The following is a 139,584-nucleotide window of genomic DNA, read 5'->3' as shown; positions in this document are numbered from 1 at the left end:
GCCTGATGCAGTCTCTCCCCTCACAGTCCTTCCTCCAGGAACAGCTCCCTTATGAGGACTCCTAGGGCCGGAGGGTGGGGCAAGATACCAAAAGTCACATCTGCGCATGTCCAGACGCCATAAACTGTGCCTGCGCAGGTGCGCTTTCCGGAGTCTGGGCATGTGCAGACGCGATTTCCAGCGTTGCACTGCGCCACTCTGGCCCACGGACAATCTCTGTGGGAATGATCCGGCCCCTGGCCGGCAAACCTTGCCAACCCCTGTTTGAGACCCTTCCATCTGCTTGCCTCTTCCTCTCCTTTTCCCTAAGCTAAACAGCCACCTTGCCTCATCCCCCCGCGGCCGCCCTCTCCCCTCCCCGGTACCTGAGATGAGGTGTCTTTCGGAGAGCATCACCTTGGTGACGGGGCTGCGGTGGACGGCAAAGGTCTGGAAGAGCTGGGGCCCCGAGCTGACCGTCTCCGGGTGCTGGACGATGACGCGGACCGTGCCGGAGCTGGTGCCGTAGGCTATCTCTATCCAGTTGCCGCTGTTGCCTGGGAGACAAGGAAGCGCCTCGGGGTCACCCAAACTTCAATGCTCACTGCGGCCCCTGGGTGATGGGGACCCGGAGGGGGGTGCCCACCAGGCTGCGACTGGGGGGCTTTGCTGGATGGTGTGGGGCAGGGGACTCCAGGACACAGCTCAAGGAGGGTTTGGAAGCCTTCCGAGGAACAGCCGAGGGCGCTGGGGATGCTTAGCCTGGGAAAGGGCACACGGAGAGATGGCAGGAGAGTCATCTTCAAATATCTGAAGGGCTGTACGCAGAACAAGATTGTATCCTCCTTCTCTGGAGGGCAGGACTCGAACCTGTGACGAATGGTATGGTTTGTATGGGCCTAAAGATGGCTGAAGAACACCGCAAAATGGACGCGAAGTCTTGGAACTGTCAGGGAACTGTCCGTGAACTGTGTTGTAAAAGCGCTAATGGAATGCAGAAGACATCGTGATGTTTTGGCAAAAACAGTGTGTGCTGGGAACGGTACGAGAACAGCACATACAAGGAGGCATGGAGATGGGATACACAACATGACCTTTGAGGTATAATAATAATAATAATAATAATAATAATAATTTATTATTTATACCCCGCCCATCTGGCTGAGTTTCCCCAGCCACTCTGGGCGGCTCCCAATCAGGTGTTAAAAACAATACAGCATTAAATATTAAAAACTTCCCTAAACAGGGCTGCCTTCAGATGTATTTCCTTGACATCCGATGAGAGTTCCACAGGGCAGGCACCACCACCGAGAAGGCCCTCTGTCTGATTCCCTGTAACCTCACTTCTTGCAATGAGGGAACCGCCAGAAGGACCTCAGCGCTGGTAAGATAAGAGTTGTGAGACGATGCCAAGGACAAGGATGTGAGATGCCAAAAGCAAGGAGTAAGGAGTTGCGCAATGCCAAGCATCAGATGAACAATGAGGTGTATATATGGCAAAGCCCTCCAGCCTAAGTTATGTGCCAGACATTTGACAGCGCTGTCGTTTGTGTCACCCGTGGCTCTTACTGAACCTGATCAATTCAGAGAAGAGTGAAGACTGGCGAGTATGAATGGATGTCTGGTTGAGTCCGTATTCCTTGTCTTGACAGGTGAATTACTTATGAATCAATAAAGCAATATTACAGAGAAAATCCAATACTGATTGTCTGAGGGTGACTTGAGCTTTCCTAGGGTGTAGTGGGTCTCATCTACGTTAAAGACCTAAACAGATTAAAAGAAGCTAATTGGTCGTTACAAACCAACAGATTCAAAAGGCAATAAAGGAGATTCCAGAGTCATGGAGCCACAGAATCGCAGAGTTGGAAGGGAACCCCAGGGGCTCCATGGTCCAATCTGACCAAACATTAGGAAGACCTTCCTGACAGCCGGAGCTCTTTGGGAAGGGGAGGTGGTGGTTTTTAAGCAGAGGTTGGATGGGCACCTGCCATACATGATCTTGCATTGCAGGGGGTTGGACTAGATGGCCCCCCGGGGGGGGGGCTACACTGCTGAAGCAAGTAGAGGAGAAGGGGGCAGAAGGGCTAGCTGCTCAGACCCCCCTTGCCCAGCTCTGAAGGCAAAGATGGGGCGGGGGGCGGGGAGGAGAGTCCCTTACTGCTCTTGGGCGTCAGGTAGACACTGAGGGCGGTGATGGCATCCTCTGAGGGATCGCGATAGAGCTCCGTCACCAGGAGGTCGTTGTCCTTCATGCGCAGTGGGAACTTCTGCACATCTAAGTGGACAATAATAAAAATTTATTATTTGTACACCGCCCATCTGGCTGGGTTTCCCCAGCCACTCTCGGCGGCTTCCAACAAAAAATTAAAAATACATTAAAACATCAGTCATTAAAACCTTTCCTAAACAGGGCTGCCTTCAGATGTCTTCTAAAGTCGGATAGTTGTTAATTTCTTTGACATCTGATTGGAGAATGTTCCACAGGGCGGGCGCCACTACCGAGAAGGCCCTCTGTCTGCTTCCCTGTAACCTCACTTCTTGCAGTGAGGGAACCACCAGAAGGCCCTTGGAGCTGGACCTCCGTGTCCGGGCTGGACGATGGAGGTGGAGACGCTCCTTCAGGTCTACTGGGCCTTTGAGGTCGTTTAGGGCTTTCAAGGTCAGCACCAACACTTTGAATTGTACTTGGAAACATCCTGGGAGCCAATGTAGGTCTCTCAGGACCGTAGTTATGTGGTCTCAGCAGAGAGGAGAAACCGCGTGGAGTTTGGGTGCCCTGCCTGCCTGGCCCTCGTTCTTCCCTCCATGCAGAAAGCACGGGCTCCCCGTTGGCCCTGGAAAGGGCTGGAGGAGACCTCCGTGCCATCACTCACCTACATAGTAGATGGACCCGTTGTTGCACCCCAGGAGCAAGAAGGAGCCGGCCGCGTCGTAGCTGTTGATGGGGACCATGTCCTGAGTCTGTGGGGGCCGGAGGGAGGGGGAGAGCAGTCAGAAAAAGAACTGGGAGGCGAACAGGAGGCGGGCGGCAAGCTCACAGCCCTCTCCAAATCTCTGAAGGCCTTGTTTCTTGCTGCCCCAGGGGAAGGACCTGACCAATGGCTTCCAGTTGCAAGAAAGGAGATTCAGACTGTCTCTTAGGAAGAACTTTGGGAAGACCCATTTGACAGTGGAAGGGACCACCTGGGAAGGGGACGGGCTTGAGGCAGAGGTCGAGTGGCTCTCTGTCGTGGGTGTTCTAGCTGCAATCCTTGCATTGCAGAGGGTTGGGCTAGGGGGCCCTCGGGTTCCCTTTCCACTTTTCGATTCTCTGGTTCTATTTTGAGGACAGCAAATGGGAAGCCAAAGGAGGACAGCCGCAGTGATGCACCTGTGAGGCTGTGGATGAGGTGAGGGAAATGTGGGATGTGATCCATGAGAGACAGTCAAGTATAACATTCCTTGCAATGCTAGAGAAGACATGCGAGGGAATGTTTGGTCCAGCCAGTCAAAACTTCCTCTTCCTCCTGGCTGGAGCATCCTTCCTTTGCATGTGATAGAAGGTGGGCGTGACCTCACCTGTGCAGGTAACAAAAGGACGAGTTACGCAGCACACCTCTCTCTCTATGACTTCCTTCTTCATTTGACCAGATTCTAGCTAGGACTGCTCTGCTGGCTCTCAGCTAGCAGAAGCACTGTGATCATTCCCCCATATGGCGTAGAGATCCACATGTACATATTTGTAACTAAGTCTGCCTTCAGGGATCCAACTGTGAACTGATGTGCCTAAACTTCTTTTATTGACTTTGAATAAGATTGTGGCGTCTTTATTCTTTTAAGAGGGATTCAAGGGAACTTACCAGGAACGTGCAATTCAACCTGAGACAGGCTGAATTGTATAATAGTGAGAGGCTCACACGAGCCTGCAACCAGCCATCTGCTGGGCATGTAAAAAGGGGAATGTAACTCTGCTAAGTAAAGAAACTTGCTAGTGCAGGTTAGAAAGGGTACTAATAAACAATATATCCTCTCCGGCTACCCTGAACATTCCCACAGGAGAAGCCATGGGGAACAATTCACAAAATAAATATATCAATAGACACTTTTTTTTGGGGGGGGGAGACTTGACCTGCTTAGGGTCACCCCAGAAACTACACATGGTACTCCAGAGGAGCCGAGACCCCGAGACCCTTGGCTCTGTTCTGTGCCCCCCCCCACCTCCCAGCAACCACCTTTTTCTCCCCCGACCAGATGCTGCTGACAAGCTCTGGAGGTGGCTTCCAGCCGCAGCCCCTGCCACCCTTCAGCCAGAGACCGGGTGCTGGACCGCCTGCCCACCTGCCAGTGTTTGGTGACTGCGTTCCAGACGCCAATCTTCCCCGTGTGGCTGGTGGCGATGAGCTGGCTGCCCACGAAGAACAGACCCTCCACGGGGACTCCCAGGTGGAAGACACCTAGAAGGAAAGAGAGAGCGTCCGAGGAACATTCCCACTGGAGCAGACCAGGAGACGAGGGCCAAAGGGGAAGTCCCAAAGTGGGGCATGAAAGGCACAAGGGGGGCCTCCCCACAACCTCCAGAGGCAGGAGGGGTAGCCTTTGGGGCACCTACAGACCCTCCCAGCCCCCTTTTAAAGGTCTCACGGGAGATCAGTGTTTGTGGGATGTGAGCAACACAGAGAGGCACTGCAAGAAAGGAAATTTCGAAGAGACATGTACCAATGAGAGGACAAACACCTTCCTGGTGCCCCCTCCCCAGGCAAAATTGAGGATAAGATAAATCAAACAGAAACCTTTATCCATCTACTTAAAATGTATACTCTTATGAAACAATTTACAGCATGTTATGGTCTAAATGAAGATGATATTAAAATGATATATCGCTATCCAGCCTTGGAGGGGGGAGACATCTAACCCAGTGGCTATCCCCACATCAGCTGCTAGACCCCAGGACTGGGAGCCAACTGGGCTTGGGGCTGGGCAATGCCAGGGGGCAGCAGGGCTTGGGGGCTGAAACTCCCCCAGGCTGGACCTAAGTGTCCATCGGAGGGGCCATTCCACCTGGCCCTGGGCAGCGCCTGTGAGCTCCCCCAACCGGAGGCTGCCTGGTCCCACCCTGAGGCGACCCCCGCAGGGGCTGCCAGGCCTCACCAATCTCTGTGCCGTTCCCGTCGGGCTGCAGAGCCCAGAGGAGGATCTCGCTGCAGGAGGCGGCCGCCACCATCTTGTCGCTGTCCCCCAGGGAGCCCCCCAGCACCCGGGCGTTCAGCGCCAACCGCTCAATGACCCAGTCCAGCCGGGGGCTGCAGAAGGCCAGCTGCCAGCCAGACGTCTCTTTCATCCTGGGGGGCAGAGAGAGCAGTCAGGCAGCGGGCTGGGAAGGAGGGGGCTCTGGGACCATCCTCTGGGCTGGGGAGGCCCAAGAGCAGGGGCCAGCAAACCTTTACAGCATGGGGCGGTCCACTGTCCCTCAGACCTTGTGGGGGGCCGGACTACATTGGGGGGGGAATGAACAAATTCCTATGCCCCACAAATTACCCAGAGATGTGTTTTAAATAAAAGGGCACATTCTACTCAAGTAAAAACACGCCAATACCCGGACCGTCCATGGGCCGGAATGAGAAGGCGATTGGGCTGGATCTGACCCCCGGGCCTTCGTTTGCCTCCCCATGCCCAAGAGGGCCACTCACCGGTAGCAGACGAAGAACTGAGCAAAGGCCACCGCAATCCAGTTGTGGTGCCCACAGACCAGACGCACCACGCCAGGGTCGCCCGTCCCTCCTGGAGGAAAGAGATGGGCACAAAGAGAGACGCTGAGCAAGGCCCCCTCGCCTTCCTGGCTGTTCCCTTGTGGGACACCCCCCTTCTGGCACCCGGGGCCAGTGGAAAAGGGGAACTGGGAACACCACAGGCCAGCTCCCCAGCCCAGGGGATAAAGATGCCCCATTTGGGACGCATGTGGGATGTGACACCTAAGTAGCAGTCAAGTACAACATTCCTGGTTTGCTAGAGTGGACATGCAAGGGGATGTTTGGACCAGCCAGTTGACAACTTCCTGTTTCCTCCTGGCTGGGACATACTAGAGGTGGGCGTGACCTTACCTGTCCAGGTAACAAAAGGACAAGGCACGCAGCACTCTCTCTGTTTTTTACTTCCTCTGTCGTTGGAGCAGTTTTTAGCTAGGGATGCCTTGTTAGCTTCCAGCCAACTGAGGACACTGGGATTAACCCCATATGGGATAGATCAACACGTATATACCTTGTTGAGTTTGGAGAAGAGTTTGGATCTGATATCCCACTTTATCACTAGCCTAAAGAGTCTCAAAGCGGATAACAATCTCCTTTCCCTTCCTCCCCCACAACAAACACTCTGTGAGGTGAGTGGGGCTGAGAGACTTCAGAGAAGTGTGACTGGCCCAAGGTCACCCAGCAGCTGCAGGTGGAGGAGCGGGGGAGCGAACCCGGTTCCCCAGATTACAAGTCTACCGCTCTTAACCACTATACCACACTGCCCCCCACAGGACCATGCCACCCACTCGGGGAACCACTGACCTCGAAAGTGGGAACATGGGAGGTGTGCAGTTCCCTGGTTGTTGCCCCCATTTGACAGCAGAGAGGGTGGGGCAAGGGAGATCCCCCCCAGGCCCAAACTCCCTCCTGCTGGCAGCCCCTGCCCCTTCTTCCCCCATCTCCCCGGGGTGGCACATACCTGTGGCTGAGGCCCTCTCCTCCAGCAGCCGTCCCAGGAGCCCTGCATTCCCCAGGTTGGGGGGCATGGTGTTGCTCCGGCGCACCAGGCCCCGCTCCGAGAGGTTCCCCACGCGGGCTGCCAGCTGTGCTCCCGTGACGCTGTGGCGGTTCCTCCGTTTGGCAGGGAACACTGGGAAGGAGAGGAGGAGGGGTGAGGATGGCTGAGCAAGAGGGCGGGGGGAGGCCGAGCCACCCCAGCCTTAGTCATGGGCACCGGGACCTCCACCCCCAGCCCAAATTACTGCAGCACGAGGGGGGCCTGGCCAGCACATCCCGCCTTTGGGGCTCAGAGGTCAGCGCTGGTTGCCCATTTGCCACGGGCTGCTCAAGGTGTTTGTATGAGCACGCAAAGCCCTTGACCGCTCAGGACCAGTTTACCTGCAGGATCTCCTCACCCCCTTGTGCCCACCTGACCACTTAAACTGGCAGAACTGCCACATAATCCCTGTTCCGTGTTTATAAGAAATCAATCTTTTAGTCTGGCAGCACCTGCACTTTGGAACTCCCTGCCCCTTGACGTCAGGCAGACACTCCTTTGGCCACTCGCTAAAACCATTCACTGTTTGGACAAGCCTGCCTCCATGCGCTTATAAAATCAATGCAAGTTTTAATCTGCTTTGTATGTTTTAAAGCAGGCACGTCCAACAGGTAAATCGTGATCTACCAGCAGATCACTGGACCTCTGTGATAGATCACTGGCTCCCCCCAAAGAAGTTCAACAACTTTGCCTTCCCTAAAGCTCAACATCTTAGCCCTGCACCCCCTAAAAAAACTGCCAGTTTTTAATTTTGTGAGTAGGTCGCAGTCTCTTGGGAGTTGGCCGTCCCTGTTTTAAAGTATTGTAGATTTTGCTTGATAACATTGTTTCATCCTTTCATAAGCTGCTTTGAGGGTTACTGATCAATCAAGCAGTGTGAAATTTTTATGGAACAAATAGGTAAATCCAAAGTCCTGCAGAGCTCCCCCTCCCTTCCCCAGGTGTGCCCCGCCTCCTACCTGGTGGCGGCAGGTAGCCGTTGAAAAGGACACTCCCGCAGGACGAGCGCTCCAGCTCCTCACGTAACTGCAGGCGGCGCACTGGACACAAGGGGAGCAAGGAAGAGGATCAGATCAGCCCACCGTGGCCTTTGACCCTGGGGGGCACTGAGACCCCTCACCCACCCAGCCCTGCTGCCTCTCTGGAGGCGGCTCAGAGTGCAGCGGGGGGGGGGGGCTGGAACAGAAAATTAAAGCAGGGAGAGCAGAGACAAATCACCAAGGCACCAACTATTTGGGACCACAACGTGGTGCAAGCCCCACCCCACCCCCAAATCCAGACTTTGCAAAAACAATACCAAACCACGTGCCGCCCAGGCCAGTCGGATTCCCCTTTGTGCATACCTAGCGGTGTGATCCCGTAGAACTGCGCTTCGTGCAGGAGCAGTGAAACGTTGGTCCTCCTGGGGGCACAAAACGAAAGGTGACCAGGGAGCCTCAGCCCCCCAAGTTTGCATGGCAGACACCCATCCCATCCGCCAAAAAGGCCAGAGGGAAACTGAGGGCTAGGAAGAAAGGTTGAAGCATTCGTTATTTTTTGTTTAGAGAACTGACAAGAAAGAGGTGGCAAGACAGAGGCCTGGAAGAAGAGGGGACAGAGAAGTTGTTTTCCGTCTTTCCTAACTCTAGAACTCCTGGAGATGCAGCGAAGCTGAAGGCTGGGAGTTTCAGGACAGAGAAAAGCAAGACCTTCTTCACGCAGCAGAATTAAACTGCGGAACTGATGGCCACCAGCCTGGATGGCTTTACAAGAGGACTGGACAGATTCATGGAGGAGGAAAGGGCTCAGATTTCACTTGTGGGTTTTCCAAAAGCGGCATCTGTGTTCGGTATCATTCGTAACGAAACAGGGGAAGGGTACAGTTACTTTAAGGACTTTTTCTATGAGTTCTGGGTGTGGTTTTCCAGGCTAATTAGGCGCAGCTGGTGATGTGAATGAAGAGAGAAGATGTTGCAGTTTGCAACTGCCTGAGAAAGAGAACATCCACATGCTTTGTGTTTGTATAGCCATAATAAAACTCTTGTTTGAGTATTTTACATCAGTCTCCACCAGGGAAAATTCACCTCCAATAATCTGGTCAGCCACTGTGAGAAAAGAATGCTGGACCTCCCAAGGAATCTCAGTAGAAAGTGCTAGAAGAGCAGAGCACCAACCCAGACCCCCTCCGCCCCCCGGCTCCCTGCCCAGCCTAGAGAGGCTGCTGAGGTCTTCCTACCGCACCTGATGTCAAGCTCTTTGGTCCGGAGGAAGTTGAGGATGGGGGCAAAGATATCGGGGTCTCGGTCGATGAAGATCTAGGAGGAAAGAGACAGGGGGTGTTTGGCTGAAGACTTGCAGCAAGGCAGCTTGCAGTGTGTCTCAAAAAAGCCGAACCAAGTGATTCGCCTGCCACACCTCAGCCGCTCACTAAGCCCCATTTGATGTTTTGAAGCACGCAAGGCGACTGCAGCCCTGGGAAGAGAAGCTGCTCAAAGAGTCTGATGTGAGAAGGGGGGTGAAGGCCAGCGTAGCAGACAGAAAAACACAGTTTGTGTGCTGAAAAGGGGGGGGGCAGCATCCCAGCTGCCATTGAGGCCTGCTGCCAGAGTCAGCTTATAATTTATGTATTTATTTCATAACATTTATATACAATGTATTGTCAAAAGAACCTCAAAGTAGTTTTCCAAAAAATAAAATAATAAAAGTATCACTGAGAAAAATGAGCAACAATCATTTAAGACATTCAAAACATTAAACTAACAATAGACTAAATTAATAAAAAAAAAGTCCACTAGCCCCTTAGAGACCAACTAAGGTGCTACTGGACATTTATTTATTTATTTCGAGTGTCAGACCAACACGGCTACCTACCTGAATCTAACAACAGACTAAAAACAGATCAAAACTCACATCAACTTTCTAAGCATCTCAACAGGCTGGTCTAAACAAAAATGCTTTTAGCAGGTGCCAAAAAGACAATCATCCTGCTTGCCTGATGTCAACAGGGAGGGAGTTCGAAAGTGTTGCCTTACTAAAATATTGAGTTCTGTAGTAGAGCCAATTCCACCAATCAAAACTTGTTTATGCTTGCATCCGTCTTGAAAAAGACTGCCTTGAGACAAGCTCCACAGGAACGAAGCCCAGAGAAGCTCTTGGGGAAGAAGTCCCATTCTCCCCACTTAGGCAGATGTGATTCTGCAGCTGTGCTGGGTGCTCATTTCACTTAATTCCTCACAGCACAGATAAGGAACGTGGGGCCTCCAGACATGAGGAAGAACTTTCTGGCAGCAAGAGCCATTTGGCAGAGGGACAGACTCCCTCGGAAGCAGGCAGACTCTCCTTCATTGGAGGCTTTTAAACAGAAGCTGGACGGCTACCCATCAGAGATGATTTAGCTGCTGCTCCTGCACTGCAGGGGGCTGAACGAGATGACCCTTTGGGGTCCCTTCCCCCTTTAAAATTCTATATTGGACTCCAGTTCCCATCAGCCCCTCGCTAGGGGGGTCAGGGATGATGGGAGCTGCAGTCCAAGAGGGCACCAGGTTATCTACCCCTCCTGCCACCCTGTGTGCCACCCTCATCCCGCTCGCCAGGAACAGAGCAAGGAAAAGGAGCTCAGAGCCACTCACCGCCCCCGTTTCATCCTTCAAGGTGGAGATCCGTCCGCTGAGGAGGCTGCAAGTCAAACAGATGCAGGTGAGGCAAGCGAGGCTGGAGAGGCAGAGCCACCCTGAAGGCCTGCGCCCAAGGTGGCCCAGGCGGACGAGTCAGGAACAGGGGGCCTCTCCTCTCACCAGGGAGACCCTTGGTTGTTCAGAGGCAGCTCTGCAGGGCAACCCAGGAAATGGAGCTCTTGGGGGCCGGGCAACAACCCTCGGGGGGAGGCTGCTTGGTGCTCCCCCAAAAATGCTTGACGAGGCCTCCAAGTCCAGGGGAGAGATGCCTGGGCTTCCCCCTTCCTCAAGGACCAGAGCGGATGGGGCGACTTGGACTACTGTCATGTGCTCTACGTGGGGCTACACAAACACACACATCACGCAAGAAATACCTGCAATGGGGCTACTCCTTAATGTATTAGTTTTTAAGTCAAACCTGTGCCCCATCCTTCTGACCAGGGATGCTGAAGACAGGCAGCTTCCAACAACAGGTGGGGGGACACCCTGGTCCTTCAGGGGCAATTGTGCCCCTGAAGGACCAAGGTGCGCAGCCTGGGAGTCATTTTGGATTCGCAGCTGTCCATGGAGGTACAGGTCAATTCTGTGTCCAGGGCAGCTGTTTATCAGCTCCATCTGGTATGCAGGATGAGACCCTCCCTGTCCGCAGACTGTCTTGCCAGAGTGGTGCATGCTCTGGTTATCTCCCGCTTGGACTACTGCAATGCGCTCTACGTGGGGCTACCTTTGAAGGTGACCCGGAAACTACAACTACTCCAGAATGCGGCAGCTAGACTGGTGACTGCCGGGACCACATAACACCGGTCCTGAGAGATCTGCATTGGCTCCCAGTATGTTTCCAAGCACAGTTCAAAGTGTTGGTGCTGACCTTTAAAGCCCTAAATGGCCTTAGTCCTGTATACCTGAAGGAGCGTCTCCACCCCCATTGCTCAGCCCGCACACTGAGGTCCACCTTCAAGGGCCTTCTGGCAGTTCCTTCAACTGCGAGAAGCGAAGTTACAGGGAAGCAGGCAGAGGGCCTTCTCGGTGGTGGCACCCGCCCTGTGGCATGCCCTCCCACCGGACATCAAAGAAATAAATCTGACTTTTAGAAGTCATCTGAAGGCAGCCTTGTTTAGGGAAGTTTTTAATGACTGATGTTTTATTCTGTTTCTAATCTGCTGGGTGCTGCCCAGAGTGGCTAGGGAATCCCAGCCGGATGAGTGGGGTATAAATAATAAGTATTATTATGATGATTATTGATAATAATAACGCCACGTACATCCAGCTGGGTTTCCCCAGCCACTCCCACCATAAGGGGCGACCTTAGGGGCTCTTCCCCCCCCGCCCCTCCCCCCTCCTGGGCACCTGGAAAAGAAGGAATCCGGGATCCAGGTGAGGGTCTGGCGGGAGGTGCTGAACCTGCAGAGGAGGAGGAGGGCGGGCCGTGAGCGCAGGGCGGGCAGAAGGGCCCCGCCTCCCCCGGCCGCCTTGAGGACTAGCGCCTTGGCTGCCTTTCCAGGGCCTCCCCTCCCCCCCCGTCAAGGGGGCGTGGCCAGGCGGTCTCCATGGCGACGCCCACCCCACCCCCCACTCGCCTCCGGCCGCCCACGTTCAGCTGCACGAGCTCCGCCCCGCCGCCCGCGCGACTCCCCGCCGCCGCCATCGCCCCTCGCCGCCGCCGCCGCCGGAGCCGCCACCGGCTCCCTTCCGGGCTCAGGGCCGCTTCCGCGCGCTGCTCCGCCTCCGCCGCGACGCCATTGGACGCAGGCCCGCTCCAGCCCCGCCCTCCTCCGAAACCCATTGGCCGGACCGCGTCCTCGCCGCCCATTGGCTCGCTGTGGCGGGGGGAGCCCGCCCTCCCTCTCTCGCCATTGGCCACGGGCGGACGAGCGGTGGGGTGCGGTTCCTCGGGGCGGAGCCCTCGGCGTCAACAAACGGCGGTCGCCTCCGCTGATAGGCCCGGCTCGCCCCGCCTCGCTATTGGCCGCCTCGCTTGGGGCTTCAGGCTGGAGGGCCCGCCTGCTGGGCGTCTCCATTGGGCCTGCGGGAGGGAAGGCGGGGCGTGGCGGGGTCAGGGGTCTCTTGCTCTTCCTCCCTTCGGGGCTTCCCATTGGAGGAGGAAAGGGCGGAGCCAAGCAGAGAATCCCGAGAAGCGAAGCGGCTGGTCTTGGTTGATGTGCTGCCAGAGGGGGCTCGGCCCTGAGGAGGACCCCCAGGCCAGGCGGGCCCGCCCTCATACTGTTGCCGGAGAAATCCGAGGGCTCCCTTGGACAAAGTAAAGACGCCAACCAGGATAACTTGGAGCAAAACAGCAGCCTGTAGGCTTGGCCTTGATTGAACTGTTGCAACAGGGTGTTCCCCTCACTTGCAAGAGAGAGGAAAGACCCAGGAAGATGGTGTGCAAGACCTTATAAAGACTTTTGAAATTGCCACCCTGCAGATCAAGCCCACCCCCAGAAACATCATACCTTCATCACAGAAAGGAGGGGTTGAGGGAGGAGTTGTGGTGGTAACCTGAGTGTCCTGTCACCTGGCTTTCCCCCTGACCATGAGTCACTTCCAGGAGACAAAGGGGAGTTTGCAGTCTCCTGCCCCCAGAGGGAAGATCTGATCATTGTCCTTTGTTCCAGTCCATGCTGAATCCACTCCCATATGCAAGTTCTTTGTGATCCTGATTGTCTTCTGTCTGGGATCATCAGGGTTGGCATAGCAACTGGGCAGGGCTCCTGTGGATGTGCTGGGATGGTGAAGGGATTATGGCTGACCAGAACCAAGCCACACACCCCTTTGATAGTCCTTGTCATATGGAGTAAAATAAAAATGGAACAGTGCAAATCCGATGTATGGTTGATTTTTCTATGAATTTATAACAGAAGTGTGGCATATGTAGTGTTACAGATAGGTAGCCGTGTTGGTCTGCCATAGTCAAAATAAAAAAATTCCTTCCAGTAGCACCTTAAAGACCAACTAAGTTAGTTCTTGGTATGAGCTTTCATGTGCATGCACACTTCTTCAGATAGTGTGTGAGTGTGAGAAGTTTGTACAAACTGAATGATTGGGGTGGGGGGTTCCTGCTACAATACAGACATTTGAAATTCCCTCCCTGGAGTCCAAGACTACCCCAGATACATCATACCTACATCACAGAAAAGGCCGTCTAAACAGAACATTTGAATGTTGTTTGTTGTTTATCTCCTGTCTGGGAGGTTCCTTGATTGGATTGCCTGGGGGAGCCTGGCCAGTCTTTTGTAGTGATAAATACTTAGTTCCTGGGCCAGGTCACAGGCTCACGCCCTATTCAAACACAGACAAACCTTTAAGACAGGATAAAAAAAAAATCCTTCCAGTAGCACCTTAAAGGAATTTTTTTATTTTGACTATGGCAGACCAACACGGCTACCTATCTGTAACCTTAAGACAGGATTTGTGAAGGAAAAGACGATGGGGAGTCTTTTCCATTTTGACCTTGCAGAGAAAACATTTGCTCAGTTTAGGAATCAAAATGGTTCCAGGCTGGTCTTCCTGTGCTGATCTATGTATGTGCTTGTGTTGGTACACTTATGAACATTACCATATATCTAAGACCATAAAATTCCTACCACAGGTCAAAGGTCAAGGGCAGAAAGGGGGGAAGGGCAGGTGGGATCCCCTCAAAGGGGCGATGAGCCTCCAGGCCCAGAGGCAGGAAGCCATTTCAAAGGGTGACAGACTACCAGGAAAGGCAATCAGATAAGGCATTATCAGATAACCTGCCAGACAGGAAAAACAACAACACTCAGATTTCTGTTGTAGACGGCCTTTTCTGTGATGTAGGTATGATGTATCTGGGGGGTGGTCTTGGGTTACACCCCTTCTGTGTTGTATGTATGATGTATGGAGGGGTGGTCTTGAGCTCCAGCGCAGGCAATTTAAAATGTCTATATAAGGGCAGGCACACCTTTGTTCGGGGTCCTCCTCCTCCTCCTGCATGTGGGGGGGGGGCCCCCTGTTGCAACAGTCAATAAAGATCAGGCTTACTAGCTGCTTTGCTTCTCAATATTCTCTGGTTGGCCTGTTATTTTCTCCTACCGATGGAGAACCTAAAAAGAGGACTCTACAAGGGCTCTTGTGTCTCCCATAAGGGAATAAGGGCAGATTTTGTTTACAACACCCCCTAACTATCATGGCTGTTAATTCCATTTGCATTCCGTCCTTCGCCGGGAGACAAAATGCATGGCTCATCCAATTCCCGATAGACATGCAGGAGAGGCCAGGGAAAATAATAATAATAGTTGTAATGGTTGATTGATTAATAATAATAATAATAATATATTTATATCCCGCCTATCTGGCTGGGATTCCTCAGCCACTCTAGGGAGAGCCTAGCAGACCCTCCACCTGGAGAGGAGTGGGGAGTAGACTCATTTGGCGCACACGACTCCCACCCCCCAAAAGAACCACGGGAGCTGTAGTTGAATCAGGGTGCTGGGAATTGTATCTCTTGTTACGGAAATTATAGGGGGGGGCCCCCCATCTTTAAAGTTGTTACAATGTTACAGATATTTTGCCTGAATGTATCCTTTCAACTTGACAGCTCAGGGAAGATACCTAGCTTTATAAATTTGTAGAAAATCCACACTTTAACCGACTCTCCTCATTCCAACACCATTTTGGTCCTTAAAGAAAGGTGAATTTGGGCTCCACCTCCGTCCATGAACCAAGAAGCAGGAAGTCACTGTAGGCAGCAGGAACAGGGCATCCCTCCATTATTCCCCAAGCATGAGAGCACAGACAGGGCCCCTCACCCAGGGAGTGGCCAGGGGGCAACACTAGACAGTTGAGCAACTCAGGTATTCTGAAAGCCCATCTCCAGACAAGTCCTGAGGGAAAGGAGATGACAAGAGTTTCATTGTTCTTTCAGTGATGGGGAGTTAAGAGGTGTGTGATAAAGGGACCTAATGTTGAACTGGTGTAACCCTTGTATGTTGTTGTTGTTGTTTAGTCGTTTAGTGGTGTCCGCCTCTTTGTGTCCCCCTGGACCAGAGCATGCCAGGTACTCCTGTCTTCCACTGCCTCCCGCAGTTTGGTCAAACTCATGCTGGAAGCTTCGAGAACACTGTCCAACCATCTCGTCCTCTGTATACCCTTGTATACCCCTCCCCATTTGTGACATGCTAGTGATGTAGTGATGCCCCTCAAAGTGTATTCTGGGGGAAAGAGGGAAGGTTTAACAGAGGATGTCCCTCCATGCTCAGGGTTCCTTACTACTGCGGGGACTGGCTGCGCAACAATAAAGATCACGGTCTACTGCAGGGGTAGGCAAACTAAGGCCTGGGGACCGGATCAGGCCCAATCGCCTTCTCATTCCGGCCCATGGAAGTTCCAGGAATCAGTGTTTTTACATGAGTGGAATGTGTCCTTTTATCTAAAATGCATCTCTGGGTTATTTGTGGGGCCTGCCTGGTGTTTTTACATGAGTAGAATGTGTGTGTGTGCGTGCACACTTTTATTTAAAATGCATCTCTGGGTTATTTGTAGGGCATAGAAATTCGTTCATTTTTATTTTTCAAAATATAGTCCAGCCCTCCACAAGGTCTGAGGAACAGTGGACCAGCCCCCTGCTGAAAATGTTTGCTGACCCCTGGTCTACTGACTGCTGTTTTGCTCCACATTACTTGGCTGGAACTTCCTTCTTTTACTGACCTCATGGACCCGCGGGGGACTTGCACCCTGACGAGCTGGGCTGTTGAGTAGACTTTCCCCCCCAATTTTTTCCCTTAACCACAGGCAGGAGGAACAGGAGAGGCCGGGGAGAGCCTAGCAGATCCTCCACCTGGAGAGGATGGGGGGGAGCAGACTCATTTGGTGCATGACTCCCCCCCCCAAAAAAAAAGAACCGCGGGAGCTGGAGTTGAATCAGGGTGCTGGGAATTGTAGCTCTGAAACTACAGTCCCCCCCCCCAATCCCGAATGCCAGTTTCAGGAGGGTGGGTGGGTTGTTCCAGGCTCAGACCGCATGGCTGTAACAAGCTTTTATCATACTGATAATTTAGGAACTTTCACCACTGCAACTAAACCAAATTTCACTGCCTGTGTTGTACAACCAATGTGGGGGAAAGCACATGAATCAGACCTTTGGAGAGTTTGTAAGTAAACAATTATTAACTCACTAAACGTGTGGTATTTTTCTATGCTGTGGAAGAGGGGAACTTTGGAAGGAACTCGCAAGGGCATCTCTTAAAGGTCTAACAGCCGATATTTCCACACTTTACCTTGCTGCATGCTTTGTGATTTTAAATCTTTTCCGGGGTTCTCCCACCAACGAGGACTTGCTCCAAACTTTTATCTTGCAATCCAGGAATTCTCCTTTGATATCCCTATTTCTTCCTTGCCACCGACAGATGGACCAGCCGTCAGACTTGGTAAAAGGCAGATTCCTACGTTAAGAACGTAAGCAGAACCTGCTGGATCCGGCCAATGGCCCATGTGGCCAGCATCCTGCCCTCCCCATGGCCAAGCAGATGCCCAGAATGGGAAACCCACAAGCATGACCCAGACACTAGAACCTTCTGTCCTTCCCTGGTTTCCAGCAACTGGCATTTGGAAGCATTCCTGCCTCCATGAATTTGTCCAATCCTCTTTTAAAGCACCTAGCAAGAAAGAGGCCTGGCAACACAGCGGAGAGGGGCACCCAGAAAATGCAGAGCAATAGCAAGGGATCGGGTCTAGCACCAGAGCAAACTGGGGGATGTGAGATGTAAGTAGCAGTCAAGTACAACATTCCTTGTTTTCCTAGAGTGGACATGCGAGGGGATGTTTGGTCCAGCCAGTTGAAAACTTCCTGTTTCCTCCTGGCCTAGAGCATCCTTCCTCTTGCATGTGACTAGAGGTGGCCGTGACCTTACCTGTCCAGGTAACAAAAGGACAAAGGCATGCTGCCACTCTCTTTCTTTGACTTCCTCCGTCATTGGAGCAGCTTTTAGTTAGAGATGCTCTAGCCAACAGAGGACACTGGGATTATCCCCATATGGGATAGAGCCACATGTACAGTCATACCTCGGGTTATGGACGCTCCAGGTTGCGCATTTTTGAGTTGCGGACCGGGCCAAACCCAGAAGTAACAGAACGGGTTACTTCCGGGTTTCGGCGCTCACGCATGTGCAGAAGTGCTAAATTGCGCTTTGCGCATAAGACCAAATTGTGACCTGCGTGTGCGCAGACACGGCACTGTGGGTTACGAACGCTGCAGGTTGTGAACGTGCCTCCCGCACGGATCATGTTCGCAACCTGAGCGTCCATTGTATATACTTTGTAACTAAGTCTGCCTTCAGGGATCCAACTGTGAACTGATGATGTGAGTAAACGTCTTTTATTGACTTTACAAAAGACTGCCGTGTGCTTACTCTTTTAAGAGGGATAAAAGGGAACTTACTAGGAACCTAATAGTGAGAGGCTTACACAAGCCTGCAACCAGCTATCCACTCTGCATTTAAAAGGGGAATGTATAACTCTGCTAAGTTAAGGAACTTGCTAGCACAAATTAGGAAGGATGTTAATAAACAATATATCCTCTCCTGCCTCCCTGAACATTCCCACACGGTGGGGGTTGGACTACAACCTTAATCCACTTCAGGGAGCCTAGCCAATGGGCGTTATAGTCCCAACCACATCTAGAGGGCCACTGGGTCCCCGTGCCTGTTCTGCCTCCGCTAGCACACTGCCATGGAAACCTGGCAAAGAAACGGGACCCCAAAAGACAGGTTTGGTTGCAGCCAGGGTCTAGGACCACTCCGTTCCCCTTTATTGGACACCAAGGTTGCACAGCTCATGCTTTCCCCATTGGTCAAGGCCATGGAATGACCAGGATTTGCACCGGGAGCAGAAAGAGCGCTACTAATCTCTGTGCAACTGGACATGGGTGAAGTCTGAGCAGCAGACACCTGCAGCCCCGTTGGAAGAACCCCCATCGTGGTGCGTGGGGGATTCGTGGCTTCCCGAGACTGGACGTGGTGGGGACCCACACGAAGAGGCAGCAAGCAAGCTGATCGCTGGATCTCATGCAACCAAGATCTAAGCTCTTTTACAAATTGGTCTCTGTTTGAAAAACACAGTTCTTCAGAAAGATTTACAGCCAAACAAAATGAGAGAATGCAAAATCCCAAATGCTCCAGTTTTTTGGCGGTTCTTTTTCTATACAAGACAAAGGAAAAAAAACTTATTTAAAGCAATTACAGTATCTTACAGGCTTCTGAACGGTTAGGGGAGGCCGAGGGGGATGCGGAAGCGTCAACAGATAAAAGTGCACCAGCGCCAGGAGAGGCACCGTGGAGAGACACCCGGGGCCAGGGAGGCCGGATCAGGCCCAGTCTCAGGCTGGAAACGTCACGAGATTGGGAAAAGCTGCCCCAGAACGGTCCGTTCACAGGCGCGACGATTAATCTGAGCTCCTCCAGGCCTTGGCTAGGGAGCGCGCCGGCCCCGGATGGATCAAGCATGCGGCTGATGTGGGGCAGGGAGCATCTTGAGACCAAGTCCTGGGGCTGAGAGAGGTTTGGGGACCGGTGCCAGCTGCGCTTGGGACTGTCTTCCTCTGGACAAGGGTCACGTTTTAAAGTTTGGGTTTTCAAATCTCCAAGGTCACCAATCATTGCAGCTAGAGCTGGGAGGGACCCAAAGGGTCCCCCCCCTAAAGAATGTACAAAGCACAGCCCCCAATCTTGGCCCCTGGCTGGCAAGAGCCTCCCCATTCCCCACCTGGTCTCAAAGCTCGGGCTGGAAATGGAGGCGGTTATTGACTTGTAGGAAGGCGTTTCACACTGGGAGGGAGAGCTTGAGGGGGTCGCTGGCCGTCCTGGGAATGGGACACACTGGGCAGGAAGGCCATAGGTCAGTGGTCAAGCACTGGCTGTGGATACAGAGAGCCTGTCTGAAATCTCAAGGGAGCCACGGCCGGTATCCAAAATACGGATGGAGCTAGCTGGACCAGGGGTACGACTTCAGCATCTCCCTGAGCTCCCAGGGGAAAAGGATAGGAGCTGCTGACCCTAACCTGCCCCCCCCCCCGAGCTGCACAGCTGGCTTCCAGGACAGATGTTGCCTTTCCGTTTCCTCTCTGCACTGAATGGGAAGAAGAGCTGGAAGCCAGGCAGGCGGACTTGAAATCAAGGGGGACAAACCAGGGTCAGGGGTGAAACATCCAGCTTGAAAAACCCTCGCCAGGACCGGTCCAGCCTCCGCAGCCCCAAAGACCCACAGAAACCCCCTTCCCTCTCTGGCTGACCTCATCATAGGGAACCCAGGGGTCATCTGGTCCAACCCCCGGCAAGGCAGGAATCGCAAGATAAAGGATCCGAGGCGGTCTCTACTCTCCGAGGGCGCAGGCAAAGCTGATGTGCTGTTCTGGGGGGGGCAGAGGCTGCCTGTTGGAGGCCTCTAGGGGCCTCCGCTCTGGCTGGGGAACAGCTCCCCCCCCCCCGCACCTCCTGGGGCCGCCGTCTCCAGGTGCAGTTCCTGACTCTGCTGTTTATTGCATAAAAGCACACCTCCGTGCCGTGAAGGGTGAGCCCCCTCCCCGAGGTGCCCCTCCCCAATAGCAGAAGTCGTGATGGCAAGGGATATGGCTTGTTAAGAGCAGTGCCAAAGCGGTGCCCGCGGGCTCCCCCCCCTTGTGCTGCTGACGTGAGTTTGTGCTCCAAAGTCCGGGCGCTGTGTGCGCCTCCTTTGCGGGCCCCTCCTTGGAAGCTGGAGCCCGTTCTGTCTCGGATGCCCCCCCCCCCGGAGCCCCAAAGATGAGGCAGTGGGAGAGGCAGAGCCCCAGGTGGCTTTGGAAAAGGGGGGAGCAGGCAGCCTCCCCCCTCGGCCCCTTCACTCTCCGCCTCTCGAGGGACGCAGAGGAGGTTTCTGTCCGGAGGGCATCGGAACGGCACGCAGAGAGAGGCGCAAAGGCAACTAGGGGGCAGATGGCTTCGCGAGGGAGATGGGAGCAGAGCCAGACACAGATGGGAAACTGGCCAGGGGCCGACACACACACACAGCACCCCAGACGAGACGTTTTTCCAGGTGGGGGCAGGGGAGCGGCGTGGGGTCATCTCTGGACTTGAGTAATGCGTCAAATGCAGTTCCTAGGAGTCTGATTGCTGACGAAGCAAGCGGCGAGGCGGACGCAGGCAGGGGCAGTCTGGAGCGATGCCCCCGCAACTGCCCCCCAACTCTCACAAAAAACTGCCCCCACTGGAGCAAGTTTTGTTGCTGATCGGAAGACGAGAAACTGGAAGGAGAAAGCAGAAACAGCCGGTCCCCACCTTTGACACACCTCCCTCGAGGGCCGTTGTCAAGGAGTCACTTTGAGCTCCCGGGGAGGGATGGGGGGGGGCGAGCTGCCTCTTCCCGCTGGTGGCAGCAAAGGGGGGGGGCAGCCCTGCACAACACCCCCCCCACTACCGTGGCGCTTGGCCCTCGCCTGGCCTGCCTCTGCTTCTGCCTGGCACAGGTCCCCTTTTGGAGGACTCTGCAGACATTTTGGAGCGGGGGGGGGGGGAGAGAATATGAAAAGGGGGGGTCCCTGGACACAGATTGGACAAAAGCAGAAGATGTGACTCCGTGGTTGACGGGGGCGCTGTTTGTTCCTGGGCACCAGCCATGGGAAAGCAGAGCAGCCTCCTGGGCCCCACGCGTCCGCCAGGGTCCCTTGGGTGCCTCTGGGCAGGAGCAAGGGTGGCAGGCTCTGGGGACCCTCTGGGCACCAGCTCCCCGCCCCCCCTGTGCTGGTGGAGCCTTACCCCCCAGCAATTCACTGTCTCTACAGTCTAGGCTGGTTCAGCAGATACAGAGGGAGCAGGCACCCCCCCCATCTCGGGGCCCCTGGAGTGCCTTGGCGCCCAGCCGTGGCCCTCCCCAAAGACCCCCAGAGTCTGCCCCAGGAAGCTCTCCTCCTCGCGTAGGCTGAGGGCCACGGGGACCGTGGGCCCAGAGTGTCCGGCGGCGCCTCCTTCTCCGGGGGTTCCTCACAGCAGCCTCGCGGCCCTGCGGCCAGAGGGGCAGCCTCATTTCTTGCGGCCGGAGGTACTGGCCCTGCGGTCAGCGTCCCGATGTTTGGGGTTGCCCTCGTCGGTGGAGGAGGTGGTCAGCAAGGCCTGGCTCCAGCGGGCGATCTCCGCGTGCTCCGCGATGGAGGCGGTGAGGGCCTCCAGCCAGGTCTTCAGCTCCTCCTGCAGGAAGGAAGGAAGAGGGTTCAGGCCAACAAAACTTGCTAAAATGTATAAGGTGAAAAATAAGGAGTGTTGGAAATGTAAAGAAAAAGAGGGAAATTTCTATCATATGTGGTGGACTTGCAGTAAAGTAAAAACCTTCTGGGCTCTGAGATACAGCGGATGCTTGGGTTGCGAACTTGATCCGTGTGGGATGCATGTTAGCAACCCGCAGCGTTTGCAACCTGCGCCTGTGCGTCTGCGCACGTGTGGGTTGCGATTTAGTGCTTCTGCGCATGAGCAACCACCAAAACCCAGAAGTAACCCGTCCCGGTACTTCCAGGTTTTGATGGTCTGTAACCTGAAAAAACTCAACCTATAGCAGCTGTAACCCGAGGTATGACAGTATCCCAGTTTGCAACCTTTTTTTGGATTAAAGGTAAAGGTAAAGGGACCCCTGGACGACTCTGGGATTGTGGCACTCATCTTGCTTTATTGGCCAAGGGAGCCGGCATACAGCTTCCGGGTCATGTGGCCAGCAGGACTAAGCTGCTTCTGGCGAACCAGAGCAGCGCACGGAAACGCCGTTTACCTTCCTGCCGGAGCGGTACCTATTTAGCTACTTGCACTTTGACGTGCTTTTGAACTGCTAGGTGGGCAGGAGCTGGGACCGAGCAACGGGAGCTCACCCCGTCACGGGGATTCGAACTGCTGACCTTCTGATCGGCAAGTCCTAGGCTCTGTGGTTTAACCCACAGCACCACCTGCGTCCTGATTTTTTGGATTGGAATGGTTTGTATGGGCCTAAAATGGTTGAAGAACACCACAAAATGGATGCTGTTGAGGAACTATTCATAGAATCATAGAATCCTAGAGTTGGAAGAGACCCCAAGGGCCATCGAGTCCAACCCCCTGCCAAGCAGGAAACACCAGCAGAGCACTCCTGACATATGGTTGTCAAGCCTCTGCTTAAAGACCTCCAAAGAAAGAGACTCCACCACACTCCTTGGCAGCAAATTCCACTATTAATGAACTGTGTTGACCAAAGAGCTAATGGAATGAGCACGTTCTGGCAAAAACAATATGATATGAATGGTACATGCAAGGAGACGTAAAATACTGGCTATACAACACTAGTCTCAAACAATGCCAGGAGCTACACAACACCAGGTTCAAACAAGAAGAATCATGAAATGCCAAAAAACTGCCAAGAACAAGAAGGACGGCCAAGATTCAGATGAACAGCAAGAAAAGATGAAACTTCTCAGATTGGCGTGTGTGCCAGAGGCAGACAGGATCCCGCTATCTCATCACCCAAAACTCTGACGGAAACTGATCTCTTCAGTGAAGAGTGGTGGTGAGTATGGGAGATGAAGGGCTGGGGGTCTGCTTGAGTCCATATTCCTTGTCTTGACATGTGAATTACTTGTGAATCAATAAAACAATCTCATAGAGAAAATCCAATACTGGTTGTCCGAGGTTGACTTGTGCCTTCCTAGGGTCTACTGGGTCTCAGATATGCTAAACACCTCAACAGATTAAAAGGACCTATTTGGTCATAACATTATCCCAACTTCTCAATTAGCCCTTTTATCTATATGGGAGAAGAATGACATAAGGAAGACTTAAAAAAATTCCATCCAGTAGCACCTTAGAGACCAACTAAGTTAGTTCTTGGTATGAGCTTTCGTGTGCATGTACACTTCTTCAGATATACGAAAGCTCATACCAAGAACTAACTTGTTGTTGTTGTTTAGTCGTTTAGTCGTGTCCGACTCTTCGTGACCCCATGGACCAGAGCACGCCAGGCACTTCTGTCCTCCACTGCCTCCCGCAGTTTGATCAAACTCATGCTAGTAGATTCAAGAACACCATCCAACCATCTCATTCTCTGTCGTCCCCTTCTCCTTGTGCCCTCCATCTTTCCCAACATCAGGGTCTTTTCCAGGGAGTCCTCTCTTCTCATGAGGTGGCCAAAGTATTGGAGCCTCAGCTTCATGATCTGTCCTTCCAGTGAGCGCTCAGGGCTGATTTCCTTCAGAATGGAGAGGTTTGATCTTCTTGCAGTCCATGGGACTCTCAAGAGTCTCCTCCAGCACCATAATTCAGAAGCATCAATTCTTCGGCGATCAGCCTTCTTTATGGTCCAGCTCTCACTTCCATACATCACTACTGGGAAAACCATGGCTTTTACTATACGGACCTTTGTTGGCAAGGTGATGTCTCTGCTTTTTAAGATGTTGTCTAGGTTTGCCATCGCCTTTCTCCCAAGGAGCAGGCGTCTTTTAATTTTGTGCCTGCTGTCACCATCTGCAGTGATCATGGAGCCCAAGAAAGTAAAATCTCTCACTGCCTCCATTTCTTCCCCATCTATTTGCCAGGAGGTGATGGGCCCAGTGGCCATGATCTTCGTTTTTTTGATGTTGAGCTTCAGACCATATTTTGCGCTCTCCTCTTTCACCCTCATTAAAAGGTTCTTTAATTCCTCTTCACTTTCTGCCATCAAGGTTGTGTCATCTGCATATCTGAGGTTGTTGATATTTCTTCCGGCAATCTTACTTCCGGCTTGGGATTCATCCAGCCCAGCCTTTCGCATGATGAATTCTGCATATAAGTTAAATAAGCAGGGAGACAATATACAGCCTTGCCGTACTCCTTTCCCAATTTGGAACCAATCAGTTGTTCCATATCCAGTTCTAACTGTAGCTTCTTGTCCCACATAGAGATTTCTCAGGAGACAGATGAGGTGATCAGGCACTCCCATTTCTTTAAGAACTTGCCATAGTTTGCTGTGGTCAACACAGTCAAAGGCTTTTGCATAGTCAATGAAGCAGAAGTAGATGTCTTTCTGGAACTCTCTAGCTTTCTCCATAATCCAGCGCATGTTTGCAATTTGGTCTCTGGTTCCTCTGCCTCTTCTAAATCCAGCTTGCACTTCTGGGAGTTCTCGGTCCACATACTGCTTGAGCCTTCCTTGTAGAATTTTAAGCATAACCTTGCTAGCGTGTGAAATGAGTGCAATTGTGCGGTAGTTGGAGCATTCTTTGGCACTGCCTTTCTTTGGGATTGGAATGTAGACTGATCTTCTCCAATCCTCTGGCCACTGCTGAGTTTTCCAAACTTGCTGGCATATTGAGTGTAGCACCTTAACAGCATCATCTTTTAAAATTTTAAACAGTTCAGCTGGAATACCATCACTTCCACTGGCCTTGTTATTTGCAGTGCTTTCTAAGGCCCATTTGACTTCACTCTCCAGGATGTCTGGCTCAAGGTCAGCAACCACACTACCTGGGGTGTACGAGACATCCATATCTTTCTGGTATAATTCCTCTGTGTATTCTTGCCACCTCTTCTTGATGTCTTCTGCTTCAGTTAGGTCTTTACCACTTTTGTCCTTTATTATGGTAATCTTTGTGCGAAATGTTCCTTTCATATTTCCGATTTTCTTGAACAGATCTCTGGTTCTTCCCATTCTGTTGCTTTCCTCTATTTCTTTGCATTGCTCGTTTAAGAAGGCCTTCTTGTCTCTCCTTGCTATTCTTTGGAAATCTGCATTCAATTTCTTGTATCTTTCATTATCTCCCTCGCATTTTGCTTGCCTTCTCTCCCCCGCTATTTGTAAGGCCTCGTTGGACAGCCACTTTGCTTTCTTGCATTTCTTTTTCATTGGGATGGTTTTAGTTGCTGCCTCCTGTATAATGTTGCGAGCCTCCATCCATAGTTCTTCAGGCACTCTGTCCAGCAAATCTAAATCCTTAAACCTGTTCCTCACTTCCACTGTGTATTCATAAGGGATTTGGTTTAGATTGTATCTTACCTGTCCAGTGGTTTTTCCTACTTTCTTCAGTTTAAGCTTGAATTTTGCTATAAGGAGCTGATGATCTGAGCCACAGTCAGCTCCAGGTCTTGTTTTTGCTGACTGTATAGAGCTTCTCCATCTTTGGCTGCAGAGAATATAATCAATCTGATTTCGATGTTGCCCATCTGGGGATGTCCATGTGTAGAGTCGTCTCTTGTGTTGTTGGAAAAGCGTGTTTGTGATGACCAGCTTGTTCTCTTGACAGAACTCTATTAGCCTTTGCCCTGCTTCGTTTTGATCTCCAAGGCCAAACTTGCCAGTTGTTCCTTTTATCTCTTGATTCCCTACTTTAGCATTCCAATCCCCTATAATGAGCAGAACATCCTTCTTTGGTGTCACTTCGATAAGGTCTTGTAAGTCTTCATAGAACTGGTCAATTTCAGTTTCTTCAGCACCAGTAGTTGGTGCATAAACTTGGATTAAAGGTAAAGGTAAAGGTACCCCTGCCCGAACGGGCCAGTCTTGACAGACTCTGGGGTTTGTGCGCCCATCTCACATCTATTGGCCGGGGGCCAGCGCTGTCCGCAGACACTTCCGGGTCACGTGGCCAGCGTGACAACGCTGCTCTGGTGAGCCAGAGCCGCACACGGAACGCCGTTTACCTTCCCGCTGGTAAGCGGTACCTATTTATCTACTTGCCCCCGGGGGTGCTTTCGAACTGCTAGGTGGGCAGGCGCTGGGACCGAGCAGCGGGAGCGCACCCCGCCGCGGGGATTCGAACCGCCGACCTTTCGATCGGCAAGCCCTAGGCGCTGAGGCTTTAGCCCACAGCGCCACCCGCGTCCCAATAAACTTGGATTACTGTGATGTTAAAAGGTCTGCCTTGGATTCGTATCGAGATCATTCTATCATTTTTGAGACTGCATCCCAGTACAGCTTTCGCCACTCTTTTGTTGACTATGAGGGCCACTCCATTTCTCTTACGGGTTTCTTGCCCACAGTAGTAGATATGGTAGTCATCCGAACTGAATTCGCCCATTCCCGTCCATTTTAGCTCACTGATGCCCAGGATGTCAATATTTATTCTTGCCATCTCATTTTTGACCACATCCAACTTACCCAGGTTCATGGTTCTTACATTCCAGGTTCCTCTGCAATATTTTTCTTTACAGCATTGGACTTTCCTTTCGCTTCCATGCATATCCACAACTGAGCGTCCTTTCGGCTTTGGCCCAGCCGCTTCATCAGCTCTGGATCTACTTGTACTTGTCCTCCGCTCTTCCCCAGTAGCATGTTGGACACCTTCCGACCTGAGGGGCTCATCTTCCAGCGTCATAACTTTTATATGCCTGTTGTCTTTGTCCATAGAGTTTTCTTGGCAGGGATACTGGAGTGGCTTGCCGATTCCTACTCCAGGTGGATCACGTTTGGTCAAAACTCTCCACTATGACCTGTTCATCTTGTGTGCCCTGCTCGGCGTAGTTCATAGCTTCCCTGAGTTCTTCAAGCCCCTTCGCCACGGCAAGGCAGTGATCCATGAAGGAGAAGAACTAACTTAGTTGGTCTCTAAGGTGCTACGATGGATTTCTTTTCTTTTGTTTCGACTATGACAGACCAACACGGCTACCTCCCTGTATAAGGAAGACTTGAGAGTGTACCTGCTTGGAGTGGTTAGAATGACCATTGCACAGTTTTAGAAAAATTGAGATGGGGCCAATCTTCCTACTTGCTACACTAAAGTGGAAAACTAACAGCTGAGGGTCTTCAGGGGCTAAAGGAAAAGGGACGGTTTTCTACCTTTTTGGGGATCTGACCTTATTTCATTTGTAACCCAGGAGGAACATGGCCTGCGATCCCCTCGGCCCACAAATGAATAGGATTGATGCAGTGACTAAGGGCATCTGAATCAGTTAATTCCATTGCCTTGATATCACAGGATCCCTGTTTCATAACCCTGCCTTGTTTAACTGTTCTGTCTCTGCTCTGGGACCCCTGGACAGTCCAGTCGAATTCGATTTTGGGGTGTGGCGCTCATCTCCGCTTTCAGGCCAAGGGAGCCGGTGTTTGCCCGCAGACAAATAATCATATGTGGGATACGTATATTGCTGCCAGATCCTGTTTGATAACACTGTCTTTTGCAGGATTTTGTATGAACTTTTTTTTGAAAAATAAATAAATTTAAAAACACCCTTCTGAGAGAGAACCAAGAGCTCACCTCGTCCTTGGCCTGCAGGAGGAACTCGCCACCTTCACTAGTCCTGGAAGAGAGGAAGAAGCAGCCGTTAGGGAAGTCAAGAACAGAGGAATAGCCTTGGGCTGGATCCGGCCAGCGGCCCTCCTGCGCTTCACTGCCATTCAGGGGCAACTATGGAACTCCTTGCCACAAGAGACAGCGATGGCCACCAGCCTAGATGGCTGTAAAAGAGGATGAGGCAAGTTTAGGAAGGAGGAGGAGGAGGAGAGGGCTATCAATGGGCACAATGGGCACAATGGCTGTGCTCTGAATCTCCGTTGCTGGAAACCACAAGAGGGAAGAGCGCAGTCGTGCCCAGATCCTGTTTGCAGGCTTCCCATGATGGGTCTCTGGTTGGCCCCTGTGAGAACAGGACGTCGGACTACAGGGGCCAGTGGCCTAATCCTGCAACCAGGCTTTCCTTAAATTCTTATGGAACCTCCAGGTCCAGAGGCAGTCTATCTTGATTCCTAGGTTCTTTGGGGCATTTGATCACTGAGAACAGGATGTTGGGCTCGATGGGCCCCTGTGTTCTGACGTACTGCTGCCCCCCCCTTTTCTGAACGCTTTATTGGGTGAAAACTTTATAGTAGAAATGTACAATAGATGTTACAGGCAAAATGAGACATAAAAAATAATGATTCATTCTTTAACTAATACTTGCTTTGTACATCCATCTGTGATTAATTTTGACAAGGCCTCCCATCTTCCCCTTGCGTTCCCGAATTAAATTCCTTAAATATGCACTTAAACTTTGCTTTCTACATGTTATTTAACTTACTACATATTCTATTTCACAAAATTGTCCTACTTACACACCAAAGCTCAATCAAGACCTGCCAATAGATTGATCTTTTGACAATGTTCTTTTACACAGACTCTGTATGTATTCCACTCTGATAATCTTGCCAGTTCAGCGTACTTTCTTATCTTCTTTTGCCAGTCTAATTTAGAATATCCTCTCCCTTCCAGCCTTTTGCAATTAGAATTCTGGCAGCAACTGTAACATACATACAGACTCTCCTGAACTTTTTGGGGATTACATTCCCCATAATTCCTAGCAGGAAGGAGCATTTCCACATTTTCTTCAGCTTGTAAATCATTTCCCAAAATTGTCTGATCTTTTCACAGTTCCACCACATGTGGATCCATGTGCCTTCAGCCTCCCTGCATTTCCAACAAGTGTTTGTCCTAGATCTGAATATTTTGGCTAGCTTTAAAAAAGGTAAAGGACCCCTGACAGTTCAGTTCAGTCGTGAACAACTCTGGGATTGCGGTGCTTATCTTTACTGCAAAGGGAGCCGGCATTTGTCTGCAGACAGTTTTTCCGGGTCATGTGGACAGCACGAACCAGAGCAGCGCACGGAAACGCCGTTTACCTTCCCGCCAGAGCGGTACCTATTTATCTACTTGCACTTTGAGGTGCTTTCGAACTGCTAGGTTGGCAGGAGCAGGGACCGAGCAACGGGAGCTCACCCCGTCGCGGGGATTCGAACCACCGACCTTCTGATCGGCAAGCCCTAGGCTCAGTGTTCTACACCACAGCTCCACCCGCATTAAGTTGGCTAGCTTAAGAGGCATTAAATGCCACCTGTAAAGCATTTTCATGCAATTTTCTTTTAAATCATAACATGATGTAAATCTGATGTCCTCCTTCCAAAGTCTCTTCCAACTTTTCATGCAATGTACTGCTGCCTTCTGACCTCCTTGCTGGCCTGGGGAGAGTCTGTTCCCCTCGCCTTCATTCCGCACCTTGGTTCCCAGGAGGGGCACCATCTGTGCCCTGCCCCTGGGCGCAGCCAGGAGGGGCTCCCTTGGTCTCCAGCCCCTTGTGCCCAGCAAACCCCCCCATTCCTTGGGGGCCTGCTTGCCCCCTTTGGAGGGAAGGAGCACACCCCTCACCCAGGGCCGTCTTTAGCAGATGCGGCACCGGGGTGCAAATATCTGCCCAGCGCCAAATGACAACAGATAGTGTTGGGGTGGCTTTGGCTGCGCACTGCCAGCCATCGGGGGGGGGCGCAACTCTCCCCTGTGCCGCTGCAGGGCAGAGGCTTGGGAATGTGAAGTTGCGCCCCTCCCAAGCCTCCTCAGGAGGAGAGCAAGCCCCACAGAGGCTTGGAAGGGAAGCTGCACACCGCCAGTCATATAGTTGGCAGGGCGCAGCTTCCATCCCAAACCTCTGTGGGGATCGCTCTCCTCCCGAGGAGGCTTGGGAGGGAAGCTGCACGCCTGCCAGCCTTATGGTTGGTGGGGCACAGCTGGCGGGAGTGCAGGAAAAGGGGAGGCCGCTGGCAAAGCCGCGCAGCTCCCCCAATTACTGGGCCACCCCTGAGAGGCCGGCGCCCTGGCGCGACGCCCCACTAAGCCCTATGGGAAAGACGGCTCTGCCCCCGCCCCGCCCCCCATATCCCAGGCAGGAGGCTCACTTGATCCTCAGGACGTTTTTCTTCTTCTTGTAGGCGTTGGCCACCTCGCTGGTGGCGTTGAGGAGGCTGAGGAGGGGCTCGTTGGCGTGGGTGCTGCCCGACTCCCGCCCCTTGGAGTCCTTATAGAAGCCCAGCTCCCCCTTGTGGAGGACGCAGAAGAGGTTGATCCAGGACCTGCCAGAGAGAGAGAGAGGAAGCCGGCCGGGGTCAGCCCACCCAGGAGCCCCCAGCCCCACAAGTGGGGAGAAGATGTTCGGGGGGGGAACACCTGCTTGGCATGCCGAAGGTCCCAGGGTTTGAGCCCCCCAAATTCCTGTTGCAGACCACCTCTTTCTGTGGTGCTTTGGGGTGAACATTGGCTAAGAGGCCGGGCAATTGCTAAAGTCTTTAAATAAAGAAATATTATAATAATACAGTGGTACCTTGGTTCTCAAACGCCTTGGTTCTCAAATGCCGAAAACCCGGAAGTGAGTTTTCGAACGTTTTTCAGAAGCCGACTGTCCAATGCAGCTGTCAGCTATTGTTTCCGGGGCGCCTGCACCAATCAGAAGCTGCGCCTTGGTTTCCGAACATTTTGGAAGTCAGACGGACTTCCACAATCGATTAAGTTTGGCACTTTTGTGTTTACTCTTTATTTTGCTTTTTTGCTTTTGAGGCTTTTCCGGTTAATTTGTTTTTGTGCCTGTGTGGAACCCAGTTCAGCTACTGATTGATTGACTGTGCGACTGTGGGAATGGATCAAAGCCCCCCCCATCCAAACAAGGACTATCATCAGTGCAGGTAAGGGGAAAAACCACAATACTGCCTTATTTATTTTATAGTACAGTACATTGATTCTTGTTAAATAGTAAAATTCATGTTAAATTGCTGTTTTAGGGGTTGCTTTTAAAAGTCTGGAACGGATTAATCCGTTTTGCACGACTTTCTATGGGAAAGCGCACCTTGGTTTTGGAACGCTTTGGTTTCAGAACGGACGTCCGGAACAGATTAAGTTTCAGAACCAAGGTAACACTGTAATGATAATGATAATGATAATGATGATGATGATGATGATAATTATTACTATTATTATTATTATTATTATTATTATTATTATTATTATTATGTTCCTGCCAGCACCCTGGCTGCAGCCTTCTTCACCCATTGAAAGCAGAAATCCTCCCCCCAAAGCCCCACCAAAGCCAAGCAGAAGCCCCTGGAACTGGGGCCACGTCTGCCCCCACAGCCCAGCTGTGCCCACTTGCTGTGCCCTCCCCAGGGCCCTCGGGACCGGCCCCGGACGGGGAGGGTGCTGGCCTGAGCGCCCCCCCCCACGACTCACCTGTTGGAGGCCTTCTTGTTGGGCCCCTCCAGCTCCAGCTTGCGAAGGAGGTAGCCCTCCTGCTGGACGGTGTGGGTGGGGGGCGGCGGGGGTGGGGCGCTGGTCTGGGCGGGGGCCGAGCGGGACCGGCGCGCCTCCCCCGGCGGGGCGTTGGGGTCCTTGGGCCGGGGCCTCCGGCGCGGCTTGGGGCGGTCTCGGGCGCGGGGGCGGTCGGGGCGGGGCGTCCGGTCGGGCAGCATGTCCAGCCCGTTGGGCAAGCGGGCCGGAGACTCCCTCTCACGAGGCTGTGGGGAAAGAGAGAGAGAGACGCTTGGACGTCTCTGGGGCCAAGATGGCGGACCCCCAAGGAAGGTCCCCGCAGACGTGATGTGAGCCCAGGAACCCATGGGTGGCATAGCCAGGGCCTGGGTGGGCACAGCAAAAAGGGGGGACGGACTCACCGTGGTCGCTGCTGGCGTGGTTGCCGGCCCCGTGGACTCCTTCTCCTGCAGCTGCTCCACAATGTCTGCCAACGTCGCCTTGCTGCGGGTGACCAGGAAGAGTGTCAGAGGGGCTGCCCCCCGGGAGATTCAGGAGGGCTGCGTCCCAGGACTGGGAGGGGAGAGGGACCAGGCCGGGCTTTTCAACATCCACATGCAGCCACTGGGAGAAATCATCAGGGGGTTTGGGCTGGGTGTTCATCAGTATGCAGATGACACCCAGCTCTACCTCTCCTTTAAATCAGAACCAGTGAAGGCGGTGAAGGTCCTGTGTGAGTGCCTGGAGGCGGTTGGAGGATGGATGGATTGAGGTTGAATCCTGACAAGACAGAAGTACTGTTTTGGGGAACAGGGCGGGCAGGTGTGGGGGACTCCCTGGTCCTGAACGGGGTAACTGTGCCCCTGAAAGACCAGGTGTGCAGCCTGGGAGTCATTTTGGACTCACAGCTGTCCATGGAGGCGCAGGTCAAGTCTGTATCCAGGGCAGCTGTCCGCCAGCTCCATCTGGTACGTAGGCTGAGACCCTATCTGCCTGCGGACTGTCTTGCCAGAGTGGTGCATGCTCTGGTTATCTCCCGCTTGGACTACTGCAATGCGCTCTACGTGGGGCTCCCTTTGAAGGTGACCCAGAAACTACAACTAATCCAGAACGTGGCAGCTAGACTGGTGACTGGGAGCGGCCGCAGAGACCACATAACACCGGTCTTGAAAGACCTGCATTGGCTCCCAGTACGTTTCCGAGCCCAATTCAAAATGTTGGTGCTGACCTTTAAAGCCCTAAACGGCCTCAAAGGCCCAGTAGACCTGAAGGAGCGTCTCCACCCCCATCGTTCTGCCCGGACACTGAGGTCCAGCTCCGAGGGCCTTCTGGTGGTTCCCTCTCTGCGAGAAGTCAAGTTACAAGGAACCAGGCAGAGGGCCTTCTCAGTGGTGGCGCCCACCCTGTGGAATGTGGCTGGGGGCACCGAGCTGTGCTTTCTCCCCCTGTGGCCCCCAGACCTGCCTACTTCGCCCCCCTCACCCTCCTCCCTTGGGGCTCCTCACCCTCCTCCCTTGGGGTCATTGCGCTGGGCCTCCTGCTCGCTGGACTCCTGCCTCTCCAGCCGCCTCTCGTGCCGTTCTCGGCCCGCCTGCCGGGGCGCCTCCTCGCTGGACTCCTGCCGCTCTAGCCGCCGCTCCCGCCTCTCCCGCCGCCGCTCTGGCTGCTCGTGGCGCGCCGGGGGCGCCTCCTGCTGCTCCACCGACTCCTGGCGCTCCAGCCGCCGCTCGTGGCGCTCCCGGTGGCGCTCCACGTGCGCCTCCACCCGCCCGCCCCCCTTGGTCTCCGCCGCCTCTGGCCGTGCGTCCGGTCGGCGGGCGTCTTCCTCCACGGCGGTGCCAGCCTTGCCCTCCCCGGGCCCTTTGGCCTCTGGTGCCTCCTGCAGCCGGTCGATCCTGGGCTGGAGGCGCTCTGGCTTCAGCTCGTGGCGGACGTAGCCCACCTTGGCCTCGCCGCGCTCGGGGGTCTCCGGCTTCAGCCCGTTGACCAGGGCCTGGGCCTCCCCCCGGCCACGAAGCAGCAGCAGCTCCTTCTCGTGGAGGGGCTGGCGCAGGAGAGACTTGTGGCCCAGCTCCGCCGGGTCGGCGAAGACCTTGCGGCCCAGGAGAGGCGTGGGGGGCTGCTTGCTCTGCTCGGCACGCAGCTTCTCGATCTGTGGGGCAGGGCACAAAGGAGGGTCAGCCTGGGGGAAACTCGGGAGTTCTTCTTCTTCTTATTTATTGGCATACACATATTACACATCTTACATATACTCAATTCCATCAAACCTCCTTTGGGGAAGGTTCTCAGGCAAGGTGGAAGGAGAAAGAACTTGCGCAGGTGAAGACCACCTGGTGGAAACCCTCCCACATCTGATTCTTAATTGTAAACTATATGCTGACCTCCGCCAGCAATTTCTAGATCAACTCTGTATCCCCAACTGGAAACCAGAGTCGGAGGTCATACATTTTCTATTACTGGGGAATGATCAGGAGCTCACCAAGCTAGTGGCTAAATATCTCTGTTTGGTTTTTTGTCGTCGAAATACACTGCAGACGTCTGATCTCCCTGGAGACCAAGAGATGTGATGATAGACTGCTCTGCCCCCTTTCTTTTAGCAAATGTTTTGTGCCACTGGGGAAGTGGGAATTCTGCATTGATTTGTTTTGGATGTTTGTATGTGATGCCAATAAAAGGTTTGATAATGATGAGAATCCGAAACGTAGGACACCCCCCAGGGTCATCTAGTCCAACCCCCTGCAACGCAGGAAATCCAGCTCAGGAATCCCTGCCGATAGCCGTCTGATCTCTGCTTAAGAACCTCCCCCTTCCCCAAGGCGACATTCGCACCCGCTCCCTCCACCGCCCGTACCGTGGTGAGCCGCCGCAGGGAGCTGAAGCGCTCCTCCCAAGCCGCGGCCGCTTTGCGGAAGGCCTCGTGGCGCCGGATCAGCTGCTCCACCTCGTCGACGCTGTTGCCCAGCTCCCGGCTCTTCAGCAGCGGCTCCTGGGCGGTCAGCCAGGCGTCGGCCACCACCGCCTCCTGGGCAAACTGGTGGACCTCCAGCACTGCGGGGGGAGGCAGGGAAAGGGCTCAGGGCTTTGCCCATCAAGGCAAGAAGCTGCAACCAGGCCGGGCACAAGACGGGCAGCCGGGGCAGCTGCTGAAAGGAGGGGCTCAGATATTCTCGGCCAGCTGCAAGCACCTCGAACACGGATCGCGAGTGGGTGTCACGAGGCTATTGGGCTTCTGTTTTCATTTTTATTCTGCATTTTGTGGTTTTATATCTTGGTTTTATTCTGCCAACCGCCCTGAGACCCTGGGCATAGGGTGGTATATAAAGTCAATTAATAATAATAATAATAATAATAATAATAATAATAATAAATGATGTTCCTGCCAGCACCCTGGCTGCAGCATTCTTCACCCATTGAGGGCAGGAAGCCACCCACCAAAGCCCCACAGAAGCCAAGCAGAGGCCCCTGGAACTGCAGCCAATCGGACGCCGTGCCTTCGTTTCTGAACATTTTGGAAGTTGAATGGACTTCCAGAACGGGAAGTTATCTCCCACTTGGACTTCTGCAATTCGTGCTACGTGGGGCTGCCTTTGAAGGTGACCTGGAAACTGCAATTAATCCAGAATGCGGCAGCCAGGCTGGTGACTGGAAGCGGCCGCCGAGACCACATAACACCGGTCCTGAGAGATCTGCATTGGCTCCCAGGATGTTTCCAAGCACAATTCAAAGTGTTGGTGCTGACCTTGAAAGCCCTAAACGGCCTCAAAGGCCCAGTAGACCTGAAGGAGCATCTCCACCCCCATCATTCTGCCCAGACACTGAGTTCCAGCTCCGAGGGCCTTCTGGCAGTTCCCTCATTGCGAGGAGTGAGGTTACAGGGAACCAGACAGAGGGCCTTCTCGGTGGTGGTGCCTGCCCTGTGGAACACCCTCCCTCCAGATGTGAAGGAAATAAGCAGCTATCCTATCTTTAAAAGACATCTGAAGGCAGCCCTGTTTAGGGAAGCTTTTAATATCTAAAGCTGTATTGTTTTTAACACTCGATTGGGAGCCGCCCAGAGTGGCTGGGGAAACTCAACCAGATGGCCGGGGTATAAATAATAAACTATTATTATTATTATTATTATTATTATTATTATTACTACTACTATTATTATTCCATTCAACTTCCAAAGTACCACTGTACATATGTTTCAGTCAATAAATAAATAGTATGTGTTGACAGAGAAACATGGGACCATCTCCCCCCCCCCCCGCAAAAAAATATATGTGAGGATGGGAGTCGGGAGGGAAAGGGATGCCCCCCCCACTTCCCCCTGGGGGGCTACAAAGCAACCTGTGAGAGGAGGAACGGTTTTGTGGGGTGGATTTTCAGGGGGATATTTTTTTTGGGGGGGAAGGGGCTGGTGTTGCACCCGGACTCACTTTGCTGCAGCCACTCCCAGTGCCTGTCCCATTTCTCCACCATCTCCTTCTTCTTGGTCATCAGCTTCTCCAGGTGGAGCTTGATCTGAAGGTGAAAGAGGACAAAGGGTCATGTCTCTGCCCAGGCCTTGCCTGCCCCCCCCCATTCCCAGCCCCCCCCCCCAGGATCCCATTCCCTCAGAAAATATCTTTCCTCTCCGTCATGCAACATGGTCCTGGAGTGCGGCAGAAGAGAGAAGGATGCCGCCCCCCCTTACCCCACTGCCCAGTGGGCCCCCCCTCCCGGCCACGGAGATGGGGCGGAGCCTACCTCCTCGGAGGCGGGGCTTTTGTTCATCACCAGCGTCTTGCCCAGGTCCACGCAGGAGGCGATGTTCCGGCTGTGGGTCTCGATCTCGCTCTTCAGGCCCTGGTGGTAGTTCATCAGCACTTCCACGGTGGAGACGTCCCTGTGGGGGAAGGGGGGGCAGAGATGATGCGAGAGGGAAGACACCCCCCCCCCGCTCACAAGAGTGGCCAGGGCCAGATTGAGGCTCCTGAAGGTCATGGGGCCCTTTCCATGTCCAGCCGTCCTTTGTCCACAACAAATTGCCACTGCTTTTTGTGTTGAATAGATGCTAGATGGTCATTGATGGACCTCAGAGGTATCTCAAGCCATTTGCCCATGTTGCCCTGCAAGCAGTCCATGCAGAATGCAGGCACCCTATATATAGAAAGGAGCAAACCAGGGATATTTGGGGGGGGGGGCAGACGAGCAGGCGGGGCCCAGGACTTACATCCCAGGAGCCGACACAACACAAAACACTCTTGCTGGATGTAGGTTTTATCTTATTTGTTTTTTATCTTATATTTTGGAAATGCACATCCATTTTTCCCCCCTTTACATTTTTTGGGGCCCCCAAGAGAGTGGGGCCCTAAACTAGAGCTTGTTTAGCTTAAATCCAGCCCTGGGGGTGGCTGTGACATGTTCCCTGCCTCCAAGTCAGAGGTTCCCAAAGTGGGTGGTGGCCCCCGGGGGGGGGGCCTGGCTCTGATTCCCGCATGGCAGGGCACTGGGCCAGAAGTCCTTTGGGGTACCTTCCAACCATTCCCTGGGGGAGCTTGGGGTCAGCAGAGGCGCACATGACCCCCAGCTGTTGAAAAGGCCAGGGCCTGGCAGTCCATTGGGAGGCAAGAGGTCGCAGGGAGGAGATGCCCCCCCCCGCCTCCCACAAAGCTGTGCTCCACCCTGCTGCCCTCCGAGAGCAGTAGATCTGAAGGAGCATCTCCACCCCCATCGTCCAGCCCGGACACGGGGGTCCATCTCCGAGGGCCTCCTGGCGGTTTCCTCCCTGCGAGAATGGAGCTACAGGGAACCAGGCAGAGAGCCTTCTTGGTGGTGGCGCCCGCCCTGTGGAACGCCCTCCCACCAGATGTCAAGGAGATAAACAACTATCTGACTTTTAGAAGACATCTGTTTAGGGAAGTTTTTAATGTTTGATGTTTTGTCACATGATGATAATGATGGGAGCCGCCCAGAGTGGCTGGGGATACCCAACCAGATTGGTGGGGTATAAATAATAAATAATTGTTATTATTACAGTGGTACCTTCGTTCTCAAATGCCTTGATTCTCAAATGCCCCAAACCCAGAAGTAAGCATTCTGGTTTTTGAACATTTTTCGGAAGCCGAACGTCCGATGCGGCTGTCAGCTTTTATTTCCGGGGCGCCTGCACCAATCAGAAGCTGTGCCTTGGTTTTCAAACATTTCAAAAGTCAAAAGGACTTTTGGAATGGATTAAGTTTGACACCCTTTGTTTTTGCTATTTATTCAGCGTTTTTGTTTCTGAGTTTTTTCCGCTTAATTTGTTTTTGTGACTGTGTGGAACCCAGTTCAGCTACTGATTGATTGATTGATTGATTGATGTATTGCGTGACTGCGGAAATGGATAAAAGCCCCCCATCCAAACAAGGACTATCATCAGCGCAGGTCAGAAAAATAAATTCATGTTAATTTTTATCATCTACAATACTGTCTTGTTTATTTTATAGTACAGTACATGGATTATTGCTTTCATTTTATGGATCAGTGGTCTCGTTAGATAGTAAAATTTAATGTTCAATTGCTGCTGCAGGGGTTGTTTTTAAAAGTCTGTAACGGATTAATCCATTTTGCATGACTTTCTATGGGAAAGCACGCCTCGGTTTTGGAACGCTTTGGTTTTGGAACAAACTTCCAGAACGGATGCAGTTTGAGAACCAAGGGCCCACTGTTGTCTTCTCCTCCTTCTTACCTGGGCTTCTCTCTGGTGCCGATCTGGGCGATGATGGTGTCCATCCAGGAGATGAGGTCTCGCACCATGTTGGAGAAGCGGATCTTGTCGGTGGTGGTGGTGATCTGGAGGCGGCAGTCCTCGCACGACCCCAGCAGCTCCTTCCAGGAGCGCATCACCTCCTGCTCCTTGGTGGCAATGGCCTCCGCGTTCTCCCCGGCGTAGACCGTCCGCAGCTGAGCCGCCACCTCCTGCAGCTGCCGCACCTGGCGGGGAGCAGGGGGAGGTTAAGGGGGCAAGAGGGGGCTGGCTGCGCCCCTGGGAGGGAAGGGGGCGGGGCAGGAGCTGGGTCAGGCCAATGGACCCGGTCCTCACATTGCCAAATCCCCCATAGGACCTAGGAATTGAGACAGACTGCCTCTGGGCTTGGAAGCTCCATCAGAAGGTGAGAAGACTCTGGATGCTGGATGAGGCCAAGGGCCAGCCTCCTGCTCTCCCAGTGGCCAGCCAGGTGTGCCCAGGATTCGAGCGCCGGAGACCTTCCCCCCTCTTTCTGGCATTTGCAAGAGTTGCTGCCTCCAACTGCGGAGGGCAGAGTGGGGGAGAATTTAAGGTGTAATTCTTCTGCTGTAAGCAGGCAGAGCTTCCCCCAAAGCGTCCCAGGAAGCGTCATGCACAGCTTGGGAAAAGGAGTCTCCTAAGAAGTCTCAGCGCCCTTAGAAAACTACAGCTCCCATAATTCTTTGAGGGAAGCCAGGACTGTTCAAAGCAGAGTCATAGTGAAGCTGACAATACGGGAAGAGCTTCTGGATCAGGCCAATGGTCCGCCTCATGGTGGCCAAGGAGACCCCCAAAGGGAAACCCACCAGCAGCCGCAGATTCCAAGAGCAGCCGCCTTGTCCCCCGCAGTGGATTCCAGCACCTGGGATTCGGAATAATTGCTGCCTCCAATGATGAGAGCAGAGCCACTGGGGGAAGAAGCCGTTTGTCCAATCCTGTTTTAAAGCCATCCAAGTCGGTGGCCATCCCTGACTCTTGTGGCAGCGAGTTCCATAGGCTAACTACCGTATTTTTCGCTCTATAACACGCACCCGACCATAACACGCACGTAGTTTTTAGAGGAGGAAAATCTGTAGGCATGCCACCCGTAGGCATTCCCTCCATAACACGCACAGACATTTCCCCTTACTTTCTAGGAGGAAAAAAGTGAGTGTTATGGTGCAAAAAATACGGTATTTGCTGCTTTAAACGTATGATGTGAATGACCAGTAGCTTTTTTTACTGAGTATAGTGGGTAAAGAGATACCGAGATAAGATAAAAAACTGTTCATGTATGCAACAACTGCGGCAAGAATTTTGTTAACCCCAAAAATGGAAACAGCATGAAATACTAACAAAAGAAGAGGGGCAGATGAAATTGATGGACTTTGCAGAACTGGCGAAACTGGCGGGAAGAATCCGGAACCAGCAAGATCAAGCATTCCAAAAGGACTGGAATAAATTTATATTTATATTTGAAAAAGAAATGTAAGCAATTAACATCACTAGAAGGGTTATCTGAAGATCTGTAAGATGAAATTACTACCGATTCAGGTTGAGTAATGTAATATCTTAGGTAATGATATATCAAAAACAGGAAAGGAAGTGAAATGCAAAGATGCAGAATTTAAGTTTGTATACCACTAGACGGGAGGGAGAGAAGTCAATAGGCTCAGTTTGAGCCAAAGAGGTTTAAAAAGAAGATTTGATGTTACACAATGTAAAACTAATAAAAAATGTTATAAACAAAATGAATAAATAAATGTAGGATGTGAATTAGTGATGTATGGAAGTGAGAGCTGGACCATCAAGAAGGCTGATTGCCGAAGAATGGATGCTTTTGAATTCTGGTGCTGGAGGAGACTCTTGAGAGTCCCATGGACTGCAAGAAGATCCAACCTCTCCATTCTGAAGGAAATCAGCCCTGAGGGCTCACTGGAAGGACAGATCCTGAAGCTGAGGCTCCAATACTTTGGCCACCTCCTGAGAAGGGAAGGCTCCCTGGAAAAGACCCTGATGTTGGGAAAGATGGAGGGCACAAGGAGAAGGGGACGACAGAGGACACGATGGTGGGACAGTGTTCTCAAAGCTACCAGCATGAGTCTGACCAAACTGTGGGAGGCCGTGGAAGACAGGAGTGCCTGGGGTGCTCAGGTCCAGGGGGTCACGAAGAGGCAGACACCACTAAACAGCAACAACAGGATTACACACCTCACACAGACACACACACACACACTCTCTGCCTCACCTGCGTCACCAGGACCTGCACGTCATGCTCGAAGGAGCTGAGCATCCTCTGGAGGGTTCCGGCCGAGGTCTTGGCCTCACGAGCCGTCACCTCCGGCAGGCGCTGCTTCTTCTCCTCGATCTGGGAGAGGACCTCCTTGCAGTCGCTGAAGAACTTGTGGAGCTCGTGCGAGGCGGCCAGCATCTGCGCCCGCGTCTCCATCAGCTCCAGCAGGTCGGCCCAGGCCTCGTTCACCCCGTCCTTCCACTCGGCGATGGTGGCGGCGTCGGCGTGGCCGTAGTCAATCAGCTCGTCCACCATCTGGTTGACGGCCGAGATCCGCTCGTTCCCCACGCTGCCCGTCTCGCTGGCAAACTCCGTGAACTTCTCCTGCAGCAGCTGCAGGGAAGCAGAAAGTGGTACGGTACAACGGAGGCTAGGATTTTACTAGCCCCAAAATGGAAAGAGGACAAGATGATGATGATGATGATGATGATGATGATGATGATGATGATAATAATAATTTTTTATTTATACCCCGCCCTTCCTGCTTTAAAAACCGGGCCCAGGGCATCCAACAGCAAATATAAAACATTGATTAAAATGCGACTTAAAAACAGCATAAAATACAACATAAATACAGCATCGATGTCAGTAAAATTCAAGATACCAACAAAAGAAGAATAGCAAGTAGGGCGGTTCATAAAAAACTTTTTTTAAAAAATAAATGCCTGCTCCAAAGGTCTTATCTTACTACACTAGGGATTCTATAGCTATATCTGAAATTTCATGCATATCAGTTAATATCTGGACCCTCCTCCTTGAAAATAGCTGTTTACTTGGCCGTTTTCCTATGTTGTGAAGGCTGAAATTTCAATTCAGTGGAGGAGGGTCAAGATATTAACTGATATGCATGAAATTTCAGATATAGCTATATAATCCCTAGTTTACTATGATAAGACCTTTGGAGCAGGCATTTTCAAAAAAAAGTTTTTTATGAACTGCCCTAACAGCAAGTCAACTTATGGAATACGTAGAAATGGCGAAACTCACAGGAAGACTCAAGTGACAATGGTAACAGAGACATTAAAAAAGATTGGGAACTGTTCATGCTGTATCTACAGAAATACTGTAAAGAAATGGACTCATTAGCAGGATTTGAGGAAACACTTGCAATTAAGAAAAGAAATGTAAAGATGAAGAAAGAACAAGTTGGAAACTAATTAAGTGTCAGATATAATTGGAAAGAAAAATATGGTACAAATAAGTGATAAGAACATAAGAGCATTTAATTAAAAGATTAACAAAATGGGAGAAAATAAATTAAGCGGAAGTAACAAACATGTAATGAACCAGAAGGAGAAGTTGAGGGAAATCATAGGATGGGGGGATATTTGAATTATTTTATTATTTTTCCTTTATATGATTGATGTGTGGAATATTAAACTGTAAAACTAATAAAATTTTAAAAAGAACATCGGGCTGGGGGGGGGGGACTGGACAGAGAAACTGCAAGGTCCCCGAGATGCTGCAACTGTGCTGCCAGCGGAGCAGAGCTGAAAGAGAACGGCACTCTGTACATGCTCACTGCAGCTGAGCAAAAGCACAGGGCTTTTTAGAAATAATAACAATAACAAGACATAGACAACATAGAGAGTTGCAGTCAGCTAACTTTTGCTCAAAATGCACCCATGGAAATGAATGGACCTAAGTGAGTCATGGCCATTGGTCTCAATGGGTCTGCTCTGAATAAAAGTTAGCTGAACACAACCCTTAATTTTTACATATCTTCCTTTGCTTCTCTGTCCGTAAGACTATAAAATAATGTGATATAATAATAATCATATCATATCATATAATATGTAATTATTTATACCCTGCCCATCTGGCTGGCTATAAATCTGCAACAAATCAACCAAAAATAGATAAATAAATGTTTAAATATTGAAGACATTTCATAAACATATTATTTTCCAAAAATAACAAAAATAAAACAATAACATTACAAATTCATAACCAAAACCGGAAAAGCTGACTTCCCCCTCCTCCCTTCCTTGGTTCCACTATTTGTCAACATACTGCATGTCCACTGTAAATTAAAGAACCTTTGGAATGACTTATAATCCATTCATCATGTAATGACAAGTAGTTCTAGAATCCTGCTCATGTATATAACCTGTGTGCATTGCTTCTGCATATATGAATATTGAAGACATTTCCTAAGAAAACTCGAGCTGCTCTTGTGAACCGCTTTGAGGTCTGTCTGTTTGCTTTTGCAATACTTTCTCCCGAAAGGGATGGATACCAATCAGGTGCGAAGGCGGCAGCCCCCCCCCCCCGCGGTCTCACCGTGACGTGTTCGTAGTCCTGGCCCAGCTCCGGGGACCCGGCCACCACCTCCTTCTCAGCGATCCAGTGCTCCAGTTCGTCCACCTCGCGGCTCAGCTGGAAGAGCCAGTACTGCTGCTCCAGCCGGGCCTTGCGCTCCTCCACCAGGTCCTTCAGGGAGACGTAGAGGCGGTCCACTTGCGACTGGCGCCGGCTGACCTGCTCGCTGCCGGAATAAAGAGGGCCGTCAGAGGGGAGGGCACCAGGGGCCGGGCGACACCACCAGCTAAACATGGCAATAGGCCGACACACTGGTGCCTTGGTTCCCAAACGCCAAGAACCCGGAAGTGAGTGTTCTGCTTTTGGAACAACTTTCATAAACCGAACGTCCACTGAGGCTGTCAGCTATTGTTTCTGGGGCACCTGCACCAATCAGAAGCTGCGCCTTGGTTTCTGAACATTTCGGGAGTCAAAGAGACTTCTGGAACAGATTAAGTTTGGCGCTTTTGTTTTTGCTCTTTATTTTGTGTTTTCGTTTTCAAGGCTTTCTCAGTTCATTTGATTTTGTGACCGTGTGGAACCCAGTCCACCTACTGATTGATTGATTGATTGATTGATTGTGTGACTGCGGAAACGGATAAAAGCCCCCCATCCAAACAATGACTATCATCAGTGCAGGTAAGGAAAAAAATTCATTTTCATTTTTATCATCTACAATACTGTCTTCTTTATTTTATAGTACAGTACATTGACTATTGCTTTCATTTTATGGATCTATGGTCTCATTAGATAGTAAAATTCATGTTCAATTGCTGTTTTAGGGGTTGTTTTTAAAAGTCTGGAACGGATTAATCCATTTTGCATTACTTGCTATGGGAAAGCACGCCTCGGTTTTGGAATGCTTTGGTTTTGGAACGGACTTCCGGAACAGATGAAGTTTGAGAACCAAGGGACCACTGTATCATGATATGGACTTCAAACCAGGGTATCTCGCTATATTGCTCAGCCCTAGTGGGGAGAGGGCTAGGGCCAAGTGAGGAGGGGGCAGGGAAGGAGGTGGGGGGGAGGACAGCCGGCCGACCTACCTGTCCGGGTGCCCCAGCTCCAGCAGCGCCCGGCACTGTCGCGACAGCTGAGCGATGGTCTCGGCGTAGTTCTCGACCGTCTGTTCCATCATCAGGTGTTTCTTCAGGAGCTGGAGGGTGCTCTGTTCGTCCTGAGAGGACAGAGGAGGGGGCCTAAGGACACCGGGAGAGCCAGAGGGGAGCCCAGCCAGCCCAGCCTCCTCTTCTCACAGTGGCCGGAGATCCCTAAGGACCGAGGAATCCAGATAGACTGCCTCTGGGGCTGGAGGCTCCACCAGAAGAGCCCGGATGCTGCACCAGGCCAAAGGGGGACCTAGAGCGCAACATCCTGGTTGCACAGACGTCCCCGTGGGGAACTTGTAAGCACCAGAGCAAACTGGGGGATGTGATGCATAAGTAGCAGTCAAGTACAACATTCCTTGTTTTCCTAGAGTGGACATGCGAGGGGATGTTTGGACCAGCCAGTCGAAAACTTCCTGTTTCCTCCTGGCCTGGAGCATCCTTCCTCTTGCATGTGACTAGAGGTGGGCGTGGCCTTACCTGTGCAGGTAACAAAAGGACGAGGCACGCAGCACACTCTCTCCTCTCTTTTGGGCTTTGTCGTTGGAGCAACAGCTCTCTCTTTTTTTGGCTAGAGATGCTTTGTTGGCTTTTCAAGGAGACCATCTCCATATGGGTTAGACTCACATGTATATACAGTGGACCCTCCAGATATGAATTAAATTCGTTCCGGGGGTCCATCCACAACCCAAAAAGTCCATAGGCAGAGGCACTGCTTCTGCGCATGTACACGGCGTGATTGAGCGTTTCTGCGCATGTGCGCATGGCGAAACCCGGAAGTATACTCTTCCGGTTTTGCCGTGTTCGTAACCTGAAAGTTACGTATCCAGAGCGATATGTAACTAGAGAGTCCACTGTACTTCTGTAAGTCTGTGAACTGATGATGCTGTGAGTAAACTACTTTTATATACTGTCATACCTCAGGTTACAGCCGCTTCAGGTTCCGTTTTTTTGGGTTGCGCACCCGCTAAAACCCGGAAGTACTGGAACGGGTTACTTCCAGGTTTTGGTGGTCGTGCATGCGCAGAAGCACTAAATCGTGCTTTGCGCATGTGCAGAATCGCAACCGGTGCGTGCGCAGACGCGCCACTGCAGGTTGCAAACACTGTGGGTTGCGAACGTGCATTCCGCATGGATCACGTTCGCAGCCTAAGCGTCCACTGTATCTTAAATAAGATTGTAGCGTGTTTATTCTTTTAAGAGGGAAATAAGAGATCTTGCCAGGAAACTTACACAAGCCTGAAACCAGCTACCCACTGTGTGTTTAAAGGGGAATGTTTAAAACATTGCTAAGTTATGGAACTTGCTAGCGCAAGTTGGGAAGGATATTATCAAGCAAGATATCCTCTCCTGCCTCCCTGAACATTCCCACACAACCCCCCCTCACAGAAGCCAGGGAGGCAGAGCTGAGTCTTCTCCCCAGTGAATTTCTCCCGTCCCGGACCAAGGGATGGGGACTCGGCCTGCCCAACGCCTTCTGACAAGCTGCCTGCCTCTCCCCCCCGGCCCAAACTGTGGGGGTCCCCGGGCCCCTCTCCCCACCTTGCCCTTTTCCTCGTTCATCATGAAGAGCTCTTGCTCGCTCAGCCAGGCCTCCACCTCGGCCACGTCAAAGTAGAACTGTTCCACCTGGTAGGTGGCGTCCAGCAGGTGCTGCCGCTGCTCCGTCTCCTCCTGGAGGGCGCCCCACATCTCCGAGAGCTTCTCCAGCAGCAGCCGCACGGGGTCCACCTCGGGGGTCTTGATGGTGGCGATGCCCCTGGCGCGCTCCAGCACGTCGTCCATGCGCGGCTTGTGCACCTGGATCTCTCGGCGGAGGTTCTGGCGACCGGGAAGAGGGAGAGGCTTTCAAATGGCTATCGAGGGTTTTTAATGTTTACACCAGCACCCCACTGGCCCTCCAGGGAGCTCAAGGTGGCTTTCGGGCTCTTCCCCCTTCGTCATTTAATCCCCACAACAACATCCCATTGACGTAGGCTGGGCGGAGAGTAAGTGACCGGCCCCCAAGGTCATGGCCAAGGGGAGGATTCGAACCCGGGTCTCCTCATCCGACTCTCTAACCCAGGGCCAGGTTGAGGTTTGATGAGGCCCTCAGCTACTGAAGGTAACGGGGCCCTTTCCATGTCCAGCCGTCCTTTGTCCACAACAAATTGCCACTCTTTTTTGTGTTGAATACATGCTAGATGGCCATTGATGGACCTCATAGGTATCTCAAGCCATTTGCCCATGTTGCCCTGCAAGCAGTCCATGCAGAATGCAGGCACCCTATATATAGAAAGGAGCAAAGCAGGGATATTTGGGGGAGCAGGCGGGGGCCATGACTTACATCATAGGAGCCTATGCAGCACAAAACATGGTTGCTGTAGGTAGGTTTCATTTTATTTGTTTTTTATCTTATATTTTGGCAATGTACATCCAGTTTTTCCCCTTTAATTTTTTTTGGGGGGCCCCAAGAGAGTGGGGCCCTTTGCTAGAGCTTGTTCAGTTTATATGTAAATCTGGCACTGCTCTAACCACTACACCACACTGTCTCTATATGGCCCAGAAGGAACTGTTCAGATGGTGGCGGCACCTCTGATTTCGGGGCTCTCCTAGCTTCTGCTTTTCTGAATCCAGGGCAAAACAGGCTCCCCCCCATTGTTCTTCCCCCCTGTCCTGGGGCTCCCCAGCACCTCCCACACACTCTGCCCGCCCCCACGGCTTCCTCTTCGCACCTGGTTCTTCTTGATGAACTGCTGGACCGTTTGCAAGTTGCTCCCGTGATCCTTCAACGTGGCCAAGGGAAGCCGGTCCTGCACCCAGATCTAGAAGCGGGTGGGGGAGAAAAAGAAAAGTGCCCCTCCTGTGAGTACAATTCCTAATGGTGGAAGAGGGACAGCCCCCCTTGGCATCAGAGCCAAAGCACAGGTGGAAAGAGGACCCATCACATTTGGGGGGGACTCATCGCTCCCCCAAAGACACCTTACAACCAACGAGTCTTCAAAATTCCTTCTTCGTTTGAAGGCTCTCAGCTAGCAGAGCCACTGGGATCATTCCTCAGTATGGGGCAGATCCACATGTACATATTTGTAACTAAGTCTGCCTTCAGGAATCCAGCTGTGAACTGATGTGAGTAAACTTCTTTTATTGACTTTGAATAAGATTGTGGCGTCTTTATTCTTTCAAGAGGGATTCAAGGGAACTTACCAGGAACATACAATTCAATCTGAGACTGAATTGTATAATAGTGAGAGGCTGACACGAGCCTGCAACCAGCTATCTGCTGTGTAAAGGGGAATGCACTCTGCTAAGTAAAGGAACTTGCTAGCACAAGATAGGAAGGATATTAATAAACAATATATCCTCTTCTGCCTCCCTGAACATTCCCACATCCGAGTTATGCATTGCCTACAATAAACAACTTTTATTAAGAAATAAAAGGTTTGGGGGTATATGTGATTTTTGCGGAATCCTTGGAACCCAAACCCCGTGGAAGATGCGGCCAGACTGTGCTCCTGGGCAGTCCTCACAAAGGCCACCGTCCCTCGTGATCCATGCTTCTGGTTTGGTGGCGCCACTGTGACTTCTGCAACCTCCGTCAGACGAGCCTGACCTCCAAAGCCCCCAGGAAGCAGACTTTGCCCCCAACCCCAAAGGCTGTGAGCCCCCAGTGCGCTTGGGGCCGCCCCTCCCTGCAGGGATGTGTATAGAAACTAGGAGAGGATATATTCTTAGATATTATCCCTCCTTACTCACATCTGTGAGTTCAGCAGAGGACATCCCCTTTGCAGCAAAATAAGAAGGCTGTCGATAAGCTAGATTTAGCCTTTTAAGTAATCCAGGATGCTTCACTGAAGACTGGATTTCCTGGTATTTCCCCCTTTTAATAAACACACACTGTATTTTTCTGTGTATAAGACACCCCCCCCCCGTGTATAAGACACTCCCTATTTTGGGGGTTTCCAAATAAAGAAAATGGGGGGAAATAGGGGGGAAATGCCCAGAGTTGTTGAGCAAACGCCTGCAGTCCAATGTCCCCTCGCCGGAAGAAGCCGCCAATCACCCACCCAATTGCCGCAGTGACAGCCAATCAAGCCAAGCCCAGCCCTTGCCGCAGTAACCAATAACACTCTCTGCCTCCAGGAAGCAACATATAACACCCCCCAATGCACCACCCGTGTATAAGATGATATTTTATAAAAAACCTCGTCTTATACACAGAAAAATACGGTATATTATACAGTCATACCTCGGGTTACAGACACTTCAGGTTGCGCGTTTTCGGGTTGCGCACCACGCCGAACCCAGAAGTAGCAGAACAGGTTACTTCTGGGTTTTGGCGTTTGCGCATGCAGAGAAGCACTGAATCGTGACCCACGCGTGCGCAGACGCGGCGCTGCGGGTTACAAACATGCCTCCCGCACGGATCACGTTCGCAACCCGAGCGTCCACTGTAGTTTAGAATAGGATTGGAGCGGAAACTCAGACTCCGCAAATGTCCTACATCCCTGGTCATGGATGAAGCATGCAGAGAAGAGATCCCATAGCAGGGATCACAGAGAGAGCAGGCCAGGACGCTTGTGCCCCTTTACCTGTCTGGACACGAGTGGCTCTCACAGGGAGGATTTTCTGCAGACCCTGCGAGATCTAGCTTCCTCTCTCTGCGTGCCTTTCTAGCCATCAGTGTGGGATGCGATACATAAGTAGCAGTCAAGTACAACATTCCTTGTTTTCCTAGAGTAGACATGAAAGGGGATGTTTGGACCAGCCAGTCAAAAACTTTCTGTTTCCTCCTGGCCTGGAGCATCCTTCCTCTTGCATGTGACTAGGAGTGGGAGTGACCCTACCTGTCCAGGTAACCCAAGAGATGCTCTAGCCACCAGAGGACACTGGGATTATCCCCCAATGGGATAGATCCACATGTATATCCTTTGTAACTAAGTCTGCCTTCAGGGATCCAACTGTGAACTGATGATGTGAGTAAACTTCTTTTATATGCTTTACATAAGATTTTGGCGTGTTTATTCTTTTAAGAGGGATATAAGGGAAATTACCAGGGGCGTAATAGTGAGAGGCTTACACAAGCCTGCATCCAGTTACCCGCTGTGAGTTTAAAAGGGGAATGTGAAACTCTGATAAGTAAAGGAACTTGCTGGCGCAGGTTAGGAAAGATATTAATGAACAATCTATCCTCTCCTGCCTCCCTGAACATTCCCACAATCGGAAGTGCTCCCTTCTGAGGGCCTGGTTTCAGATTCCCCCCCCCTTCCCTCCTCCGCGCCCCACTTACGATCTCGTCCTCCAGGTCGTGGCTGACTTGGTGCACCTCCTTGGAGGCCAGCAGGATCCTCCGGCGCTCCTTGAGGGGCTCAATGAGGCGCACGATGCGGGTGCCCACGGCGTTCTGCCGCTCGTCCACCATCTCCTTGCTGGCCGCCTCCAAGGGCAAGGCGGCCACCTGGGCCTGCAGCTCCCCCACCTCCTTGTACCATTCCTCCACCTGCGTCTCCATCGTCTGCAAGACAGAGAGGAGGGAGAGGAAGAGGAGGAGGGGCTGGGCCGGGCCAGGAGGGGCTCCGCCAGCGGGGGGGCGGGGGCGGCCGCCCACCCAGGAAGCCCGGGAAGAGGCAAGTGCGGGCACAAGGCAGGAGGGGAAACACCGGCCATGAACCGGACGGCCTGTCTCCTCCAAGCTCTCTGCCGGGTCCCTTTCCATGGGGCTGGGTCTCACGCTGCCCCTGGCTCCTGTCTGCATGCTCAAAATGGGAGGACTGCACACCATTCTCTCCCAGCCCAAGGCAGCCTGACTTGCTGTCAGCATCACCCCTCCTCCCTGGGAGCCGTGGGGCAGACAAGGTCTTGAGCAGCAAGTCCTCAGCACCCTCAGGAATCTGCTCATCTCAGGGCCCCTAACATCAGATGCCCGGAGAACGACTACGGAAGCCTGTGGCTGTCCTGTCCTACACCTACGGAGCAACCTGGACCTCCACACTCCCCTGTCTGCACAGCGGCAGGATCGGGGCCATGGCAGGTGCATTTGCTGAACAATGGCTGACCCACATGTTTGGGGGGATGGAAGAGTGGTATAGATGGGGGCCTGGCAACCTCCAAGAGCCTTTGCCCCGGCACCCACTCACCAGGGGAGCCTCCGGCCCCCGTCCTGAGGCCCCCGTCCCTCTGCCCCCCCTGCTCCCAGTGCCCCCCCGAGCCCAGACTACCAAGCGCAGCATGTTGGGAAGGGGGCTTCGCGCCATGGAGGGAGCAGGCAGGCAGGCAAGCGATTCTTGGCAGCTGGCGAAAGTTCATGGGAAACATGGGAAACAGAAGAAAGCAGATGGAGGAGAAACGAGGGGGAAGGAGATGGGGAGGGGTCTCTGCGTCCGTCCGTCCGTCCCCTCCCATTCCAGCATCTCCTTGGGAAAACGGGGGTGGGGGGGGGAAGGAAAGCAGAAATGCAAAAAAGGCGAGACAGATGGAGTCAAAGAAAAGGGCTACTGTACCGCCATGCAGCGTGATGAGACAAATCGCACACTAGGATGTGATGAGCAATGGCCGCCTCTGCACTGCCGGGGGCTGCTGGGGAGGGAAAAGGGAGAGGTTGGTGTGAGGGGGGAGGCGGCTGGCCGGCCAGCCAGCCCCCCTCTTGCCGGGAGCCGGGCTGCCCCTCACCCTCCCCAGATGGCGCGTGGCTCCCAGGGGGAGGAGGGGGAAGCAAGGCCCAGGCCCCCCACGGCCCCAGGGGAAAGCAGCACCCCTGCGCCCCCGAGAGGCACCCACCCCATCTGCCCCCCCAACTGCTTGGGTCTCGACTTCATTGCAGTTCTATCCCAGCTGTTCCTCCAAGGAGGTCAAGGCAGCATACCTGGTCTCCCCGCCCCCCCCATTTTACCTCCACAACAACCCTGTGAGGGAGCCTGGGCTGAGAGGCAGGGACTGAGATCGAGGTCACACCCAGGGAGCTTCAGGGGGGGCAGGATTTGAACCCTGGTCTCTTCCAGGTCCTTCTTCTCCGGCACTCTCCCCACTAAGACACCACTGGCTCCAGTTTTCAGCTCAAGTAAAGCAAGAGGGATCGGGCTTTTTAAACTCAGAAGTTTAACCCCCCAGGGCTAAATGAAGGGTTGACTTTGCCTGGTGCTGACAAAGAGACCCCCCCCACCCTCCGTTGCAGGGGTGTGCGCAGTCACACGGACCCACAAATCAAAGGGGAAACTTTTTAAAAAACACCCACCCTCTTCCCAGTCTCTCTTGAAGAAAACCTCGCAGAGAAGGGGTGATGGCAGGATCGGGCCCCCTTGAGAGACCCCCTGTCCAGTCAAAGCAGCAGCTGCTTCTCTCCTGCCCCCCTCCCCATTCAGCTGCCAAGCCCTACTCAAGGTCTGAAAACAGGAGGCCGTGATGGCCGCCATCCTGGAGAGATTGAAGAGAGACCAAATTGTAGAAAGGAAGCCCCTCCGGGAGGAAGCCCCCAGCCCCACTTTCTTCCTGGCAGCGCTAACTTTCCATGCAGAGGGATCCACACAGGATCACTCACTTCCCTTCAAGGCAGAAAACTTGCATGGCAGGAAGGAGCCTGGGCTGGAGCCTTCAACCTTGAGATGCTAGCTGTCTATTTGGCAAGGCATTTCTTGGTACGGAGGGGCAGCCAGGAGGGGTCACCTGGGGACGTGGAGTGCGGGGCCACCAAGAGACAGATGCCCCCCCGCCTTCCAGCACAACTCAAGAGCACGTCAGAAGTTCAGAGTTGGAAGATTAGTGGTATCTTGGTTTCCAAACGCTGAAAACCCGGAAGTAAGCATTCCGGTTTTCGAACGTTTCTCAGAAGCCAAATGTCCAATGCGGCTGTCGGCTTTTGTTTCCGGGGCACCTGCCTGCACCAATCAGAAGCTGCGCCTTGGTTTTCAAACATTTCAGAAGTCAAACGGACTTCTGGAGAGGATTCAGTTTGGCACTTTTGTTTTTGCTCTTTATTTTGAGTTTTTGTTTCTGAGGCTTTTTCAGTTGATTTGTTTTTGTTACTGTGTGGAACCCAGTTCAGCTACTGATGGATTGGTTGTGTGGCTGCAGAAATGGATAAAAGCCCCCCAAACAAACAAGGACTACCATCAGTGCAGGTAAGAAGAAAAATAAATTTTAATTTTTATCATCTACCATACTGTCTTATTTATTGTATAGTATCGTACATTATTGCTTTCATTTTATGGATCAATGGTCCCAGTAGATCCATGTTAAATTGCTGTCTTAGGGGTTGTTTTTAAGTCTGGAATGGATTAATCCATTTTGCATGACTTTCTTTGGGAAAGCGCGCCTTGGTTTTGGAATGCTTTGGTTTAGGAACGGACTTCCAGAATGGATTAAATTTGAGAACCAAGGTGCCACTGTATAATGGAGCAGAGCAAACACAGTGGGGCTGAATCCTGAGAAGGCAGAGCTGCTCCAGGACTGGGGACCCAACCTGTGACTGATGGGGTTGCTGCCCCCCCCCCAAGGATGCAGGTCTGTAGTCTGGGGGCACTTCTGGAATCGGGGCCCCCAGGACTTCTCAGGCTTTGGTGGGGGCCAGACCTCTTTTTCCGGAGGTGCCTGCTCTAACCCTCCCCAGATGGCAGGCTGCTCTTGCTTCCCCTCTGGACTACCGCAATGCACTCTGTGTGGGGCTGCCTTTAGAAAGGGGTTCAGGAACTTCAGCTGATTCAAGGGGGCCTATCCTTGGCCCTCCTCCTCCTCCTCTGATCCCCACAACAGCCCTGTGAGGCCGGTGAAGGCTGAGAGAGGCAGCGACTGGCCCAAGGCCACCCAGTGCGCTTCATGGCCAAGTGGCGATTCGAACCCTGGTCTCTCCCAGGTCCCAGCCCAGCCCTCAAACCACTGCGCCAAACTGCTGTCTCCCACGTCAACCTGTGCGCTTGCCAAAGCCATCAGTCAGGGGCCATCTATCTCAAAGCCCACCTTGTCGGGAACGGGGAGGGAGCCCCTTTGTGGTCAAACCCGGGCTCTGAAACGCCCCCCCCTTGGGGGAAGGTTCGCCTCACCTGCCAGTGGCCAAGATTGAGCTTGCCAGAGCCGCCTCTGGACAGAGCACAGACTGCGCCAGGATTTGAGCAGATGCCCGACTTGCGTTGGGGCTGCTACAATTTCTTCCTGCCGTGTTTGCGGAGCCTATTTCTGTCTCGTTGTTGTTATGCGTTTGGGGAGTCGGGTTTTATTGTTCTTGTTAATTCAGGTTTTATGGCTTCCTTATTCTATCTCGGGAGCCTCCTTGGACTGTTTCCCCCAGGAAAGACGAGTTACAACTTTTCAGACGAGGAAGAGAAGGGATGTGAGCTGCAGTGGTCCAGCTCCCAGGCCCGGCTGGTCTCCCCCGTGAGCGCAGCGTCCCAAAGGGGACAGCAAGGCTGGCAGGGCCCAACTCTGGCCTCACCCATGGAGGCAGCACACAAGGAGGCCCAACCCCACGGCCCGGGCATCACGCATCTCCCTGGGCCTGGAAGGGATCCCTGGCAGGTGAAGTTTGTCCAGCGCTGCGGGTTCGAGAGATGCAGGGAGACGGAGGTGCGGAGATGAAATGGTGGAGGCAGCCGTGCATCGGAATGGCCGTTGCTGGAAGCCACAGGAGGGGAGAGGGCTGCTCGGGGGCTCGGATTCTGCTCGAAGGTTTCCCAGGTCAGCCACTGCGAGGTCAGGATGCTGGACTAGGGGGGGGCACTGCCCTGATCCAGCAGCCAGGCACCCAGGTTCTGATGGAGCCTCCAGATCCAGAGGCAGGCTATCTTGATTCTTAGAGGTATTTGGCCACTTGGCCTCATCCAGCTCTTAGGGCTGGGGGTCTGGCTTGGCCTGGCTGCTCTGCAAGACACCCCCCATCCTTCCCAGTGCCCCTCTGAAAAGCAGGGGTGGTATGGAAGGGTTCGCTGGGGAGGTTAGCCTGACTCTTCCTGGTGATGGGGGGCTCACGAGCCGACAGCAGATGCCTGCAGACCCCCCCCCCCGAGAGGAGAGGGCCATCTGCTCCCCGCCCCATCCAGGGGGGTCTGGGCCAGCACCCCAGAAACCCCGCCCCCAACATGCCAGCCCTGTGCCCCCCTCGAGACCCACCTGGAGCTTCTTGAGGTTGCTGTTGACGCTGGCCAGGTCCGGGCCGGAGTCCACCAGGTGAAGCTGGCTCTCCATGCACAATAGCCTCTTGTCGAGGTCGCTGTAGCTCTGCACCAGGTGCTCGGCCTTGGTGGCCTCCAGCAGCTGCCGCGCTTTGGCCTGGGTGGTGGACTCCAGCTCGGCCCAGCACAGCCGGATCTCGCCCAGTTTCTTCTTCACCGTCTCGGCCAGCTCCGGCTTCTCCGCAATCAGCTGCTGGCCTTCCTGGGGACAGAGAGCCGGGAGCCGTTTGCCTGCGCGCCCCGAGGAGCCCCAACCCTCTTTGCAGAAAGGGATCCCTCCCCCTGGCCCTGGGAAAGGCACACATCTCCTGCAAGAGCACCCAGGTTGTTCTGCTGTTTTATTTGGGGTCGGGGGCAAAATTCCAAGCGCAAGACAAGGCCCTGGAGATGCGTAACTCCCTGCCACTGGACACCAGGCAAGCAATTTCCCTGTACTCTTTTCAGCGCCTCCTTAAAACATTTCTGCTTAGATCAGCCCTCCCAGATATGTAGAATGATGCTGTCCGTTTTAGTCTGTCCTTAATTTATTGCTGATTTTGCCTTTTGAATGTTTTATCATTCGTTTGTTTATTAGGTTTATATAATGCCCTTCAACACAAGATCTCGGGGGGTTCACAAAATAAAATGCAGGATAAAAACAAGTAAATAAGTAAAACAAAACAGCAAAACAATAACCCCCCCCTTCCCACAAGCTGTAGAATATTAATCAGCCAAAGGCTGGGTTGAAGAGGCACCTTAAAATAGACAATGGCTTTAAAGAGACGCTTTTGCGTGTCAGCTGAGGTGGGGGTTTTACAATCAAGCAGTGAATACCTTTCAAGAAATAAATAAGTAAAAATTTAAAAAATGCAGACTGTCTTAATGCTCAGCTACAGAGAATAAGGCAGAGGGATCAGATGGGGGGGAGCTCCATGTTTTGTCTCAGGGACTACTGGAAAGCCCCTTGCCATCTCTCCCACCAAAAGAGCCATTTTTGCCAGCGGAGGGCAGGGCAAGGCAAGGGGTCAGAGCCTGCCACAGTAGTCCCCTGGCCTGTGAAACTGCCTCCCTCCCACCCCAGAAGCACCGTGAGAAGGCAGCCAAGGGGAAACAGAGTCTCAGAAGCCCCAGAGTTTATCAGAGCCCAACGTGTTTCATGAATGCAAACTTTCTTCCTCAGGGGAAACCTCTAAAACCAGGAATAAACTCTGAACAGAATTGTAACCAAGCAGCCATGACAAAACAAGAGAAAAATAAACTGATCTATCCTGCCTTGGTCAGACCACACCTGAAATTCTGTGCCCAGTTCTGGGCGCCACAATTTAAGAAGGATATTGACAAGCTGGAAGGTGAGCAGAGGAGGGCGACCAAGATCAAGGGTCTGGAAACCAAGCCTGATGAGGAAGGGTTGAAGGAGTTGGGGATTTTTAGCCTGGAAGAGAGGAGACTGAGAGGGGATGGGAGAGCCATCTTCAAAGATCTGAAGGGTTGTCACATGGAAGAGGGAACCAGTTTGTTCCCCCCCCCCCCGGCTCTGGAGGGTAGGACTCAAACCCATGGCTTCAAGTCACAATGTTGCAGGAATTTATGTAAAGGTTGGGGGGGGTTGCCCCTCCAGCAGATGTCACGCACATGCAGCCCACTACCAAAATCAGCACAATCACTTTTGTGACTTTTGTGACTTGTCCCCTCAAAACACTTCATCACAGTTTCTTCCTATCCATTCAAAGGTCATTTGCTGCACGATACCAAATGTAAGAATTCACTGATCAATGTACTGGCTCACTGGGAAACTTCAGAAATTCCTATAGACAGGTGAGCTCAGCTCCTCAGCAGCCCCTCTGCCTGAGGGATAATCCCTGGCCTCCTGATACCTGAGGGCCAGACAGGTAGCCATGCCAGAAATAACAAGCCCAGATGAAGACAAAAGGGTGGGATGAACTTGACTGGGAAACAGGGAAATGTAAAGACCTCTTTTGTTCCACTTGATGGGTGTTTGGTGGAGGGCAAGGAGAACCATGGGGCAGGATCCAGGATGCTCAGATTCCTGCCACCAGACCTCCCCTTTCATGATGTAACCGTGATGTATTAGTGACATATAGTTTGGGGGGTGTAACATGGGGATTAGCAGCTAATCAAAGTTTGGGTTCTCTTTTCTTCGGGGCTTCCATCTCGTTCCACCTGGTGGCAGGTGGGAGTCCTGTCTGTGACAGTCTTCAATCAAGACCAGGCCTCCTGGCTGCTGTTTTGCTCCAATTATCCTGGTTGGTGTCTTTGCTTTTTGTCCAAGGGAGCCCTCAGAAGAACTTTCTGACAGTAAGAGCTGCTTGAGGGTGGATTGGAAGCTGGGACTCTCCCCTCCACTGGAGGCTTTTAAAGCAGAGGTTGAATGGCCATCTCTTAGGGATGCCATTGCTGTGGTTCTTGCATTGCAAGAGGGGGTTGGCCTAGATGACCTCTGGTGTCCCTTCCAACTCTACAGTTCTACAATTCTATCTTAGCAGGATAGGGGGGGGGGCGGCTGCAAGACAACTCTGTCCTCTAATTCTCTGAAACATTCACCAGCTCAGGAGGTTTAAGAGACATAGTCAGCCCCCGCCTGGCATGCACTTTATGGAAGGCAGATTCCATAAAAATCAAAAGGGATCAGTGGATCCACCCAGCTTTACTTCTCCAACTGTGAGACAGGAATGAGAGGCGTAAGAAAACAGTTGCCATCTTTGCTTACTTTGCCAAACATTTGCAAATAAAAGGAAAAACTTTTCTCCTCTTCCCCTCTTGCTCTTATTCAGGGTGGCAGCAAAAGGGTTTGTGTCTAAGTGCAGACGTTTTTGCAGTTGTATATTATTCTGCCTGCTGTACCTTCGAACTGTGTATGTACTTCACGGAACATTTACAAACCTGAAAGGCTCAAAGTGCATTTGGGGAGGTCAAAATTGACTCCCAGCTGAAAGTAAACAACTGCCTCATCTTATATTATCGATTTAGCTCGTTGCAAAACGTAGGAAGTTATTCTGTTTTGACAGCCTGAATGTTTCACGAAGGGGCAGACTAGGCAGAAAGGCTGGACAATCATTGGCTGGGTGGGATTAAACGCTCGGTGACGGCAGAAATCCACTCTGCGCATGTTCAAGGCTGTCAAATACCATATGGTAACATATTCTCTCTCGTCACCCAGTGAAAACCCAACATTGCCCAACGGGGCTGAAATAGTTGCCTTGCTTGCATCAGCCAGAGAGGCCTCACTTTGTGGGGGAACCAGAGGGGCAGGGCAGGGGGGCATGACCCCCAGAACAGCATTCCTGCCCGCCTTGCAATAGCTCTTAACACCATTCACCCCCCACCCCATGTGCTGGCTCTTTGAGGGGCCCCTGCTGCCCACAGGGCCACCCCAGAAGTGGCACAGATGCCACCCTCCGGTCCCCACCAAGGCATGAGTGTCTCCATGGCAACCTGGCAGCCTTAACCCTTTACGGGGAGGACGCCTCCACCTTCCTGGCCAATAGCAACAGGGCTCTCGCTCAGCTCCCACCTGCTTCCGTTGCGCCCCCAGGTTCAGCCCAACAGGGGCAGGGAAGAGAAGAGGGAGACTACCATGGGACGCTCCATCTCAGGCCACAGACAGGCTGAGCTCTCCCGGCCTCTCAGCATTGCCTGTCAAGTCCAAAAATTGGCTGCAGGCACCGTTTCGCAATGGATCTGAGAGATCTTCCAGAAACTCTGCAGAGCAAACGCAAGCAGCTGACTCAATGCCTCTTTTGCTCCCCCGAAAAGCCAGAGACTGCCATGCTCTCAGTTGGGTCCCCTGGCAATTACCGTCGCCTCCCCTAACAGCCCTCCTCACCCCCCAACCGGACTGATCAATATCCCTCCCCCAATGTGGTGGGGAGCCTGGGCCTCCAAGCCGCCATCTGCACGGCTGGCGCTGTGAGAGATCACAGGGTGGCGTGTTGCCAACAAGAAAATGCCCAGCAGGCCCCAAACGTTGCAGGAGTCGTCGCCCCAGCAGGCCTCCCTCCCACCGCCTCTCCGGCGCAGATGGAGAGACTCGCTCGCTCGCTAGCCCGGAAGGCAGCCGTTGATTCTCTGCAAAAACACACTCGCAAGCCGAGGTCCAACAACAACCGTCAGATTCCCACCTTGGCAAAACAGCGGCTGAGGATTTAAAAATGCATCGCCACCGAAAAAACCAGCACCGAGGAATGACCGTCAAATCATTGTTGCTGCTGCTATATTTATTTATATCTCCCAAAACAACACAGCTAAGATATAGAAATCTAAAAACATGACTGTTAAAAAGTAATTGGACTCTAATAAAAACCAAATCTATTAAAAGGCAGATATTGAAAACAGCAGGGCACTATTAAAACCCCCCTTTTTAAAAAATAAATCGGTTTCCAAAGGCCTGTTGGAATAAGAAGCGCTTCACCTGCCAGCAGAAGGACAGCAGGGCGGGAGCCAGTCTGGCGCCGGCAGGGAGAGAGCTCCAAAGTTGCCTGGAAGGAGCCACCACCAAGAAGGCCCTCTCCAGCATCCCCAAGTGGATTTGTGAGGATGGCGGGACAGAGAGAGAGAGGGGGGGGCCTCTCCTGGGGATCTCAGAGCCCATGTGGGTTTGTAGGAGGAAATATGGTCCCTCAGCTGCCCTGGGCAGGAGACAATGGAAGGCACTCCGAGAACTTCTTAACAAGGAAGGTGCCACTAAATCTGGAGCTTCGGAAAAAGAGGGAAATCCTTGGTGCCAGGAAGAGACATACACACAGGAGAAGAGGAGGAACACCTCCTCCTCCGGGCCACAAAGGCTTCCTTCCAGCAGGAGGCTGGAGAGAGAGGCCTGATGGGGAGCTGCCTTGGATGAAAACAGACCATCAGTCCATCTGCAAGGTCTCAGGAAGAACCGGAGGGGGGGTGTCTTTCCTAGTCCCCCAAAATCTTTGCCCCTGGAGAGGCCAAGGACAAAGCATGCAGGGAGCTGTTCCTCACTCTCCTCACAGCTCTGGAAACAAGCTAATCTTTTTGACAACAGGGTCAAGCCGATGGAAAGGAGGTCAGAAAGGAGGCAGCTCCCAGGTCACTCCAATCCAACGCCAGATTGAGGGCACTGGGGCCGTTGCTCTGCGCAGGGATCCAGGCCAAGGGGGCACAGAGCAGAAGACAAGAGGGAGGAGGGGCATGGAAATAAGAAATATTTGGGGACCCACAATTTTGTCCTAACTCAGGGTATTGTATGACCAAGGGCCGCCCTGCCCAAGTCATGGCTGGGATGCAGAATCCCTCCGAATCTCAGTCTCAAGGGGGCAGAAGGGCCACCACCCCCATGAGAACGGCCTCCAGCTTCTATCTGAGCCAGGAAGCAGCTCCAGAATGAACCTTGGTCCCAAGGCAGCTAAATGCCAAGCAGCTACGTCCTCACTGAGATGACCCACCTCGGTCTGAGCAGGACCCCTTGAGCTGGGGCTCACGTCATCCAGCAACAACAACAACAGATGCTTCTCTGTACCAAAACAAGCAAGCCCCTCCCCCCACAAAACTCAGGCACCAGGGGTCACGGCTGCCACTGTAAGGGGGGCACAGAGCCTGAGGTTAGCCAACCCAATGAGCGCAATGACAAAAGCACACCTGAACACGTGCAGAGTGCTGTTCACAACCTGCCTTCCAAGCAGAAGGGCCATGGCAGGACGCAGACCCAACACTCCTTGATCTGGAACTCAAGCAACTTTCTTGCCCCCAAACAGGCCCCCACGCCCAGCCCTGAGCCCCAGATCAAGGCACACAAGGCAGACCCCAAAGTGCCATAGCAAGAAAGAAGGAAAACGGCTTCCAGGGGCCTCAGGTGGGGGAAATGACCCCAGACCCCCACAAAAGCACATGTCCCACAGACAGAGGCAGCTGAGGGGAAGGAAAGCATTCTCTGACCCACTGATCCAAGGGGGAAATCCCTCCCCACCTCCACAAAAGGGCACCTCTCTGAGCAAGTGGGAGTCTTGAGGCCTCGGGCAACTCTCATCCGTATCAAAACATATCATTTATTGATTTATATCACATTTCCCCAGACTGGGACTCACAAATTAAAACAGTTCAGATAAATTACAAAAAAGGCCTTCGTGTTCTTTTTTAGCTTCCAGGCTGACTCCCCCCCCCCATTCTGCGCCTCCTCCACAAACCAGGGCATCACCAGGAGGACCCCTGAATCCCTGGGTCAAGATGTCTCTTGGGGGTGGGGGGAGAAGCTCTGGAGCTGGGCCCCCCTGGTGGCTGAGCTGGATGAGGCCTGGGGCCAGACATCAAGGAAGGAAGCATCAACTCTCACCCCCCCAAAAAAAACCAGGGCTCTTCAAACCAGGCCAAAGCCGGGGAGACCCCAGGCTGACCCACCCAGGCCCCTGATGGGGGCAGGAGGACCCTGGGACCCCCGCACATCTCAAAAGGAGGGGGCGGGAGAAAGCCCGTCCTGCGGGGGGGCTTCGCATCACAGCACGGATGTGGACATCGACACGTGCAGGGGGGGGGGAGAGAGGCGGGCGCGCGCGTGCACGCGCTGCTGCGGGGGGGGGGCCGAGGCGTCCCTCTCCGTCCCTCTCGGCCCGGCGCTGTCCGCGGTGCTGAACTCACCTTCTCGATCTTGGCGAGCCACTCCTTATTCTGGGCCAGCTCGGCCATGAAGGCGCGGTGCCGGAGCCATCGCTTGGGCGCCCGCGGGTGGCGCGCGTCCTTCTCCCGCGGGGGGGGCGCCTCGCCGGCCATCAGCGCCTCCTTCTCGGCCACCCAGCCATCCAGCTGCAGGCGGAGAGGGGCGCGCGCGCGTCAGCCGGGCGGGCGGCGGGAGGGGGGGAAGCCCCCCGCCCCCGCTCCTCCTCCGCCTCCCCCCTCCCGCCGGGCGCGCGCCTCCGGCCTCCCCCCCCCGCCAGCCCACAAAGCCCCCCCCCGCCGGTCCCCCAGCCCCGCGCTCCGGACCTGCCCGGGAAAATGCTGCAGCGAGCGCGCCCCGCGCCTCCCTCCCTCCCTCCCTTCTCCGAGCGCGTCACCGGGGAAGGAAGGAGGGAGGGAGGACGGCGGCAGGAATGGGCGCGCGGCCGGGCCTCGGACGCCTGGGTCCCACCCCCAGCCCGCTTCACCTCAGTTAGCCTCCCGCCGGCCCGGACGCCTGGGTCCCTCTCCTTCGGAGGGAGGCGCAGCAAGAAGCCGAAACGCTGATCCCCTGCGCCGGGCTTGGCCCCAGGCGCCCCCCAAGCCCCCCCCCGCCACCCTTTCCCCGAACTTCCGCGCCTTGGCTCTCCTGGACCGCCCTTCCAAACGGATCTCCCCCCCCCTCCCTTCCCACCCCGCCTAGAGGGCAAAGTCAGCTCCTCACCCCCGTGGGGAAGGGGGGGCACCTTTTTCTCTTGGGGGAGAAGGCCTCCTCCCCAGGAACATTTCCTCCAACCGCGGCGGCGGGGGGGGGGCAGCTGGGGATGCGCGCCTCGGAGCGCTGCAGAGAAAGTGGGTCACTGCAGGTGGGGGGCGGGGGGGGCAGAAGAGAGGGAGCCCCGTCCAGGGACCGCGAGGGAAGCGGGAGGCCGGTCAGAGCTGCAGGGAGGGGCGAGCCCGGCCCGGTTGACCCCTCGCCAGGAGGGGGGGGGAGGAGATCCCTCCCTCCCTCCCTCCCTCCCTCCCTTTGATTACTGCAGGCTGAGCCGCAGCCTCCTCGCTCTCTGCCGCCGCTGCCGCTGCTCTTTCTCTCTCTCTCTCCCCCCCCCCCATCGCCCTTGCTCCTCTCCAGCCCATCTCTCAACAGCAGAGGCGCAAACTCCACCTCTGGAAGCTCCTTTGGAGGGAAGTTCAAACGGCCGCTGGCCCAAGTCAGAAGAGCACATCCACAGGAGACTCCCGGGTCAAGAATTGGGCAACGGCTTGACATAACAACATTTAAAATCAAGAGGGCAAAATTCCCACCGCCCCACAGCCTCTGGGGCGCAGATTTCAAGAGGACGCGGCTTCTGAAGACCAGTTGCTGGAAAGGGCAGGAGGGGAGGGGCTCTTGCGCTGGGCATGGCTGTCAACTTTCCCCCTTTCTTGGGAGGAATCCTTTTTTAATCCCTTAAAAAAGGGAGATGTTGACAGCTATGGTGCTGGGACATCTGCGTGACCCCCTGACCATTGGCCTGATCCGCCAGGCTGTTCTTATGTTACTCTCCAGGCACACTTCCCTGGCATGAGCACCTTCCTCGGAAATCCAAGGAAGAGGGCCCCAATCCAGAAGAGCAGCCCCTGAGGGAATGCTTGCCTCATGGGTGTGCACCAGACAGGGAGGCTGCAGGCCAAAGGGGCAGGATCCAGCCCCACCTGCACCAGCTCCTCAGCCCCACCCTTCCCACTGCCTTCCTGCCCAGCACTCCCAAAGGGGGCAAAACATTCCTCTGCACCAGGGAGCCCCCCAACGCATTCAGGTGCAAGCTGTGTGCATTTTGGGAGGGGGGTTTTGCCTCTTCCCCCAGGAACCCTCGTTAACCTGGAGTGTGTGCCTACCCAGGATTAATTAGCACAACTGAGGAACACCCTGGGAACATGAAAGCTGCCTTAATTAGGGAGAAATGGAGACGTGTTAGTGGGCGGGGCCAAAAATGCAAATTGGATGACAACTGGAATCCTTGTGGAGAGAAAAGCAGCTTGCATTTCCACGAAGGAGGGGGGAGCACACTTCTCTGATGCCTCCCAGTCTCCTCCCAATGGCCAACAAGAGTCCCCTTGCTGGAAAACCACAAGCCCAAGACGCCCCCCCCTCCTGGGGTTTCCAGCCACTGGCATCCAGAAGCATCACGGCCTCACAGACCATGTTTGAATGTCCATGCCACAATGAAAGGCCCTCCCTGCACCTAGAAGACTAGCCTCTCAGGGGAAGGCTTCCACTTAATCTTCCCTGCAGAACACAGGCTGCACTCTCTCCCCTTCTAGGGCACTCCTGGCGGACGGGAAGGTCATGCCTGGGTCCCCACGGGAGTGGCCGGGTGCCTCTTTCATGCCCCACACCGCTCCATGCCCCTCAGGTACCCCCCCCGGCCCCCTTACCTCGTGGCAGTTCTGCAAGAAGTGCTGCAGCTGAAGGTGGTCATTCAGGCGCTGCATCCAGGCATGGGCAAGCTGCAGGTTGCGCTGGCTCCTGGGGAGGAGGAAGAGGAAGGGGACTGGTCAGGCAGGGGAGGAAGAAGAGCTCTCACATGCCCAAGCCTCCTTCTCACTCTCCTCAATGACTGCCCAGGGACAGCAGCACCTTGGGATCAAGGCACACGGCCTCTGGGTTGGTGGCCGTCATGGCCTCTTGTTATGGGTGACCCAACATGGAGAAGAAAGAGCCAAGGAGGTTCAGCTTGGACCTCCTTAGATCACGCTCCCACGAAAAGACCGCCCTGCTATGTGCTCCCAGTTCAGCCCAGGCTGGACAGTGGACTTGAGGCCTCATGACTCCTGCTTGGCTGGTTGGCAAAGGAGCAGAGGCTCCAGCCCCACTCCGGCCGCCACTGGCTGGGCAAAGCTGCACAGGTTCTGCAAAGCTCTTCCACGGAGCGGCTGGTTTGCAAAGAACCACTGCGGTGCAGCGGTCAGAATGTCCAACCAGGGCCTGGGAGAGAAGAGGGTCCAATCCCCACGGCCAGAAAGCTCCCTGGATGAGACCTAGGTGGCCAGTCACTGCCTAACCGACCTCGTTGGGAGGAGAGCCTTGAACTCCTTGGTGGAGAGGTGAGGTATAAATGTAGTAAAATTAAGAAGTGGAGAAATAATATTCATTCATTCATTCGTTCCCTGCCCATCTGCCTGGGTTCCCCCAGCCACTCTGGGCAACTCCCAACAGAATATTAAAAGCGCAATAAAACATCAAACATCAAAACTTCCCTAAAGAGGGCTGCCTTCAGATGTCTTCTAAATATCAGATAGTTGTTTATCTCCTTGACATCTGATGGGAGGGCGTTCCACAGGGCGGGCACCACCACCGAGAAGGCCCTCTGCCTGGTTCCCTGTAAAATTATCACTTTGCTCTTGGAAGCCAAAATGAATCGGTATATAAAGGAGCCACAGGAGGGTTTTTATAAAACAAACACGACTATCGGCATTGGAGTCAAATAACATGGATTAAGTGTGTTTTTTACAAGAGGCCCTCTTTTCTGGCACATGCAGTCCATAGGATCCCACCAGCCACCAGCAAAAATCACAGCCTTCCTTCACGTGGACCAGATCCCACGAGCAGTGAGGCTCAGCGAGGGCTGCCTCATGGCGCCTCGAATCCAGACCGCTTGTGAGCTCTGCTCCGCCTTTCTGCTTCTCCTGGAGTGGCAGCTGAAACGAGCTGTTCATGATCTTGTGAGTTTGGGCACAGGCAAGCTGCTGACTGGCGTGACTTCCATTCGGAGAGGGACTGACTCACCCTCCCCACCCCCCACCTCAAATCCCAGGGAAAAATGCCAGCCAAGATGTGGAGCATCAGGCATCACATTTGAGATATAGCTGTAATTCCAATATTCGGCACCCCCCCCCCCCAATTTAAGCTCAAATAACAATTACACACAGCACTGAGCTGGTTTATCTATCTGGAGCAGATAAATATATTAAGGATTTGACACCAATTAAAACGTCAGGCGAAATTAGCAGCTGGTCCTTCAGAAAGGGAGACTTCAAAGAGAGGCGGCCGCTTCTGCATCTGGGGGAGGCGGGGGCCTTAATTGGCTCCACATGGCAGTGGCAGTTGTTTTCAAAATCCCAAGCCCCTTCTCTGCTCCCCCCGCCTGCCAAATATGTTGAAACCTCGAGACAAATTTCCATGACTGATCTCCGCTGTATGAGGCAAATTGGGCTTGGCTTTGTTCTGATTCATGGAAGATTTTGTGGTCTCTCTCCCCCTGCTGATAATACTATTTTCCCCCTGCCCCCCCCCCATGAGAGGTGTATGCAGTAAGCAGCCCAGATCAGCCCAGAGCGTCACCTTCTTTTCAAATACAGGTGCAAAGCTACAAAGAGCCCAGAAACAGCATTTACAAAAATGGAATCTAGAATGTCGCCAAGGGTCTGGACCTCACTATCATCTTACACACACAGACACACAGGCGGGGGGGGGGGGTGCACAGCTTTTGCATAATGCCCCCCAAAATCACATGCTTTGGACACCTAAATAGACGTTTCCAAACAGCAAACAGTCAGGGATCCTTTGTGGCTGATTTTCCTGGTTCATTTTGAAGGTCCGTGATAGAGCACCTCAGGTTTGAGCCTGGCAGCATCTGCACAACAGGCCCGGGAATGGTGATGCCTGAAACCACAGACAGCTGCTGCCAGTCAGTGTAGGCAACTGTGGGAAGTCTGGGTGCAACCTACCTTGCATTAGTGAACTGCAAATCCCCAGACTATCCCTGTACCCTTAACCTCTTGGGCTGAGTTCTCTGTCTCTTTGATGTCAGACTGATATTCTCCGGTTGTATCCAGTTTCACAACTTCCTCCTTCTCCTCCTCCTTATTTCTAAGACCTCAAGAAGAGAGTTCATCCTGGAGGAGTTCTCCTCTGAGAGAGCTGCCTTGATCGAGAACCAGAAACCTTCCTCTCCAATGTGGGATGTAATCCACTGAGAGCAGTCAAGTACAACATTCCTTGTAATGCTAGAGAAGACATGTGGGGGTCCAGCCAGGAGAAAACTTCCAGTTTCCGCCTGGTGGGAGCATCCTTCCTTTGCACGTGACTAGAGGTGGGCGTGACCTCACCTGTCCAGGTAACAAAAGGACAAGTCACACAGCACCCTTCTCTCTTCTTCTCAACTTCCTTCTTCATTTGACCAGCTTTTAGCTAGGACTGCTATACTAGCTCTCAGCTAGCAGAAGTGCTGGGATTATTCCCCCATATGGGGTAGATCCACATGTACCTATTATTATTTTTTTGGATTTGATATCCCGCCTTTCACTCCCCTTCAGGAGTATTTGTAACTAAGTCTGCCTTCAGGAATCCAACTGTGAACTGATGTGAGTAAACGTCTTTTATTGACTTTGAATAAGATTGTGGCGTCTTTATTCTTTTAAGAGGGATTCAAGGGAACTTACCAGGAATGTACAATTCAATCTGAGACAGGCTGAATTGTATAATAGTGAGAGGCTCACACGAGCCTGCAACCAGCTATCGGCTGTGCATGTAAAAAGGGGAATGTAAACTCTGCTAAGTAAAGAAACTTGCTAGCGCAAGTACGGAAGGGTATTAATAAACAATATATCCTCTCCTGCCTCCCTGAACATTCCCACATCCAAGTTACGCATTTCCTACAATAAGCAACTTTTATCATTTTCTTACCTCTCTTTGCCTGATTGCAGCAGGCAAAGTCTGCTCTCTAACCAAGATTCACTCACCAAGCAGAGCTCACTCTGCATATTTAAAGGATTCTCAATCGGTACCGGACTCTTTTCTGCCATTAACAATCTAGAGCTAGAAGGATCACTGGTCTGGCTCAGCAGAAGGCCGCTTCTTCTTGTGCTCCTTTGGAAACCATCTCTTGATTCGGAATCCTGAGGACTGGAATCTTGGCTTTGTTTTTAAGGGAAGGGCTGTTGCTCTCCTGCCGTGCATGCAAAGAACCCAAGGTTCAACCCCTGGCGTCTCCAGGTGGGGCTGGGAAGGTAGTTTGAGGGCAGTGGAGACAGCAGCTGCTCATTCGAGGCAGTGGAGGAATCTGGGACTGAATATAGGAGCTGATGATCTTTCAGATTCAAGTTTTTTTTGGGTGGGGGGCAGGATTTGCCCTGCAAAATGTTTTCTATGCCAGGAGGGGAGAAATAAGCTGCAGTAGGTACTTACACCTGTGCTGACGTTTGGGAGGTGAGGCCAACAGATGCGAGGTCAACACTGGGAGGGAAGGTGGCTGATGGGGCAAACCTGTCATGCGGTTATCCTGAGGCTGCTTCTCTGGGGAGCGGAGGGAGACTAATGCAGAAAGAGAGGGTCTTGTGACCCCCCACCTCCCGGCAGACTGGGCTAGGCCAGTGTGTGTTCTGAGGCCCAGAGATAACCAGCTCAGGACACAACACCTCAAGGACTGCCTCTTCCCATATGGACACTGAGATCATCTTCTGAGGCTCTCCTTTGTGTGCCTCCTCCTTGAGAGGTCTGGAGGGTGGCAACACGAGAACGGGGCCTTCTCTGCAGTGGCTCCCCGTCTGTGGAATGCTCTCCCTAGGGAAGTTCGCCTGGTGCCTTTATTATACACCGTCAGGTGCCCGACAAAAACATTCCTTTTCAACCAGGCCTTTGCCTGACTTGATCTACATCCTGTACAACTCCTAAAAAGATTCCATCAACAGGGTCTCCAAAAAATTCTACACATCACTTGGGAAGGCAGGCAAATTAATACTAGTATACTGGAAGAAGCAAAGATCACCAGTGTCAAAGCAATGATTCTTCAACTTTGTTGGACTGGTCATGTTGTTTGGATGCCTGGTGATCGTCTTCCAAAGCAACTGCTCTATTCCAAACTTAAAAATGGAAAGCGTAATGCTGGTGGTCAGCAAGAGAGGTTTAAAGACTCTCTCAAGGCAAATTTTTAAAAATGTAGTATAAACACCAACAATTGGGAAACACTGGCCTGCAAGTGCTCCAGTTGGAGAACAGCCTTTACCAAAGGTGTCCTGGGCTTTGAAGACACTCGAACTCAGGACGCAAGGGAGAAACGTGCTAAGAGGAAAGCACGCTTGGCAAATCCACACTGGGACCAACTCCCGCCTGGAAACCAATGTCCCCACTGTGGAAGGACGTGTGGATCCAGAATTGGCCCCCACAGTCACTTATGGACTCATTGTTAAAACCGTGTTCATGGAAGACAATCTTACTCAGCTATGAAGGATTGCCAAAGAAGAGAAGAGAAAGAAGACGACGACGACAACATCCTATATCCTTTTTAAAATGCTGGCTCTTGGAGGAGGGTTATTGGGTTGTTTTTATTTTTATTTTATGTATTTGATCTTATGTGAACCACCCTTAGACCTTTGGGCATAGGGCGGTATAGAAATTAAATATAAAGAAACAAATAAACAAACAAACTGCTTACAAGAAATCCTGCAGTGTAGGCCAGTCCTATTCTCTGCCTCTTAAGTGAATTCAGCGCACCAGGAGAGGCTGCTGGATCAGGCGAAAGGGCTCCCACCTAGTCTGGCACCCTTTTCTTCCCCCTTAGGGAAAACCCACACGCAGGATCTGGGCCCCAGAGCAGCAGTGCTTCCTCTGGAGGTGGCGGCAGAGCAGAGCTATCCTGGCTTGGAGCCACGGATCCTCCTCTCCTCCCTGAATTTGTCTCACCCTCTTTTCGGCGCCTCCTGCAGCAGTGAGTTCCACAGTTTAACTAATTCTGCCCATGCTCCAGCAGCCACTTTCAGGCAGACGTATTTTGTGCTCCAAGAGATCTGCAGGAGCCCATAGAGAAGGCCAGCAACCAGCAGTTGTGCACTTGTCACTCTAATCTTAAACCATACATATATCTAATGCTCCCCAGTTCCTTACTTTGCCCGGAGGGCGTCCATCTTCTCCTTCACCCTCTGGCCATAGATGTTGCCCTGGCGGATGAGGCTCTCGCCCGCCTTGAGGGCCGTGGTGGTCTTCTGCATGTTGAGGTCCATGGTGGTCATGAAGTCCTTGTGCCTCTTGAGGGCCTTCTCCACCCCTTCCACCGTCGTGGGCAACTCGGTGTGCGCCAGGGTGGTCTCCTGAAAGAAAGGAGATGAGAGCTTCCATTGGCCCCGACTCTACTGCTATTTCGGCCAAACGTCCGAAACCATCGCTGCTCGCTTTTCCGTACTCAAGATTTTATTGCTTTGTCTTTCCCGCGAATGGCTTCAAAGTTCTCTCCGCAATCGAGCGGCATAAAACTTTTATGAAATGAAAATAAGTCGGAAACGAGGGTGAAAGCAGTGCCAGGTAAATAAGAGCCAGCTGCTTGGGAGGCAAAGGCTTGGAACAGAGAGCCAGGAGAGTCCGTCTTTTGGGGGCCGGAGCTCAGATCAAGGGGGGCTGTTGAGAGAGCAGCAGGAGGGTCTCTGGGGCTTCCGGCTGCTGGAGACGGCCTCTCAGTTGCCATATCCACCCACCGACCCCCAGACCCAAGGCTGTGAGCAGAGGGGGAAAGGCAATAGGAGAGGGTGCCGTGACAAAAACAGACTGTGGGCCAGGGCCGGATTGAGGTTTGATGCGGCCCTCAGCTCCTGAAGGTCATGGGGCCCTTGATATGTCCAGCTGTCCTTTGTCAGCAACAAATAGTCACTGTTTTTTGTGTTGAACAGGACCGTCTTACCCATAGGCACTAGGGGTGTGGGGCACCCGGGCACCGGGCTCTCAGGGGCGCCAGGCCAAGAGTCCGGGGAAGAGCCAGCCCGTTGGTCGGAGCGCTGCAGTGCGCTCTTCCGAGCCGCGAGTTTGGGGGCGACTGAGCTAGCGAGACACTGAGGCAGCCAGCCGGCCCCACCCTCCTGCATACCTGGGAATGGGCAACTGGGGGGTCGGCAGACGGATCTTTGCACCCCCGCCCCGCATATGCTTAAGACAGCCCTGGTGTTGGAACATATGCTATGTGGTAATTGATGGACCTCATAGGTATCTCAAGCCCTTTGCCCATGTTGCGCTGCAACCAGTCCACGGAGAATGTCGGCACCCTATATATAGAAAGGAGCAAAGCAGGGATATTTGAGGGGGCAGGCGAGCAGGCGGGGCCCAGGACTTACATCCCAGGAGCCAATTTCTTTGAATGTTTTGGGGGGCCCTCAAGAGAGTGGGGCCCTACGCTAGAGCTTGCTAGGTGATACGTGCTGTGGGCAATGAGGAAGACTCACGTCCCGAAACCTCCTGCTCCAACGCCAACCCAAGAATGTAAGAGCACAATAGGAGCCCATCCAGTCCAGCTCTCCCAGTGGGTCGCCAGATGGCCACTATGGGAAGCCTGGAAGGCTCTCCTCTCCTGTGGTTTCTAGAAACTGGGATTTGGAAACTTTCCTGCCTCCGAAGCAGAGCAGAGGCACCCTGGCTAGAAGCCCTCAGACGCCCCCTCCGCCTCCATGAATTTTCAAGCCACCCAGGGGAACTCTGGAACTCCCTCCCACAGGAGACCCCGTTGCTGGGTGAAGGCGGACTTCCTTTCACCTGTCCTGGACCTTCCAGTGTTCACCTGTCCATCCCTCTCCCCCCTTTTCTAGGCTGAGCATCATTAACTCCTGCCATGCCACCTCTGACTTGCCCTTTCTCTCAGCTGAGAACCCAGGAGTCCCCTCCCCCCAGCTCTTGCCCTGGCCGTGACCCTCTGTGCCTCCTTCCCCCCCCCACCCGGCAAGATCCCAGGGCCCCCCTGGCAGCCTGGCCCCCTCCCCGCTTCTCCTGCGCATGCAGAGGCCATCTGTGCTGAGGGAGGCGAGCGACAGCTGCTGCCTTGCCCTGTGCGGGCGGCAGTGAGGAAGGCAAGGGGCACTCGGACGCCCACGTCTCGGCCCCTTACCCCAAGGGGAAAAGAAGCTGCCCCCCACTTCTGCCCACAGCCTCTGGGGTGGGAACCCTTGTAAGCAAGGCAGGAGGAGAGCAGGGGCCCAGACCCCCATTTCGACCCCCTCCCCTGAAGCAGGGAGCTCCCAGGGCAAGCCTCTTGCAGGGCTGGCCATGTTGGGGTCCTGCAAGTCTGCTGTGAGGCTTCAGATACATGGGAGAAAGACCTGGACATGCAGAGAAAGGATTCCAAATGGCAGTCCGAGAATCAGAGCGTTGGAAGGGGCCTCCCAGAGCCATCTAGTCCAACAACTAAAAACAATTTTACAAGCTGTGGGTCCTTGTTTCTCAGTTGGTTTACATGGTTCTGTACATTTTGTGATATTTTATGCAGTTCTTTTTATTGAGTGTAGTTTAGTCATTCTTGTAACTCTTAACTGTAAACTGCTTCATTATTATTTGCTGATATTTAATTTTACTGTTCACTATTATATGCTAATGGATTATTGAACATTGCTTTATTTGATGTAAGTTATTTATTTTAAATACTTCCTATTACCGGATCGGATAAATAGGTGTGTGATCTTTGCTCTCTGTTTTGCTGTCAGCTGCCTTGCGTAAAGTGATATAGAAAGGCAGAATAGAAATTAAAAGTGAAATGAAATGAATTCCCCCCGCCCTACTATGTTTTTATTGTACTTTTACTGGTGTTAGCTAACCTGAGCCCGGCTCTGGCCAGGGAGCGCAGGATAGAAATAAAAGATTATTATTATTTATTATTAAAACATCCTTGGCAGATGGCCATCCAATCTCTGCTTAAAAACCTTCAAGGAAGGAGAGGGAGATCCACCGCTCTCACCCCCAGACATTTCTCCCGGAGCTTCAGTTGGAATCTCTTTCTTGCTGCTTGAATCCCCTTCTGCCCCTACGGGGGTCTTGGGAGGCGGCTGCCCCCTGGGCTCCTGCTGGTTAATGCATCGGTAGCAGCTAATGGCCTGGCAGAGCCCCTTTGGGCCTCTAGGGCTGGCGGTGGAAGAGGCTAAATTTTCAATAGTAAGGGATCTGGGCTAAAGGTGGAGATGGGGGAGGGGGCCCCTTGAGCCCCAGACAACGGGGGGACGGGCGACCCCCCAGGCGCTCTCCACTTCCCCCTGACCGCCTGCCTCCCTGGGCGGCTTCCTGGCGTTTGGCGCCAGCTCCCGCTGAGCCCCAGCTGAAAAGTGACAGCCAGACCGACTCAATGGGGCATGAGAGCGAGTAGCCACGAGCCTTTGAGATGCGCCCGGGCGGAAGGATGCGCCGTTTAGCTCTGCTTTGCAAAGCCAGAGACGGCCGGAGGGGCCAGGGGCCGGAGGAGAGGGGGCAGCTGATGCTCCAGAAAGGGCCAGCCCAGTGCCGGAGTGACGTATAAGCTCAGCAAGCTCTGGCTTAGGGCCCCAGTCTCTTGGAAAGGAAACAAAAAACTGGATGTACATTTCCAAAATATAAGATAAAAAACAAATAAGATGAAACCACCATAGAGCAAGACAGGGACGCAGGTGGCGCTGTGGGCCAAACCACTGAGCCTAGGGCTCTATGTGATTTTACATAGAGTATTTTTTCTTTTGCTATAACGATTTAATTTATGGCTTATTTATAGCGTTTTATTTCTTGTGTGGAGATCCCGCCCTAGATGACTGCTAAGGGGCCCACCCAGCTGACTTCTGTTTTAGTAACCAAAGGTCATAGAATCACAGAATCGTACGAGTTGGAAGGAACCCCAGGGGTCATCCAGTCCATCCCCCTCTTGCAACGCAGGAATCTCAGCTCAAGCAACCCTGACAGATGGCCATCCCACCTCTGCTTGAAAACCTCCAAGCTCAGACATTCTCCTGCGCAAACCTCTCTGAAAAATGGAGGCGGCGAAGTTCTTGCAAAACTCCTCTCCAGAACTCCCCCCTTTGTGACACTCAGAATATTTCCTCCGTGATTTGACAGTTAACAGCCTCTGTACAAAGAACGTACGACTAACTGTAATTGCTGGTCATCATCCGACCCAAACGCCTAATTAATGGGAATGAAAAGGCGAACAATTACCCACCAGCAATTAGCAACTGATTGATAAATGGCCTCCTTGCTCACCGCAAGTCCCAAGCAGCCAGCTAAATCTTGCTACTTGGGCCTGAAAGCCGACTCGAAAGCCGCCTGCTAAATCTCTGCCAAAGGAGCTTTTGCTGCTCAGAAAAGCTGAGCCAGAATCATCCCTCCCCAGTGGCTTCAACTCAGGAGGGCTTTAGTTCGCGGCCGTCCGTTCCCAATGCCCCAGAAGAGGCTTGGCCAACCTAGTCCTCTCTGGACGTCTTGGACTCCCATAGCAACAGGAGTACGACGCCAGGAAGAGCACAGCCCTTGTGGCTGCAGCTGGTGGGGCTGCAGATAATAATAATAATAATAATAATAATAATAATAATAATAATAATAATAATAATAATAATTCATTTATACCCCACCCATCTGGGCGGCTTTCAGCAAAATATTAAAATACAATAATTCATCCAGTATTAAAAGCTTCCCTAAACAGACTTCTGGAGGGGAGCAGCTGTCCCAGGAGGAGGGAAGGACCCCTGCAAGGAGAGGAGGTTGGACCCGGTGGCCCACCGGCCTGATCCAGCAGCCAGGCTCTTCTTAGGCCCTCGGGGAACCTGCAGCTCCAGAGGCAGTCTACCTCACTTCCTAGGCTCTTGGTGGCATTTGACCCCTGCAAGAACAGCATGCTGGACTAGGAGGTTTGCTGGCATCCAGCAGCCAAGCTCTTCCCTGGTCCTGAATGGGCTAACCAGGTGCGCAGCCTGGGAGTCATTTTGGACTCACAGCTGTCCATGGAGGTGCAGGTCAAGTCTGTGTCCAGGGCAGCTGTTTACCAGCTCCATCTGGTATGCAGGATGAGACCCTACCTGCTCGCAGACTGTCTCGCCAGAGTGGTGCATGCTCTGGTTATCTCCTGCTTGGACTACTACAACACGCTCTATGTGGGGCTCCCTTTGAAGGTGACTCGGAAACTACAACTAATCCAGAATGCGGCAGCTAGACTGATGACTGGGAGCGGCCACCAGTGGCGTAGCGTGGGGGGTGCCAGGGGGGCCGGCCGCACCGGGCGCAACATCTGGGGGGTGCGCTTGCTGCCTCCGGAGTCGCCGAAGAGCCTCCGGCGCAGGCTGTAGGACTACTGCAATGCACTCTCCGTGGGGCTCCCTTTAAAGGTGACTTGGAAACTGCAATTAATCCAGAATGCAGCAGCCAGACTGGTGACCTCAATCCATTGGCCACGGGCACAGCAGCTTGAGCTCCCGGAGAAAAAGGCGGGATTTAAATGCAGCAACTAAACTCAATAACATTTCTTCTGATTAATAATAATAATAATAATTTATTTGTACCCCGCCCATCTGGCTGGGTTTCCCCAGCCACTCTGGGCGGCTTCCACAGAGACCCAAAATACACTAAAATGTCACCCATTAAAGACTTCCCTGAAGAGGGCTGCCTTCAGATGTCTCCTGAATATCAGGTGGTTGTTTGCAAAGCCCCAGTGTTACCTGGTTGTAGAGGCAGACCTCGGCCTGCTTGGCGTCCCGCAGGAAGAGGAAGAAGATGTGGGCTTGGACCAGGACCTCCCGCCGGTTCTCCCACATGTCCAGCAGCTTGTTCCAGCCCACGTCCAGCTTCTGCAGCCACTGCTGGAGGGAGAGGTAGGGCAGGTCCGCCTCCTCCAGCGCCAGCACGTCGTTGACGGCCTGGATCTTGGCGTAGTCCTCCTCGTAGCGGTTGATCTCCTCCTTGAGGGAGGCGTGGTGGTTCAGCAGCCGCTCGGCCTCCGGCAGGTTGCCCGGCTGCTCCTCCGAGGCCACGGCCGCCTGCGTCTTCACCAGCCACGTCAGGAAGCTGTCCAGGTCCTGGATGAACTGCTGGAGCCTGGAAGGAAGGAGAGAGAGGGGCAGGAGGAGGTCAGGGAACACCGGGGCTGGTGGGGAACGTGATCCGTGAGAGGCAGTCAAGGACAACCTTCCTTGTCATGCTAGGGAAGACGTGCGAGGGAATGTTTGAAGGCACCAGGCAAGCTTCCCTGGGGAGAGCATTCCACAGATGGGGAGCCACTGCAGAGAAGGCCCCGTTCTTGTGTTGCCACCCTCCGCACCTCTCAAGGAGAAGGTATAGGAAGAAGGGCCCCAGAAGATGACCTCAGGGTCCTGGTAGGTTGAGATGTTCTCCAGAGGCCTCCGTTCCCCCTGCTCCTGATAACTCCCCCCCCCCCGGGCCCCAACCCCTCTGCCCGCTAAGGCAGGAGACCCTCCCTTCTCCCCGCTCTGAGCCTGGCTGACCTGCTGGCCACCGTGAGCGAGTCCTCGCAGCCCTGCAGGGTCCTCTTGAGAGCCTCCCACTCCTCGCTGATCTCCTCGAACTGCAGGAGGATCTCCATGGCTTGGCCCGGGTGGGTGTTGGCCAGCAGCTCCCCCTCCTGCTGCAGCTCGATGAGCCTGGGTTCGAGGACCACCAGGGCGGCCTCCATGGTGGAGAGGCGGCGCTGCAGGGAGAGGACGCTGCCCAGGTCGCCGCTGTTGTACTGCGTGGACTCGACGGCTCGCCGCTTCTCCCGGATCTGCGACTTGATCTCGTTGCACTCCAGAAGGTAGTTCTGGATCTTCAGGATGGAGTTGAGGTGGTCTTTGCGGTGCTCCACCAGCTCCACCACCCGGTTCCACCTGGAAAGAAGAGCCTGCTGATGGGGCCAAATGGGGCCCATCGGACCCACAGGGGCCAAACCATGGGGCTTTCTGCAAGCAGCTCTCCCGGGGCTTCCAGCACAGAAAGCAGGGCTGCCCCCAACGGCTGGAGGTGGAGCAAAGCCCTCTCCTCCTCCATTAATTGGATTAATCCTCTTTTAAAACCATCCACAGTTTAACTCTACGCTGTGTGAATAAACCAGGCTTCCCCAACCTCAGCCCTCCAGATGTTTTTGGCCTAGAACTCCCATGATCCCTAGCTAGCAGTACCAGCGGTCAGGGATGCTGGGAATTGTAGTCTCAAAACACCTGGTGGGCCGAGTTTGAGGAAGCCTGGAATAAACTATTCCTCCAAAATCCACCTTCATGGGAAGCTGTCCTATCAAAGTTCTTCAGGCAAATTCTCTCTGCCCCCCCCCCCCGTGTCCCGAACGCATCATTGCACCTAGAAGCTAATCTTCCCTCGGTAGAATTACGGATCTGGCGCAGGACACTTAACTCTTGGCTTCGCCTAAACTCAAATCCCCCCAGTCTAATATCCCTAGTGCTGCAAGATGGTCACAAGAGCGCCTGGACTAAAATTGTCTATCAAAAACTTCACTCTTGTGGTTTATCACCACAACAGCTACTCACTTTGAGTTTTAGTAAAGCAAAAGCGCCTAAATGATACCGAGCGCCAGAACAGCTTGGCCACAATCAGGAAATTCTGCCCATGGTGTGGCTATTTTCCACCTTCCCATTTCGACTCTCTGGCACCCTATCTGCATAATCAAGCAATCCTAAAATATAGACACGTTTCTACTCTCGCAAGATTGAATGTCTTGCCCTTGGCTGGACTTGGGGGATGATTCCAACAGATTCAACAAGAAAAATGCTTATGTCCCTGTCCAAATCGGTGGCACATGCCCTTCTGGCTTGCACTCTTTATAAAGACTTGAGAAATGAGGCCATCACCCCTCTTTTATTGCCCATTCCGGGTCTCCCAGCCACTGCCCCAGGGTCCTTTCTCTTGGCAGATCAAGATGAGCAGCTGACAGCAAAGGCTGCCAGGTTTTTAGCTGGGGCAATCAGAATAAGAGCCACTATTTGACTGCTGATTCAAAACCCCCAAATGTATTTGATATAATTGACTTTTTATTTCTATTCTTTGTATATCGTATTGTTGTTCTATTGCTATGACCGATGGCTGACGCAAATAAAGATTCATTCATTCATTCATTCCACCTTCATGGGATGTCCCTGAGTTCCAGTGTTAAGAGAAAAACTTTCCTCTTTCCACTTTCTTCAGGCCAGGCCTCATTTTGCAAACTTCTCTCGTGCTCACCTTTCCTCCAAACTCAAAAGCGCCAACCATTCGTTCCACCCCTTGATCAAGAAGGGGATCAAGCGCAGGGCAGCAGTCAAAGCTGGTCAGCAGACTCTCCCCTGGTCGCCTCTGGCGAGCTGAAATGGCCTCCAAGCAACCAGAGCAGGGAAGCCTGGCAAAAATGATCCCTCTCTCTCTCCCCCCCCCCTCATCTTTCAGTCCACAAAAGTCAATGCCCCTGTGGGCTGGGGGCTTGGGGGGACCTTGTGGGGGTCTTTGATTTAAGCCCCACTCAGGAGAAAGGGGAAAGAGAGAGGAGGAGGGGATTGGGGCCTGGGGAGGTGCTTGCAAAGGCAACACACACAGCAGGGTCCTCGCGAGGGGAGAGGCAGGTGGCAGAGAGAGATGGCTCCCTCAGGGGTCCCATGTGCCCTTCTGCGCACAGTGGTGCTGTGACATTTTGCTGCAGCAAATGGGGTGGGGTGGGGGGTGGATGGACGTCCAATTATCCTCGTAGGACGACGAGCCCCTCAGGGCTGCAGCCAAACGAGAAGCAGCAATGAGCCAAATAAGAGGTGGCTGCTTTTGAGGCCCCCCAGGGTGGAGGTGGCAAAGGGGACAGGGGGCAGTCCTCTAAAGAGAGCAGAGGCGGGGGGGGGCTCTCTGAGGACAGGCCTCCCTCGTCCCTTCTGCACTCTGCTTGCGGGGGAGTGGGAGGGGACTCCGCCATCTCAGGGGTCCAGCTGGGCGAAGGAAGCCAGTCCGCCTCACTTAATGGGGCCAGTGTGCCCTGCTTACTGCCAGCCCACATCTGGGCTACAGAAAGCCCACTGCCCCCCCCCCCCGTCAGGAAAGCCCTACGCTCAGATCTCTGCGGCTGGCTGAGCCTCCTCTGAGCAAAGCACTCTGTGCATGCTCCAGTGAGCTGCCCTTGCCCTTCAGCGCAAGGGGTGCTTTGTACCTGCTGTTCAGGTGGTCCTGGCAGGAGCGGACCTCGGAGGAGCTGGGGTGGCCCCCGTCCACCAGCTGCTGCACTATCTGGTTGACGTCCAGGATGCGGCCCATCAGGCTGTTCATCTCTTGGTCGAGACTTTCAAACCTGCGGAGGAAGACAGAGGCAGCCGCCTCAGGAGCCAAGGGCAGAAAGGGGGGCAGAAGGAGGGCAGCAGGGCAGCCCCCAGCCCAGGAGCTCTGGCCTTCCACTCTATCCCAGGAGGTGGCCTGACATCCTTCCCAGAGGCCAGCTCTGTTCCTTCATCCCATCGGGCCATTTTCTGGCTCCTTCCCTCCAGAATCCCACTGAGATCCGAAGCCCAAAACCGCTCGGGACCAGTCTATCTGTGAGGGGCCTGACCCCATATCCATCCACTTGTGGGATGTGATTCATAAATAGCAGTCAAGTACAACATTCCTTGTTTTCCTAGAGTGGACATGCAGGGGAATGTTTGGACCAGCCAGTTGAAAACTTCCTGTTTCCTCCTGGCTGGGACATACTTCCTTTGCATGTGATTAGAGGTGGGTGTGACCTTACCTGCCCAGGTAACAAAAGGACAAGGCACGCAGCACACTCTCTCTTTTTGACTTCCTCCATCGTTGGAGCAGCTGTTTAGCTAGGGATGCTCTGTTAGCTTCCAGCCACCAGAGGACACTGGGATTATCCCCAAATAGGATAGATTCACATGTATATCCTTTGTAACTAAGTCTGCCTTCAGGGATCCAACTGTGAACTGATGATGTGAGTAAACTTGTTTTATATACTTTACACAAGATTGTGGTGTGTTTATTCTTTTAAGAGGGATATAAGGGAACTTGCCAGGAACTTAATAGTGAGAGGCTCACACGAGCCTGCAACCAGCTACCCGCTGTGTGTTTAAAAGGGGAATGTAAACTCTGCTAAGTTAAGGAACTTGCTAGCACAAGTTAGGAAGGATATTAATAACCAATCTATCCTCTCCTGCCTCCCTGAACATTCCCACAGGGCGAAGGGCAGCAGCAGGGCGATGCCAGAGGACGGAACCAGGGTCTTTCTGCCTGCCAGGCAGGCGCTGCCCCCTGAGCCCCAGCCTGCTCTTCTCTGCATAACCTGCCCTCTTCCACCAGCTGTGGTGCCAGGATCCGACCCCTTCCGCCGCCCTCACCGGTGCTGCACCACCTCCACGTCCTCCAGCTTCTGGGGCACCTCCATGCGGTTGAGCCACTGCTCCTTCTCGTCGATCCAGACCTCGCAGGCGTTGACCTCGCCAAACATGCGGTAGACGGCCAGGGCGTCCTGGAGCCACTGGCGGCGCAGGACGGCCACCTCGGCCACCTCCCCGTACAGCTGCTCCACCTCCACGATGCGCACCTGGACGTCCACCAGCTCGTGGTACTCGGGCGCCAGGGCCGCCAGCTGGGTGCGCAGCGCCAGGACGGTCCCCCGGTGCTCCTCAATCTCCGCGGCCACGCCCTTGTGCTTCTTGACCAGCGACTGGGTGGAGTACTCGTCGTGGCCAAAGTCGTCGCTGGAGACCAGCCGGTAGGCGTCCTGCAGCCACACCACCAGCTCCTCCGTGTCGGCGCTGAACTGGTGGAAGGCCAGGGCCTCCTGCAGCTTCCGCAGGTGGGCGGCCGCCAACTCCTCCAGCTTCTTCCAGTGCTGGCGCACCTCGCGGGTCTTCTCCTGGACGGCGCCCGGTGCGCCCTGCCTGCGGAGCAGGACCTGCTCTCCCCGGCGCATGGCCGTCTGCAGCAGAGAGCGGCGCCCTCCCAGCTCGCCCAGGAGGATGCTGTGCTTGCTGAGCAGCTTGGCCACGCTGTTGAGGTCCTTGCCGTAGCCGCAGGGGGAGGACAGGATGCGCTCCTTCTCGCGCACCCAGGCCTCCGCCTCCTCCATCTCCTGGAAGAAGGACCACAGCTGGCGGGACGCTTCCAGCTCCTGGCGCCGCTTGGAGGCCAGCTCCTGCAGCTGCTCCAGGCAGCTCTGGACGTGGCTGACCCGGTTGCAGATGACCTGCGGGTCGCAAGGCTGGTAGCCTGCAGGGGAAGAAGGGGGAAGAGGAAGGGGCGGGTGAGTGTTGGAAGCGCAAAGAAAAAAAAGGCACTTTTTCATATGTGGTGGAACTGCAAAATCATCAAAAGTTTGGGGAAATGATTTAGAATGAAATGAAAAAAAAGTTGAAGACCACATTTGTTAAAAAGCCAGAAACATTTTTGTTAGGCGTTACAGCTCAAGACTTGCTGAAAGAAAAGAAGAAGTTATTTATTGTGTGCAACAACAGCAGCTAGGATTTTACTAGCCCAGAAATGGAAAGACAACAAGACGCCAACTAAAGAAGAATGGCAAAAAGAACTGATGGAATATGGCAAGGTTAACCAGAAAACATAGAGACAAGGACAACAGAGACTTTTAAAAAGACTGGGAACCATTTATGTTATACTTACAGAAAAACTATGAAGAAATGGACTCCCTAGCAGGGTTAGACTAACCACTTATAATTAATAACATAGAAATTAAGAGGTGGAAACTGGGAAATAATAAAGTGTTAGAGGTGTGCTATAAAAAGGTTAAGAATATAATAATATTTAAATTAAAGATTGTAATATTAAGGTAAATTAAAACAAGCAGGGGAAGCAAAAATTTAAGAACCAGAAAAGGAAGTTGAGGGAAGTCTTGGGGGTGGGGTGGAGGGGGGTGGGGGAATTGTACTGTATTTTGTTTTTGAAATAATGTTGATTGTGACTGATAAAATTGTAAAATTTAACAAAAAGTATTTTTTAAAAAAGAGAGAGTCAAAACAGCAGGAGGAAGACGAGGGGGAGAAGGAAGGAAGGAAGGAAGGACACTCTCTCTCTCGTCTCTGCTCCTGTGGGTCCCTCTTCACATGCTCGCCTTCACCCTGATCTTGGGGTGCTCCTGGCCCAGGGGTCAGGGAGCCCGTCTTGGGTCAGGGACTCCCCAGACTCCACTCCTGCCCCCACGAGGCCAAAGCAGGCCGGTGTCCGGCTTCTTGGAACCCGATCCCTCCCCGGTGGCAGCCAGGAAGCAGATCAACAAGAGGAGTTCTTACCAAGTAATTTATTCCATCGTTCACAGAGACACACAAAGGAAGGCAGCCTCCCTAAAATAATGGCGTTGCTCCAGGTGAAGCCCCCCCCCCCGTCTCTCCTATTCTAGATCATCTCTTTGTTGGCCAATCTGAGCTTTCCGCCTCTGAGCTTTCTGTTAGGAGGGAATCACTCTGCCAGAAACAAGTAGAAAGTTTCTAGCAGTTTTCCAGAGTTTTCCTTTAAATTTGGGAGTGGCACTCTGAGCTTATTAGCATCAGCTGGAAGTGCTAATAATAATAATAATAATAATAATTTATTATTTATACCCCACCCATCCGGCTGAGGTTCCCCAGCCACTCTGGGCGGCTCCCAATCAAGTATTAAAAACAATACAGCGTTAAATATTAAAAAGTTCCCTGAACAGGGATGCCTCCAGATGTCTTTTAAAGATAGGATAGCTACTTATTTCCTTCACATATGAAAGGAGGGTGTTCCACTGGGCATCGTTTTTGCAGATGTCTGTCCAAAGAGTATTGCCTGTAAATTCTGCTGAATGAATGTTCCTGTCATTTACAATGTGTGGGAGATGAGACTTTTGTTTGATAGTGTACTGTTAATTGCTGTTTATATTAACAACTGAAAATATCTATGCTACTGTAATGCATGAACCTGGTCTGGGAATAAAACCTCTTGACCGAGACTTCAGAGTTTGTGAGTCATCTTTAAGACAACAGCTTTGTCTTTGTTCACCACTTCTGCCAGAGAAAGAAGATAAGCTCTGCTAAACAGTTTAAGAGAGTCTTTAGCTAGCCACCAGCGTCTGTGCAGCAAAAGTGTGTGGACAGGAACCTCCAATACTTTCTGTTCTCCTACTCTCAATGCACACCAGGCAGGGCCAGATTGAGGTCTGATGCGGCCCTCAGCTCCTGAAGGCAATGGGGCCCTTGATATGTCCAGCTGTCCTTTGTCAGAAACAAATTGTCGCTGGTTTTGGTGTTGAATATATGCTAGATGGTCATTGATGGACCTCATAGGTATCTCAAGCCCTTTGCACATGTTTCCATGCAACCAGTGAATGCAGAATGCCGGCACCCTATATATAGAAAGGAGCAAACCAGGGATATTTTAGGGAGCAGGCTAGCAGGCAGGGCCCATGACTTGCACCATATGAGCCGACACAACACTAAACACTGTTGCTGGATGTAAAGGTAAAGGGACCCCTGACCATTAGGTCCAGTTGTGGGCGACTCTGGGGTTGCGGCGCTCATCTCGCTTTACTGGCCGAGGGAGCCGGCGTACAGCTTCCGGGTCATGTGGCCAGCATGACTAAGCCGCTTCTGGCAAACCAGAGAAGAGCACGGAAACGCCGTTTACCTTCCCGCCAGAGCGGTATCTATTTATCTACTTGCACTTGACGTGCTTTCAAACTGCTAGCTGGGACCGAGCAAGGGGAGCTCACCCCGTCGCAGGGATTTGAACCGCCGACCTTCTGATTGGCAAGTCCTAGGCTCTATGGTTTAACCCACAGTGCCACCCGCGTCCCTATTGCTGGATGTAGTTTTTATTTGATTTGTTTTTTATCTTATATTTTGGAAATGTACATCCAGGTTTTTTTCCTTTAATTTTTGGGGGACCCCCAAGAGAGTGTAGCCCTAAGCTAGAGCTTGTTCAGCTTATATGTAAATCTGTCACTGATGGCGGGTCCTGGGAGAAGGAGGGTCAAGAACGCTTTCTGAAGACACGGAGTCTGTCAGCTGTCTCTCCCCTGGTGCTGCTTCTTCCTCCTGCTGCTCTCCCAATATTTCCCAGCTTCTCCCCTCTGCAGCCTCTGAACTATGACCTTCTGCAAACCAGTCTTGTCAATCTCTCCTGTCCTCCTCTTCTCGGGAAGGGGGTCTCCCCCATTCCCCTTCGCTCCAGCCCCTGACAGCAGCAGCAGCAGGAGGGAGTCCCTGCCCAGTGGGCTTACCTGTCAGCTCCGAGAACTTGAGGGCGGCCACGTTGAGCGCCTGCACGCGCTCGCTCTGGGCGGAGACGTCGGCCTCCAGCAGCGCATGCTTCTGAAGCAAGTCCTCCACCTCCCGCAGGTGCTTCCCACACTCCTTGGACGACAGCTGGGCCTGCCGGGAGGGAATGTGATGCACAAGTAGCAGTCAAGTACAACATTCCTCGTTTTCCTAGAGTGGCCATGCAGGGGGGTGTTTGGTCCAGCCTCTCTTGCCACAGGGCAAAGGGCAGCAGCAGGGATGGGGGGCTCCCCAGAGGACCCTGCTTGAAACCAGATTCACAGGACTGGCAGGGGCTCCCAGGGCTTGCCAAGTCCAACATCCCCGAAATGCAGCAAGCACAGGCCAGGCCAGGCCAGGCCCCCAAAGAACAGGATGTGCCAGAGAGAGAATGACCCTGGCATGTGCCCAGGCTGCCCTGCGGAGGGCAAGAGGGTCCCACAGGGCCCACACATGACCCAGTCTCCTTCAGGAGGCAATGGGCTCTCCGTCCTGGGAGGCTTTTCCAGAGAGGTTGGGTGCCCATCTGTCAGAGATTCCTTTTTCAAAAAAATTTTTTAATTGATTTCCCAAAAATAACAAAAATTAAAAGCAACAACAATACAAAAACAGAACAAATTGACTTCCCTCTAATCCCTTCCTTGGTTCCATTATTTATCAAGGTACTGAATGTCCATTGTTAAATTTGTAACCTATTTAAATCACCTATTATCCATTCATAACATAATTACAAGTAATCTTAAAACCCTGCTAATGTATTAACCTATGTGCTTCTGTATGTATGCAATAAACACCTTCCATTCTTCCTTAAATTCGTTGTCATCTCTTCCTCTCAGTTTCATAGTCAGTTTTGCCATTTCAGCAGATTCCATCACTTTAGCTTGCCCGTCTTTAGCTTGCCCTGAGCGGTGATTCCGGCATTTCAGGGGCTAGACTAGAGGACCCTTGGGTGTCCCCTTCCCAGGCCACCCTTCTATGATTCTAAGATCTGAAAGGCTCATGGGGTGGGCTTGGGGGGCGTCTGGTGCTGGATCAAGAAGGCTGTTGAAACTGTGGGGTTGTGTCTGGGATGTGGCTGGGGGGCTTGAGCATTTGGTCAAGCTGGGAGAGGATGCTGGGGGGGGGGGGCGAGGGGTCTTCTCAAGGAAGGACCCAGGGGCCTGCTGTAAAGTCAGGAGATCAGGGAGAAGCAGCAGAACCTGTTTCTCGCTTGCTCCTAAAGCTGCGGTTATAAACAAATCACAGAATTGTAGAATTGATTAAAACGTTTGGGCTGGTGGTATCTAACCCTGGTTAAATTAGGAAAACTATACAGAACAAGATCTAAAGGTCAGTTTTCACTTCTTAGTACAGAAAGTATTAATCAGATGCGTAGAGATCTTTGCTATTCTGAATCTACAAGGTTTATTTCTATGTGTGAGAAACAGGAAGAAGGTTTCTGATGTTTTTGGTCATTTCTACTGGGAAGTGGAGTACAGCTGGTTTAAACTGGTCCTATTGGTCAAGGTCGTAGTGACTATAGTGGTCAGGCCAGGAGGAGCCTGGGTCTCACTCTGACTCACTTTCCCTTACTATCACTTTGTTCTGGTCTTCTGTATGCTTAGTGTTAAGGTTAAACATTATTATAAGTGCTGCAACTGGATTTCTTAAGGACAGGGCCAATCCTGATTGTATTGGATTTGTGACCATTATGCTCATTTGCCTTCCATATCAGTAAACTCAGTAAACTCTGCTGGATTCAATTGCCTCTGGTCTCCTTTTTGGGAACTCTGCTGAACTCTGGTACATGTTTAAGTTTTTTCCTGCTCCCCCCCTTCCATGGGTGACACTAATAAGTGTTGGAAATGTAAAGAAACAGAGGGTACTTTCTATCATATGTGGTGGAAATGCAAGGTGGCTTAAAAAAATTGTTGGATGATTTATAATGAAATGAAAAAAATATTTAGAGTAACCTTTGTTAAAAAACCTGAAACCTTTTTATTAGGTATTGTAGGAGCGGAGATTCCAAAAGGTCAGAAGAAATTGTTTCTGTGTGCTACAACAGCCACCCGGATACTGTTAGCCCAAAGATAGAAAGTGGAAGCAGTCCAGACCAGAGAAGACTGGCAAACCAAGTTAATGGACTAGGCTGAAGTGGCAAAACTCAAAAGTGGAAAGCTCAGAAATCAAGACGACAAGAAATTTAAAAAAGAAAGGGAAATGTTTACTATGTATTTGCAGAAGTCTTGTAAACAGGTTAATATATTGGCAGGATTTTAAAAACACATAATTTTAGAAATAGTACAGCCAATCTGAGATTAAAAAAATAATTTGGAGTAGAAATGATATGCAGGTGAAAACTTAGGGAACCAGGGGCGGGGGAGAGTCATGGGGTTCGGAGAATCCCATTTTATGGATTTGAGACTATCTTTCTTTCTTTCTTGTTGTTGTATTTGTTATTGTTTGTTTTTACCTTTGTAAGAAAGATATTTTTTTAAAAAAAGAATTGTAGAGTTGAAGAGGACCCCCGAGGGTCATCCAGCCCAACCCCTGCTGAAGAATTTCTGACGGGGGGCCACCCAACCTCTGCTGAAGACGGAGCAAGGGGAAGAACCTGAGAAGAGCCTGCTAGACCAGGCCAAAGGGGGCCCATCCAGTCTGTCACTCCACGTGCCCCCCCCCCTCCGGCACCTGCATGTCGTCCATCCAGTCGATCATGTAGACCATCTCCTGGAAGACCTTCTGCAGGGCCACGTTCTGCTCCAGCCGGGCTCGGCGGCCGCTGACCAGCTCCGTCAGGAGGCCCCACTGGCGCAGGATGTTCTCCTTCTGGGCGTTGATGCGCTTGCTGTCGTAGTAGCCCTCCGACTCCATCTCCTGGGCCAGCTCCACCACCACCTGGATGCGCTCCTGGTAGGAGGAGATGTCCGCCTCAATGGCCTCGTGCTTCTTCATGGCGGCCTCCACCGCAGGGAGGTCGTAGCCAAAGTTGTCCTGGCGAGAGGGAGGGAGGGAGGGACCAGCTAGTGAGGAGGCAGATCTAAGGAGAACAGTCAGGCATCTGCCCATGGACAGAGTGTTTTTCACGCACCAGGAAACCACAAGCCCTCCCCCACTTTCTCAATTTGGAAGACAGTGGTACCTTGGTTCCCAAATGCCTTGATTCCCAAACGCCAAAAACCCAGAAGTAAGTGTTCTGGTTTTTGAATGTTTTTCAGAAGCCAAATGTCCGATGTGGCTGTCGGGTATTGTTTCAGGGCTGACTGCACCAATCAGAAGCTGCGCCTTGATTTTTGAACATTTCAGAAGTCAGACGGACTTCTGCAATGGATTAAGTTTGGTGCTTTTGTGTTTGCTATTTATTTTGCTTTTTTGTGTGGCTTTTTCGGTTCATTTGTTTTCATGACTGTGTGGAACCCAGTTCAGCTAAAAGCCCCCCATCCAAACAATGACTATCATCAGTGCAGGGAAGGAAAAATAATAATTTTAATTTTTATCATCTACAATACTGTCTTCTTTATTTTATAGTACAGTATATTGATTCTTGCTTTCATTTTATGGATCAATGGTCTCATTAGAGAGTAAAATTCATGTTTTAGACGTTTTTAAAAGTCTGGAATGGGTTAATCCATTTTGCATGACTTTCTATGGGAAAGTGCGCCTTGGTTTTGGAACGCTTTGGTTTTGGAACGGATTTCCGGAACGGACTAAGTTTGGGAACCAAGGGACCACTGTCTAGAGGAAGCAGATCCCTCTATCATCGGTGGTCCTTCCTCCCCCTCCCCTGACCCGAGTCCCCCGTCTCTCTGCCCGCCTTACCTGGGAGACCAGGCGCTGGTTCTCATTCAGCCAGGTCTCCCGCATTACGGCTTTGTGGTCAAAGCGCTGGGCCAGCAGCTCCAGCTTCTCCTGGCGGATCAGCTCATTGCGCAGCGCCACCTCCCGCTCGTGCTCTGCCTTCTCCAGCCGGGTCCAGGCCTGCCGAGAGGAGGAAGGGCACAGAGTCACAGAGCGGGAGGGGTCCCCCAAAGGTCATCCAGCCCAGCCCCCCTGCAATGCTTCCCAGACGGAGGAGGGCGCTCCGACCTCGGCGTAAAGCCTCCGGCAAAGGAGATCCTGCCAGCTTCCCACAGAATCCGTTCCCCTCAGAAAGGTTTATAGAAGCTGGGACTCTTGACAGAGCGTCATAGAATGGTCGAGTGGGAAGGGATCCCCAGGGTCACGTGGTCCAACCACCTGCAACTCCAGCACCCAAGGCGTTGAGTCAGAATCAACTTTCTTGTAACTTGCAGCCATGGCTTCGAATCCTGCCCTCCGGAGCAGGAGAAAGCCAGCTTGCTCCGCCTTCCGTGGGACAGAGATATTGGAAGAGGGCTCTCATCTTCCCCAGGCTCAGCCTCCCCAACTCTCTCAACCATTTCCAGGCCCTTGACCATCTTGGTCTCCTTCCTCTGCACATGGTCTGCAAGCTCTGAGACCCCCCAGGTGTCCCCCCCTCCAGGTTCGACACTCCCCCAGGCCGCCCTGCCCACCGCAGATTGAATGAATGAATGAATCTTTATTTGTATCAGCAATAAAACAATACGATATACAAAGAATAAAAATAGTATCAAATACATTTTAGGGTTTTGAATCAGCAGTCAAATAGTGGATCTTATTCTGATTGCCCCAGCTAAAAACCTGGCAGCCTTTGCTGTCACCTGCTCATCTGGATCTGCCAAGAGAAAGGACCCTGGGGCAGTGGCTGGGCGACCCAGAGTGGACAATAAAAGAGGGGTGATGGCCTCATTTCTCAAGTCTTTATAAAGAGGGCAAGCCAGAAGGGCATGTGCCACCGATTTGGACAGGGACATAAGCGTTTTTCGTGTGGAATCTGTTGGAATCATCCCCCAAGTCCAGCCAAGGGCAAGACATTCAATCTTGCGAGAGTAAAAGCGTGTCTATATTTTAGGATTGCTTGATTATGCAGATAGGGTACCAGAGAGTCGAAATGGGAAGGTGGAAAATAGCCACACCATGGGCAGAATTTCCTGATTTTGGCCAAGCTGTTCTGGCACTCGGTATCATTTAGACACTGACAAATTGGACTCTTTCCTGCCCCTCGCAGACCCTCTTGGGACCCACCTTGTTGATGTCGGAGATGCTCTTGCCTTCCTTGGGGATGTAGAGCTTCCGGTTATTGGCCCGGAGCTTGCTCTGGATGGAGAAGAGGAGGACCTCCAAGTTGCCCTTCTCCTGAAACCTGCAGGCCAAGGACAGAGGGGTCAGCCTCCAGCCCCAGAGAGCAGGGACCACACACACACACCCGCAAGGGAGCAGGGACCACGTCAGCCGCCCCTTGACAGGGACACGGCTCCCAGGGCCAGGGCCAGCTTGAGCCTCAGCCTCCCAGGACCCTCGAGAGACCAGGGTTCAAATCCCCCCTCAAACGCTGCCTCTCCGCCTGGCCTGCCTCTCAGGGCTGTTGTTGTGGGGATGAAGGGGGGGGGGATAAAGGTGGAACAGAAATGCAAGAAAGGGAGATGAGGAGTGGGGGGCTGAAGGCCAAAAGAGGCTCTAGAGGGCACCTGCTCTGTCCTGCCTCACTAAGGATGCGATCTGACTTTTAGAAGACCTCTGAAGGCAGCCCTGTTTAGGGAAGATTTTAATATCTGATGAATTATTGTATTTTAATATTTTGCTGGAAGCAGCGCACAGTGGTTGGGGAAACCCAGCCAGATGGGCGGGGAATGAATGAATGAATGAATATTGTTATTATTATTATTTTATGCTTCCCAGAGGCACAAAACCAAGTCACTGCGCAGTATTTTGCAAATGAGGCGTTCCTTTTAGTATATAAAAGCCTCAACAGCTCCGGACCAGTTTACAAGAAGGACTACCTGACCTGCCCACCATATTGGCCAGAATATAAGACGCAATTTCCCCCCAAATCCCGACTGTGAAAAGTTAAAGTGTGGCTTAAATTTACAATGTTATAAAAATCGGCTTTTACGATATCGCTGCTGAAACAGACATACGGTAAAACAGAACAAAACAATGTTTTATTGCCGATCTGCGAGCTTGAGACTGTTGTGCAATTAATTCTAATATCCTTCATTGCTTTCCACATATTTTACAGTGTAGTATTGCTTTTTTATTTGCATTTATGGTGCTATGAACAGGTGTTAAACCCTTTTGCGGGTCCTCCCTACTACCCGGGGGATTTTCTTCTGCATTCACCATTCAAGGGTGTGAGTGCCTGCAGAATTTTAAGGGAGCGGCTGATATTTGGGTATTGTCTTTTTTTCTTTCCCCCCTTTGAACTCCCGGCCCATTGACTTGAGGACTGCCTGAGCTATGCTTCCAGGGCCCACAGAAAACACTCTTGTTTGGGCAAGGTTGCCTGGGCATGCAATTTCCATCGGTAATTTCCCCCCATGCATAGTTCTTCCAAATACAGTGAATTTCTTCTCCCATTAAATTCACAAAATGTTTAGGCCTATGCATCCCCAAACCTCAGAAATACTTTCCCCCCAGAAGGTTTTATTTATTTTACGGAATCAAGGGAGTGGTGGCCAGAAAAAGCCTCTGGCTTGAGTTGGCAAGCCCTGTCCCCCACACCAGTCCCTGCCCTCCGGCCCCCTTTGCCCAAGTGAAGACCCCCCCCCCCGGCCCCAGGAGCCTCCTTGCCCTCTGCTCCCCCCCATGCCCCCCACTCACTTGACGGGCTTCTCCAGGGTGCAGAAGGCGGTGAAGGCTTGCAGCTGCTGCTGGACCCCCACCAGGGAGTTGGCAAACTTCTGGTTGCTGATGATGGCGATGGTGAGCTCGATCCACTCCAGGAGCTCGCTGGCCAGAGACTCGTAGCGCTCAATGATCTTCTCAATCTCCAGCACCTGGTCCAGCACCTGCAGAAAAGGACCGGGCTGTGGGATGTGATCCACTGGGAGCATCAAATACCGAACAACATTCCTTGTTTTTCTGGAATGGACATGCAGGGGGATGATGGGCCAGCCCAGGGTCAGCAAACTTTTTCAGCAGGGGGCCGGTCCACTGTCCCTCAGACCTTGTGGGGGGGCCGGACTATATTTTTTTGGGGGGGGAGAACGAATTCCTATGCCCCACAAATAACCCAGAGATGCGTTTTAAAGAAATGCACACATTCTACTCATGTAAAAAGACACTGATTCCTGGACCGTCCGCGGGCCGGATTGAGAAGGCGATTGGGCCGGATCTGGCAGCTGGGTCTTAGTTTGCCTACCCATGGTCCAGCCAGTCAAAAACTTCCTGTTCCTCCTGGCTGGAGCATCCTTCCTTTGCATGTGACTAGAGGTGCACGTGACCTCACCTGTCCAGGTAACAAAAGGACGAGTCATGCAGCACTTCCTTCTTTTTGACTTCCTTCTTCATTTGACCAGATTCTAGCTAGGACTGCTCTGCTGGCTCTCAGCTAGCAGCAGCACTGGGATTATTCCCCCATATGGCGTAGAGATCCACATGTACATATTTGTAACTAAGTCTGCCTTCAGGGATCCAACTGTGAACTGATGTGCCTAAACTTCTCTTATTGACTTTGAATAAGATTGTGGCATCTTTATTCTTTTAAGAGGGATTCAAAGGAATTTACCAGGAATGTACAACTCAACCTGAGACAGGCTGAATTGTATAATAGTGAGAGGCTGACACGAGCCTGCAACCAGCTATCGGCTGTGCATGTAAAAAGGGGAATGTAAACTCTGCGAAGTAAAGGAACTTGCTAGCACAAGATAGAAAGGATATTCATAAACAATATATCCTCTCCTGCCACCCTGAACATTCCCACACGGGGGGGGGGGGAGGTCGGGTGCAGAGCGCAAGCAGACTCCCCTCGCCTGGGGCTCCCACAGGAGGCAGCGATGGCCCCAACTCAGGGGTCTTTGAAAGAGGAGGACACTACTGACTACCACTGGAGAAGAGGAGCCACACTGGGTCCCCTCTGCTTGCAGGGTCAGAAACAGCAGGGCTTCTGAATCCCATTTGCTGGAGGCCACGGGAGGGGAGAGAGCTCCGTGTTCAAATCCCGCTTGCTAGTTTCCCACAGGCATCTGGTTGCCACAGTGAGAACTGGATGCTGGACTAGACGGCTCTTCCTATGTTCTCACGGAGCCTCCAGGTCCAGAGGCAGTCGATCTAGATTCCGAGGGCCTTAGGGACATTTGGCCCCTGTGAGACCAAGATGCTGGCTAGATCCCCCCCCCCCGTGGCCTAATCCAGCAGCCAGGATCTTCTGATGTGCTTGTGGATTCCCAGGTCCTAGGGGTATTTGGCACGGGGTCAACCTAATTTGACTCCCATCCTGCTTTCATATGATATCTCAGTCCCATCTGGTCTCTCTGTCTTCCATGGAAAATAGACTGTCACTGCTTTTGAATTTCTAATAAAAGGTGATTTCGCCCTTTGTCTGTGTTAGAGATAAACGGTTATCTGTTTTACTGCTGTGATTTTACTTCCCATGAAATGACCGTGACCAATACCTGTGCTTCTTCAACAACAGTTGGTTTCTAGCTTGGTGTACCAGTTTTGCAAATTTCTATTAACGTTATTTTTGAAAATGAATGAAACTATATACAAAAAGAAAATGAAAATAACCCCCCCTGCCTTTCTTTGGAAGCTGTGTGCTCCCCCCCCCTTCTCCTCCAGGTCCAGTGTGAATGTTTCAGATGTGGGGAGTTTAAAAGTGGCCCACAGATCCAGCCCTTAGCCCTGCCTGCCATTGGGGCAAGGTGGAACCCGACCACCTTCCTTCCTCCCCCCGCTCACCTTCCCAATCCGCTTCCCCTCCACAGCCAGGGCCTTCATCTTGGAGAAGTAGTGGTAGAACGAGACAACGTAGGTGATGATGGACTTTTCGTCTGGGTGCTCCATGTTGACATCTGCCAAGGGAAGGAGAGAGGGCAGGAAGAGGAGCAAGTGGAGGTCCCTGCCCAGTTCTGGACACCCCAGTTTAAGACGGGTACAGTGGTACCTCCGGTTAAGTTATTAATTCCTTCCGGAGGTCCGTTCTTAACCTGAAACTGTTCTTAACCTGAAGACCACTTTAGCTAATGGGGCCTCCTGCTGCTGCAATCCGCCGGAACACGATTTCTGTTCTTATCCTGAAGCAAAGTTCTTAACCTGAAGCACTATTTCTGGGTTAGCGGATTCTGTAACCTGAAGCGTACGTAACCCGAGGTACCACTGTATTGACAAGCTGGGAGGTGTGCAGAGGAGGGCAACCAAGATGATGATGAAGGGTCTGGGAACCAAGCCTGATGAGGAACGGTTGAAGGAGTTGGGTATGTTCGCCTGGAGAAGAGGAGAGCCGCCTTCAACTATCTCAAGGGCTGTCACATGGAAGAGGAAGCAAGCTTGTTTTCTCCTGCTCTGCTGGTGGGTAGGACTCAAACCTATGGCTTCAAGTGACAAGGAAGAGATTCTGACATATGGAAAACCTTGACAATAAGAGATGTTTGATTGTTCTTTCCAAGCAGAGGTTGGGGGGGGGCTAGGGATTCTTTAGCTGAGATTCCTGCACTGCTGGGGGTGGGCTAGATTTTTTAAAAATTTAATTTTCTTTAGGGGCATAATTTGGGTTGGTGAGGCTAGCAGGAGAAAATATTATTTTCAAAACAGCTGATCAGTGGCCAACGGATCCCAGGCTATTTGGGATCGAGTCTTCTCTGCCGAGGATTTAGCAGCACAGGGGGTTCTTTTGGGGAGTGGGGGGGGGTAAAGAAAATATGGTGATGAATGGAAAGAAAGGAGCAGGACTTCTGCTGCACCACGAATGGGAGCTGGGATGGAGGATGCAGAGAAGCCAGGGGTGGTGCTGGGGGGCAACTTTCCAGGGAAATCACAAAATTAAGGACAGGGTCGGGTGCATTGGGTGAGAAACCTGGGAAAATGTGGGGTGGGGGTGTGTGCTGTCAGATGGGAAGTGGGATCCCTGGTTCCTCACATGGCCAGGGCACAAAGGCAACGCTCCCACCAAACATCTTTCACCTTCGCCTCCTCCTCTCCATCTAAGCCAGCGCCGGCTTTCTGGGAGGTACTGTAACCCCCGCAGTGGCAGGGCTGGGGGTGGGCTAGGTGATGTTTTGGGGGTCCTTCCAACTTGACAATTCTATGATTTGAAGTGGGAATCGAGGAAAGGAAGGACAGGTCACGCTGGAGAACTGAGCAACAACCCCCCACACACAAAAAAAATGGGGATCGGCTGAGGTGGGAGAGGGCTATTTCCTCTGCCAAATGGGGAAGGATGGGCTGGAGAGGTGGCCGCGAATGGAGATGCAGAGACACCAGGAAGGGGACCAATTGAGTTCATGGTGAATAATGCATTGAGTTCGTGGTGAATAACTGATTCAGCATTTTGCAGAGCAAGCAGAAAGGGAAATCTCTGCCGGGGAGGCCTCTGGAAAGGAAGGCTTGTGAGCAAAGCGGCTGCGAGGGGCAGGAATTAAATGCAGCCACGCGCAACGTTAAAGAGAGGCCCAATTGGAATGATTTCAGATTAAAACAAATTAGATCAGGGAGATCTGATTACAGTAAGCAGCTCAAAATGGGCTTAGGCTGCAAAGCCCAGGAGAGGTGACAGGATCTGGAAGGCCACAGAGAAAACAACGGATTATTGGCAGAGCTTGTGTCCCGGAGCCCGGACTCCTGGGTTCTTCTGCATTTGTAGGAAATCAGTCTTTTAGTGTGGCAGCACTGACACTTTGGAACTCCCCGCCTCTTGACATCACTGTATTCTTTTCGGCGCCTACTGAAAACATTTTTGAAGCCGCTCTAGATGCTTAGAAAGTTGGTGCAAGCCTTAATCTGTTTTTTGTCTGTTATTTGAACATTTCAAAAGTATTAAATTATTGTTGTTAATCTTTTTTAGTGGCAATTTTATCGGTTTATCTTTTTATAAACCGCTCCGAGGGGTTTTCAACACTCAAGGAGTGTATAAAGTATACGAAATTAAACAGGTAATGACTCCGTCTCGCCCAGGGCTCTCTCCATCATCTGCCACAACCTGCGCCCCCGTCCACCACAGGCGGAGCAAGGTGTGTGCGGTCTGCCCCAGGTGCCATCCCTGAGAGGGGGGTGACAAAATCCTGGCCAGGCCAGATTGTGCCCCCCTCCCAGCTTGGCTGCCATGGAAGAGCGCAACCCCCCGCCAGGCCACCGCGCTGGATCTCACCCCCCAAAAGAGGGAAGGAGGCAGGCGAGCAAAAATGGAGGGGGGCGGGAATGGCGCTGAGCTCCCCGTCCCGTCCCTCCCTGTGGGCGGTTGCGCCACCCCTGGTGCCAGAGGGGCTTCCTCCACTATTGCCCCCCACCTCTCTTGGACTGAAACTCCCACCTGCCCCCCCCCAGCAGGCACCAGGTGGGCAAAAGTTGGCGCTCCCTCCAATGGCTCAGAGCAAAGCCTTCCTCTTAAGGGGACGCAGAGCATGTCCTCTGCCACGGATCTGAATCTTCTGGGATCATTCCGGGATCTCTTACCTTCCGGGTCGAGCAGTTTGGCCAGTCCCAGCTGCTGTTCGGCCGTATTGAAAGCCTGCTGGAGGTTGTAGGCGGCATTCGACTTGGTCAGCTTCTTGAAATCTATGATATCTGGCCTGGCCAAGAGAATGGGTGCAAGAGATCAGTCCGGGCACTGGGGGGGGGCACAATCCCCTTGGGTCCCTCTGCTGCAGGGGGTGCAGCGCCCGGCAGCCCCTCGCACCTGTGCTTGTGGATGAGCGCGTTGAAGGCCAGTCCGTCCCGCCAGCTGGTGGTGAAGTTCTGGATGTTGACCTCGGGGTACCTGCGCAGGGAGGAGAGTCAGCGGCGAAGGCCGTTCTGCCCCTCCCGCCCCACACCTGGCAAGAAGCAAGCGGAGGGACACCTGGCAGACCTGGCCAGGTGGGGAGACCGGAAACGGCCTCCCCCCCCCCAGTTTCTAAATGCTTTATTGGCTGAAAACTTTGTAATAGAAACATACAATAGACGTTATAAGCAAAATAAACAATAAACAATTATTCATTCTTTAACTAATACTTGCTTTGTACATCCATTTGTGGTTAAATTGGACAAGACCGCCGATCTTCCCCTCGCGTTCCTGAATTAAATTCCTTAAATACGTGCTTAGACTTTAGTTTCTCCATGTTATTTAACTTACTATCTGTGATAGGAATTTTATGGTCTTAGATATACAGTGGTGCCCCGCAAGACGAATGCCTCGCAAGACAAAAAACTCGCTAGACGAAAGGTTTTTTCATTCGCGATTTGCCTCGCAAGACGAATTCCCCTATGGGCTTGCTTCGCAAGACGAAAACGTCTTGCGACTTTGTTAAACCGTTTAAACCATGCTTCGCAAGAAGAAAAATTCGCTAGACAGCAAAAATTGCGGAACGAATTAATTTTGTCTTGTGGGGCACCACTGTATGATAATGTTCATAAGTGTACCAACCAAGCACATACATAGATCAGCACAGGGAGGCCAACCTGGAACCATTTTGATTCCTAAACTGAGCAAATGTTTTCTCTGCAAGGTCAAACTGGAAAAGCCTCCCCATTGTCTTTTCCTTCACAAATCCTGTCTTCAGGGTTTGTCTGTGTATGAATAGGGTGTGAGCCTGTGACCTGGCCCAGGAACTAAGTATTTATCACTACAAAGGAATGGCCAGGCTCCCCAGGCAATCCAATCAAGGAACCTGCCAGACAGGAGATAAACAACAACAGGAGAAAAACAATATTAAAAATTCTGTTTTAGATTGCCTTTTCTGTGATGTAGGTGTGATGTATCTGGGGTTACACCCCTTCTGTGATGTATGTATGATGTTTCTGAGGGTGGTCTTGATCTACAGGGTGGCAATTTCAAAAGTCTTTATAAGGTCTTGCACACCATTTTTTCTGGGTCCTTCCTCTCTCCTGCAAGTGAGGGGAGCACCCTGTTGCAACAGTTCAATCAAGGCCAAGCCTCCTGGCTGCTGTTTTGCTCCAAGTTATCCTGGTTGGTGTCTTTGTTTTTGTCCAAGGGAGCCCTCGGATTTTTCCGTTAACACTATCAGTTTTATTTTATAAAATTATCCTAATTGTACATCAAAGCTCAATCAAGACCTGCCAACGGATTGATCTTTTGACAGTGTTCTTTCACACAGACTCTGTATGTGTCCCACTCTGATAATTTTTTCATCTGTAACTTCTCTTAGCCTTGCTGATAATCTTGCCAGTTCAGCGTACTTTCTTATCTTGCTTTGCCAGTCTAATTTAGAATATCCTCTCCCTTCCAGCCTTTTGCCATTAGAATTCTGGCAGCAACTGTAACATACATACAGACTCTCCTGAACTTTTTGGGGATTTCATTCCCCATAATTCCTCGCAGGAGGCCTCTGGTTTCTTAGGGAAGGAGCATTTGCACATTTTCTTCAGCTTGTTGTAATCATTTCCCAAAACTGTCTGATCTTTTCACAGTTCCACCACATGTGGATCCATGTGCCTTCAGCCTCCCTGCATTTCCAACAAGTGTTTGTCCTAGATCTGAACATTTTGGCTAGCTTAAGAGGCGTTAAATGCCACCCGTAAAGCATTTTCATACAATTTTCTTTTAAATCACAACATGCTGTAAATTTGATGTTGTCCTTCCAGAGTCTCTCCCAACTTTCCATGTAGATGTTCTAGCCGAGATCCTTGGCCCATTACAGATTTGACTTCTTCCTCCTTGACCTCACAGTCAAGGAATAATATGCATTTTAGAGATTGTCTTACGTTTATTTTGAAACAAATCTTTCGGAGGAAGACCTGGCCTTCAACCTAGCCTGGCATCCTGGTCAGAGGAGGAAGGTGAATGGAATGCACCTTCTAGCTAGGGGCACAAGGAGGATCACAAAAGGGGACCCCCGGCATCATCCAGTCCAACCCCCGGGGATGCTTATTTTTCAAAAAAATCTATGCCCCACATGAAACATATCCAGGGGGATGAGCTGATAAATAAAGGCATGAGCCAAAAAAACAGCGTCCATTCCCCCACTCAGCCACTGGGTGGTGGTGAGCCAGGCACTGTTGTTCAGCCTGGGCTACTTCACAGGGGTGTTGTGGAAAATAATAATTACTACTACTAATAATAATAATATATTTCTTCCCCACCCACTCTGGGCAGCTCCCAACTGAATATTAAAAACAGGATACAGCATCAAACGTTAAAAACTTCCCTAAAGAATCTCCCCTGTTGCCCAGAGCTCCCTGAAGTATGGGGGGGGGAGAGAGATGTGAGCAGCAACCTCAAAAGTCTTTTTTTAATGTGCTTTGAGCTCCGATTTACTTTGTTCTGCTCCTGTTCCCTATGCTTTCGATGCTTTATGGATTTTTTTCTTAAAGGCCACATTTCAGCCGAAAGCGGCCTCTGCAGGTTTCCAGTTAATTTTACTTAACAAAATCTGCATATTGCTGAATTGGGGGGTGGGGGGTGGGGCACCTCTCTGCAGCCTTCAGGGGGCTGACAAAAAAGCAGGAGGCAGGAAAGAGAGTTAGTGTCTGAAAATGATGGAATAAGCAGAAATGGCGAAATTTACGGCAAGATTAAGAGATAAAGGCAACAAAGACTTTAAAAAATACAAAGTATTGTAAAGGATGAGACTCATTAGCAGGGTTTGAGTAAACACAACCAAAAAAAAGAATGTTAAAGATATAGGACAATATGAAAACAAATAAGTATAATATGTGATTTTAATGGTGTGATATAAAATCTAGAAGAAAATAGAGTATTTAGGTAAAATAATATGAAGCTAAGATGTATTAAAATATGCAGAATGACAAATATATATATGTATATGTGTGTGTGTGTATATATATATATAATTGATTATTTGTTTTGTATAAGTTTTCATGCGTTATCATGTCTTATTTGTATTTTGTTTTGTTTTGTGTTTTGTTGCTGTTTGTTTTTCTTTTAATTTTGTACTATTATTTTCATGTTTAGTTTGACCAGTGTGTGTGTGTTGTAAATAAACTCAATAAAATAAAATAGAGAGAGCAGGGGCGCCGCTGCCCTCTCCCTGGCTGCTCACCCGGCCGTCTTCATCTGGCACCAGAGGAGCAAGGCGTCCTTGGCGGAGCGAGTCTCCCGGTTGTCCTCCGTTTCTATTTTGATCACCTGGATCTGCAAATTTCAACATTTTAGCATTTTTCGTTTTTGCAACATGTTGTTATTGGAGTTTCTTGTTTTATCTCTTTGCAAACCACGTTCAGCTTCCTCCCTTCCTATTTTATTAAATTTCAAAAATTTCACATATGCACTCCAAAACTTCCCCTCCCGTTTCCTGCGGGGTTTCTAATTTCTCCCCCTTGCGGAACCCCGTCTTCTCTCTCTCGTATCACAACCACCAGACCATCACCTCTCATCCCTTCTGTGGCTCATAGTTCGAATCCTGTTCTCGTTGCTTTGAGGTTTCTTTCTTTCATTCATTCATTTTGGCAACCAACGGCGTATAAATTATATGAACTAAAATAAATAAATCCGGGGACGTGCTATTGTTATATTATCTACCAAATCTGTATACACCGCCCTTCAGTCAAAGAGAACAGGGCAGTTCGGGGTCATTGTTCTTCTTGTTGTTCTTATGTCTTTTGTGTTTTTGTTTTGGGTTTTTATGTTGTGAATTGCCCTGTGGTCTTCGTATGAAGGGCAGTATACAAATTTAATAATAGTAAAATACAAAACGGGAACACAAAATGCATAAGAAGAACATAAACAAACTGATGCCAACAATACAGTGCTACCTTGGTACTCAAATGCTTTGGTTCCCAAACGCCGAAAACCTGGAAATAAGTGTTCCAGTTTTCGAATGTTTTTCGGAAGTCGAACGTCCGATGCAGCTGTCGGCTATTGTTTCTGGGGCGCCTGCGCCCATCAGAAGCTGCGCCTCAGTTTCTGAACATTCCAGAAGTCAAATGGACTTCCGGAGCAGATTCAGTTTGGTGCTTTTGTTTTTGCTATTTATTTTGCGTTCTTGTTTTGGAGGCTTTTCAAGTAAATTTGTTTTTGTGACTGTGTGGAACCCAGTCCAGCTACTGATTGATGGATTGTGTGACTGCAGAAATGGATAAAAGCCCCCCAAACAATCAAGGACTTCCCTTTAATCATCAGTGCAGGTCAGAATTTTTTTAAAAAAATTTATTTTATCATCTACAATACTGTCATCATTATTTTATAGTACAGTACATAGATTATTGCTTTCATTTTATGGATCAATGATCTCATTAGATAGTAAAATTCATGTTTAGGGATTGTTTTTATAAGTCTGGAATGGAATTCGTTTTACATTACTTTCTATGGGAAAGCACGCCTCAGTTTTGGAACGGACTTCTGGAACGGATCAAGTTTGAGAACCAAGGTGCCACTGTCCATTTCTTTAACCCCCTGCCCTCTTGCCAAAGCTGTGCCCAGGGGAGAGGGGCCAGGGGCCCACGCCAATACTTCCGGGGCAGAGGGCCATGCCAGGGGGTTCCTCGGAGGGGGGAGGCAGGAGAGAAGGTCCCGGGTGCCCTGGCAGGGGAGCCAAGGGGGCGGAAGGGACTTCTCAAGGGCCGACAGGAAGCCCATGCCATGCTGACCCCAGCTCCCCACTTCACCCCCCTGGGCCCCACCTGGAAGCGCAGGATGATGGTCCAGATGAGTCCGAGCGTCAGGCGGTGGTTTCCGTCCACGATGTCATGGGAGCCCACATTCTCCAGGTGGACGCGCTGCTCCTTCAGGAACTGCAGGGCCTTGTCCACGTTCTCCAGGGAGTGGATCCGCATTCGGCCGCGGGTGGGCTTGGGCTGACGGGGGAGAAAGTGGACAGGTGGGGGGGGAGACTCTCTTTCCCCCCAAAAGCCGCCCACGCCCCACCTCAGGCCCTTCTCCTCCCCTCACAGAACTCAACCTCAGAATCTGCTCTGAGGGCCAGAAACTCTGGAGCCAGCAGTGTTAGAGCAAAGGAGGGTATTTCTCTGACCATGTGCAGAGTGCTCTCTCTTTTGCAACACAGAGCGCATCCCACATCACACCCTTCTCCTCCCCCCATGGAGCAAAACCCCAGAGCCTGCTCTGAACGAAGAGGGAAATGCCTCTGACCATGTGCCGAGTGCATTCTGTATTGAGAATGCATCTCGCATCAGGCCCTTCTGCTGCCCCCACAGAGCAAAACCTCAGAAACCCAGGAGTCAGCGGCATCGGAGCGAAGAAGGAAACGCCCCTGACCATGTGCAGAGTGCGTTCATCAGTGCAACACAGAAATCCACAAGTCTGGCCCGCGTTTTCCTCTTTCGAAGCAAACTCCTGCTGCAGACGGAGCCCCCCAAGACGCTCCCCACCTCCCCTTGCCCCAAAGCCCCTCCTCACCAGCTGCTCCCCGGACAGCACCTCCAGCAGCTTGGTCAGCATGAATCCGTCCCGCAGGTCGGTGTAGAGGTCGCTGATCCGGCAGGAGGCCTGGCTCAGGTGCGAGTTGACCCACTTGGTGAAGGTCTTCTTCTGCACGGCTTCGCGCTCGTCTGGCAGGAAGGGGGGTCAAGCTCAGTAGGCGGAGCCCCCCAGGGTCCCCCCTCTGCCCCCAGGGAACCCACCCCAAAAGCACCCAAAAAGGCTATGTGAATGTCTTGAACTAGCAAAACCAACAGAAAATCACTGGGGTGTTTTTAAATGGGATGGGATGCTTTTATAAATGACATGATGAAATACGTTTCCAACGATGACTCTTGGTTGAGCATAGACTAAATTCCACAGAGTTAAAAGAATGGTCTTTCGTAGAACAAGAACAGAGGCAGGAATTTTTATAAAGGAGAAATTATGAACTGCATAGACCAGGGGTCAGCAAACTTTTTCAGCAGGGGGGCGGTCCACCGTCCCTCAGACCTTGCAGAGGGCGGACCATATTTTTGGGGTGTGTGTGAAATGAATGAATTCCTATGCCCCACAAATAACCCAGAGATGCAGTCTAAATAAAGGCACACATTCTACTCATGTAAAAACACGCTGATTCCCAGACCGTCCGGGGGCCAGATTTAGAAGGCGATTGGGCCGGATCTGGCCCCCGGGCCTTAATTTGCATAGAGGTAGAAGGAAGTCATTAACAAGTCAGGTAATAAAACCAGAGATTAGGCATAAGTAAGAAATTAAGAGTAGCGAGGAGAAATCGATAAAACAACCTCTTACTGGAAATATATGTTTATAATAATGCCAATGATGGTTTGTATTTCTTTAAAAACTGTATGTCTTTAATAAGATTTTTCATTTAACTTTATTTTCTATTTTTTCTTCTATTTTTTCTATTTCCCTCCTTCTTTTCTTTTATAACAGAAAAATGTGTTTGATTTGTATAATTTAAAATGTGTAAATAAAGAAAATAAAAATAAGAAGAAGAACTTGGAAGGGACCCAAGTGGTCATCTAGCCCAACCCCCAGCAAGGGGCTGTCTCCCATGACGTGCAGGGGCCGATTCCTAACCCCAACCTCCAGCGCCACCAGCAAAGCGAGCTTAAGCCCCCCCACCTCTCCCAGAGAGAGCCCCTCCCACCCCCAGGCAGGCAGCCTCTCATGGATGAAGGAAGCTGCCACCATGTGCATTACTGCTGCCAGTCAGTGTAGACAATGGTGAACTGGGTGGAACCCACGGCCAGCTCACCTCCCTCTTTATTCATCCCCCGGCTAATTTGCAGCCGTCTTTGAAATGAGCCCCACAAGCAATTTTCAAAGCGGGGGAGAGGGAGGCTCCTGGCTGCCAGAGGGGCTCAGGGTTGGCAGAGGAAGGCAGGGCAGGGGGGGGGCAGGAGCCCCTCACTCTTCAGAGGCTACAGGGAGACCCCTTGGCGCTGGAGGAATCGCCAAGAGGATTCTGCTCTCCCTCCACCCCCCAGGCAAGCTGGCCTGCTGCCCCCCCAAGCAAAGTCAGTACCAAAGTCAGATTCCGCTGCCAGCCCCATTGGCACGCTAGATTGGGAATGCATCTTGCGGAATTAATTAAGCAGCCTTGATTGGATTTGGAATTAATGTGCAATTAATTGCTCCCATTTTGAATTTCACCACAGTTATCTTCCTTAGGCGCTACTCTGAATAATGTGCTTTGTAGGGGAGGGAAGCGGTCGCTGGCGATGAGTTTAGGGAGCTGAGAGGGTGGGGGCCTAAGCAGTTTTTTAGGACCCCTGACTCTGACAAAGCTGCCTCCCCATTCCCTGCAGTTGGGGCTCCGTCTCAGAGCAATCCTGCGGGATCGGGGGGGGGGGGTCCAGACCACATCCCTGTGCATTGCAGGGGGTTGGACTAGATGTCCACTGGGGTCCCTTCCAACCCTGGGCATCTGAAAGCCCAGCCCAGCTCACCCACGTTGTGCCTGCTGCCTGCAATTCAGCCTCCCCTTGTCCAACCCTTTCTATCCCTGCAGGCCGGCAAGAGCCATGCAAGACGTACCGGCCAAGGCCTTGATCCGCGAGCACTCAAAGAGCTTGGCTGTGGCGGTGGCCTCATCCCAGGGCCGGTGCTGGTGGTGGTGCTCAGTGCTCTCCCACCGGGTGTTGTTGTTCTGCTGCTGTTGTTGCTGTTGTTGCTGAGCCTCCAGGTTGTCCAGCTTGGCTGGCGTGACATTTGCCATCTTGCCCCTGGCGCCGGGAGGAAGGCTCCTTCACGGATCTGCGCAGAAGGACCTCATGGGCGGCTGGAGCCCTGGCCAGCCCTCCTGTGGAGACGGCGCGGGAGACCAGCTGAGAGGACGCAATGCAAAGGCGGAGTTTGGGAGTCAAGGAGAGGACAGTTCTGAAATGCCAGGCAGCTGCTGCCAGTCAGGGTAAGCAACAGTGAGCCAGATGGAGCCTCCAGGGCCCAACTCTGTACAAAGCAGCAGCTCCTCCCAGCACCACATGAGACATAAATCCTGCTTTTTAACTAATAAGTTAAAGTATTGCTCTGTTGCTGTAGGTCAGGCATAGGCAAACTCGGCCCGCCAGATGTTTCCGGCCTACAACTCCTATGAGCCCTAGCTAGCAGGACCTGTGGTCAGGGATGATGGGAACTGTAGTCCCAAAACATCTGGAGGACCAAGTTTGGCCATGCCTGTTGTAGGTATTTCCTCCTTGGACCCTGGGCGGGTGTATTTTAACAAACTGGAGAAACTGAAGTGGTGGAAGAGTTCTAAGAGAGGAGTATGCGAACATAATAGGATTTCGCCTAACTTTTAGTTGTTATTTTGTTAATACGCTTTTATAGATTATGTTTTATGCAGGACTATTTTTCTAGAAAAAGAAGAACCAGAACTCACCATGAACACCTCCGCAATGGCAGGAGAGGTGCCGGAATGGGGACTTTTGGCTAAAAAAAAGCCCTGGTTTTATGGATGATTTGTTAATCATATAATATGACGCATGCAATAGCTGTGATGTTCTGTTCTGATTATTTGTAAGTCCCTTTGTTTGAATGAAAACCAGCATAGAAATAGAAGAAATGAAATGGGGGGGGGGATCTTTTGCCCCAGAAAGTGAATGGTCGCCCGTTACTGTTTCCCAAGGGTTCTGCAGGGCTGGTTCTGTCTGCAGGGAAGCCCCTTCCTGCTCCCTTGCTTGGGGCTGAGAAGGCCTGCTTCCTCCCTCGCCCTCCGGGCAAGTCGGGGTCCGGATTGGCCCACCCCCTTCCCCAGCCAGAGAAGGGGAGGGAGGAGGCTGGACAGTCGGCATCACTGGCCAGGAGCCAACGCTCAGAGGCGTGTGCAGGGGAACCCCAGAAGAGACTGGGGGGATATTTCATGGGGGGCACCCAGGAATCCAAAGAAAGACAAGGAAGAAAGAAAAGCGGGAGGCGTCTGAGGAAACCGGTGAGGCTGCATAAGCAGCTTACAGATGAGCTGAGAGTTAAGACAGGCATGTATAAGAAATGGAAGAAAACGGAAATCACAAAGGAAGAATATTCATGAGCTGCAGGGGGAAGTCCGGCTGGCTAAAGCTCAGAACGAGCCCAGGCTTGCGAGAGAGGTAAATAATAATAATACTGTACACTCATGCCTCGGGATAAATACGCTTCGGGATGAATATTTTCGGGTTGCGCTCTGCAGCAACCCGGAAGTAATGGAGAGCGTTACTTCCGGGTTTCACCGCGCACGCATGCGCAGACGCTCAAAATGACGTCACACACATGCGTGGAAGTGCCGAAACACAACCTGCACACGCGCAGACACGGGTTATGTTCACTTCAGTATGCAAACAGGGCTCTGGAATGGATCCCGTCCGCATCCCGAGGTACCACGGTAAAGGTTTCTTCGCGGTTTCAGTCGCGCAGCTCTCCCACGACTTGTGGGGAGCTTGCCTGCATCCAGAAGCTTGGGGCGTGCTGAGCTCAGCACGCCCAGGCTTCGGGTTTTGTGCTGCTCTCCTACGGCTTGTGGATAGCAGCCTGTTCTGGGGGCTGGGGTCAGGGGAGGCTTGGGCTGGGGGGGGATAATTTCCCCCCTTTATTTCCCCCCCAAAAAACTAGGTGCGCCTTATGGGCCGGCGCCCTATGGGGCGAAAAATACGGTAGATAGTAAGGGAACACCTAGCTACTTGTTTGTTGTTGTTTAGTCATTTAGTCATGTCCGACTCCTCGTGACCCCAATGAATTCAAATCTCCAGGGCCTGATGATCTGCATCCAAGCGCACTCAAGGAGCTTGTGGGTGGAATTTCAGAGCCTTTGTCTGTGACCTTTGAGAATTCTTGGAGAATAGGTGTAGTCCCTACAGACGAGAGGCAGCCAAATGTTGTCCCCATCTTCAAAAGGGGTGCAAGGAAAACCCAGGCAACTACTGACCAGTGAGCTTGACATCGATAACAGGGAAGGTCCAATAACAGATAATACAATGATTGGTCTGTGAGCATTTAGAAAAGGATGCTGTGATGACTAAGACTCAGCATGGGTTTCTCAAAAATAAGTCATGCCAGACCAATCTCATCCCCCCCCAATGAAATTACAAACTTGGTGGATCAGGGAAATGCCTTGGACATAGTGTATCTTGATTTCATTAAGGTGTTTGACAAAGTCCTCAATGATATTTTTGTGAGGAAGCTGGTAAAATGTGGGTTGAATGAGGCAACTGTTAGGGGGATTTGTAGCTGGTTGACTGATTGAACCCAAAGAGGACTCATTAATGGTTCCTCCTCATCCTGGGGAAAAGTGGCCAGTGGGGTGCCGCAGGGTTCTGTCCTGGGCCCGTTGTTGTTCAACACCTTTATAAATGACTTGGATGAAGGAATTGAGGGGATGCTCATCAAATTTGCAGATGACACCAAACTGGGAGGGGTAGCTAATGCTGCAGAAGACAGAATCAGAATTCAAAGTGACCTTAACAGATTGGAGAACTGGAGTCACAAATAGGTATAAGATTATAATAATAATGGGTTGTAAAACACTAAGGACTAGAAGTAATAAAAGAGAAGAAGGAAGAAGATAGTAAATAAAAGGAGTTAATTTTATTAGAAATAAGATCTTGGAGAACTGTTACAAGGTGATATAATGAAATTCAGTTGGGGGGGATTTGAGGAAGTCAGTTAACAATGACAGTTAAATTAGGTAATAGAAGTACTAATTGTTTTTATGTTTTTCTTTTTTGTAATGTAGTGTGTTTTCTTTAGTTGTTTGTTATGTAGTGTTATTCTTTTTGTTATAAATCTGGAAAAGCAATAAAAAAAATTTGAAAAAAAAATAAAAACAGATTGGAGAACTGGGTGCAAGCTAACAAAATGAATTTCCATAGGGACAAATGTCAGGTTTTGCACTTAGGCAGGAAGAACCAGATGCACCAATATAGGATGGGGGGGGCACCTGGCTTACTAGCAGGACATGTGGAAAGGATCTCTGGGTCTTGGTGGACCACAAGCTGGGGGCACTGTTATACAGTGGTTCTGCTCCTTCCTCCAGTGCCGTGTCCAGAAAGTAGGGGGGAATGAGTGTTCAGACCCCTGGGCTCTCACTTGTGGGGTCCCTCAGGGTTCTGTCCTCTCCCCCATGCTTTTTAATATGTATATGAAGCCTCTGGGAGAGATCACCAGGGGGTTTGGGCTGGGTGATGACACCCAGCTCTACCTCTCTTTTAAATCAGAACCAGTGAAGGCAGTGAAGGTCCTGTGTGAGTGCCTGGAGGCGGTTGGAGAATGGATGGCGGCTAACAGATTGAGGTTGAATCCTGACAAGACAGAAGTACTGTTTTGGGGGAACAGAAGGTGGGCAGGTGTGGGGGACTCCCTGGTCCTAAATGGGGTAACTGCGCCCCTGAAGGACCAGGTGTGCAGCATGGGAGTCATTTTGGACTCACAGCTGTCCATGGAGGTGCAGGTCAATTCTGTGTCCAGGGCAGCTGTCTGCCAGCTCCATGTGGTATGAAGGCTGAGACCGTATCTTCCTGCAGACAGCCTCGCCAGAGTGGTGCATGCTCTGGTTATCTCCTGCTTGGACTACTGCCACACGCTCTATGTAGGGCTCCCTTTGAAGGTGACCCGGAAACTACAACTAATCCAGAATGCGGCAGCTAGACTGGTGACTGGGGGCGGCCACCGAGACCACATGACACCAGTCTTGAAAGATCTACATTGGCTCCCAGTGCATTTCTGAGCACAACACAAAGTGTTGGTGCTGACCTTGAAAGCCCTAAACGGCCTCGGTCCAGTATACCTGAAGGAGCGTCTCCACTCCCATCATTCTGCCCAGACACTTGAGGGCCTTCTGGTGGTTCCCTTCCTGCAAGAAGCCAAGTTACAGGGAACCAGGCAGAGGGCCTTCTGGGTGGTGGCACCCACCCTGTGGAATGCCCTCCCAGCAGATGTCAAAGAGAAGAACAACTACCAGACTTTTAGATGACATTTGAAGGCAGTCCTGTTTAGGGAAGCTTTTAATGTTTAATGTATTTTAATACTTTGTTGGAAGCCACCCAGAGCAGCTGGGGAAACCCAGCCAGATGGCCGGGGAATAAATAATAAATTATTATTATTATTATTATTATTATTATTATTATTATTATTATTATTATTAGTCAACAGTGTGATGCAGCTGCAAAAAAAGGCTAACACTATTCTAGGCTGCAACAACAGAAGTGTCCAGATCAAGGGAAGGAAGAGTCCCACTCTATTCTGCCTTAGCCAGACCACACCTAGAATACTGTGTCCACCATAAGGGAAGCCTCAAAGGCAACAGGGATGACTCTGGCCAGTGGCCCACCTCTTCTCACAGCGGCCAGCCAGAAACCTGTAAGCAGGATCCCAGCCCAAGATCCCTCTCCCCTCCCCCAGTTTCCAGCAACTGGGATCCAGAGGCAGGAGAAGGCAATGGGATCCCTCCTGGCAAGCGGCGAGCAGGGCAGAGAGAGGCCTTCACAACAGCTCTGCAAGGTAGACCAGTCTGAAGCTGGTCTAAAGTTGTAAAGAATCATAATTTGTCTCGGGTAATAATTGGCAGTATGACTGGGAGTCCTAATTAGCAAAATTTCTATACAGTACTGCTTGATTGTACATTACATTATATACTGCTTGACTGTACATTAAGCTGTTTTTGTTTTCAATTTATACTGTATTGTATTGTATTGTATTGTATTGTATTGTATTGTATTGTATATATACACACAATTGCCCATTGAAAAGGCATCTTGGGTGAAGGGAAAATGGCCTGGCCTGCCTTCAAGCAGACCCGATATGCTTTGGACTACAACTCCCATCATGCAGGACATGCACTGGCTGGGGCTGATGGGAATTGTAGTCCAAAGAATCTGGAGGCCCCCCCCAGGTTGACCAAAGTCCAGATCTAATGGTGTTGACTTCAGTTAATAACTTATCTAACCAAACAGTTGATGCAAGTAAATCATTGTAAGAACAGGGAAAGTGCTGGCATAGCCAAGGGAGAGGCAGCTCTCCCCATCAAGGAAAACAATAGAAATACTTAAACTGACCGACCAGTCATGTTGGTTCTGCCTCCCAACAAAGTCCTGCCCCCCCCCCAACAAAAATCCTGGCTCCACCCATGGTGAGAAGAGCCTGCCTGCTGGATCAGGCCCCTTACTCCAGGATCCTGCACTCACAGTGGCCAACCAGATCCCTGTGGGAAACTGGCGGGTTGGATGCAGCCTGCTCACCCATTTAGCTATTAAAAACCCCCTATATATTTCCGGAATAATAGAAAGCCCAGCTTCTAAGCCCTGCTATTTCCAGGAACTTAAAGCTCAGCTTTTTGAAACGCTGAAGCCTCAGAATTGTCTGGGCCCAGAGGGGGGGGGGGCTAGTCCATGATCCTCTTGCACGACCCTTGGGGAGCCCCCCCTGGGGCTTGGGCTTCTTGGAGGATGGGGGGGGGCACATGAACAATCCCTAGAAAGGGGAGGCAAGAGGGAAGGGCAGCTTGTCCCCCCCCCTTCTGCAGCGCTGCAGGCGCGCCTCAATCCCGGCACCATCTTTGGGCACTGACCCGAGGACTGCAGGTGCTGCTGGGCCCCGATCCTGCTGGGGTGGAGCGAGGGGGCAAGGACTGAGCAGGCCCTTCTCCTCCGGCCTGGCAGGGATGGAGAGGCGTCCGCTGACCATTCCCGGCCACAGCTTTTGGGGGACTCCGGTGCCATTCCGAGGCGGGAGGACATGTCGCCAAGCACGCGCTGGTCCAGCCGGGGCGGCCTGTCCTCCGCCGCCGGGAGAAGAAAACGGGGGGTGGGTGGGATATTGGAGTGGGGGAGAGAGCCTGCAGCCCCTGCCCTCCTCTGGGCAGACCAAAACCATCCCACCATGGACAGCTCCCTAAGCAAGTCCCTTCCGTCTCCAAACGTAGGACCAGACCCCCCTCCGTCCCCAAAGATAAGGCCAGCCCCCCCCCCCATCCACCGAAACTGAGCGATTTTGGGGTTCTGGGGTGGCGGGGTCGGGTGTCTCACTCCTTTTCCGGATCCCCTTCGCATGGAAGCGCTTTGCATGACCAGGACCCCCGCGACTTACCTCCCCAAGCAGCGTCCCACGGCCTCGCCCCGCCCGGTGGTGGCGGCGGCGGCGGCGCTGCTCAGTGGCTGCGGGAGGCGAGCGGAGTCCGGCGGCGGAGGCCCCCGGCGCAGCCCCGCAGCATCACCCGCCGCAGCAGCCAATCCCGGGGCTCCGCTCCGTCCCGGTCCCGCGCCCGCCCGCCCGCCCGCCCGCCTCGCCCCGCCGCCGCCGCTGCCCGGGCCGCTTTCCAGGCAGGCAGGCAGGCAGGCAGGCAGGGAGAGGGGCGCGCACGCGGAGCCAAGGAGGCTGGCGGGGGGCGCGCGCCCCGGGGGGAGCCAGGCACAAAGGAGGGCGCGCCCGGGCGAGCGGTCACCTTGGGCCCGTCCTTCGGCTCGCCGGCCGAGCGGCTCCCGCTCCCTCCAGCCGGGCACCGGCGCGCATGGCGGCCCCTCCTCCCGGAGTGGGGGGGGGGAGAAGGGGGTCTTGGATGGAGAGAGGGCCGGCGGGGAGGGCGGCGTGTCGGATTCAGCCGGGGATCCTCCTCGCCCAGGGCTGCTTCGCCCCGGCGCCGGTGGAGAGGCAGGTACCGGAGGGTCGTCGAGGGGAGGGGGCGGCTGCTGGGGGTCTTTGTCGGAGGGGTTTGCGACCGGGGAGCCCGGAGGCCCTTTGGGGAGCAGCGGGCAGCGGAGGAGGGCGCGCCCGCCGCCCAGCCCCGCCTGGCACGCTTCACACGAGCGCCGAACCCGCAAGCTGGCGAAAGGCGCCCCACCCACCGGCGCCAGGCTCGCTTGGCATGGCGGGGCGGATCTCCCAGCAGCCCTCGCGGGGGCTCCCCCCTCACCCCCGCATTTGGGGGGCGAGCCGAGGGTCGCCAACTGCCCCCCTCCCGCTGCGCTCCTGTGCTTTGCGCTCCGGCTGCGCGCGGGAGGGGGAGGCGGGCTGCTCCGCCTTGCTTGGCATTCCTTCTGAGAGCCGTCTGAAGGCGCGGGAGCAGCGCCGAGGCGGGGGCTTGTCCCGGGAGCCCCCTTTTCTCCTCCTCCCGCGGCGCCCGTCGAGGGAGCCCCGGCTGAGCGCGCGAGCGAGCGAGCGACGCGCCGCCCCCGGCCTCTCCGGTCCTGCCTTCCCGGGCGGAGCTCCGGGCGGAAGGGCTGGCCGCTGGCGGGCGGAGGCGGGCGGCCGACGGGCGGAGAAGGGAAGGAGTCCGGCATGGCCGCAGCCTGCAAAAGGATCGCCATCTTCGGCGCCACCGGCATGACTGGCCTGGCCACCCTGGCGCAAGCCGTCGAAGCTGGTGAGAGGCGGGGGGCGGGCGGGGGGGGCGGCGGAGAGAGGGAGCCCCGTCCCGCGCAGCCCCCCAGCCTGGCGACGTGGCCCGGCTGCCGCCCCTCGGGCGCCCGTGGGGGGACCCTGCCGTCGGAGCGCAGCTGCAGCCCCCTGGCGCCGGGGGCGGAGAGCGAGAAGCTCCCCAACCTGTTGTTCATAATTTCCCAATTGCTGCGCCGCTTTCGTCCTGCTGGCGAGATCCTGGCAGGGAAGGCGTTGTCAGAGGGAGAGAGAAGCTCCCTCCTGGCTGAGGTGCGAGGCCGTCGCTGCCCCTTGCGCACCCACTGGGGGGCTTGGACCCATTTCAGGGCAGGAATAAGCAAGGAGAGGTGCCTCTGCGCCCCCAGGACCTAATCCTTTCCTTGCTGCATTTATATCCCTGCTTATTCCTCCAAGGAGCACAGTGTGGTGCGCAGGATTCTCCCAGCCCTCATTTAATCCCCACCAGAAGCCTGTGAGGCGGGCGAAGGCGGAGAGAGGCAGGGGCTGGATGCCAGTTGAGCTTCATGGCTGAGCAGGAGGGGGGAGGGGGCTGGACTCTGGCATCTCCCAGGTCCTCGCCTGACACACCAACCACTAGCCCACACCGCTTCCCAGTATTCTTAATAGAATTCTTTTTTCTCCCTGCCCCCTTAGCCAGCCAGCTGTTCCCTCCCGCCTTGTGCACTGAGAGATAAAGAGAAGGTGGGGTTGTTATCAGAAGTGGCCAGGAGAGGGTTGCTGGAGGGCCGGGTGGAGGAGCAGACTCGGCCCCTGCCGCAAGAGGAGCCTGGGCCTTTGCGGGCGAACTTTGGTGTCCAGACAAGGCTGAGCTCCTTTGTGCAGCAACGACAACCCTGCAGAGCAGAGCCTTGTGTCCGGGGCCAGGAGAGTGTCCAGCTTAAGTCCCCTTCCTTTGGCCACCTGGGCTGACCAACTGGGCCACTGCTTTGCTCCTTCTGGCCTTCAGGGGCCACACAGCCCAAAAGGACCCCAAAGAACCTGGGGTTCTGCCGAAGCTCCCTTTGCAGCTCAGCAGCAGGTGGGTGGGGAGACCTTGCCCAGACTTGATCGGATCTTGCTCCACCTGAGATTCTCCTGACAGAAACCCTCAGGCAGGTCTCTCTCTCATCCTCTGGGTGGGGGCCAGGCTGGGTGTCCTGCTGCCGCAGTGCCAACGCTCGTGCCAGGACAGCCGGGGAAGCTCCTCTGGCCAGCCGGGGTTGCCACATTGGTGGGAACTATTTTGGGGAGGAACGCATCTCCGAGAAGGTAATGCTTGGGGTGATCAGGTGGCCCAAGAATCCTAGAATGGTCGAGTCGGAAGGGGCCCCAGGGTCATCTAGTCCACCCCCCTGCAATGCAGGGGTCTCAGTGACGTGTGGCCCCCCAACCTCTGCTTGAAAACCTCCAAGGAAGGAGAGTCCACCACTTCTGCTGGGAGTCTGTTCTGCTGTCAGCCCTTCCTGTCAGAAAGTTCTTCCTGCCTGTCATTCGAGTCATTGGTTTCGCTCCTCCCCTCCAGTGCAGGAGAAAACAAGCTCCTCTCCATCTTCTGTTCTCCAGTCTGAACCTCCCCAAGCCCTCAACTATTCCTCATAAATAGGACTTAGTTTCCAAATAATAATAATAATTTATTATTTATACCCCGCCCATCTGGCTGAGTTTCCCCAGCCACTCTGGGAGGCTCCCAATCAAGTGTTAAAACAATACAGCATTAAGTATTAAAAACTTCCCTAAACAGGGCTGCCTTCAGATGTCTTTTAAAGATAGGATAGCTGCTTGTTTCCTTCACATCTGGTGGGAGGGCGTTCCACAGGGCGGGCGCCACCACCAAGAAGGCCCTCTGCCTGGTTCCCTGTAACCTCACTTCTCACAATGAGGGAACCACCAGAAGGCCCTCGGAGCTGGACCTCAGTGTCTGGGCAGAACGATGGGGGTGGAGACACTCCTTCAGGTATACTGGGCTGAGGCCATTTAGGGCTTTAAAGGTCAGCACCAACACTTTGAATTGTGCTCGGAAACGTACTGGGAGCCAGTGCAGATCTCTCAGGACCGGTGTTATGTGGTCCCGGCGGCCGCTCCCAGTCACCAGTCTGGCTGCCACATTCTGGATTAATTGTGGTTTCCGAGTCACCTTCAAAGGTAGCCCCACGTAGAGCGCATTGCAGTAGTCCAAGTGGGAGATAACCAAAGCATGCACCACTCTGGTGAAACAGTCCACAGGCAGGGAGGGTCTCATCCTGCATACCAGATGGAGCTGGGAGACAGCTGCGCTGGACACAGAAATGACCTGCACCTCCATGGACAGCTGTGAGTCCAGAATGAGTCCCACTTGGTACTTCAGGGGCACAGTTACCTCGTTCAGGACCAGGGAGTCCCCCATACCCGCCTGCCCCCTGTCCCCCAAAAACAGTACTTCTGTCTTGTCAGGATTCAACCTCAATCTGTTAGCTGCCATCCATCCTCCAACCGCCTCCAGGCACTCACACAGGTCCTTCACCACCTTCACTGGTTCTGATTTGAAAGAGAGATAGAGCAGGGTATCATCCGCATACTGATGAACACCCAGCCCAAACCCCCTGATGATCTCTCCCAGGGGCTTCATATAGATATTAAAAAGCATGGGGGAGAGGATGGAAACCTGAGGCACCCCACAAGTGAGGGCCCAGGGGTCTGAACACTCATCCCCCCCCACCACTTTCCAAACCCTTTATCCTCTTGCTTCCCCTCATGGGGCCAGTGAAAGGGACCCCAATGCAATGCAGGAATCCCTGACGGAGGGCCATCCAGCCCTCAGAAAGGTCTTCCCTTGGTTCAGATCCCGTCCTGCCGCCCTCCCCTCCCACCTTCCTGTTCCCTTTCCCACTTCCCCTTGGAAGCTCTGCCCCACCAGCACAGCCTGTGGGGTCACCCTGGGGCAAGGGCCTTCCTCTTTGGCCTGGTGCTGACACACAAATCACAATGGCTCTTTGCAATCAATAGTCCTGTGGGCCAAGGAGAGGCGAGGTAGAGACTCCCGAGTGAATACTCAAGGGAGCGCGGCTGAGATGTGACGCCGCTGTTGAATTCAGCCTTGGGAAAGGAGAACATTCTCAGAAAATAAATAAGAGGATTAGCTGAAAGAAAGTTGAGAGGTGGCGTGTGGAAAGAGGGGCAAAATTCAACTGGGAAAACCTGTCTGAAGAGCATAGTGCGAAGGGGCGAAGGAAGCCTGGGGGAAGATGCCAGCATGGTTCAATAGCAAAGTCAAGGACGTAGGACCAAGCAGAGCAATAAGGACATACTACTTTAAAAATAGCACAAGCAATATTAAAACTAGATGCATAGGTGCAATATTTGTTTTTTGTTTTACAATCCATGGGCCAATTCCCAACCAGAGTTTTAAGCAAGACGGGATTTGAGGAGCGAATAGCTTAAAGGTGGGGCTTGTGGTTCTTTCTGACTGTCAGTTGCTGCCTTCCTGCTTTTAGTGTGACTACGGGGGGGGGGGGCACCTGGTGCCAAAAGGCAAAAGGAGCAGTGGCAAAAGGAGGGGCAGAGAAAATGCTTCTGCTGATTCAAAGAGGATATAGCTCAGTCTCTCCTTTAAAAGAAAAGTGGAGAAGGAACGAAATGGAGGATGGAGCTAGTGGCATAGCGTTAGTTTCTGGTGCCCGGGGTGGGGGGGCTGGTGCTGAGTGGGGGGCATGTGTGTGCAGGGCGGGGGGGGCACCAGCCCACCCCTTGCCGCCAGAGTGACCCCACCCCCACCGGAGCAAAACGGGGCCACCCTGAGCTGCCTGCCAGGCCATGTACAGGGAGTCCGGCTGGCATTGGGGGGCATGGGCATAGCCAGGATTTTTGTTGGGGGGAGGCATAACCAACATGATTGGTCAGTTAAGTATTTCTATTGTTTTCTTTGATCCGGGGAGCAGCTGCCCCCTGGCTACTCCCATGCTTGGCGGGCAGAGAGGAGCACCGGACTGGGGGCGGCTGGTTCGCCCTCAAAAATTGTGTGCCCGAGGCCATGGCCCCCCTGTGCCCCTCCACCCTACACCCCGGGACGGAGCAACTTCCTGCCTGAGCCCTGGAAGGCAGAAAAGGGGAAATGAGAGGGAGAAAGAGGAGAATTGCCTCTTCCTTTCTCCTGCACCTTGAACTGGATCAGCTGAGGGCGGGCAGAAGTGGCGGAGGCTGCCTTGCCAGGGCTCCCGGCCAGAGAGGGAGGCTGCAGGGCTGCTCAGTCCCAGCTGCTGGAAGGAGAGAGGCCTCTGGTGCTCAAATCTTGCAGGGCCAGATTGGCATATAAGCTAAACAAGCAATAGCTTAGGGCCCCACTCTCTTGGGAGCCCCCAAGAAATTTAAAGGGGGGAGGAACTGGATGTAGATTTCCAAAATATAAGTTTTTTAAAAATCAAATAAAACCTACTTACAGCAACTGTGTGTTGTGTAGGCTCCTAGGATGTAAGTCATGGCCCCCGTCTGCTAGCCTGCTCCCCCAAATATCCCTGCTTTGCTCCTTTCTATATATAGGGTGCCGGCATTCTGCATGGACTGCTAGCAGGGCAACATGGGCAAATGGCTTGAGATACCTATTCAGTCCATCTATGGCCATCTAGCATCTATTCAACACAAAAACCAGCGACAGTTTGTTGCTGACAAAGGACAGCTGGACATATCAAGGGCCCCATTGCCTTCAGGAGCTGAGGGCCGCATCAAACCTCAACCCGGCCCTGCTTGCAGGGGCCCCAGAGGCACCTGGGCCCCCCCTGTGAGAACAGGAGGCAGGACTGGGGAGGGGGCAGGACTGGCCTGTTTCAGCAGGACTGGATTTCATTTCATTTCACTTTTAATTTGTCTACCGCCTTTCTATTTTACAATACCCAAGGTGGTTTACAAGCTGCAGAAACAAAGAATGTACACCTAATCCAATACAAAAATGCAATAATAAAACATAACTTTAAAATAAGCAACTTATATAAAAAAGTAATATTCAACAATCCATTAGAATAGTATAGAATAATATAAGCATATAAAAATTAATCAGAAATTCACTCTTAACAGTTACAATAAATAATTTCTAAACTAAAAAAATTGTCCAGTAGCACCTTAGAGACCGACTAAGTTTGTTCTTCGTATGAGCTTTCGTGTGCATGCACACTTCTTCAGATACCTAAGGTGCTACTGGACATTTTTTAAATTTTTTATATATATTTCTACTGCGTCAGACCAACACGGCTGCCTACCTGAATTTCTAAACTATAATCAATAAAAACAATGGCAAGTTGCAGTGCATAAAATAATGCAATACAAATTGAGAAGCTGAGACTGGAGGGGGGGGGCAAGGCCTTGCCTGGTGAAGTCTCTCCCCTTGGACTGAGCGTGGTGCTGATAAGACTAAGGTTGCTGGTTCGATCCTTTTAGGGGACAGCTGCTGCATATTCCTGCTTAGCAGGGGGTTAGAGTAGACCAGACGTGTTCAACTGGTTGACCACAATCGACAGGTAGATCGCGGGTGTGTTCCAGGTCGATTGCGGCAATTAAAAAGTGATCTCCTGGGTTCTCCTGATGGATCCCTGCCCTATGTCACATCACTGCTGCAGCTGAGAAAGCTTGTATTCCCAGGGGCGGGGTCAGAGTGGGGGAATCAGGGAGGGCGGTGGGCAGGAGCGATTTTTTAACCCCCCCCCAAAAAAAGCTGAACAGGTTTCGCCAATCCTTCCCAAAAAAAGCTCAGCAACCCTGGGCAACCCTCCCCACCAAAAGCTTGACAATGGGTAGATCACTGCCAGTTTTATTATACTGGAAGTAGATCTCTAGAGAGCTGGACGTGCCTGCACTGGATGCTCCTGAGGGTCTCCTCCGACTCTACAGTTCTCTGATTCTCTGATTTCCCTTCTGTTCCTCCTTCCCGCTGCCCCTCCGGAGCTTGACAGTGGAGGCCGGGAGTCCTGGGCTCCTCCTGCCCCCTTGCTGGCTGCCTCCGACCCCCCAGGCCTCATCCTGCCTCTCTTTCCAGGCTACCAGGTGACGGTGCTGGTGCGGGACCCGGTCCGGCTGCCGCCAGAGCCCCACCCGGCGCAGGTGGTGGTGGGGGACGTCCTGAACCCGGCGGACGTCGACCGAGCCGTGAAGGGGCAGGACGCCGTGATCGTCATCCTGGGCACCCGCAATGACCTCAGTAGGCAAAGCTGCCCCCTCCCTCCCTCCCCCCGCCAGCCCTGCCCCCTCCCGCGACCCTTGGCTGATCTTCTCCTCCTGCTCTCTCCCTCCCGCCAGGTCCTACCACCATGATGTCTGAAGGCACCCGGAACATTGTGGCGGCCATGAAATCCCACGGCATCCGCAAAGTCGTGGTTTGTCTCTCAGGTCAGCTGCTCCAGGCAGAACTTCTCTAAGCCAACAGGGCTATTCTCTTGGTGTGTAGAGTAAGCCGAGTAAGATTGTCTTCCATGAACATGGTCTTAACAGTGAGTCCGTAAGTGACTGTGGAGGCCAATTCTGGATCCCCACGTCCTTCCACAGTGGAGATATTTGTTTCCAGGCGGGAGTTGATCCCAGTGAGGGTTTGCCAAGCATGCCTTCCTCTTAGCACGTCTCTCCCTTGCATCCTGAGTTCGAGTGTCTTCAAAGCCCAGGACACCTTTGGTCAAGGCTGTTCTCCAACTGGAGCACTCGCAGGCCAGTGTTTCCCAATTGTCAGTGTTTATACTACATTTTTAGAGATTTGCCTTGAGAGAGTCTTTAAACCTCTTTTGTTGACCACCAGCATTACGCTTTCCATTCTTAAGTTCAGAATAGAGTAGTTGCTTTGGAAGACGATCATCAGGCATCCGCACAACATGACCAGTCCAACGAAGTTGAAGAATCATTGCTTTGACACTGGTGATCTTTGCTTCTCCCAGTACACTGGTATTAGTTCGCCTGTCTTCCCAAGTGATGTGTAAAATTTTTCGGAGACACTGTTGATGGAATCTTTTGAGGAGCTGGAGATGGGGCCCAAAATATTACAAATACCAATAGGATGTTTATTTATCTCCTGGCTTTTTCCTGGATTAGTGGCTTATGCAAATTAAAACAACAGAGAGGAGATACAGGAAGTTAAGCATGCATAAAAGGCAATTGTTTAAAAGGAATTAAAGCAATATTTTAAAAACCAAATTTTAAAATACGGGCAACCACCCCCCCTCCCAGTTTTGCATGTGACCAGGAAATCAATCAATTCAAATGGTGGGAGAGAGCTGGAAAGAGGCCATCAGTGAGCCAAAAGTCCAGAAATAAAGGTTTAAAAGAAAAAAAGAAATAATGGGCTCTGAAATGGCCCCTGGGATCTCTCGCTGCTGTCTCACTGCCTCACTCAGCAGCTGTTGGTTTGGAAGCTGTCTTGCCTTGGGCTCTGCCCTTTCTGGTGCTCTGGAGGCAAAGGTGTTTCTGATACCTCTTAAATCACCCTCGTCCCGCACTCTGATGAGGCTCCCCACGCAGGTGCATGTTGCTTATGGGAACGCAACGCCTGTGTAAGGGGGAGATCTCGGGGCGCCTTTCTCCGCTTGGACCCCCAAGCGCCACAGGGGAATTGCCCAAAGGCAGCTTGACATGGTCTTCCTGTGACACTTGGGGCTAGTGGGCCATAGAGAGGAGAAGAGCCAAGTGGGCCTAATAGAGCCAGGCGCGGTTGCCAGCAACTTGCAACTCTTCCGTGAGAGCTGAAGTGGGAATGGGGTGCAAGGGCAGGAGGCAGGGCCAGCAGTTTAGTCGCAAGACATTGAAATAAGATGCGGTGACTGTGTTGAAGGTTGTGGCTCCCTGACAGTGGCCAGGTGGTCTGTAGACGGACAGTTCACCAGCATCTAGCACAGCTCATTGCAAACACTTCAAGAGGCAGACAAATCTTCACCAAGACCAATGTTGCAGTTTGGGAACGGCTGGGTTAGGGTCTCTTAAGATCCCCACAAAGATCCCCAAAGCATAAAAGATTACTTAGATTTTCAAAGCCTCTGACAAATTCTTACCGTCACACCTCTGCCCTTCTTCCCATTTTGCAGATGACTCAGGCCCAGGTGGGGCTTGAACTTAGGTGCCCAAGATCAGGTCTCTGCCCCGCAGCTCTGGAGCCTTCCTTGACCAGGGGGTGTGGGGTGGGGAGCGCCCTGGGAGAGAGACGGGTGGGGCGTCTGCTGCAGGGTCTGATCCTGCCGCCCAGCTCTCCACTCTCCTTTTCTGGCCTTGCTTGCAGCTTTCCTGATGTGGGACCTGGACAAGGTCCCGGCCAAGCTGCGCCCAGTGACCGAGGACCACATCCGGATGCAGCAGATCCTCAAGGAGTCGGGGCTGGACTGCGTCTATGTCATGCCCCCCCACATCGCAGGTGCGTCTCTGGGCTGTGGGGAGGGGTGGGGGGAGCAGCTCTTCCTCCTGGGTGTGGGCGGGTGTCTCTCTAAGACACACCTCTGCTCATCGGCCTTTATTTTCTTTCTTCCATTTCTATCCCACCATTTCCCCTCCCAGGAGCTCAAGGTGGTTTGCATCTCACAATCCCCACCCCCACCCCTGCGAGGCAGTCTCAGAGGCTGAGAGATGCAGCAACTGGGCCTCAAGGTCACCCAGAGAGCTCTGTTCATGGCCAAGGGGGGGGGACGTTGAACCCTCCTCCCCCAGGTCCTGCTCCGGCACTCTAACCACTGCACCACCCTGGTTCTGTGTTCCCAACCAAGGAAGGTTGACCCCCTCAATGATTTTAAAAACCAGGGAAACCCTGAAAAACATGGCAGCATGAGACACAGATGAAATCCCAAGCACCATTACCGTTTAAACTACACGCCTGTTTTTATTCATCCAAGAAGCTAGGAAAGCTCAGGAGGGGAAGGCGAATTTGCGTGGGGGGGGGGATTTCTGTCTCAGCTGTTGGGTCTTTTGGGGGAGATCCCTCACAGGCTCCATTCCCTGGACCAGCTCACCTGGGCTCTCTTCCTCCTCCAGGTGACCAGCCGCTCACCGGCGACTACACGGTGACCGTGGACACGTCCAGCGGCTCCAGAGTCATCTCCAAGCACGACCTCGGGCATTTCTTCCTCAAGTGCCTGGCCACCTCCGAGTACGACGGGAAGAACGTCTACCTCTCCAGGCACTACCCCAAGGAATGAGGCCGGCTGGCCACCATCGCCCTGTTGGCCTCTCTCTGCCTCTGCAGAGGTCAATGATGAAGCCTCGTCCCATTGACAAAAGGGAAATTCTCCATCGCTGATGCCCCCCCTCGACCCGCCCCTCTCTGCCTTGTGTGCTATAATGAGTGCCTTTCTCCCCTTAACATGAGCCATGGGGGGGTGAGCTGCCCACCCAGCGCCCTCCGTGCCACAAAGGCACCTTGACTGGGTTGCTGCATGCCTGTGTTTTCCTGTGTTCAACAGCGGCTGTGCTTGTCCCGCTCTCCCCCGCCAGTGTCCTTGTGCAGTGATTTGAGCCGCTATGTTCTCCCGCCACATCCCAAGAGAAGGGAGCGAGGCTAGGGGGTCCCTGGGGAACGAGGCGCTGCTTGCTTGGTCCAAGAAGCCTCTCATTGGGGTCAGGAATGTGTCAGCTTCAGGAGTACACAGAGCTATTGGGCAGAATAGCAGCCTGAGTGGTCAGGACCCATCGGAAGGGAGTGAGGTTTTTGTATTGTAAGACATTATTTAGCTGAAAAGGGATTGATAGATGTATTAAATGGTAAGATTACTAGTCGTTACAGAGCAGTCTGGAATGGGAGTGGCTAAATCATAAAGTATTTGCATTAATGTTAATGGGTAACCTTGCTCTCTCTCTATGGCTATGGAACCTCCTTCCCTCTTCCTTGCTGAAGAGTTCTGTTAATCAAATAAAAAGTATATTTTGACCTATTTCAATCCTTCGGGTCCTGATGTCCCCACTTGGAGCCAGTTGAGAGTTGTATGGATGCAACTGTGGTTGAGCATTCTGTTCTCAAAGTGGCCAGCCCATGCCCATCGCAGGAGCTGCGCACAAGGGCAGCTCTCCCTCCTGCACTTGTCAGCAACTACAGTGGTCCCTTGGTTCTCAAATGTCTTGGTACTCAAACAACTTGGAACCCAAACACTGCAAACCTGGAAGTAAGTGTTCCGGTTTGCAAACTTTTTTGGAAGCCAAACGTGCTCCGTTTTGAGTGTTACGCTTCCGATTTGAGTGTTACGCTGAGGTCTCTCTGTTTTTGCTATTTATTTTGTGTTTTGGTATTTGCTGCTCTTTTTGTTTTGTTTTTGGGACTGTGTGGAACCCAGGTCAGCTACTGATTGATTGATTGATTGATTGATTGTGTGACTGCAGTACATTGTTTATTGCTTTCGTTTTGTGGATCAGTGGTCTTGTTAGACGGTAAAATTCTTTTAGGGGTGGTTTTTAGAAGTCTGGAACAGATGAATCTGTTTTGCATTACTTTCTATGGGAAAGCACGACTTGGTTTTGGAACGCTTTGGTTTTGAAACAGACTTCCGGAATGGATTAAGTTTGAGAACCAAGGTGCCACTGTAGAACGTATTTGGGAGAATGAACTTAGCATTGCAGGGAGTTGGGTCTCTTCCAGCTCAAGAATCCCGCCATTCTTGCTCCCCATCTGAGCCTCCTGCTTCCTGTCAAGCATGTCTCTTGGCCATTACCCAGAGGAGGGGTGGGCAGAGCTTGGGGCGGGGAGGTGGGTGGGCTGCCTGCCCTGGAGGATCCCCTGCCTTTCGGCTGGATCCACACAAGTACACAAACACACAGGTGGACCTGAGGCCCCGGTGCTGGGGCTTAGGGGGGGGGGAAGGAGAGAGACTTCCTTCTTTCCTGCCTGGGCCGCGGGGTGAGTGATTTAGACCCAGCCATTGTCCTCCCTTCCTCTGCTCCCAATCTCTACACCTGGCACTTTCATGCTCTTCTGTCACAAGGACCAAGAAAGGACCACAGCCTAGCTGTGTCCGCATCCCTTCCTCTTACGGGTTTGGGCTGAAGACCCGGGAAGGCTAAACTGCGTCCCTGAGCTAGGAGACACTTTATCTGTGCATGAAAGGGCTGGCTTCTGCCCGCAGGTGCCTAGAATCAGAACTGTAGAGCTGAAGGGTCTAACCCCCTGCAGGACACAGAGGTGTAAGCGGGAAAGTGTGCAGGTTGGGTTTAAATACGTCTTTTGGCCATTGTCTTTATTCAACCCCAAATGCACAGACATTTTGATCAACTGCAATTCACCTCTCATGGTGGAGATTTAATTTAATTTGCACTGTGGTAAGATGTCTCCCCTTTTTATTATGGTCATTCCTATCCCACGGCCCCTCTGGTTTTCCAAGCAGCCTGTTAAACTTGTGGAACTCCCTGCTACTAGATGCCCCCTGCCCTCACAGGCAGGGCCCAATTTAGGTTTTATGAGGCCCTAAGCTACTGAAGGGAATGGGGCCCTTGATATGTCCAACTGTCCTTTGCCAATGACAAATCGTTGCTGTTTTTGGTGTTGAATATATGCTAGGTGGTAATTGATGGACCTCATAGGTATCTGAAGCCATTTGCACATGTTTTTTTTTAAATGATGTTTATTAGAGGTTTAATGGTTACAGAAAAATGAAGAAAGAAACAATAAAAAGTTAAACAAAACAAAACAATACCTTACAATACCTCAAAAATAAAAAGAACAAAAAACAAAACAACAATAAAAACAAAAACATTTAAAAACACATCCAATATTTCCGTACCTTTACCTTTCCTTTACTTGTTTCATCGACCTCCTCACACCTCCCTTTTTTGTATTCTAGTTCAATTATCTATTTCAGCAAATCCTTTCCATCTTTCTCAATTTTTGTTCTATAATTTATCTTAACACAATCTAACCTTAAATTTTCCACTTTGGCCCATTAACAATCCATTTTTACATACATTTACATTTACATTTGTAACATTGCTGCTAAAACCATTTACATTTACATTTGTAACATTGCTGCTAAAACCACTTAATTTCATTCTGACATCAATCTAACATTCATTAATTTTGCAGTATTTCTGTAAATAGTATTTAAATTTCTTCCAGTCTTCTTCCACCGACTCTTCTCCCTGGTCTCGGATTCTGCCAGTCATTTCCGCCAGTTCCATATAGTCCATCACCTTCATCTGCCACTCTTCCAAGGTGGGTAGATCTTGTGTCTTCCAGTACTTTGCAATAAGTATTCTTGCTGCTGTTGTGGCATACATAAAGAAAGTTCTGTCCTTCTTTGGCACCAATTGGCCGACCATGCCCAGGAGAAAGGCCTCTGGTTTCTTCAGGAAGGTATATTTAAATTCCTTTTTCATTTCATTATAAATCATCTCCCAGAAATTCTTAATCCTTGGGCATGTCCACCAAAGGTGGAAGAAAGTACCTTCAGTCTTGTCAGAGCTGCCACCCAGTCCCAGCTCACATAGGACCAAGTCCGCCAGCGTTCACTTTATAAGAGTCTTTATTAGGTTACAGGTTTCATTTCCGAACTGCAGCGTGCAGCTCTACACCTTCTGCCCTAGGTCGGCGAAGACCCGTCTGAGTCCCCGCCTCTTGCACACCAGCTTAATACCCTAGCCTTGCTCCACCTCCTTCGCCTCTCCCTACGTCTCTGGGTCCTTCTGCCCCCCTGGGCCTCCTCCCTTCTACTCTCCTCTGACGCTGACCCCCCTGATCCTTCTGCCTCCTTGCGGCGGGCTTTAGGACCTGGCTCACTCTCCGGGCTGCTTACTGCTCCAGCTTCCGCTGCATTTGAACTTGGCGCGCGCGCCCAACTCTCTACTTTCCTCTTAACCGTTGCCTCGCTCTCTGAGGAGGGCGTGACCACCCCTGACTCGTGCCCTCCCTCCTGCTGACAGCCTCCGGAACCCGATGCCTGGCTACCTTCCTCCCTGCTGCTCTCAGTCTTGAGCGTGGGTCCCGACTTCCAGCTGCTGCCGCCCTCAGTTATGAGCGTGGGTCCCGACTTCCAGCTGCTGCTCTCTGAATCTCCTCTGTTCCCTTCCTCCTGGGGTGTCCCCCCGGATCCCCCCCTTGCTCTGCTCACTGGGGCTCCCTTTTGGGAGTCCTCTGACTCACTGCTTAGGCTTGGAGATCTCGGGTCGTCATCATCACTCATTTTCCCTTCGGATTCCTCCCCCTCGCTCTCTGCTTCCTCCCTTCTCTGCGTCTCTGCTCCTGAACCCCTGACATCCATCCCCCCCTCGAAGCCCCCCCTTCCCCCCTCCCCGCTTTCAGGTGTGGGTGCTGGGTGCTCCATCATCACGGGAGGGAATGCCGGATACAGTTCGCTCCCCGTGGTTGGCCGCCAACTGAAGACCTCCGAGTCTTCCTCCTCGCGGTCGCCGACGTTGACCTGTTCCGCTTCCATCTCTGTACCGCCGTGCTCGAACCCAAGGTCCTCCCCGAACACGTCCATGTCAGTCTCTGCGTCGGTCGCTCGACCTGGCATCTCCAGCCACTTCCGGCGCCATTGCTCCTCCGGTCGATCGTCCCACCAATACGAGGTGTCTGACGCCGAACCCGCCGGCGATCCTTCTGGGGAACGGGTGCTCAGTGCGGGTTCCCCGTCCGAGTCGAATCCATGGAACGTGCTGGAAGAAAGTGTGGGCGTGAACAGCCGGTCGTCGAAGAAGCTCGCTGGCATGGGTCTGTGTGGGAAAAGGGCATGAAACTCGTCCTTGAGCAGGGGTTCCTCCAAAGCGTAGTCTGGCACCCAGCTATTGGCGCTGGCCCGGGTGCCCTCTCTGGCTAGGAGGTATTCGACTCCCTCTTCTCCCCATCTGGAGTCCAAAATCTCCGTGACCTCGTTGATGGGGTCTTGCTGCGTCACCCCTCGCGTCTCCGTCCGCTCCCGGAACGGACTCGGTGCCGTCCCTGGCTCCTGGAATCTGTGAGGTGCCTTGTAGGGAGTGAGCACCGACCTGTGGAACACCGGATGCATTCTGGAACCCTCCGGCAGCGCCAGTCGGAAGGCTACCGGGTTGATCTGTGCTTCGACTTGGTACGGACCAATTTGCTTGTGCCCCAACTTCTTCTTGGCTAGTGACCTGGTCGGCACTGCGTGGGCTGCCAACCAGACCCAGTCTCCCACTTGGATCTCTTCGCCAACCCGCCTGTGCTTGTCAGCTTGCACCTTGTAGGCGTGCTTAGCTAGCTCCAGCTGCCGTCTGAGTTGATCGTGTACCGCCTGCAACTCTGACGCGAACGCGTCCGCCGTCTGTGGTTCTCCGTCCCCCACTCTCTCCCGTCCCGGGAAGGTTCTGGGATTCCTCCCATTGTTGGCGAAGAACGGCGTCACCCCTGTGGACACGTGCTTCGTGTTGTTGTAAGCGAACTCGGCGAGCGGCAGGTAATCCACCCAGGTCGCAGGTTGTTGATTGGCATAGCATCTCAGGTACTGCTGCATGATGGCATTGACCCTCTCTGCTTGCCCGTTGGTCTGCGGGTGTCTTGCTGATGCCAGATCGACCTTGACATTTAGAAAACTCATCAGCTTCTGCCAGAAATTCGAGACGAACTGGCGCCCGCGGTCGGACAGGATAGACCGCGGCAGACCATGCACTTTGAACACGTGATCTATGAACAGTTTGGCGGTTTGTTCCGCCGTGGCCACCTTCGCACACGGAATGAAATGTGCCATCTTGGTGAACAAGTCCACCACCACTAGTACAGCTGTCTTGCCTCTCGAGCTGGGTAGATCCGTAACAAAGTCCAGGGCCACTCTCTCCCACGGTTCAAACGGCGTTTGCAGCGGTTCCAGCAGTCCCGCCGGTGGTTTGTGCACCGGTTTGGCCCTCTGGCAGGTGTCGCACCTCGCAACGTAGTCCGCGACTTCCCCTCTCAGTCTGGGCCACCAAAAGTCCCTTGCGACTAATTCCACCGTTTTTTCCGTGCCAAAGTGCCCGGCCGTGGGTGCGTCGTGCAGCTGCTGCAGTACCCTGGCGCGAAGTTCGTCTCCCGGCACGTAGATGGCCCCTTTACGTAAGAGCAAGCCGTCTCGTATCTGGAACTCGTCGCCCTTCGCCGTGCCCTTGTGCACCTCTGCCATCTTCGCCCGCGCGAAGGAGTCGTCCTGCAACGCCCGCCGCACCGCATCCAGGTCTACTGTGGCTGAAGCGCACGCCCACGCTGTTGGCGCGAAGATGTGCATGGCTGCCGCTGGCTTCGCCTCTTCGAGGTATTGCGGTTTGCGGGACAGTGCATCCGCCATGACGTTGGTGTCGCCTGGGACGTACTCTATTCGGAAATTGAAGTCAGCAAAGAACTCCGCCCAACGTATCTGCCTCTGGTTCAGGAACTGAGCCGTGCGCCAGTGCTCCAGATTCTTGTGATCCGTGCAGACCTGCACCGTGTGCTTGGCGCCGATCAGGAAGTGCCTCCACGCCTTGAAAGCTGCATGAATGGCCAGCAACTCCCTGTCCCAGATGGTGTAGTTCTGCTCCGACTTGCTGAGCTTTCTGGAGTAGAACGCTCCCGGCCTCCAGACCCCCTGTGGGTCCCTTTGCAGCAGGACAGCTCCCACTGCTCTATCGGACGCGTCTGTCTCTACCCGCATCGGTTTGCTGGGGTCGATATGCAGCAGTTGCTCTTCCGACGCGAAGAGACGCTTGAGTGCCTGAAAGGACTGCTCCGCCTGCTCCGTCCAGATGAATTTCTTTTTCTTGGAGCTTAGCGTGTCCGTAATGGCCGCCGTCTGCATCGCGAACCCCTTGATAAACTTGCGATAGAAGTTGGCGAAGCCGACAAACCGCTGGACCTCCTTCCGGTTGCGCGGGCTCTTCCAATCCAACACCGCACGAACCTTGGCGCTGTCCATGGCTAGCCCCTTGTCCGACAACTTGTAACCCAAGAAATCCACCTCCGTCGTGTCGAACTGGCACTTCTCCAGCTTGGCGTACAGTCTATGCTGCTGCAGCCTCTTCAGCACCTCCCGAACATCTTGGTCATGGGCTTGCTGCGAGTCGGAGAATATCAGGATGTCATCCAGAAAGCAGACGCACTTCTTGTAAAGGAGTCCCGCCAACACATGATGCATGAAAGCTTGGAAACAGTGAGAACCGTTTTGCAATCCAAACGGCATCACTCTGTATTCGTAGGTGCCCAGAGGCGTGAACATGGCTGTCTTCCACTCATCGCCCTCCCTCATGCGGATGAGATTGTACGCACCTCGCAGGTCCAACTTGGTGAACACGCGTCCCTTGCGCACCGTCGCTAGCAGGTCGTCAATCCTGGGCATGGGGAAATCAGAAGGCTTGGTCATCTTGTTTAAGAGGCGAAAATCCACCACCAGTCTTTTCTGGGGCGTGTCCTTCTTCTTCACGAAGAAAACAGGACTGCCCCCTACTGCCCTGGACTCCCGGATGAAACCGCGCTGCAAATTGTGATCTATGAACTGTTTGAGTTCCTGTAATTCGTCCTCAGACATGGAATACAGCTTCCCTTTCGGCAGCGTCGCCCCTGGTAGGAGGTCAATCTTGCAGTCATATTGCCTGTGCGGTGGTAGCTTGTCAGCCTCTTTCTCGCAGAAGACCTCCAAAAAGTCCGCGTATTTGTGGGGGACTGCTTGCAACGTTCCCAACTGCAGTTGTGATTCCTCCTCCTCTCCCTCCTGTCTGGGCAGGATGCAGTGTTCTGCGCAATAAGAGGAGCCGAAGATCAGCTGTCTCTGGTACCAAGCCAGTGTCGGACTGTGCCTGTCCAGCCAACTCATGCCCAACACAATGGGCGTGTCCGACAGTTGGGTGACATTAAAACTGATGACTTCCCTGTGGTTGCCAAGGCGCATCACCATCGGTGGCGTTTGCTTCACCACCTGCCCCCCAAGCAACTCTCTGCCATCCACTGTGACGACTTGCAGGGGCAGAGTGGCAGGCAGTAGCTGTATAGCGTGCTGCTCCACAAAATCCTGCGCTATAAAGTCTGCGTTGCTCCCAGAATCCACAGAGAGCGGCACTTCGATAGTGACGCCATCGGGTAGCTGGAGAGATGCTGTGAGCTGCACTACTGGTTTGGGTGGGAGGGGGTCCGTGGGTTGCAAGATCGCTGGGGACTGCTTCACTGATGCGTCTGGCTGGGCCCCAGTGCCTCTGTCTCCAGCCAGACATCGTCGTTTCCCTGCTGTGGTTCTCCTTGCTGCGTTGCTGCAGTCACCATTGCTGAGGCTGCAGTGTGCTTGTGGAGCCTCCGGGGACACTCTTTCGCCAAATGGCCTAGATCCTCGCAGATGTAACACTTCCTGTTCCCTCTAGGAGGCTTCGCTTTCACTGCTGTCGGTGCTTGGGCTCTGGCTGCTGACTGAGCCCTTGCACCTCCAACCTCCATCGGTTCCCCTCCCCCTCCAGGCGGAGGTGTGGATTGCGCACGCGCTGCTTCTCTTGGAACGAAAGAGAAACTTCTCGCTGCTTCGCGCCCTCCACGTCCTTCATCTCTGCACCATGGACGTTCTTCCAGCCTCACCCCCACAGTCAGCGCCCTTTGGACCACCTCCTGCGTGCTTCGGGGCCTCTCCCCCCTTGCAATTTCATCCTTGACCGCAGAGCTTAGACCCTCCCAGAACAGGTCTCTGACAGGGGGCGAATCCCGGTCCCACTCTAAGGCACTGACCAGCGCAAAAAAGCGGGCGTGGTACTGCCGGACGCTTGCCCTCCCTTGTTTTAGTCCATGAATCTCCCGTCGGGCAAGATCCACATCAATAGTAGACAAAAAACACGCATCCATCGCTTTGATAAAGGCATCTGCATTCTGAAGCGCCGGATCTTTATCCCTCCACAAATTGCGTAGCCACGCTTTAGCATCCCCATGCAAATGGGATAGTATGAACCCCACTTTCTCTTCCTCATCTCTAAAGTCTTTTGCCAGCAGTTGCAGTGCGCACATTACGTCTGCTCGAAAATTGGGGTACTGTTGTAAATTCCCATCGAAGTGAGCCACAAGCCCTCCTGCTCTCCGTGCCAACCCAACCCCCTCCGGTCTGGGTCCTGGCTGCCCGTGTTTAACCCATGCTTCAAACCTGGCGTGGAGATCTCTGTAGGCGGCTGCCGCATCCTCCTCCCTCTTCTTGGATGCCAGTACCTCCGCGTTCAATTGGGTAACTGCCCGTTGCAGCGCTGCAACTGTCTCTGCTTCCGTCATCTCTGCTAACCGTCGTGAGCTTGCTCCCAAACACCGATCCCCTCCTCCAGCTGCCTCTCTCTCCGCTGCGAGATATCAGGTGTCCGAAGCTTTTCGGAGACGGGTCTTACTGTCAGAGCTGCCACCCAGTCCCAGCTCACATAGGACCAAGTCCGCCAGCGTTCACTTTATAAGAGTCTTTATTAGGTTACAGGTTTCATTTCCGAACTGCAGCGTGCAGCTCTACACCTTCTGCCCTAGGTCGGCGAAGACCCGTCTGAGTCCCCGCCTCTTGCACACCAGCTTAATACCCTAGCCTTGCTCCACCTCCTTCGCCTCTCCCTACGTCTCTGGGTCCTTCTGCCCCCCTGGGCCTCCTCCCTTCTACTCTCCTCTGACGCTGACCCCCCTGATCCTTCTGCCTCCTTGCGGCGGGCTTTGGGACCTGGCTCACTCTCCGGGCTGCTTACTGCTCCAGCTTCCGCTGCATTTGAACTTGGCGCGCGCGCCCAACTCTCTACTTTCCTCTTAACCGTTGCCTCGCTCTCTGAGGAGGGCGTGACCACCCCTGACTCGTGCCCTCCCTCCTGCTGACAGCCTCCGGAACCCGATGCCTGGCTACCTTCCTCCCTGCTGCTCTCAGTCTTGAGCGTGGGTCCCGACTTCCAGCTGCTGCTCTCTGAATCTCCTCTGTTCCCTTCCTCCTGGGGTGTCCCCCCGGATCCCCCCCTTGCTCTGCTCACTGGGGCTCCCTTTTGGGAGTCCTCTGACTCACTGCTTAGGCTTGGAGATCTCGGGTCGTCATCATCACTCATTTTCCCTTCGGATTCCTCCCCCTCGCTCTCTGCTTCCTCCCTTCTCTGCGTCTCTGCTCCTGAACCCCTGACAAGTCTCATTACATTTCCAGCATTTATTATCGGGCAAATGGTAGATTTTTGCAAGCTTGATTGGTGTTATGTACCACCTGTAAATCATTTTCATTAAATTCTCTTTTAAGGCATTACATGCCGTAAACTTCATACCTCTGAAGCCATTTGCCCATGTTGCCCTGCAACCAGTCCATGCAGAATGTAGGCACCCTATATATAGAAAGGAGCAAACCAGGGATATTTTAGGGAGTAGGCAAGCAGGCGGAGCCCATGACTTACATCATAGGAGCCTACACAACACAAAATAATAATAAAATAAAAATTTATTTATATCCCACCCTCCCCAGCCGAAGCCAGGCTCAGAGCGGTTGGTGTATGTAGGTTTTATTTTATTTGTTTTTTATCTTCTGTTTTGGAAATGTAAATCCAGGTTTTTTCCTCCCTTTAATTTTTTTTATATATAAAATTTTTATTCAATTTTCACCAATTTTTAAAACAGAACAACACAAACAAACACAAAAACAAATAACAAGTATAATTTCATATCCTTATTTTCTTATAACTTATTTCTCCGACTTCCCCATACCTCCCCTTTCTGCATCCCATTTTGAAAATTTTTGTTTCAACAAATCCTCCCTTTAATTTTTTGGGGGCCCCCAAGAGAATGGGGCCCTAAGCTAGAGCTTGTTTAGCTTATACGTAAATCCAGCACTGCTCACAGGGCTCCAAAGAACCCAGGCGTCCGGGTGGCGTAGGCGCTGGACTTGAGACCTAGGAGGGAGGCTGCGGCGCCCCCTGGAGGCCGAAGCGAAGCAGCGCCGCTGGAGCGCAAGGGGCGGCACCTGGACCTTGCCAGGTGAGGGTCTCTCCCCGGCCAATGAGAGGGCCTGCTTCCCGACCAGCCCACCAATGGGCGCGGAGCTGCCCCCCCCCCCGCCGCTGCTGGGAACGCCGATCGCCGGGGATCAGAAGCCAGAAACGTGCCGCGTTTTCTATCGGCGCTTCCGCAGCCCCGGCCAGGTGAGCAGCCCTTTCTCCTCCTCCTGTGCAAAGAGCGGGGGGATCGCGGACTCCGGGGCAAGATGACCTTGGCGAGGAGACCCCCGAAAGGGCTCGCCTCGCAGCCCCGGAGTGCGCCCGGGGTTTCCCCAGGACTTAATCCGGGGTAGTTCTCCAGTCCGCGGGGAGGCTCGCTGACTTCGGATTTGGGCTGAGCTGGGGCTTCTTCCGCCAGCCAGCCAGCCAGCCCCCCCCGCTCCCCAATTTCCCGTCTCGCGCCCCCACCTCTGCCGGGAGAGAGAGCAGCGGGTCCTGTGCGCGCCCTGCGCCCATCCTGCTCTCGGGAGTTTGCGCGTCCATTTCCTGCCCGCCGAGGGGGGAGGCGGCCTGGGCGCTGGAATGGCTCGGGGGTGAGTCACGGCCCGAGGCTCGGGAGCGGGCAGGGGAGGGTCATTCTCCAGGGAGCAACTTTGCAATGGAGAGGGAGCCCTGGGCAGCTGCCTGGCAGTGGGGTGGGGGCACAGTTTAGGCCTGCAGGAATTGGCCCCCTTTTTGAGTCCAGGGCTCCTTTAGGAACTGCAGCGACCCATCCAGACACCACTTCGAAACCTCTGCTCCTTTTGGGACCGGCCTAGTCACCCAAAACTGGAGTTTCACCGAGAAACTGAGGGCAAGGTCTCCACTCAGTCTGAGCCCCAAATAAGAAACCAGACCCCTAAGCCTAAAAAAAACCCCACCTTCCCCTCCAGGGATCACATCCATCCAACACTGTGCCAGCCGCACCCGAGGAGCAAACACTGGGCTCTCCTGGTCTGTGCCTCCCAGTTTCCTTGGTGGGGGCAGGAAGGTGCAGGGCTGTGGAGAAAATGGGGACTGCAGTAAAAAGTTGGGATTTGTTGACCTCCAGTGAAGCTGAATGTTGGAGGATTCAGGACAGATAAAAGTAAGGGCTTCTTCATGTAGCCCAGAATTAAACTTTGGAACTCCCCGCCACAGGAGGCAGGGATGGCCACCAACTCAGATGGCTTTCAAAGAGGATTGGACAAACTCATGGAGGAGGGGGGGGGGGCTTCTGAGGGCTACTAGCCAGGATGGCTGTGTGCTACGACCCTCCACAGCTGGAGGCCGTAAATGCCTCTTGAGTGCCACTTGCGGGGGGAAAGCCAAAGGGGGGGTCACTGTCGCACTTATGGTCTGCTTATGGGCTTCTTTCCATTGGGCACCTGGGGGGCCACTGTGAGAACAAGAAAAGAACATGATTGTGGGATCAGCCATCTAGCCCAAGACCCCGTTCTCACAGCCTCTGGGCCTGGAGGTTCCATCAGAAGAATGTGCCCTCTGGACCAGACCAAGTGGGGAACGGGCAGGCTGGATCCGAGCATGAGAGCTGCTCTGCCCTCCTGCGGTTTCCTCCAGCAGCTGGCATTGAGAAGCCTTGGTGCTTCCATTGTGGCTGGTAGCCACCCCTTCTGCTGAGGGCCCTCTCTGCCTGCGAGACCCACCACTTGGCCCAGTTGCCACCTCTGTGCTGTGGCCAGTGTGGTTTGCCTCCCTGTCTTGCAAGCCCTGACCTTGCTGGGCTCCATCCTGACCTGCGCCTTCTTCCTCCCTCCTCTCTCCAGGGAGACCATGGCCCCCAGCAGCCTGAGATGCCAGCGCCTCGAGCCGGACGGGGCTTCTGCCAGGAGCCGGCGCCGCTGCTGCCGCATCCCAGACCACAAGCGCTGCTCTTTCCTGCGCGCGGCACAGGGGAAATACGCCACACTGATCACGCCCTACGTGCGAGACTTGCACAAGAGCGTCCTACTCAAGAACACCATCCTGCACCTCCAAGACCCCGGCCGAGGGAGCCAGGAAACGGGCCTCGGGCTGGCAGCACCCCAGGGTGCCCCACCCTGGCAAGAGACAAGCCAGGGTCCCCCAGCAGAGAACGAAGGCGCAGGGTCTCTGCCAGCGCAGCCAGCAGAAGAACCTTCAAGTGCCGTGGGCAATGGCCAGGCGAGAGCAGCTGACATGGGCGTAGGCATGTGGGCACTGCCTGCCTTCTCCAGCCCCTGCCAAGATGCAGGGCAGGTGGCCAGTGAAGACAGCCGGCCTGACCCGCTCCTGGATTCCTTCCTCTGCTCTGCTGGTGAAGTCCTGCATTTTTGGGAGAGTCTGCAGCAACAGGAAGGTGGCAGTGGCCCCTGCCCGCCTCCGGCTGGCCCCAGAACCAATTCCCCCTGGCCTTCTGAAAGTGCAGCTGCCAGCCCAGGGCAGGAGGCTGGGTCCTGGGGTACCCTCTGCCCTGAGGAGCAGCCCCGCGACCCCTTGTTTGACAGCTTTGAGATCTTGGCCTCCAGCTATGCGAGCGACATCCCTGCAGAGGATTTCTTTGCAGACATCGACATGTCAGAGTTTGAGAGCATTCTGTGGGGTTCGCCGAGCAACGGGCAGCCCACAGTTATCGACATGGCAGGCCAGGCTGCTGCTGAGATTGCCCCCCAGGCTGAAGCACCCCCTCTTCCCGGTCAGGATGCAAGCAGCAGGACTGGGAGCCTCGACCATTACGTGGAGCTCCTTCTGCACTCCTGAAATGCTCCACTCCGGATCCCTTGGATTTCAAGGTTCTGCCGTCATTAAAGTTTACAGGTCAATTGACCATGACTTGCCAAGAAAAGGGACCGTGGGTTTTGCAGGACTAAATCAACTAGCTTTAAACCTTGCAATACCGGCATTTTTCATTCTACTTGAAAGGGTGCAAACAAGTGACTAAACTCTCATTTGCTGCAAGTGCAATAAATCCTGTCTATTAGAGTAGTGGAAATGTTTGTCATTGGCTCTGGGAATGTCCTCAGCACCCCCAGGCCTGAGAGCTAACTCTTTATGGACAAAGTGTGCCCTTTCAGCAGCCCCCCAGGTCTGAGCCCTGCCAGGTGGTAGCAGCAACCGTGGGCACAACCGGAAGCTTCTCCTACAGGGAAGACGTTCTTGCTCTTCAAGCCCCTCCTGGTTCTAGGAGGCCATGGGGTGGGGGATGGTGGGGATCCGTTGAGCCCATCCCTCACCTTAACAGCCTCTTCCTCTGACATGTCTGGCCTGCCCGTCTCTGGCTCCTGCCTCATGGGCACTGCCAAACCCCTCTCCTGGGCCCTGCCCTGGCCTCCTGCCTCCTCCCCACACTGTCAGAGCCCTGACAGGTTGACTCTCAGGAGCCGGGGCAGGAGCAGGGCAGGTGTTGGCTCAGGTGGGCTGGGGCGGCTTCTCCCTAGTTCAGGGACTGGGAACCTCAGGCCCGCCAGACATTGTTGGACTCCAACTCCCAGCATTCCCTGACCATTAGCTGTGCTAGCTGTGGCTGATGGGAGTTGGAGTCCAACTCTCTTTCTGTACGCAAGCCCATTTTCCTTGAAGCAAAGTTGCTGCTGCCACCCCTGGTGGGCATCTTTTGCCAGCCTTGCCTTTTGCCAGCTCAGCTCGGAGGACGGGGACTCCTTTGCTACCTCTTCCAAGCATGTGGCCCGTTGGCTGAAGCAGCCCTGGCATTGCATCTTGACTACCTCTTCAAGCTGGTTCTGCATCCCAGCAATGGGGCCGCCGCCTTCTGACATTGGCCAGACCTGCTTGGTGGTTCCCCAGACACATGCGCATTGTGGTCGTCTGCTCTGGAAACGTACTGCTGATGTGCCAAGGCAGGTGCTCCTCTGTTGCAGAGCCTCTCGCCAGAGCCATTCTTCCTGGGATCTTGAATTTGGGGAGCACCTGTGAATCTCTGCATTTCTCTGGCTACCCCAGAAAGAAACTTCTTGGGCCACATTCCTCATTCCTGCCTTGGCAGACATTTGGACCATTTGCCACCCTCTGATGGTGCCCTTGAGTGGACAGTTTTGGCTCGCTAGTCCTGTTCCAATGAGCATGATGCAAATTAAAATCTCTCATGGGCTGGGAGCCCCAACGTGAACTGGCAACACCAGGCTGCAAATGTCCTTCTAGACTTCTGAAGACCTGCCTTCGATGAATACTTGAAGAAGACAAGTTGTGTTGTTTTGATAGAATCACAGAATTGTCGGGTTGGAAGGGGCCCCGAGGGTCATCTAGCCCAACCCCACCGCAGTGCAGGTATCACAATGTTGCATTCCTTCTTTAAAACCTAACCAAAAAGGTTACGCTCTCAGGTCAGTGCTGATGTCTGTAACAAGTTATTTATAAATGTTATAAATTATTGCCTGATATGTTAAAGGGGAGGGCAAGGGACTGGGGTGTGTGCGCTCCTGGGCAACTTCCAGGGTGAGGTCCTCTCCTCCCATCCCCAGCTGTGAATTCGAGGAACAGCCTGGCTTTCTCTCATATGCCGCCTTCAGGACAAACACATTCTGGCATCAGCTGTAGGCCCGCTAGACCAGGCTTCCTCAAACTCGGCCCTCCAGATGTTTTGAGACTACAGTTCCCATCATCCCCGACCACTGGTCCTGCTAGCTAGGGATCATGGGAGTTGTAGGCCAAAAACATCTGGAGGGCTGTGGTTGAAGAAGACTGTTCTAGATATTGCAGGACTACAACTCCCATAATCCCTAGTCATTGACTGTGCTTGCTAGGGTTGATGGGAGAGGTGGTTTAACAACATCTGGAGGGCCAAAAGTGCTTTAAAATGCATTCACTTCTATGGTGCCAGAAGAATTTATACTGCTAGTTCTTTGGAAAATGTGATATGAAATTCTCTTAAGTGCAATACGTCTAATACAAGGCACCACTGGATTATCCTAGTGCCTAAATTCGTGCCCTGAATGTGCCAGGAAGAGAGAGATATTCTGCATACAGGCTCCAGAAATCTCCTCTCGCTCCAGACGTCCTTCACCCTCCTGGTCCCTGGCTTGTTTTAGCACTGAAGGAGGTTCTGGCCCCAGAGCCAAGGTCTATGCAAGTAGCATTTTTGAAAGTTCCTGTTTTTGTCTGCAAATGAATTGCTTTCCCCCCAGTAATCTTGTTGTGGCTCTCTTTCCTGGAGTCCTTGAGAGAGACCTTGGGAGGCTGGAGGGCAGGAGGCTTTCTGCAGAGCAGCTGCTTTCCTCCTCCCCAAAAGCGCCTCCAGCCAAGGAAGGCGGGGGTGGCGAGGAGAGACTGGCCTTGGCCGGTGGCTCAGAGCCTTTGCTGCCACTGAGCACCTTCGCCCAAAGCCAGGCAGCCCAGGACCCTGGGAGGAGTCTGCTGGGCAAGGCCAAAGTCCAGCATCGCCTTTTCCCAGAGGCCCATGGTGGGAAGGGGAGGAGCTCTGGGGACTCTGCCCTCCTGCCATTTCCAGCAGATGGATTCAGAGTTGGAGGTTGGGGGCTTCATCTTTCAGAAACCCCACAGGCTGTGGGGCAGGAGCAGAGCTCTCCTTCTGTGGGACAGTGGTTGTTTTTTTTAATTTATTTTTTCATTCGCAAAAGCATACATAAAAGCAAACAAACAAAAAAGGCATACATAAAAAATAAAATAAAACAATCTTACAATGATTATTCTTAGACTGATATAGATCTTGACTTATATATAATTAAATTATTTACAAATCTAAGATTTATATACTCTTGTAGTTATACAATATCTAAGAAAAAAGAAAGAAAAAACTGTCAAAATGACAACTTAGACAATGAAAATACCTATCTATTGTAAAGTAATACTTAATATAATTCAAAACAATAATGTTTTTTGTACACTATAACCTTCGATTTGGATTGAATCCCTTTTCAATTTATTATGTTGTTGACTTCCTTCTACCTCATTATAGTTTCAGTTCGAGTATTACTATTTTTTGCCCTGTATTTAATTGTTTATCCTCATCTTGGAATGAAGAGGAAAATATTTTATTACCTGTGAAATTATTCAAGACACAGCCAAGTCTTATTATTGAAACCTTGTTTTGTTAAGTAATTATTAAAACATTCCCATTCTTTTTTTAACTTTGTCTGTTGATTGATTTCTTGTTAAATCCATCATTTTTCCTGTGGGACAGGCTGGAGGGGGGAGCAAACACCTGAGGACAGAAACGGGGGCTGTGTACCCCTGACAATTAAGTCCAGTCGCGAACGACTCTGGGGTTGTGGCGCTCATCTCACTTTACAGGCTAAGGGAGCCGGCGTTTGTCCGCTCTGCAAACAGTTTCTCCGGGTCATGTGGCCAGCATGACTAAGCCGCTTCAGAACACTGACACCAGAGCAGCGCACGGAAACGCCGTTTACCTTCCCGCTGGAGTAAACTTTATCTACTTGCACTGGCATGCTTTCGAACTGCTAGGTTGACAGGAGGTGAAGGTAACTTGTGTCTTGAGAGACTGAAATTCCTGCCTCTGCTCAAGGGGAGGACCTGAGTTTTCTCTGGCAGCTGCAATATACCAGGCTTTCTTAACAGCGACACTTTCCAGTTATTCCATGAAAGCAACTAGGTTCAATGAGAAGAGAAGGGCTCTCAGGCTCCGCCAGCCAAGCCCCGAACTATGTGCAGCAACAGCAGTGCCTCTGGGCACTTGCAGAATGCCCCTTTCACTCGGGAGGTGTCACTCAACCGCCACATGCACGTTTTGTGGGGAAAAGGGCTTTTGCAGGCAGGCTGGCTGCCAGGACATTTCCTGGATCCCAGGCAAGCAAACCGTTCAGTTTCATTTCTTAACTTGCCTTTACGTCACGTGCTTTTTTCCGCTCGTGATCCTCTGGGTGTTGCCAAAGCTTCCTGGCCAGCCTGAGAGCTCTGCAACGAGAGGGGAAGAAATTGCCCACTCCTGAACGTCCCAAGCGAGAGGGAGAGGGGGCAGAACAGAAACCATGTTGATGAACACAAAATAAATTATTTCTGCCCCTCTCGGCATTGAAGGATCCACCACAGAATGTATCAAAAGCACTGTTTCCAATCTGTCGTAAAGTCCTTTTTGTGTATTTTTCAGAACAGCCTTCTTCAAACTGTTGCCCTCCAGGATTTTTTGGACTACAGTGGTAGTTGGGGATTAATTTTAGTGTAATTGTTCTGTTTTTGTTTTCTGTTGTTTTATTGGTTCTGTATAGTTTGTGTTTTGTTTTTAAGGGGTGGGATCAGGGCTGCCTGGGAGTGAGGCCCCAGCCAACACGATGGCTGGGACAAGTTCCACAGGGCGGGAAGCACTGGGACATCCGATCTCGGTGATCATGGGCAGGAGGCGGAGTTACGCTAAGACCAGACCATGTCATTACCGAGGAGGCAGGTTTAGTCGTTGTTTGAAGACTATCCCTGCCTCCGGGTCTGGCCTTGACCAGATGGATACTGGAATCAACAGGGGAAACCCACATAACCTGAAGGTGTTGCTGTGTAATGCCAGGTCAATGGTGAATAAAACCACTGCCATCCACGACCTGATTGTGGATGGAGGATTTGACCTGGCTTGTGTGACAGAGACCTGGTTGAATGAGACAGATGGGCCTGTCCTTGCTGCCGCCTGCCCACCAGGTTTCTCTTACGCACAGCAACCCAGGTCATGTGGGCGGGGAGGGGGGGTTGCAGTGATTTTTAGAAAGTCATTAGTCTGCACCAGGCGTCCTACTGGGAAGACCCAGTTTTCTGAGTGCATGTTCTGGAAGTTGGGCAATAGGGGCAGTACAGGATTCCTTTTGGTGTACCGACCTCCCCGCTGCACCAAGGATTCCCTGTCCGAGCTGCTTCAGGTCGTGGCGGATGTTCTCCTGGAGACACCTAGTTTGGTTGTCCTGGGGGATTTTAACATCCACGCCGACACGACCTTACAAGGGGCCGCTCGGGACTTCGTGGAAAGCATGGCCTCCATGGGGCTGTCCCTGAATAAGTTGGGCCCAACTCATAGTCATGGACATGCCTTAGACCTGGTATTCACCTCTAGCGACGTGGGTGATCTGACACTAAGTAAAAATGAAACCAAAGAAGTGCCATGGTCAGATCACTTCCTGGTGCAACTGGACTTCTCCGCGACCCTTCCCCTCTGCAGGGAGGTGGGACCAATTCGGATGGTCCGCCCCCGCCACTTAATGGATCCAAATGGTTTCCAGAGAGTGGTAGGGGATGCTTTATCCCATGTTGATGGCCTTTCAGCTGACTCCCTGGTGGCCCGCTGGAATGCGGAGTTAACCAGGGCTATCGACTGTCTGGCTCCGAAGCGCCCTCTCCGATTGCATGGAGCCCGGACAGCCCCGTGGTTTTCTTCGGAGCTGAGGGCGATGAAACAATCGCTGAGACGGCTAGAGCGTCGGTGGCAGAAAACTCACTCCGAATCTGACCGGACACAGGTTAGAGCTCAACGTCGAGCCTACCAAGTGGCGATAGCGACGGTGAAGAAGACTTTCTTCACCGCCTCTATTGCATCTGCAGAAAATAGTAGCAGGAGACTCTTTCAGGTGGTCCGCAACTTAACGGAACCACCTTTACCATCGGGGCCTTGTAAAGACCCCAAGATCTCCTGCAACGAATTTGCAACGTTTTTTGCAGATAAAATCACTCATATTCGGAAGGAGCTAGACACCACCGTGGGAGCAGGGCTGGGGCGGGAGAGTGCTAGAGCCCTGTCTGGTCAAGTTGCATGGAATCAATTTCAATCCGTTACCCCCGAGGATGTGGACAGGCTGCTTGGACGAGTGAAACCAACCACCTGTCTCCTTGATCCTTGCCCATCCTGGCTTATAAAAGCTAGCCGGGAAGGGCTGGGCGATGGGCTCTGCGGGGTGGTGAATGCTTCCCTCTGTGAGGGAACATTCCCAGATCCGCTGAAAGAGGCGGTCATTAAACCGCTTCTTAAAAAACCATCTTTAGACCCGGCCAGTATGGCCAACTATCGCCCAGTCTCAAATCTTCCATTCTTGGGCAAGGTGATTGAGCGTGTGGTTGCTGAACAACTCCAGGCACGCCTGGAGGATGCGGACCATTTGGATCCCTTCCAATCAGGGTTCAGGCCTCATCATGGGACTGAAACTGCCTTGGTCGCACTGGTTGATGATCTCCGGCGAGCTAGGGACAAAGGTGAGAGTTGTTTCCTAGTTCTGCTGGATCTCTCAGCGGCCTTTGATACAATCGACCATAACATCCTTCTGGACCGTCTAGAGGGGTTGGGAGCTGGGGGCACTGTTATACAGTGGTTTCGCTCCTTTCTCCTGGGCCGTGTTCAGAAAGTGGTGGTGGGGGATGAGTGTTCAGACCCTTGGGCCCTCACTTGTGGGGTGCCTCAGGGTTCCGTCCTCTCCCCCATGCTTTTTAACATCTATATGAAGCCGCTGGGAGAGATCATCAGGGGGTTTGGACTGGGTGTCCATCAATATGCAGATGATACCCAGCTCTACCTTTCTTTCAAATCAGAACCAGTGAAGGCGGTGAAGGTCCTGTGTGAGTGCCTGGAGGCGGTTGGAGGATGGATGGCGGCTAATGGATTGAAGTTGAATCCTGACAAGACAGAAGTACTGTTTTTGGGGGACAGGGGGCGGGCTGGTGTGGAGGACTCCCTGGTCCTGAATGGGGTAACTGTGCCCCTGAAGGACCAGGTGCGTAGCCTGGGAGTCATTTTGGACTCACAGCTGTCCATGGAGGCACAGGTCAATTCTGTATCCAGGGCAGCTGTCTACCAACTCCACCTGGTACGCAGGCTGAGACCCTACCTGCCCGCTGACTGTCTGGCCAGAGTGGTGCATGCTCTAGTTATCTCCCGCTTGGACTACTGCAATGCGCTCTACGTGGGGCTACCTTTGAAGGTGACTCGGAAACTACAACTAATCCAGAATGCGGCAGCTAGACTGGTGACTGGGGGCGGCCGCCGAGACCACATAACACCGGTCTTGAAAGACCTACATTGGCTCCCAGTACGTTTCCGAGCACAATTCAAAGTGTTGGTGTTGACCTTTAAAGCCCTAAACGGCTTCGGCCCAGTATACCTGAAGGAGCGTCTCCACCCCCATCGTTCTGCCCGGACACTGAGGTCCAGCGCCGAGGGCCTTCTGGCGGTTCCCTCATTGCGAGAAGCGAAGCTACAGGGAACCAGGCAGAGGGCCTTTTCGGTGGTGGCGCCCGCCCTGTGGAATGCCCTCCCATCGGATGTC

At 52.7% G+C, this 139,584-nt stretch overlaps 3 protein-coding genes across 9 annotated transcripts in view; 1 reads left to right on the top strand and 2 right to left on the bottom strand.

Moving 5' to 3' along the window:
* Positions 1-12,098, bottom strand: part of SHKBP1 (SH3KBP1 binding protein 1) — a 19,031-nt gene extending 6,933 nt beyond the window's left edge. For both annotated transcript variants that reach the window (XM_082231061.1, XM_082231062.1), the window contains exons 1-13: positions 11,972-12,098; positions 11,742-11,795; positions 10,350-10,395; positions 8,962-9,035; positions 8,085-8,143; positions 7,701-7,781; positions 6,664-6,834; positions 5,646-5,736; positions 5,107-5,297; positions 4,297-4,412; positions 2,853-2,940; positions 2,138-2,254; positions 366-536 (exon numbers count right to left, since the gene is read on the bottom strand). In XM_082231061.1, coding sequence (XP_082087187.1) covers positions 366-536; positions 2,138-2,254; positions 2,853-2,940; positions 4,297-4,412; positions 5,107-5,297; positions 5,646-5,736; positions 6,664-6,834; positions 7,701-7,781; positions 8,085-8,143; positions 8,962-9,035; positions 10,350-10,395; positions 11,742-11,795; positions 11,972-12,039 — 1,327 coding nt within the window. In that variant the 5' untranslated portion in view covers positions 12,040-12,098. The remainder of the gene's footprint in view (positions 1-365; positions 537-2,137; positions 2,255-2,852; positions 2,941-4,296; positions 4,413-5,106; positions 5,298-5,645; positions 5,737-6,663; positions 6,835-7,700; positions 7,782-8,084; positions 8,144-8,961; positions 9,036-10,349; positions 10,396-11,741; positions 11,796-11,971) is intronic.
* A 6,018-nt stretch (positions 12,099-18,116) lies between these two features.
* On the bottom strand, positions 18,117-108,155 carry SPTBN4 (spectrin beta, non-erythrocytic 4). 6 transcript variants are annotated; one of them, XM_082230921.1, is made up of 36 exons: positions 107,799-108,155; positions 101,801-102,065; positions 99,737-99,888; positions 99,001-99,174; positions 97,422-97,513; positions 94,100-94,180; positions 93,877-93,992; positions 91,168-91,280; positions 89,089-89,276; positions 87,514-87,631; positions 86,209-86,367; positions 85,081-85,383; positions 82,374-82,524; positions 78,517-79,390; positions 77,340-77,477; positions 74,671-75,051; positions 73,888-74,263; positions 68,357-68,559; positions 62,911-63,001; positions 60,478-60,642; positions 53,825-54,088; positions 49,020-49,244; positions 46,465-46,554; positions 45,293-45,571; positions 43,691-43,821; positions 42,627-42,831; positions 40,299-40,676; positions 38,033-38,277; positions 36,070-36,208; positions 35,760-35,844; positions 34,190-34,386; positions 32,844-33,490; positions 31,321-31,842; positions 30,000-30,173; positions 27,556-27,598; positions 18,117-21,562 (listed from the first exon to the last, which is right to left on the bottom strand). In XM_082230921.1, exons 2-36 carry the CDS (start codon positions 101,979-101,981, stop codon positions 21,398-21,400), a joined length of 7,845 nt encoding a protein of 2,614 aa, XP_082087047.1. In that variant the 5' UTR covers positions 101,982-102,065; positions 107,799-108,155; the 3' UTR covers positions 18,117-21,397. The 6 variants fall into 6 exon arrangements, with proteins under 6 accessions (XP_082087047.1, XP_082087048.1, XP_082087049.1 ...); XM_082230922.1 differs by lacking the exon at positions 107,799-108,155 and having other exon boundaries at positions 32,844-32,953; positions 33,041-33,490; positions 101,801-102,424; XM_082230923.1 differs by lacking the exon at positions 107,799-108,155 and having other exon boundaries at positions 31,321-31,604; positions 31,761-31,842; positions 101,801-102,419.
* A 1,280-nt stretch (positions 108,156-109,435) lies between these two features.
* On the top strand, positions 109,436-119,457 carry BLVRB (biliverdin reductase B). The gene is made up of 5 exons (XM_082231370.1): positions 109,436-109,589; positions 115,602-115,763; positions 115,862-115,951; positions 117,819-117,950; positions 118,562-119,457. The coding sequence occupies exons 1-5, from the start codon at positions 109,505-109,507 to the stop codon at positions 118,723-118,725; spliced, it is 633 nt and encodes a 210-aa protein (XP_082087496.1). The 5' UTR covers positions 109,436-109,504; the 3' UTR covers positions 118,726-119,457.
* Positions 119,458-139,584: the final 20,127 nt, after the last annotated feature.

The sequence above is a fragment of the Podarcis vaucheri genome, assembly GCF_965113315.1.
Source record: "Podarcis vaucheri genome assembly, chromosome: 7".
Taxonomy (NCBI): domain Eukaryota; kingdom Metazoa; phylum Chordata; class Lepidosauria; order Squamata; family Lacertidae; genus Podarcis; species Podarcis vaucheri.
Note: the sequence above shows the minus strand (reverse complement) of the source record. Positions and strands in the feature narration are given on the sequence as shown.

Coding starts and splice junctions, on each gene's coding strand:
- BLVRB (XM_082231370.1), top strand. CDS start 109,505: ATGGCCGCAGCCTGCAAAAGGATCGCCATCTTCGGCGCCACCGGCATG. Junction 115,764..115,861: donor GGGCACCCGCAATGACCTCA/GTAGGCAAAGCT, acceptor CCCTCCCGCCAG/GTCCTACCACCATGATGTCT. Junction 117,951..118,561: donor CATGCCCCCCCACATCGCAG/GTGCGTCTCTGG, acceptor TTCCTCCTCCAG/GTGACCAGCCGCTCACCGGC.
- SPTBN4 (XM_082230921.1), bottom strand. CDS start 101,981: ATGGCAAATGTCACGCCAGCCAAGCTGGACAACCTGGAGGCTCAGCAA. Junction 77,478..78,516: donor GTGGAGGTGGTGCAGCACCG/GTGAGGGCGGCG, acceptor CTTCCTCCGCAG/GTTTGAAAGTCTCGACCAAG. Junction 21,563..27,555: donor TCCTGCAGGCCAAGGACGAG/GTGAGCTCTTGG, acceptor TCCTTCCTGCAG/GAGGAGCTGAAGACCTGGCT.